This window comes from Rattus rattus, chromosome 10, assembly GCF_011064425.1.
Source record: "Rattus rattus isolate New Zealand chromosome 10, Rrattus_CSIRO_v1, whole genome shotgun sequence".
NCBI classification, from domain to species: domain Eukaryota; kingdom Metazoa; phylum Chordata; class Mammalia; order Rodentia; family Muridae; genus Rattus; species Rattus rattus.
This window is the reverse complement of record NC_046163.1, coordinates 43137861-43282039: the sequence shown is the minus strand read 5'-3', so window position 1 is coordinate 43282039 and position 144179 is coordinate 43137861. Positions and strand designations below refer to the sequence as shown.

The window sequence follows — 144179 nt, the reverse complement described above, 5'->3', positions numbered from 1 at the left end:
TAAAATCAATGTCATAGGTATTACTCTTGTCCTCACAATTGATATCAATGGTTAGCAGAGGACACCTGGTGTCACTTTCAGTGGTCAAGATAGAAAATAACAGATTTTTTTCCCATTTAGAGATGGAAGCGTTAGAAGAGACAGTTTCTTACTCACCTTTGCACACTGGGATTTGTGGTGTCCACTGCCCTTGTGCACCGCATTCAACCTGGGCTGAGCCCTGCAATGTGAAACTGTGCTCACAGGTGAAATTACAGGAAGACTTAAAGGCAAGCGCTCCAGCCGTTGAGTTGCTGCAGCTCACAGAGCCATTCTGAGGCCGAGGGATGGCATCACAGGTCACAGCTGTAACGCAAGCACCATTCCAATTAGTAAAGCTGGCTTGCCCATTTCAAGCCTTGGTTAAACGGAGAGACTACGATGACTCTCATCCTGGGAGAACTCTACCTTCGCACGATGGCTTCTCGTTGTCCCAGACACCGGATGAGGTACACTGTAGATTCTGAGCTCCAACTCTCCTGTACCCTTCCTCACAGTCAAACGTGCACGTCGTATTCCATGGGTAGCTCCCAGGATTTGAGGAACATTTCCTGACTCCGTGGGCAGGTTGGGTCAAAGCTTTACATTCAACTACTGAGGGGATAAAAGAGAAGAGAGAGCTTTACTCAAAAAAAATTACAGATGTTTTCATTTTCTCTTGAATTAGGGTTTATCAAAGAAGGTGAAACCCATCTTCAAAGGGCATAGCCCAACCCTTGTGCCAATTTCTTGATAACATGCAGACTCATAATGGATGCTTTAGTCTTTACTATTCACTTTAACTATGCTGGCTGGCCTCTGATCTATTTTACTACACATGGAAACAAGAAAAACAAAGAAAACAACAGCCTCTAGATCAAGATCCATGACGTGGCAATATTAACATACAAAGGACATAAACAGTGAATCTTTCAATTGCTCCAGAGTACTAAGATTGTTGTGCAAAGAGAAGCTTCGTGATCAATACAGAGCTAAACAAGGTCCCATTGCATGGGAGAGCCAAACAGGAAAGTCCATGAGAAAGTTATGAGGCTGTCTAGACATGCTTCCACTGTCTAGACCCCTTCCTTTACATGTCACCAGTATCTCAGAAATACCTATTTTCAAATAAATAAATAAATAAATAAAGTGGAAAAGAAATCCTATGCTAAACCAAACTGGTACCAGAGAGAGAAGAATACATCTTCCGCAGAATTGGGGAAAGTTACAAGTTGGATAAAATCTAAGGCAATGAGGAGGAGTGGAAAGGTTTGATGCATTGGGAGAGTTACCATGGCAGGCAGGAGCAGGTGCACTCCACTCTCCAGAGGACGTACACCGCACGGTGGTCTCCATGCTGCTGGGCACATAGCCCCTTTCACAGCTGAAGGAGCAGGATGAATTATAGCTGAAGAGGCCGAGTGGGTGGGTGCAGTTCAGGCTTCCATGGTCAGAGTATTTCTGTTCTTGGCAGGTCACAACTGAAAAAAAAAGAATCAAGTCATACTTCTCCTCATCTCACCATAGTTATCACACATAACTATGTCCAGGCTCTATGGAGCCATTAGACGATGGAGCTGTTCCTATTATTATCTTTATAGTTCTCTGGAACCTAAAACGCTAAGCTACAGCTAGCTGTCATATCACGTTACTTAGTTTCATGACAACTGGAATAGTCAGTCACCCCGTAAGACTACTTTGTCAAGGTGCCATAAGTAATACGGGTAGTAAGTCTAGAGATTGACCCATGAGGGTCTGATCTCATAGCCTTAGCTACTATATCACTCTTACTCGGTGTATTCAGTTAGAGGAAACACTTGGGCCTGACTGACGAGCTATCTGGAACACTAGAAGGTGTTACCATCTTTAGAGAAGGAACAGGGGAGGTCAAGACTTACCTTGGTCACACTTGGGTCCCAGGAAGCCGGGGTGACATTTGCAGGTATAACTATTGATGGTCTCAATGCATTCACCGTGACCACTGCAGGATGTGTTGGTACAGGAAGCTACGAGAAGCACAGGTCTTATGAAGAGAATCAACTATCATGGTGCTCATCATGGGTTTGCTTGTTTGTTTGTTTGTTTGTTTGTTTGTTTTTAATTTAGAGTCAGTGCAATCCAGATAAAACCCATGGCATTATTGCTCGAACATTTGACTGACAGGCCAGATTCAAGTGCCAGGCTCATCTATTGTATATTTTGATGGTAATAAAGGCATACCAGTAGAATAGCTGCAAACAAACAGCTAAAACATGTATTTTATGTGAGTGCATAGACTCTGTATATCAGTAGAATGATATATGTAAGTATACATATATGTGTAGTTCTTGCCTTTACTCTCACAAATCGGTAAAAAGAGATCCAATCACTATTAAAATCTTTTATAATCATCTATTTAAAAACCAGAAAATGTGCACAGAGAGATCAACTACTTGACACACTCTAAATCTGTCAGGCTGCCTCCACAGAGAACTGGCCTTCTGCCACACGGAAATTTCATACCTGTGTAACACAGAGCCAGTTTCTTTTTGTCACACCTCTCGTCATTCCACATGCCGGAGTCTTTGGGTCTTTGGATGTAGATCTCTACACAGTCCTCGTTTCTTTGTTTGTTGTTTGGTTCACCTGGCGCCCAGTTCTTAGCTTCCTCTGTCAGAGGCTTCTGGGTCCCCACCCAGATCCATACATTATTGACTTTTCTGATTCCAATCCAGTAATAACTTGGTGAATATCTCAGAGTGGAGTTTAGGTAATTGATCTCTTCCTTGTTCTGAATCGCCACCAGATGTGTGTAGTCCCGTTGACAATACGCACTTGCTTCATCATATGTCATGAGCTCACTGGAGGCATTGTAGTACCAAGCTATGCTCTCTCCAATGAGGAGAACTGGGTTGGGTAAGAAAGAAATAACAACATTTAGTCCTGAATTGTGTTGTCTTGCTTTTGACGCTTACAGGCTTTTGTGTTGGCTCAAACTATTGATTTTAAAACTAAGAAGAACACCTGAAGGTGAGAGCATGTCTATACATCACTGTTTGACTGCACATCTGCTGGTGCCTTATGGCAACCACAATGTTATACTCCAACTTCACAGTACAGTGGAAGTCAGAGAAAGCAAACTTCAGTGGATGCTGTGGGACACCTGTTTGAGTCCCCTTTCAGGAACCAAATGAATGAACGTTCACAACGCCTGAATAGATCGCTTAAGATCCATCCTTCCCCCATAAGGCAGAATCCTGCAAGGATAGGTCATCAGCCCTGCTAACCACCAGGACAGCCCCACACAGCAAAATACCCTGATCTTAAGAGTGAGAGGGGTGAGCGAGTGTAAAGGTCCCTGGTCCCCGATTACTCCAGCTTACCAAAGGTGAGAGCAGAGAGAAAGCACGAGGCATTCATGACCCCAGCAGTTCCTTTCATCCAGATGCTAGACCAGAGAAACTTTCCTGAGGAGAGAGTGCTAAATTAGTCACAGAAGGACATTCTAAGTGCGGGTTACTCACACCCTTCTATCGTAACATTCAAGTCAAAACCGTGAGGTTTTAGAATCCTGTAGCTCCTGCCTCATTTCACAGGCATCTAGCACAAAGAATAAATGCAAACTTTAAGATTTCCATCATTTTGAACAGAGAGAAGGTGGGTTTTAATTGCAGTGCTATCACAGTTTGGACAGATCTTTTTTTATCAGAATGCCTTTTTGCATATGTGCGCACAGATATAAATCTATGCTTCAAGCCCAAGGCTCTGTGGCTCAGAATCTGCACTTACTGTTAGATGGGATGTCGTCCGGGGGTTGGATTCCTTGGGTGTTATTGATCCTGCTTCTTTCTCTCTGTTCTAGCAGTTTTGATGTGCAGTCAGTCGAGGACCAGTGAGTATCGTGTCTGCTGCTGGAGTCTCTTTATAGGGAGCTGGCTTCCTGTGAGTCACAGAGCATTATTATCAAAATCTGGTAAAGAGGAAATCCTCATCCGAATCCAGAAAGTTTTTTGAGAACTAAAACACTTTCACAGTGATGTCAGAGACTCTGGCCCTCTAAGCTAATCCTTTATCTGGGCTCTTGTAATTTATATGCAGTTTTATCAAATACGATACAAGTGTGTGATTTTAATTCCTGGGCTCTAAAGTCTAATTACCATTATCAATCGTGTGTAGAACTTGGTTTCACAAACATAAGCAAGTGAAGAATGTTTTATTACCCAGGATCTGTCGCTCTCAATTTTCTTGTGTGTAACTGTTCCTTATGCATCAGGACCCAGTTTCTCCTCAGCCACTGCTACCTTAGCCCATCCTCACAGTGCACCTTAGCCCATCCTCACAGGCACTGTGGCCCAAGGGAGTCATTCACAAGCACATTTCTTCTCACTTTCTATTCATTAGCTATGATGATGTTACAAAAGAAATCTTCATTCATATATTATAAATAATGTTTTTATACAATACAAATTAAACGGGAGATAAAACCGTCTCCTTTCCTCCCATCTCTACTTCCTGGATATCGACACTGTCTCATCCCTCATCACCTCTGTTTACTTAGCTGAATATGGCTGTTATTGTTCAGCACATGCAGAAATATGACCCACACACCTCAAGTTATATTCATTTGCGTTTTTAGATGTAATGTGTATGAAGCCTCTTTTATTTACAGATATCTTCAACCACTTACTCTTACCTTTCTGATATTGAAATCTCTTATCTAAAGCTCTTTTAGGGAGGATTAAAGCAGTGAAGTTATGTCCATGCATAACCCATCTGCCTATCTACCTACCCGCCTACATATTACAATTACAAGAGTGCTTCTAATGTTTGTAAAAGCACAGTCAAGTAAGTGTGACACATGCCCATCATCCTGGCACTGGGGAGGCTGACACAGGAGTTTGAGTCCACCCTGAGTTCCAGCTTCGACTAAAGATGTGAGACATCATCTCAAAATAGAAAAAAAAATGCATCAACTTAAACCTTGAAACAAAATTTATGTGATATGTTGATTAAGAACCTAAGAGTTTTGTTGAAAATTAGTCACAAACAGCCCTCAGTCATACATTTGAATCCGTGGGCTTTTCATAACTAGTTTCAACAGTGCTAATACAGTATCCATAGTGACACAGTACCTACTTAATGACCCAGAGCCCCAATTATAACCTCTAAGGTGCCCAGTGCTTCCTCTGTGCCCCTCTTTATCCATATTTTCATGTTCATCTGTGTTATTTTTAAACCTATCATTTGTGAAATGTGTACCCTATCCTGGGGTGCACAGGTGAAGGAATTAAGGAATCAGATTTCTCTCTCTCTCTCTCTCTCTCTCTCTATATATATATATATATATATATATATATATATATATATATATTCCACCTACCATCTATCTATTCATTTATCTACCTATCAATCATCTATCTACCTATCACCTACTATTCATCTATCTACCTATCAATTGCCTATCTATTCATCTATCAATCCATCTATCAATCATCTATCTAGTCTTCTATCTAGTCATCTATCTATCTATCCATCTATCTATCTGTCTACCTATCTATCTAACTAGGTTTTATTTCATCCAACTGCATGGAGATACAATGTTGAATACCAAGCAACTGATCTCTGATCTCCAGGTCCCTCTCCCTTGCCCATGTCATGATGCCCTTGGTCGTTGCCCATACTGAGGTCTCTGTTCTTCCTCACTCCCCAGTCTTAGCCTTCTTCCTGCAGCTTCTTGATCAACAAAGTTCTCTACTAAGTGATGTGAGGCTTGGGGGCAGGAAAAAGACCCAGGACAGTAGATAACCGGGAAGAGATGCCGTGAGGAGAGGCATGTTCAGAAATGGGAAACAAGTTGGAAAGGAAATATAACAATCGTGCCCTGCCTGGAAGGAGTGGCTAACTCTAAGCCACATTTGCCAAAAGATCCTGATCAGAGGCAAGTTTTCTCTTAGGCAAAAGCGCAAAACTGTGTACTCTAAGATTATACAGAAAGAGCTGTAGGTAAAGACCTCAATATCAGAAAGGAAGGTAAGAGCAAGTGGTAGAAGAGATCTGTAAGTAAAGGAGGCTTCATGTGCACGCAGTCTAAAGATGCACACAAACCTAATTAGAGGTGTGTTAGTCCACATCCACTCACCCTAGCATCCTACATTCCTCCTATGTCTTGCCCCTGAGACTGGGCCTGAAAATTCTGTGGGGACACTGGGAGCTGATAGCCTTGCTCTCGTTGCTCATACTCCTGGAGAAGCCGTAAACAGACCCCCCGGGGAAGCTCGGGACAAGAGGAGGGGATTGTTGCCAGCTTTCTGTGGCTACCTTATCTGGTCATCCTATCCAGTGCTAATGAGAGGTATTCATTTTTGCAGTGGTTGTGGAAGGTAAGCTAAGGAAATTAGATGAGACTTGAATAGTTGTAGGGGGTTAGATCTTAATTCCCTTCAAATAATACAAATCTTATTTTTTTAAAAAAAAAAGTGGCTGAGAGGTACCTGATTCTGTACTGAGTCTCCAAACTCTGAAGATGTAGCCAGTTAGTTCTGAATTGATTAGTTTTCAACGTGGGCTGATATAGACCCCCTCGAGGATCTCAGTCTTGGGAGAAGGGATGCCCTGCATGGAGGTGGCCAATTAGAGGAAAGAAGAAGACGCACACACAGGCTGCTCCAGCAGGTACCGCTTACCCCTGCTCTGTTAGCACTTTACTTCAAGTCCTTTATGCTTCCTTCCACACCCTGCGCATTGAAGGTTTTAACCACTTCAGTAATCCTGAAGGGTCTGACTGAGGATGTAGGGTCACCGAGACAAGCGTTAGAATTCTAATCAAGACTGTGCTGTAGAGACAGCAGATTGTTGGATAAGGTGGAAAGTAGCCGTGGCCATAACCACATATGGCGAGTGAAACAAAGCCCTCTATGGATGTGTCAATTCGTGTCTCTACTGTCACTGCTGAGTGGAACAGGCAAGCGCAGGCCATACCTTTTCCTTTCATCTCCCAGAATGCAGCTCCCCATTCCCCCTACCTCTGCAAAAGGTCTTTTAAACAAACCTCTTAGTTTTGGATTTTCACAAGCCTCAGTACATCCAAGTTTCTATTTTGATGACATCTAGATTATCTTTATAGAATGGGTAGAGGAAGAAATCTAACGAAGATCCAATCTTATTTACGGTTATGCAAACATTTCCTGTTGTCTACATCCAAATGATAAAAAAATTAATGTTAATATGCCACCACATCACAGAGAGCCATTCATTGTTTAATCAAAGTATATGTACATTCCATGTAAAACTGGTCTGGTTATGTCTCACTTGGCTTCCCGTGACTCACTTGGGATTTTTAGACCCCTTCAGACAGTCAGGTAAGGTGAGAGCGGAAGACGTAGGGTTCTCAGATTGAACTGTGCAGAAGAATCCCTAATTACCTTAGTACAATGTAGCTTGGCGTGGTGTCACAAGCTTCAAATCCCAGAATCCAGGAGGCTGAGGCAGGACTTAGCCAGCTCAAGGTCAGTTTGGGCTACATAGTAAGTCGAAGCCTGTTAGTGTAAGATCATTAGGTCCTCTTTGTGTCAGACTCTCTGTCTCTCTTTGTCTCTGTCTTTCTCTGTATCTCTCTCTCACACACACACATATACACAAATGCACATGCACGTGCACACACACAAGAGTTGAGTGATATAGTAAATATCTGTAGACCTTGGAAAGTAGAGGCAAGAAGGATCATCAAGTTCATCCATAGCTACATGGTAAGCTTGAGACCAGTCTGGGTTACATGGGAGTGTGTCTTTCTTTTTTTTCTTTTTTTTTTTTTCTTTTTTTCGGAGCTGGGGACCGAGCCCAGGGCCTTGTGCTTGCTAGGCAAGCGCTCTACCACTGAGCTAAATACCCAACCCCAGGAGTGTGTCTTAAAACAAAGCAAAAATGCAGCCATGCAAACAAAATATTCACACAAATCAAACAAAAGAAATCCCTTCCTTGTGTATCAGAATCTTGACCAACCTGGAAAGCGGATGGGCAAGGCTGCCTTGAGACAGTGCAGAGCAAATCAAAAGGGTGCTTAGGACGAGTTGCCATTTGGAATTCTTACATCTGGGAAGAAGGAGGCTTATTCCCCAGGTAGAAAGAAGCACGCAGGTGCATGGGACCGTGCAAGCACATGTGTGTGTGTGTGTGTGTGTTGACCTGTGTATGTATTGTGTCTCTGTATGTCTGTGTATGCGTGTATTCCTCTGTGTGTGTGTGTGCGTGTGTGTGTGTCTGTATGTCTGTATTCCTGTGTGTGTATGAAGGGTGTATGTATCTCTATGTGTGTGTTTGAGTGTATGTATCTCTGTGTGTGTGTCTGTGAATGTCTTGCTGTGTGTGTATGCTTGTGTATGTGTGTATTCCTCTGTGCGTCTGTGTGTCTGTGTCTGTATGTGAGGGAAGGGTGTATGTATCTCTGTGTGTGTGTGTGTGTGTGTGTGTGTGTGTGTGAGTGAGTGTATATATCTCTGTGCGTGTGTGTCTGTCTGTTTATCTGTGTGTGCATCTATGTGTGTCTACCTGTGTGTGTGTGTGTGTATGGCTCTCTGTGTACGTATGTATGTTTATGTGTGTATTTCTCTCTCTCTCTCTCTCTCTCTCTCTCTCTCTCTCTCTCTCTCTCTCTTACATCTGGCAAGAGTGTGGGGGGGGAGGTGTATGCATTTCTCTATGTGTGTGTGAAAAATAGTGTATGTATCTGTGTGCGCGTGTGCGCATGCGCACATCTACTTGGTTCCTAACCCCACTCCTAGAGCTTCCAAAGTAATGGGAGATTTCAGTGTCTTAATATGGCTTTGCTTCCTGTTTGGCATGGCTTTGCTTCCTGTTTGGCATGGCTTTGTTTCCTGCTTGGCAGCCCCTTATCTCAAAGCTTCCTAACTTTCTGTTTGGGGATTTAAGGAATAAGTATTGGGAATATCTTCTAACTGAGCCAACTCTGGTGAATTCCCCAACTGGAAGAAACAAGGGAGGGTGGGCTGGTTAATTAGCCGAACTCTTCCTGAGTGTAGCCAGGCTGCCTGGTGACGGTTGTTTGCAGGGGCGAGAGAACCCTCAGGATGAGAGAAAAGCCCCCTGGTCTGTTTGCTTTGGCCACTTGCACCACTTGTCTTAAACGTTAGGATTTTTCTCAGGAACTATTCTTAGCTTTGTTCTCAGTCCTTCCCAGTAGAAAAGTCCCAGCCTTGTCATGTTTAAAAATATAACTTTTCATTTTTATTGTTGTCAGAGAGAAGATGCAGAAGTTCCCAATAACATTAAAATGCCACTAAGAATTCAGAAAGAAAGGGTGACTTTTCCCTCAACATTAAAAGTAGGTGATTTGAGAGAAGAGAAATAGGAACTCACCTGAAGTTTCTGGGTCTTTCTACACCCCTGTCAGTCCCAGGAACCATAGTGCTCTGGCTCATTAGGCAAATGTTCTCCACTTGGACTCGGCTGCATAGTTAATGGTGAATATTTAAATACAATGCTAGTGAGTAATGACTGCTGACCACTGCTTTACATATACTGCTTTGTCACAACCTAAAAAGGTCGACATTAAACCCATCTCACAGAAGGCAAAACAGAAAACCAGAGAGGTTAAAAACTTGTCTTTTTTTTTTTCTTTTCAGTTATTAACTGGCAGAACTTGGGTTCAAATTCACATCTGCATCGCCCCAAAGCTTGGATCCTTCTGGTAAAGCCATACTCGCTCAGAGTTCTTGCCTGGAAAGTACACCTTTGTTTCCACACAATTGAACGGTCCAGAAGCTTACTCCCACCCTGGCGCTGTAGGCCGGCATCTTACGCTAGGATTCTGCTGAAGAACCCAGGTCATGGTGTGGTAGAAGTTAGTTACTTTAGAGATGATCCTGAGAGGCCCTAGAGGGTGGTGAAGAAGTGAGGCAGCAAGGAGAGACTCACAAGAAGGTATATTAATGAAGACGTTACCCAACGGGACAGCCAGGGCTCTGTTTTTAGTAGAGAAAATAATTTTATGTGAAGCACTACATAAAATCTCATAAAATGTCTACTCTCCACTGGCCAAAAGTCAGTCCTGGGAAGGTATGATTAACTCTCGTGTACTCTCCTGGGTATCCGTGGCTGGGGAAAACACTTCACAATGAATTGCTCTCACTTTTGCTCCCAGGGGACTCGATTTGCATGCTATACTGGGGTGCTGTGGGCTTATTCAATTCATTTTAAAATTATTATTATGATTTATTTAGTTGCATGTGTGCCCACATGCACACAATGAGTGGTTTGTGACATAGCTCAGGTGTGGGGAACAGAGGACAACTTGAGAGAATTTACTCAAATGTGGGTCATCAGGCTTGGCAGCAAACATTCTTGCTCTCTGAGCTAGCTCAGTAGTCCAGCTCTTAAAATTTTCTACTGTTTCCTTAACAGTTTATTACCAGTTTTATGGATGTAATAACACACATTTATTATGAGTAGAATGAGTTCTCTCCCCTGGGTTTATATTGCCAACATCATGGTATCAGACAGCTGGGCTCTTCCTGGGAGCCTCAGAAATTCATCTACTTCTGAGCTCAGTTAGGCAGAATGGAGTTTCTTGTGGACTTGGGGCAGAGGTTCTTATGATTTGCTGACTGTTGGCCAGAAGCTAGGAACTATCTACACTGCCTGGTCCCTGCCTCCTTCACCGTCTGTTCTAGTCCGTGTCTGTGCTGTGATAAAATGCCCCGCTAACACGCAACGGAGAGAAGGGAGGGTTTATTTCAGCCTGAAGTTCCAGGTCACAGTCCATCACGGTGGGGAAGAGGCAGGGGCTCGAGGCAGCTTTTCCCATCATCTGCTGAGAGCAGAGAGGAAATGAATGCATGCGTGCTTCCTCTGTGGCTTCCTTGTTTACATTTATGTAGTCCAGAACCCATGAACAGACACACCCATATTCAAGGAGAATCCTTCCACTTCATTTAACATAGAGAAGAAAGTCTTGCACAAGCGTGTCCATAGGTCAACCTTATCCAGATAATGCCCCTTGGAACCCTCTTTCTGGTGTTGCTATGGTGTGGTGAGTTAGCAAAGGTAGCCATCACGCCTCCCAAAACAGTTATGTATTATCTAATCCCTCTAAGTGTGTTAAAATTCTGAGAAGAGTAAACCCGGGCTTCCCAAAAAACACTGGGTTCTAACCTTCATGCCTAAATTGGGCAATGCTAACACAAACGTGGGAAAACATTCAGATAGAAACATGGGCATTGTGCCTACTCTGGAAACTCCAACTGCACCAGGCTCCCTGGCACCATCTGCAAGTGTGATGTCCTTCCTGCAACCAAAGCCACCTATCTGTGATACCAGCTACATCCTTAAACGCCTTCACTGGTGTACCTGGCTGAAAAGCTGTTTGTGGGTTGTAGCGCCTCAAAGATGGTTAAATTAACCAGACCATAAATAACATGCTATACTACCAGAGAGGGGACCATGGAAGATATTGGGCTGACATTCAAAACAGAATTTCCTTGCTCTCTGGGTGTTGACACTTGACTTTTGATGTTCAGAAATTCCTTTGTGTTGTTGAATAATGTTGATTTTGGAGAAAAAACGGACTTAGGTCTCCAGCAATCCCTTCCTGGGAATGTTACAGGAATAGAGATGACAATTTTACTAAGCCTCGTTTCTGCTCCTAGCAGATAGGAAGAGATGAACAATACCTTTTAAGAAACTCAGCTTTATCATTTTATCTCATTAAAAGATGCCTCCAGTCAGTCTGGCTGGGGGTATTAGCGCAGTAGAGTCCGTATCTGTAATTTTAACGAATAGAATGCTTCCTTTAATTAAAGAATCTTGAAAGACTCAGAGAAATGAGAGTTTTTTCAGACATGCCTTGCCACCATGCCTGCTCCAAGATCGCTTGTGCAAAGTCAGCAAGCCCCACGCTGCTCAGGAATGAGTTACTCAGCCACATGGAAACACCCAGAAAATCGAATCAAAACTACATTTTGCTGGGCTTTCTTTGTCTAATGGACTAAGTTCTCCACTTCACCAAGTCGCTGAGCACATCTGTTGCTGAGGATTTTGCTGGTGGCATCAGCCTCTAGCTTCCTCTGTCCTTTAACACAGACTCACTCTAGTGTATCTCCAAGGAGCTCTGAGCCTTTAAGTCTTGAACTGGGGTCGCACCACTGACGGGCTAAGCTCTCAGAGTCTATCTGCTTGAACTAAGAAGATGCCAATTTCTCTGCAATTCCAGAAAACAGATGGTCACTATTAGACTATCTATCTGATAACAATAATGTGTGCCAATCCAATAAATACACCTTTTACGGTCATATGTAATTCTTTTTTATTGTGTTTCTTCCTCGAAAGAACCCTAATCACACTATATGGACAATTTCCCTTCACAGTGTTATTTTCTAACGAGCCACCAACAATGTAAAAATATATGCCTCAGGTTATTCATTATGGTCTCATTTTAGTAGCAGAGTATTGAGAACAGTCTAATATGAACATATAATGTTTCCTTCTTTTCATAATACACACACACACACACACACATACACACACACACACATAGCACACACCTTACATATGCAGTTAAGAGAAATATCCTTAGAGAAAATGGTTCCCTCACTAGCTAACAGGTTCCCAACCATACATTTTCCTTTCTGTGTGCAAAGTACAGAATTAAAGATCCCATCCTCCTTATGTTTCTATAAGCATTGATTCTCCTGCAAAAAAAAAAAAAAATAGTACCGTTGATAAAAAACACATAAAACATTTTGTTCGGAAGAAGGTTCTTTTCTACTGACATAAGCAGGAATGGGAGCTGTTTTCTTGTTAGTTTCCATTGCAACCTCCGTGCTGGCTAGGACAGTCATCTTCCCCTTTGCAAATACCATGTAAAAGTTCAAGGTAGGAAAACGTGTTTGGGAATCTGTTTTGCTGACTGATGTAACCTTAAGGGACATTTGCCTTTTCTTCTTGCAAAGTCCAATGTGATACGATGGGAAATTTCCACAGCTAATTATTTTAAGACCATTATTCTTTTGGATAGAAAGCAATCCCCTCGTCTATTTGAACAAATTGATTCCAGTTAAGTAGTTTTTTTTTTCTCAAAATGTTGTGAATACAAAAGTTCCAGGTCAAAGGTTAACTTTTTGGTCGGGGCTGTATCTGGCTATATCTGGTATCATATATACAGGACATATGAGGGCAAACTATTTAAAGGGTGCTTCCCTTTCGAAGCTTGTCAGCACACTCTTTTGTGAGGGGAAATCATCAAACATCACTAACTTTCTCATTTCTTTCTGTTGCTGTTATAAAAACAGAAAATAATTTTCTGATGGAAAGCAACGTAAGTGAGAAAAGACTTTATTTCAGCTTGTGGGTTACTTACTGTCCATCACTGAGGGAAATCATGACAGAACCCTGAAGCAGAACCATGTAAGAACACCACCTTCTGGCTACTTCTGGCTCATTCTCTCTTGTTTCCTTGTTTAGCCTAGGGAATGGTACCACCCACAGTTGCCTGAACCCTTCTGTATCAGTTAAAAGTCAAAACAAGGGCTGGTGGAGGGAGGCTTTGGTAGACATGGTTCCCAACGCATTGGCTCCTGAGTCGGAGTGTCGGAAGAACATCTGGGCTGTGTTCCTGGGGCCGCCTGGGGCTCACTAGGGGACCCAGGCACGCAAATTAGCTGAAAAATTCTGTGTGTCATTTGGCCATTGGGGACATGCTGAGAATTATGGTAGCTTCACGCTCAGAGCTGGGAAGAAAGCTGAAGGCGACAATGTATGCTGGAAAAGTGGTGAGTGATGAAATGGTTGTGGAGCTCACTGAGAAGAATTCGGAGACTCCTTCGTACAAAAATGGCTTTCTTCTAGATAGCTTCCCTCGGACTGTGAGGCAGGCAGAAATGCTGATAACCTCATGGATAAGAGGAAAGAGAAGCTCGATTCAGTCATTGAGTTCAGCATCCAGGACTCCCTGCTGATCCAGAGAATCACTGGAAGGCTGATTCACCCCAAGTGTAGCAGGTCCTACCATGAGGAGTTCAGTCCTCCAAAGGAGCCCAAGAAAGATGATCCGCAGGTCAGATGACAAGGAGAAGGCCTTGAAGATCTGCCTGGAGGCCCACCACACTCACTCCGCTTGTGGAATACTACAGGAAAGAGGGCATTCACCGCGACCTTGATGCATCCCAGACCCCTGTTTGCAAGCATCCTGGCAGCCTTCTCCAAAGCCACATCCTAGTAACAGAAGGCCAGGCGAGACTGCAGCACTGCTCATCTCCCGGCCGTGTGATCCCTGCTCTTAGGTGCTGGGCAGAAGGGGAAAAGGTGGTCTCAGGAAGGTGAGGGAGCTGAGGAGGAGCTCGAGAGGAGCATTTGGAACAGTGGCAGTGTTGTAATTGGTTAATTTTTTCTTTTACACATAGGTGAGAATTTTTAAAGTATAAGCAAGGGAGAAGGTTAATTTTTTTAAAAAGCCGTGATTGGAGGACATTGGTGCAAATAAGGAGACATGGTATTATTCCTTTTAAGCAATCAGCCTCACGTTTCCTCTGGACCACAAAGCTAATGCTCTCTAAGAGACCTCAGCGTCTACATAGGAACCTCACGGATCACCAGACCAAGAACTCAGCAGTCAGACTGGGCCTGTGTCCTGTGCAGAAGAGGGACTATTGACCAGCGGTGGCTCCCGTTCCATAAAGACTCCCCTGCGCGTATGGAAGAGATAGAGGTGTGAGCTGCGGGTCAGCAGATCATGTTTACTGCAGTCGTTAGGGAGCAAGGGGAGACAGATCCCACACTTGTGACTTAAGAGTTGCCTGCTCTGGTGACAGAACCGTCAGCCACCCAGCTCACGCGAGTCTTACAGCCTTGCCTTCCTCCATTCACAGGACCCTTTAAATAACTGAACGAGGCCTAGGAATGTAGCTGAGTGTGTGCGCCTGGCACTGTAAAGCTCTGGGTTCGGTCCTCTGTAGTGAAGGATTGGGGGAAAAAAGCTAACATGTTTTAAGCTAAGTCATCCAAAGATTGTCCTTCTCACCCTCAAATCCTGGGACTGGGATTGCCCGACAACATTGTGATGTATTTTTCAATGAGGTGACTTTTATAACTGACCAAATGCTGCCAGCCATGTTTGGCCCTTGAGTCAATAAAATATGTTGAAAATTTGTAAGAAAAAATAGTTAAAACAATTCCTCACGGAGGAACTTGATGAAGACAATTATTTAACTGAGACTCCTCCCAACCCCAGGTGATTCTAAATCTGTGTCAGGTTGACAGTTAACTCTAACAACTGGGGCAGCTGTAAACAGAATCGTCTCCCTAACAGGGAACTTGGCAATGACATGTTTAGTTTTTGACTAATCAATTCCACCTTCTTCACTAAGTTGTTTTTTATGACTTGATTTTAATAGCAAAATGGAACCTAAATGAATTAAATAGACTTATTGAAAACAGTATAGAATGGGGTACTAGTTGGTTCCATTGTTAGAAACAAATCAAGTAACCAAAGAGTATATTATATATTATATAGCACCTTTAATATGTGAGAGGGGGATAAGTCAAATACAAATCTACTTGCTTTTCTTAAAAAAAATAAGTGTGAGAAAGATGAATCAGAAAAGAAAAAAAAAGCAACCAGTAACACTGAGTGCAAACAGAAATAACTGATATGACAGGATGTCAAAACTTTTGATAACGTAAATTCATGAGAAAAGAATTAAACCTAAGTGTTAGTGGAAAATAGGTCCTTAACTGTAAATGGTGCTTATATTCTAAGAAAAAAGGTTCAAAAACACCTTAAACTTGAACTTGTGGTATTTGGGTAGTATCATTGATATGCTACTTTGGGAATAACTTTTTGCGTATTGTATGATTGATTAAATGACAACATTGATGTTGTTTAGAACCAATATCACTGTGAGAGAAGACAATATAAAAATGATTTACTCACAGGAAGAAATACAGGGACAAAGAGTGGACCAGAGACTGAAGAAAAGGTCATCCAGAGACTGCCCCACCTGGGGATCCATCCCATATGCAGTCACCAAACCCAGTCGCTATTGCTGATGCCAAGAAGTGCTTGCTGACAGGAGCCAGGTATGGGTGTCTCCTGGGAGGCTTTGCCAGAGCCTTACTGATATACATGAGGATGGTTGCAGCTAACCATTGGACTGAACAAGGAGACCCCAATGGCAGAGAAAAGATCAAATGAACTGAAGGGGTTTGTAACCCCATAGAAAGAACAACAATATCAACCAACCAGACCCCACCAGCGCTCCCAAGGACTAAACCACCAACCTGTGAGTACACATGGAGGGACCCATGACTCCAGCCACATATGTAGCAGAGGATGGCATTGTCTGGCATCAATAGGATGAGAAGCCCTTGGTTCTATGAAGAATCTTTTCCCCAATGTAGGGGAATGCCAGGGCATTGAGGTGGGAGTAGGTGGGTGGGAGTGGGAGCATCTTCATAGAAGCAGGGGGAGGGGAGAGAGAGTATGGGAGAGGGAGGAAAGGGGATAACATTTGAAATGTAAATACATAAAATGTCCAAGGAAAATCAAAAATAAACATGTATTTAATAAATATGTAAAGTAACACATAAACTCATGATTTAAAACACACACACACACACACACACACACACACACATGAATATATATCTTAGCTCTATACACTGAAACATTCTCACTTCAGTGATATCCTGGAAGAAATGAATGACCACAGACTTATGGAATAGATAAAGGTGATACATGAAGCCATCCAAAGTGACCCTTGATGACTACATTGGAAACAATTTGAGAGTCAACAAGAATATTAAAAATAATCGATGGTTAAAGAATAAAAAACACAAGTATACAGGAAGAAAAGATACTAGTTTTTCTGAAGGCTATAAATAATAAGAAGAAACTCATCTTTAAAGGACCACTGTAGTCATCAGTTCAAGAGTCTCATTAATGGTTGTATTACCATTGCATAAAGATGGTTGAGGTCTTAGGGACTCACCCTACTCATTGCTGATTAGAGATGGAAAAGGGTTGCATAACAGAGAAAGCTAGTCAGTGATCAAACTAGCATTGCCAATACTGAGTCTTACTGAGTCATGTGTCTCCTAATAAGATCCACAGAGGATGGAACACCATCATTTCCTTTTGTGTGCTGCAAAGCACCCAGGGAGTTGGCTAGCTTGACTATAAACCAGTGTGCTTAGTTTTGATTTATTGTGTAGATCTTAGGTTTGACAGTTGAGTGATTCATTTCAATACTTCAGTAAATTATTTTTAGGTTTTACTCATTATTTGGTTATTTTAACTTAGGTGTTTCCCAATGTTTCTAACTCACTGAATTCTCATATATGAAAAAGGGAGAAGAAACAGGAGGAGGAGGAAGAGAAGGAGGAGGAGGAGGAAAGAAGAGGAAGAGGAAAAGGAAGAGGAAGAGGAAGAGGAAGAGGACGAGGCAGCAGCATGGATTCTTTTGAAAGTGTCTGACTCTATACTCACTGGGATTTATAGAGTCCTTTTGCCTAATAATTTGGTGCCATGTAGCAAAAACTATAAACATGTTTATAGTCTTTTTATGCAATAAGGTGACTCTTGGGCATCTAGGAAATAATTTATTAGTCACGAAATGCTATTAGTCAAAATATAATTTGACTTGAATAACCAAACACTGGAAACAACCTGAGGCTCCAGAAGGGAAACCATGTATGCAACTACTAAATTCCTAGTTATGGAAATGATAAGAACAGAAGATGGTTACAATGTTACACTGTAAACCCTAAACACAAAATGTATATGCACTCCAAAGACCACTGCTAGGGGAAATGTGTGCGTAGGATTGTAAGATGATGCACAAAATAATCGTGCCAGACTGGTAGCATTGCAGTTCCTTTTTCTCCTGAGTGAATTTTGTGGCATTTGATACATCATTTTAATTCAAAGACTGCATTTATCTTTACCACCCGAAGGGAGAGAGGCTTGTGTTTGACTGCTCTGTTTTGTTATAGTTTTTGACCATTTCCCTGTAGGTAGAAAGAGAACTTCAATTCCATTCCCAGCAAAACAATGTTAATTTCGTTTTCATTAGCTGGGCGTCATGGAAGTAATCCCACTACTTTGGAAATTGATAGGACTCATCGGCTGAGTTGAGGTTCTCAATCTTCCTCATGCTGGAACCCTTAAATTGAGATCCTCCTGTTGTGGTGACCCCACCCCAACCATAAAATATTTTTGGAGCTACGTCATAACTGTAATTTTGCTACTGTTATGAATCATAATGTAAATATCTGATAGGCAGGGTAACAAATATGCTACCCCTGTGGAGGTGGTGACTGGCAGGGCAAAAACCCCTGGAGGATCACCTGTTCAGGGCTAACCCAGTCTGCATAGTAGATCCTACCTCGAAAACAAATAATAAAGTTTGTTTAGTTTTCAACACTCATATCTGCAAATTTCTTATATTTGAAGGGAACAAAAGAGACCTAAATTGGGGAAGTGTTGTTAATGAAATGGAAACTGTCATATTATTTTCAACAGATGTTCTCATTTTTCTTTCTTTTTCTTTTTTTGATGTTCTTATTTTTCTTTCTTTTTTTCATATACATGTGTGGTGTGCATGCATATCTGTATGTGAACAGGTACAAATATGCGTGGGGTACACACACTCAGGTGTACACATATACTTGGGGACCATAGGTTGATGTTGGGCGTCTTCTTTGATAGTTCTCCCCCTGAGGTGCAGTCTCTTGCTGAACCCATAGCTGACTAGCTGGGGTTGCTGGGATTTTAATCTACAGTTGTTAAGCACACAGACCAAGCTCATTATCTGTTGAGCCCTGTCGCCAGCCCAAATATTTAACTTTTACAGAATTTTCCAGTAAGCAAGTCGACTCCAGAGATTTCTTGTCTACTAAAAGTTTTGAGATATGAATGGATGAATGAATGGATATGTCTATAAAAACAGGAGAATGGTTCAAAGAAGGAGATAATAGGTTATGTCTCTGGGATTAAAAATTATTACAAGGTTGTCTAGTAGAATTGTCTAAAAGAATTGCTCACTGGCCCAGAAATTCCTTTTAATTCTTTAGAAATACTTATGAGGCTATAAGTTAAAAGTTGTTTGTTGAAACATTGTTTGCAATGCAAAATGCAAAATTAAGAAGCACCTAAATAACATTTGGTGGCTTGAATGAGAAATGTCTCCTGTAATGCATTGAACACCTGTGTCATCATGTGCCTTCTCCTCTGGGGGAGGTGTGTAACCTTTACGTAGGGTTCCTTTACTTTTGAAATTGATTTGTTTTGGGAGGCCAATCTCATATCTGAAATTTTTGCTACATATTTTTGGGCTCTATTTTCCCTGCCTGGGCATCTGTGTTCACCTAGTTTCTGATTGCCATCAGTCTATTGGAACTCCTCAATGTTTGCTTTAACACAAAAGTACAATTGGTCAGGATCTAGTGTTTTAATATACTTGATATCTTTAAATGATCTCTCATACTGTTGTGTTAACACATTATAGAAAGGAATATACATATATATTCAACTTGAGGTCTTGATCATTTCATTCCTTGCCTTGAAGTAAATGTGTATAGTTTATTTCCTAAAATACATTGTGTTGTAGAAAAATCATAATTGTATGAATGTGTTATGATCTGCATATGCATGCATTCAATAAAACTTACAATCAACAATACAAAAAAAGGTGAGGAAATAAACTGTAAAGGCCAGTGGGTACAGGAGAGCTCATGGAAAGAAAACTGTGGGCTTTATGCTGACTCATCCTGAAAGGCACAAAACTTAGTAGAGGCAAAACATATGTATTCAGAATACAGAAAATACAAGGTGTCTTAGCTAGGGATTTATTGCGGGGAAGAGACACCATGGCCAAGGCAACTCTTATGAAGGAAAAACATTTAATTGGGCCTAGCGCCCAGTTTCAGAGGTTCAGTCCGTTATCATCATGGCAGGAAGCATGGCAGTGTCCAGGTAGACATGGTTAGGAAGAAGGAGCTAAGAGATCTGCATCTTGATCTGACTGCAGCTAGGAGAGACTGTCTCTTCTGCAGGCATCCAAGAGGAGGGTCTCTTCCACACTGGGTAGAGCTTCAAGGCCCACCTCCACAGTGATGCACTTCCTCCAACAAGGCCACACCCCCTAATTGTGCCACTTCCCATGGGCCAAGCATATTCAAACCAGCATACAAGGTATGCTCGGTAAGGAAAGAAAAATCATTTCTTCACACTTTACCTCCATATTATGGGTTCCACACGTGTGTGTAAGTTTTCTTTTCTGGTGAACCCAATCTCTCTGCTCGCCATATCACATGATTTCCTATTGCACCAACTTTGGACTTATTGACTTTATTCTATCAATCCAGTGATTTGATCCAGTCATTAACAAATTATATATATATATATATTTCATTCATTTAATTTTTTAAACTCATAGTTTTATTTAGTCTTTGTGAGTTTCACTCATATCATGCACCCCAGTCCTCACCTCCTCATCTCTCCATGTCTTCCCCATTAAAGAAAATAAAACAAAACACAAAAGAAAACTACCTGCTGTGGGAGCTACGGTGTGTCACAGTGTGTCACACAGTCACCCTTTTGTCCGGACAGCGTCCCTTGCAGATGTTCACTGCAATGAGTCATTGAGCTGGCTTGAGGCCTCTGGCTTCTTCCACACTTTCAATACAGGATCCTCACTTTCAACACTAGGCTCTTCTCGGGTAGCCTGTTGTTGTCATGGGGACCCTGCAGCTTTGGACCTGCACACCCAGCTCCTTCACACACTCCAGAAGCTCACACAGAGATGGAGTAGATGTTGGGATGGGATAACCCAAAGTTCTAGAACTCGGTCTGTGTGGTAGCTGAGTTAGTCTGCCCACCAACTCTCCAGTACCCATGCTGGCAATGCCAGCTCTCCCACTGTCCTGAGCTCTGAGACTGGTGAGGGGTGGGGCCAGCTCTGGACAGCCCTTGGATATCATGGCCTCAGGTGGCAGGACGAGCTACTCACATCAGGCTGTTCCTCACCACCCTCTTGTCTCCAGATCTGCCTTTCTTCAGAGTGCACAAGGTATCAGTTAGGGTTTAACTGCTGTGGACAGACACCACAACGAAGGCAACTCTTACAAGGACAACATTTAATTGGGGCTGGCTTACAGGTTCAGAAGTTCAGTCCATTATCATCACGGCAGGAGCATGGCAGTACCTGGGCAGGCATGGCGCTAGAGGAGATGAGAGTTCTACATCTTGTTCAGAAGGCAAACAGGAGAAGACTGGCTTCTAGGCAGCTAGCACGAGGGTCTTAAACCCATCAGTGACACACTTCCTCCAACAAGGCCACCCCTACTCCAACAGGACTATACCTCCAAATAGTGCCACTCCTTGGGTCAAGCACATTCAAGCCACCACACATTGTATTGACTAGAGTCACAGAACTTATAGAATGAACACACACACACACACACACACACACACACACACACACTCCATATATTGAAATGACTTATACAGGCCAACTAATCCAACAATGGCCAGCGGTGAATAGGAAGTCCAAGAATCTAATAGCTGCTCAGTCCCATGAGGCTCAGTACCATGAGGCTGGGTGGTTCGGCTGCTCCTGTGTATAAGCTGGAATCCTAAAGAAATAGACTTCGACAGATGTGCAGGCAAGTAAGGGCAAGCAGGTGAAGAACAAAATCTTTCTTTCCTCCATTGTCCTATGTAGATCTCCAACAGAAGATATGGCCCAGATTAAAGGTGCGCCTCAAGGTCTGGATTAAAGGCCTCTGTCTTCCAGCCTTAAGATCTGGGTCACCATTTCTGCTCTCCATGTCTGGATTATAGTTTATTGCAGAACTGGTCAAGTTGACATCCAGGAATAGCCATCGCATGCACAAACTGTCCCACTACTCTTTCTCTCCCAGCTCTCCATTACACACATGCTCATCATGGTGGTGCCCACCAAGCACTGTGTCAGCAATGGCATCTTCTTTTGAAAGGTAGGATGGCTAGATGTTTGTCCAACACCAAGATTCCAAAGGAAATAAAGCTATGGCCAGAGTTAAACACAGCACAGAAACAGTGTAATTGTCCAGAGTCAATGTAGCTGTCCAGTCACGGTTGAACCGCCACTACGTCCAATTAGAGAGATTAGCAGATAGGCCACTGGTGAGAAGTAAACGCAGCAAGACACGTCCAGTCAGCTGTGGGTCTCCACGCTGCAGGTACTACTCTTCTTCCTGGGCTAAGATACAGCTCTCAGTATCACAGTGACTCACACAATGGTCATTTTTCTCAAAGGAAGAAGGCCTAGGCCCACTGGTGCTTGCGTTTCTTGATGGACAGTGGGATTCACCATTTCCCAGGGAGCAAGAATAGCAACCATTTTCCAGCCTCCAGCTCTGCCTTCCTTCACAGTGCACAAACCACTAGGCTTCTCTTCCTCTCCCATCTCTCCGCCACCTACTAGCTTGATTCTTTCTCTCCCCTCACTCTACCACCTATTTACTCACTTCCCTCCGTGCCCTGGATGTGGCCTGAGGTGTTGTCTTAGTGCTTCCTGTCTATCCATGCCCTATAGGGCATTTTCTTAATTAATGATTGATGTGAGCAGGCCCAGCCCATAGTGGGGCAGTACCACCCCTGGGCTTATGGTTCCGAAAAGCAGGCCGAAGAGCAAGCCGGGAAGCAGCGTCCTTCACGGCTTCTGGTCCTGCCTCCAGGCTGCTGCTTCTGCTTGAGTTCCTTGCCCTGACTCCCCTCACTGATGGACTGTGAATAAACTGAAATAAATCCTTCCTTCCCAAGTTCTTTTTGTTCATGATGTTTTTTTTTTTTTCATAGCAACAGAAACCCTGTGACAAACGCTGAACAAAATTCCATTATCCAGTGAGCTGTAGCTGATTTATTTGTTCATCTACTGAGGAGAAGCCTGGCTGCTCCCAGATTTGGGCAATTATGTGCAAAGCTGCTGTAGTAGCCATGTGGAAGTTCCTGTGTGAACACAAGTTGTTTTCCCCCTCTCTCTTTTGTGGATAAATAACAAGGAGCACTGAGCAAGAGTGGTGTAGTTTTGCAAGAAACTACCAAACTGGCTCCCTAAGAAGTCTTACTGTCTTGCGTTCTCACCAGCAGCAAGCGGCTGCTTGTGTTTCTTGTTTTCTTACTATTTGGTGTCTTGAGTGTTTTGAGCTTTAGTTGTTTGGCCTAACGTCTCCTAGATTTTCATCTTCAATAGGGAAGAGGTAATCGAGAAAACATATATAATAGCAGAGCTGTCTTCTATTTATAACCCATCAATTAGTGAGGTGCCCTGGCCGTAGTACAGTATTGTTTAACTCTGATCTCTCCTACAACAACAACGACCTGTTCACTTCAGATCCCGCTCCCTACGGACAGGAACGAGGATGGCTTCTATTTCTTTCTCACAATGGCTGTGACTTTCTCTAGTCTCCAAGGATACAAAAAGCATGACCTTTCCTTTAGGATGTGGATTCTTGCTCTGCTTTGCACGCAAACTGCTTGGGATTCCACGTCTTATAAACTAAGTTGTGAGTTCCTACTGAGCAAAAGCCACATATATGGATGCTGGGCTGACACCATGGCATACATCACAATCACCACATGAGTTAGGTGAATGGCTTCTCTCCTGTTTAATAACTACGACAGTAGGACTCCTGCACCATTAACTTCTCACTGCACTTCTCACCCAGTCACTAGTCTGTGAAAACTGAGGTGGATCCCGTGTTATCAGTTCCCCTTATCTTATTCTCCCTATGGACACTGTATGCTTCAGGAGAAAAATTCAACAAATTGGCTGAGCTTGAAAATTTTTAATCACCCTCCACAGAGGATAGAGGACAGAACACCCAGCACGCAGGTATATATTTTGCCATGTATGACGTAGACACTAAATTGAAATGTACTTACTTCACTTACTTAACAAGATATAAAGGGTTTTTCTTTAAAGAAAAATAATGAATTCTTATTCCTTCTAATGGTTGATAAAAATGGATCACCAGAAATGTTCAAATTCCAATCTTTAGAATTCGGTTATATTTTATAGCAAAGGAGATTTTGCTAATGTAATTAAGCATAGACCACTTGAGATTGTGAGACTTCTCTGGATTATCCAGAGCCAATCACCTGAGACCTTGGAGGAAAAGGGGGAGAGATTTGGGTTGTGAGTATGGTGCTTCATGATTAAGGGAGGGCACCACACCTCAGAGGTGCGAGTATTGCTCCATCACTGGGGAAGTCTCCAGCTAACAACAGCATGGAGACTATCCTGTAGACAGGATGAGAGGAATTCTGCAAACACTTCAGATGGTCAAAGGACCATCTCCTTCCCAAAAGAAAGGACACTTTAGCTTTAGTCTAGGGATACCTGAGTCAGAATTCTAACATGCAGAACTTAAAGACAGTAGTTATGTTGGCAATCATCGTTTGTGGTCATTCATCACCGAAGCAATGAACAGCTACTGCCGATATATTGAAGAAGAAAGGGGACGTTTTGTGCCTTTTGCTGGAAAAACAGTAAAGAAATAGTATAAAGAACCAAGGAATCAAAAATGGACTCTAAGGCAAGCATTGCAAAACAATATGTTAATTTGGGCGACTTAAAGGAACATGGTTGACTCTTGGGTGGGCATAGCACCAGGAATTTCTACCCCATTCATGGATGACTCATCTTGCAATCGCCCCAAATCAACCTTTCAACTCATATACACTTTATCTGCCCCCCCCCACACACACAGAGGCCACATGTAGCCTGCACAGAAGGGAATTATGACTGAAATGAGGGTCTGATGTCTGTTCTCTTCTTCCATTAAGAAACACTAACAGCCTCATTACCTAGCTATTAGCTGTATTGTTCTGCTTATTTGACTGCCGTGAGCCAGGGCCTCATGTAGGTCACACAGCAATTCTGCTTCATGATGGAGTTGGCTATGCCTTACTAGGCCGTGGCCATAGCCAGGTAGAAATAGCTATACTAGAGAAAGAGACGGAACTCTTCCTTGATATTCCTGCAAATGTTTAGGTCAAAGCCAGACACACTTCCCAGATTACTTGGTTCTTGATGAAGCTATTTCATTCTTTTCGCCAGCCTCATTTGGTTTGGATGTCAATTCTGGGCCTAGAAAAGTCAACGTTTGCTTCTGAGCAGCAGGGAGGAAAAGGTGAAATTTTCAAAGTAATTTTTATCACAAACGAGAAGTCAAGGCATAGGATATTCTCTCAACTTCTCTTGGTTCTCAGCCTGTGTCATCCTTTCGAGATGTCATAGTAGCCGTAGTAACCTGAAGTTGGGTTATAATGAAGCAAATAACAGTATAAGTGACTCCGTCTCCTGAGGTTTCTGATGTCCCATGGTGCCAGTCATATAAAGCCACTTGGAAATGAGCTTAAATGGGCCGCTTCCTGAACATAGGCCTCATTGTTAGGAAGCTGGGCTGGCTTCCTCACCTGCAACTATGCCAAGTGGTCACGCTGCTCGATCTCTAGGGACGAGCCATTAATTGACTCCTTTCAGCACAAACAACTTCTTCGTGCCCATTTATACTACGAGCAAAAGGGTGAATAGCTTGTAGTTCACCTTGAAGTGGGATTGGCCACTTGAGGAAAAGGAAGACAGGAAGATGCGATCCTTAGGAAGTCACTGGATTGTTGGGAACCTAACTCTGGAGTTATGCTACTCAGCAAGAGTGGGCTCTTTCATTTCTGATATTAATTGATTAGTAACGGGCCATATCTCTGAGAGTTTGACGGAAGGATAATTTCTTCCTTGGATAAGGAGGATATAGTTTGTAGTCTAGAATGATGTGGTTGACTTGATTAGTTAAGCAGAGTAAGTAGCAATGATGAGTCATGACTGTCGAGTCCATCTTATTAGCAAAGGCACAAAGCAGACCAAATACATGCTAGCCCATCTCACAAGAAGCTGATAATTTTCTACAAAATAATCAATGCAGATACTTAATAACTGACCCATAAAGTGCGATTACTATGACTAGATTTCTAAGGAATTTTCTACACATTGTTTTAAGAGTGTTTTAGACTGTATTGAAGACCAAATTAGCCATGCGTTCACTCTGATCAAACAAGCTATTGCATCAATGCATTGAAATTAATTTGTATTACCTAGACCCAGGGCCAGGACCCTGTATAGGATAGGCTTCCTTCCCCCAGTCTGCAACTCTATGTAAAGATTTGAATTCACTTGGCAATTTAGGTCAGTTTATGTGTGACTGGCTAAAAGGCAAAAGTCACATAGCTGTTACCTTTTTCTGTCTTACTCATTAATATCCTCCAAAATCCCTATCTCGGCTTTACAAAACTATGCCACGCTGGTGAATCTTGTTGTCAGTAATGGATACTTATAACTACGGGAAGATGATTATTAGAGTGTGGATGTGAAATACTCCCTCTTTTCTCATCTGTTTGCTCTATTTGGAGAGGCCACAGAATCGTTTGTACATGGAGTCTAAGTGACAGAGAAACAGAACTATGAGGATAGGGTTAGAGGATTAGAGCCCTGCCAAAGCTCCAGCACTAACGTTTCCTGGTCTGCTGAGATAGAAATCAGTCACCCCAAGCTCCTTCTACCATGGAACCCACCCCCATACCTTCCTGTACCGATGGACTGTGTTCTCTCAAAGCGTGAGCCAAGAGAACTTGTTCCATAAACTGCAAAAGTCCTTCAAGCATTTGCCAATATGAGCAAGACCATTATCAGTTTGCCATTGCAATGGGAGCCCTAAAAAGGAGGACAAATGATTAATGACATATGAGGTTGCTCTGCCCCTGTAGTCAGAATCAATAATCATTTTAGAAAAAGTATCATCTGGTACATGAATATACTTTAGCTGTCCTGATTCTGAGGTCTGAGTACTATCTGTCAAATGGCGGTTGAGGCAGTTTAACTCCCCGAGGATTAAATCCATCAGCAGATGGCAGTACTGTGAGGGAAACACAAGAAGGTAAAAAAGTCCAAGAGATCCCTGAGGGTCTTTCTTTTCAAAGCATCAGAGGCAGGATGAGGCCAGCACATTGGCTTGAACATTAGCTGACGTTAACAAACCTGGGAAATTAGAATGAGCAGAATGTGAGTTATGAAGAAAGGTTGAGTTTGTTGTTCACACAGATGTCTGAAGAGAGAAATAATTGGAAAATGACGTCAGTAGGGGTGGGTTTAAGAAGCCTTGCAGTTTCTAAAAGAGAAACACAATATTCATTAAAACGCCCAATAGCTGATGTGCATCTAATGAGAGATAACCGACTACAGCCAGTTCTGACTATGGACCTGTACAATCAGGGGTGGGTAGAATACCTTTTGTGGAGTTTGTGAATAAAACGGAAGCCCCTCTCCTTTTGAAGAGCCGGCTGTAAAAGCATTAAAGGCAACGTCTATGGGATTTTTAGATGTAATTTTAGGTAAGGGCCATGGAATATCTTTAAAATTTTTCTTAAAGGAGGATCTTTAGGATAACGATTACCTATAGACTCCGAGTAACGTGTTAATGCTACCTTCCAATGATTGTCAGTGTGGATCCTAACCAATCTGCATTGAATTTAATGGCACAATGGTTTCTGTAGGCTTTTTACTGGTAGGTTGTTTTAAGACATCCCTTCCCATCATTATCAAGTCTATATTGTCTTGTAAATAGTGGTTACAGATCATTGTAGAGGATTATAGCATAACATCCAGACTGCTATTAGTTGCTCTTAAGCATACTTACAGTGAGAGAGAAGAGAAAGCAGCACTTAGAATAGTCAGGTTTAAGACGAATGTACAAATGACAGATGTGGAAAGCACCTAGAATCTGCCCATGTCTGAAAATCTATCAAAAAAATACAAGTTTTGGAGTTCATGCAGCTATGAAATATGTGAGTAGCCACTCATTAGCTTTATTGTGAAGAACACCCCTGACGTGGGAGTTATAGCATTTGGCTAGGCTGTTATTCTAGAACTTGAAGTCACTTTTGCTAAAAGTTCAAATTCTCACTTGAATTGAGACATCAGTGTCTCAATTAGACATCGAGTGTGTGAATAACATGAAGTAAAAAGCCTAACATGTCTGCCTTCAAACTATCTATCCCCTTTGCCACCTTAATCCCGGTGTCAAATCTACCGTGTGTATCAGTTGAATATTTTGTCTAAGATTATAACACAGGGTTGACTTGCCCCCTTGTCCATTTGGCCTGCTGTGGGCACCTTCGACCCCTTCTTGCAAGCTTTCCCGGCTGTTTGAACACTCGGCAGCATCTCGCCATCATCATGAGGGGCAGACCAAACCATGACGTCATCACATCTGTACGAGATGGTAAGTGACTCAGTAGCTCCTGAGCAAAACAAATCAGTTAGCTCGCCAAGGACAAGGCCATGATGCTGACTCCCGAGAAGGAAGACCTTTTTCTTTAGAAACTGAGTAATGAAAAGTATTAGGAAAGTGAGAGGAGTCTACTTTCCCCTTTCCTAAGCCAGCAGTTTGAACTCTTCTACTAGTGAAGCGCGCGCCCCTCCCCTCGCAAAAGAGCTTTGCCTATCTCCTGTAAAGCATTCGGTTTGACCTCATTTCTATTGCTTTCATTCCATAATGGAAACCTTCCGTCTGACGCCAACTGAACGGTCAGACAAAAAGGAACCCAAACTGAACGAACCCTGTAAAAGTATCTTTTATTTGCCTGATCTTATTGTCATCTCGGAGGCTTCCTGCCTCTGCTAACCTAGGCCTAGTCCCGGAAGCTTCCAGCCTCCGTACGACCTTCTCTAGGCCTAGGATGTTTTCAGCCCCTGAGATTTATAGCTGAATAAACTCACTCTTCTAGTTCTCTCTGAACTCTGTTGGATGTTTCCACTGAGCTGTTCTGTCTCCAAGCGGACTGACTCAAACTGGCTTTTGACCGAGTTCCTCGGCTTGGCCTCGTACTGACTTTGGTAGTCTGTTCTAAAATCTCCTGGCTCCTTCTCATTCTTTGGCTTGTTCTGTCTTCACCCGCGTCAAGCTTGTTCTCTCTACGACCTGTACCACTGTCCTAGCAAAACTGTCCTCTCTCCTTTTCTTTCTCTGTGCTGCACTCTTGAGTGCCTCTCTTTCCGTTCTGTTCTTGTAAGAGTCAGGCATATCTGAGTCTGTCCAATCTTTCTCTGACTTGTCGCTTCGTCTGCCATTCAACTAGACATCACTTTCGAATGTAGATGCTTCCTTCTACAAACTAACTTTACCTACATTGTTTGATATTGAAGGGGTGTCCTAAGGAAGTGTCTGTACCCCCCAGTCAGAGGGATTAGTGTATGCTAAGGCTGAGCCACAGGACAACAAGAAACAGGGTTTTATTTTTTTTTTTCTTCAGTAAACAACACAATCCTGGGATTCACAGTGCGATCAAACATCCTGCAACAGAACCCATTTCTGTTGAAGTTCCAGAAAGCTAAAATCTAACTTATAGTGACAAAAGCAGAATGCGGTGTCATGGCAGATGATGAGGGTTAGAGAATACGCTGGAAAGGGAGGCTGGATTAAGAAATCAGCCCGTGAAAACTTCTGGGGTGGTAGATACGTTTATTATCTTTTTGCCCTGTTGTTCGTGCCTGTTAACACTTATCAAAGGATACAAAAGCTAAAGAAGGACGATTCTAATTTGCCTTTAGAATTTAGATTAAAAAATTATAAAAGGTTTGTGAGATGGCAGATGCACGAAGAACGTGTGGGCAGAGCCCATAAAAGCCAGCCTGGGTTTTGTGTCAGCCACATGCACTCACGTAAGTAAGAGTCCAGTACACCCTCTTGCTTGCACTGCCCATGTCTGCTGCTGGCTGCCAGCCTTCTCAGGCCAGCATTCCTTCTTTCTTTTATTCTTTAACCCTTTTTTTCTTTTCAAGAACTGGGGTGCAGGGGCCTTGTGCGTAGTTTTTCTTGACTCCAATTTTTGGTTTTTATTTATTTGAGGCAGGGTCTCACTATGTAGCCCTGGCCATCCTGGAATTCACTATGTAGACCAGGCTGGTCTCAAACTCACAGGGATCCATCTGTCTCTGCCTCTTGAGTGCCGGGATTAAAGGCCTGTGCCACCACGCCCCCTCACATTCTTTACCTCACATTCTTCGTCCTTAAACACATTTCACCTTCTGAGTTACTTTTCCCGAAATGGAAGTTTCAGTGTAGTATTTGTGCATTCACAGATGTTTAATATTTTCCCCTTGTTTATAGAAAAACAAGCTCCTACTCATTAGCCTGGGCATGGTCAGACTTCAAGATGATCTGATGGCATTAATTACATTCCTGTCTGCTCACTCATCAACTAATTAGATGCCTGGCGCTGTCTTAGAAACGGTCTTTTGAAGATTGCTGACTAGAGACCAATTCCTGGACATGATGTCTCCTCAGGAAACTTATGCCAGGATGGGCTGAGGGGCACAAGGGCAGAGGGGCGAGGAACCCAAACCCATCAGTGTGCATAGGAAACACCTTGCGCAGCCTAACCTCCTCACTTTTATGGCTTTGTTAGTCACTACAACTATTTTGGATCGCTATGGCAATTGACTTCAAACAAGGCTTCATTAGAAATCATCGCACCATTGTCTCACTAAAAGCCACCAACACTTTCCTTATTATTAACAGTTCTGGAAACTTCTACTTCCAGGAAGACATGGAGACCTCCGAACTTTCTAAATGAGTCAAGTAGAAATTCACCAGAGAAAGATACAAGGAAGAGACCAATAAACTGCACAAATCCAGATACAGAAAACGGGGTCAGCACGTGGTCAAAGTCAAGAAGGCAAAGAGGGAATTGAGTAACGAAATAAGACTAGGAGAGGAAGAAAGGGGCTAGCTGATAAGACCTGTGGTACACTTTGGATAGAGCAGCAGAAAAGTCTTTCATTTAGTCATTAAACAAATGTGGATCAAGAGCAGTTTGTATACAAAGATGGGGGAAAGAACCTTTAGGGTGAATCACAAGTATAAATGTCCTTAGGTGAGCACGTTGGTCCATTCAAGGGACAAAGAGAATGTTAGTTGCTTACATTGCCACGAGCCAGAAGGGGGAAGGAATGATATATGTTGAGACTTGAATTATAAGCAGGTCCTGATAATACAGTCCTTTATAGACCATAATAAGAAATTGGTTCTTATCTCCAGAATATTAGATAAGACATGTGTGTGCACGCTACATGCATGCCTGGTGCCCTTAGAGGTCAACAGAGGGGTTCAGGCTCCCTGGATCTAAAGGTATAGACGGTTGTGAGCCAAGTGCTATGGTTCAAACCTGAGTCCTCTGAGAGAACAACGCATGCTCTAAGCTGCTGAGCCATCTCTCAACCCTTATTTACATTTTTGAAAGACAGTTATGGCTAGGCATGGGGACACCTGCCTCTTGTAATCAATCTATCACTCCGTGAAAAGGCAGGAACATCACAGTAAAGATGAAGCCAGCCTGGGCTGAATAGCAAATCCTGGGCCAGTCAGGGATACAGAATGAGACTGTGTTTCAGTGAAATAATGCAAAACAAAAAGGATTAGTTCTGGAGAATTAATATAGGAAAAGGGAGTTAAATACATTGTGGATTATTTCCATAGGCTCAAGGAGCTTGAACTAGCATTGTAGTCATATACATGAATTCAAGAGGCACATACATATAATTTTACAGGTAGAACTCAAATTGATGCCTTACTAATCATATATATGAATATGAAAGTATGAAAACGCCCCCTACGCTTGTGCCTGAACAAATGGTGGCTATATATGGAGATAGAAGCAAAGAGCAAGAAAAAACACTATAAGCTTGAATTATAAAGTTAATTTTGAGAGGCCTATCGGATCTCCATGTAGAGATCTCATCAAGTCCTTCTGTAGCTAAACAAAATTTTCTAAATGTATGCAGGATTTCCATCAAGTGATGTATATGAGTTATGCTAGGTAGAAGGATAAGGGGAAAGATGTTAATTTGAGCGTTATTTGTATGCACATTGCGGTTGAAGCCAGGGGTGAAGATGTGCGTCTAAGTAGGGATAAGAAGGACCAGAGGATACAGCTCCGTGGTAGCATGCATCCTGGCATGCACAGGCACTAACGCTAATGCTAGGGGTGCATTTAGAGAGGTAGTGCAATAATAATGAAAAGCCAAAGATTGAGCAGCTGCTGAAGCAAACAGGGAAACCAGAGACATCGCCACAGAAGACCAAGGAAGAGAGGGCTCCCAGGAAGCAGTCATTGACTCCCGACTGTCTCCATGATGCAAGTCCAGAATAACTGTGGGGTTTGGGAATATAATGGTCTTTTCAGTAAGTACTTTGAGTAGAGTTATGAGACAGAAGCCCAATTCAAATGTCAAATAGGGGTTGGGGATTTAGCTCAGTGGTAGAGCGCTACTAGGAAGCATAAGGCCCTGTTCGGTCCCCAGCTCCGAAAAAAAAAAAAAAAAAAAAAGAATCAAATGTCAAATAAATCATGAAATTGGAAAGTATAAGTTGCAAAGTGACAGGTGTTCTTTAAAGAAAGCTCTCTCTCTCTCTCTCTCTCTCTCTCTCTCTCTCTCTCTCTCTCTCTCTCTCTCTCTCCTCCCTCCCTCCCTCCTCCTTCCTCCTCTCTCTCTCTCTCTCTCTCTCTCTCTCCTCCCTCCCCCCCCTCTCTCTCTCTCTGTCTGTGTGTGTGTGTGTGTGTGTGTGTGTGTGATACAGAGACAGAGACAAAATAGAGACACACAGAGCGAAAGAGAATTTTGCATGCCATGTTTCTCTAGAAGAAAGAAAACTACGTTGAGGACGGGCGCAATAGTATATGCTTTGTTTTATTCTACCACAGCATCTGGTGTCCGGCTATTCTCTTCAGTGTGTTCTCAGTTGCCCATGGTGGGTAGACAGACAGTCGAGAGGCTTGTGATTTGCCAGGGCAATACCACCTGACAGCAGACATAAATGAACTGGAGAGATGAGGATTTCAATGTTCGTCCTGACATTGATCCCAGCGACAATGAACAGCCGAGACGTTGGATATGTGCCTAGAAACTGGTAGCAATTATTGACTTGGAAGTTTAGCATGGGATGAATGATACTGGTGTTTTTATGTGGAACATTTTTTTGATGTCTTACTGCTTTGTAACTAACCACCTTTAAAAACTGCTTCCCATTCAGCACAGCAAACTTGAAATCTTTAGAAAATCCAAGTTCTAATCATTTTCTTGGAATTAATCATTGCTGTTGATAGCAAGAAAACCATTGTTGTACTGACAGGTCTAGATGTGGGGGCTTGCTTTCAGGTGATAATTTCCATAGCAATCAGACAACAGTCTTCAGTAAGAAAAAGGGTATTAGTGGAATCCTTTGTCTGCTATAGTTGCCTCTTGACCTTCTGTTCTTGAAATGGCCAAATTTGTCCACTACGGGCATGACTCAGGGAAACTTCACCATTCGCTTTTATACACCGTGGTGGGAACGGACACAGGAAGTACTCTGAATTGAAAACAAGAGTTGGTCATTTTCAAGTAGAATCCATCCCTTTTCAGAATAACCACTGCGGAAATGTCGGGCAAGAGAAATTAATTCTTGGAAATTACTTTGGGGTGAGACATGCTAAACATAACACCTTGTCACCATAAACTAGAAGTTTTAAAACACTGAGTTTTGAACTTAATTTATGCCTAGAATTCTCATAGACAAAGTTGAAGAGCAAATGAAAAGCAGAAAAAAAATCTATTACACACACACGTGGGCACATGCATGTTCACACATGTACACCGCTCCAACCTCAAAACAGTGAATGTTCCCTTTGTCAATATTTTCTGCCTTCTTTTGCCATAGACACCATAGTGTGGTTCCTGGATCAACTGATGTTATCTGAGACATTAACTCATATGAAATTGGTAGTATCTAAATATGATTGTGTTTGCTAAAGAAACCCAAGGTTGAACACTGTCTGGCCCCGCAGCAGGCTCTGTGCAGCTGTGCTGGGTCAAGAGCAGGGTGGTGTATATGGACAGAGAAGTTTCTGGGCTCCCGTTCCATCTCTGAATCCACTTCTGTCATAGGAAATATCACAACGCTTAACGTTCATTCATCGTGTTAGACTGCAGATTGGAAGTTGCTTTGCAAACCATCAACTGATACTATTTATTTGCTTCTTCTCTTGAAGATGAAAACAAAAGGCGCTTGTGGTTAACCGTTAATGAATTAAGACTCTCTGGTGACACTATCTGTTCAAGAAACATTTCCTGAGCATCTCTTCTCCACCCAAGACTGGACTTAGCACATATTTAGTCTGTAATTTCACTGAATACTCACAGTAAGCTTGTGAGTTTAGTTTTATGATCTAACTAATGCTAGGTCCAGTTAGACAGTTGGAGCAGCTACACAAAAGGCTCACGGCACTCTGAGGGCGCTTCCTCGGGTGGAAACTGGAGAAGGGAAGGGTCATAAAACCAAGAGAAGGTGGGCTTTCCACAGAAGGGAAACATCCAAAAGGGCTGTCTGCCTTACCCGAAATTATTAGTTTGAAAATACACTGGGTGGGGTATTCATTAGCTTTCACACTTGAGGAACAATAGGAGCCACTTGAGGACAGCCAGGCATCTGTGGGACGTACGGAGAAACTGAGAAGCAGAAAGATACCAAGAAAAACTAGGAGTAAGACACCACTGTACTTCACAGCACCATTGGAAGCATGGCGGTAAATGTGGTGAGTAAGCCCTAGTTCCTTTTTGTGATTTCCATCACGTATAGATTTCTTTTCTGAAAGCTCTCAAATCCTAAAAATATTATATGAATGGAAAAGCAGGATAATAAGGGATAAGGTTATTATTTTGCTATTTATTTTGTTTTATTTTTCCATTCTTGACTTTCTTTTTTATCTATCTATCTGTCTGTCTGTCTGTCTGTCTGTCTGTCTGTCTATCTTGAAATTATGATTTAACTGTGACATTTTGCAAGTAAACAAACAAGGGCTCAGATCATTAAAAAAAAATCTATGCTCAAAGTGTTTCCGGTGTAATATTTGAGATCCATTTTAAAATTTAGTAACTACCAAGTTTTATGGCTGCATGATTTATTGTACTTGACTTAAACTATTGCTGGCATTGGATGATTAACTCTCTGTGTGCTGGGCAGGAGCAATGCATGATTGTGTTTACCTTTTTGTGCCCTAAAGGCAACAGGCTGAAGGGACTATGTCATTTGTGAATGGGTTCACAGTTTCATAAAGAAAGTAAAGCATATCAAAGTAGATATGCCAGGTCTTTCGCAGGGAGAATTTTGAATAATTTGCTTTCTTTGTCCAATATTTAGGAGATATTTACCTGATGAATCTCTTGACAGTGGACATGTGGTAATGTGACAGAATGCACACCAGATTGTGAGTCATGCTTTTAAACTACGAAACAGACGGATCCGTGGTGAAATGAAAATAACTCCAGTAAATCTAAACTTTGTGTATGTTTTTAGTAGGGAGGAATTTGGGGTAATTCTGTAAATAGTCCCTATGTACTAAACAATGTGGTCTAATTGGTTGCTCTGGTTTTGTACTTTTGGCACGGCCCTGGCTTTCAGGGAATTCCCACTGACATCAGTTAACTAAAAGAAGTATGAACAACATGTCATTGTTTAAAAAAGGAAGAAAAACGGTAGTTATGCCATTAGGCTGAATTAGTATATTCAATATTCTAGGTATCTCATCTCTTGTCAAAGCAATCTGCACATTCAATGTGATGTCTACATAGGGAAAAAAAGTGGTATAGAAAACAATTGAGGTGGTGAGGAATAAGCGTGATTGTATAGTGGCTAACAAACTCTCCAGAAAAGAGGTGGAAAGGAAAAAGAGTAAGGAGATGCATCTGCGAGGTCAGAGTTGCCTTAGAGGGGTGTGAGGTAAAGCCATTGCAGCCTATGTGACAGAACAGAGCGATGGGGTAGGAGGGCCACAGTAGGGCAAGTGCGGAGACGATAGCATCACCCACGGAAGTGCAGGCCTAGGGACAGTTCAGATACCTCGTCAACCACTGGAGAGGTGAGCAGAGGATTAAGTTAGGGTCCCTCCTCATGCTGCACACTAAAATTAATTCCGGGCCTATTTGAAAAAAAAATTAGGAAACAGGCATTGTGATTTTTCTAACCTTTTAGTGAGACATTTAAAACCTAACACCTTGTTACCACAAACTAGGAGATTTAAAATACTGAGTTTGGAATTTAATTTATGTCAAGAATTTCCACAAAAAAATGTTGAAAAGAAAATGAAAAAAAAAACCAGAAAATTATCTAATATACACATGCACACAGATGTACAAAGACCCTCTCCGATCCTAAAGCAATGAACGCTCCCCGTGACAAAACAAACGGCTGAAAAGCTGATCCCAAACCAAAGCAAACAACTAGATAAATAAATCTAAACCATCCATACGCATACATGAAAAAAATTCAACACCGTCCCCTGTCATAGGAACATACACTAGAAAACAGCTCCCTTCCAAAAGAAGCAAAACTGTGCTAGAAGGTCATCCTATAAATGTTTCTGGAAAATAAATATTCCCATACATCAATGTGTGTGCGTGGAATTCATATATATTCTGGGAGCATTGATTTGACATCATAGACAAATGGAAAATAATCTTATACCTATCAGTTTCACCAGCATAATATCAGGAAAGCATAAAGGTTAACATACAAAACAGCTTACCATAGCGCTGTTAACAATGAAAAATGGGAGTCAAATGTTTAAAAAAATCACACAATTAACATCATACAGATATTGATGCCCAGCCCCATTTCACACTATGGTGTTCTCTAACAACATTCTGCTACAACAAGCAAGGCCCATGGGGACTGTCCGGTCTCCCATTAAACTCTTTCGCTAAAAATTGTAACCAGTTTTCAGTTGTCTCGAGGATAAAGGTAAAATCCCTTGGTAATTTCTTAAGACTTTGTGATTTGATTTAAACCTCTGTTTACACGGACACTGTCCCGACAAGGCTGAGGCAACGCCTGCCTCCTAGTCTTTCAGCCTTGCCTTGTCAAACCACCTTCCTTGCAAGAGTACCTCCAGGACCACCTCCTTTTACCTCCAGTCGGCAGCTTCTATAGCGCAAGGCCAAAGTCTGAGGAGCCTACTCTAAACATTTAGCTTGGCGCTACTGCTCTGAAACCCTGGACATGTGTTTCTGTTGTTCTTTATGCAGATAAAGCACATTCTAGCATTCGCTCCTTACCCTGTAAGATCTGAAGGCCTTCAGTGTCAGGAAAAATGTGTTGCGTATTTCTGTTGGCCTTGACCTTGTGCACAGAAGCAGTTTGGTGAGCATGCTAAAGGGTTAATCAATGCTTGGAAATATTCGAAAGTCCACAGAGAGCTGGTCTTATGTCTCTTCTCATCAACATTCAAAACCAAGGAAGCAGTAATTCTCTCATACAGGAAAGCCCAAAACACTGAATAGTGGCATTAAAAAAAATTCCCTCTAGCAAGAGCCAAATGACTTTTTGTCTTGATGCAAGTCAGAACACAGCAGCAAGATGGGCAGCACTAATGAGTGGACATTTGGATAGAGAAAGGCATCTTCTCTTGTGGGAGGCTATCATGCATGACCAAAGCATATTTAAACTTGGTTAGAAGTGCCATACATTGGTGCGGTTTGTTTGATTGATTTTTGCCCCCCCCTTTCTGGTCTTGAACAATGCACTTAATGTGAACATCCCAAGTGTCAACACTCAGGGTCTGAGCTTTCAGCCTCCTCCCCTTGCCCTGAGAAATCAACGTAATCAGGAGTAAGCACTACCCATTGCAATCCTACCTTCTGATTTTAAATTTTTTATTGGCTGTATTTCTTACTTACATTTCAAAGGTTATTCCCCTTCCCAGTTTCCTGTCCATAAGCCCTCATCCCCTCCCCTCCCCCATACGGGTATCCTCCCTATACATCCCCCTTATTGCACCCCCCCCATATTTCCCTGCACTGGGGGTCCAACCTTGGCAGGACTAAGGGCTTTCCCTTCCACTGGTGCCCCAACAAGGCTATTCTCTGCTACATATGCAGTTGGAGCCCTGGGTCAGTCCATGTATAGTCTTTCGGTAATCCCACCTTCTGGTCAGTAATCTCCTGGCTAAATATCAGCCCTGTTTAAATCCCAAGCTCCTCCTCCTCTGGGTCTTCTCCCTTACAGTCATAGTTGGAAGGGGGTGGGGGGGGGCAACAGACCTACAGATCCCTGCTCCTTTCAAATTCATAATTACAAGTGTTGCAAGATATTTGACCACACCCCAAGATTGTGTTATTTATTAGTAAAACCTGTTTCTAGTTGTGGCGTGGCTCAGCCCCAGCACACACCCTTAATCCAAGAGCTTTTCTGTTAATTGTAAACAGGATTGAATCAAGTCAACCATAGGTCAAGAGGCAGAGCAAGCAACCAGTTGACCAGGAGTGAACATAGGGGGGAAAAAAGAGAGAGTAAGAGGAAGTCAGGAGGACAGATCGAGAGGCACAAAGGAAGTAGAGGGGCGGGTCATTCAATTTGAGGGTCTTTTTTTGTTTGTTTGTTTTCAGACTGGCAGGGAGAAGGAGGAAGGTCATCTGGACGATTTCTCTGCCTCTCTGAACTAGCAGGCGTTCTCCCAGCATCTGGCTCCCAAGTCTTTATTGGCAAAATCGAACATTTAAGATTTTGATTAAAAAAAAAAAAAAAAAAAAACCGTACCCGTGTCGAATACTCTTCTTGATGCTGCCTGGTGGTCGGCCTACTTTTTAAGAATACTGCTTCAGACCATCTTTATTTATTTATTTATTTATTTATTTATTTATTTATTTATTTATTTATTTTTGGTTCTTTTTTTCGGAGCTGGGGACTGAACCCAGGGCCTTGCGCTTCCTAGGCAAGCGCTCTAACCACTGAGCTAAATCCCCAACCCCTCAGACCATCTTTTGTCTCCTCAGGTCCCCACGGTTCTCTCCACTCCCTCGTACTTAAGTGATGACCCCGTTTCCTGTATCTCTGAGGAAACAGACACAAGAAAACATGCTCCTTCTGGCTCGAACTGGGCTTCCTTATCCGCCCCATACCATGCACTTCGTAATTACCCTTCTGAGCCCAGCTCTCCTACTTAAGCTCTGGAAACAATCCTGCTATTCCGGACCGTGGCTCTGGCCATTTTCCTCTCGTTTTCCCTCGAACCCTATCCTTTCTGCAGGATTGTCCATCAGCAGGTAAGATCCTACGTTTTATTCTCTCTTACATTTTAGTAAATCTTATTTTCAGGGAAAAAAAATCGCTCACACTAGTAAATTACCTGTGTTTTCTACTTCTTGGTTCCCCACCCCCAGATTCTTTTGAACGTAATCCCTTTGTGCTTTCATTCTGGTCGCTCCACCAAAACTCTTTGTATCAACATCCCCTTTGACCTCTCCCTTGCCAAGTCCAGGGGTGTTTGTGTAGCTTGGCTGACTTACAGCACTTGATACCATCTGTCTCTCCTTTCATTTATCTCACCCATTTCTTCCACACGCTCATGAATCTCAGGCCCTCTTGGCAGTTCAGAAGTACACTGCAGTTTGCTACCTAAGGATGGATAACAGGTTTTTACCAAGCCTTCATTAAGAGAAGGGTTTTCCCGCATGGGACATCATTTTATTTCCAATCTGACCGTACTCTGGCTTCTGGCTTCTTGAGTATCCTCCTTCTAGCAGTTAACTTCTAGAAATCAAGCAAAACGTTGCACTAGTATAAATAAGTATAGTTGGTTAGTTCATAGTCACCAGAAAGAACTTATGTGAGGAAATAAGGCCATATTAAAAGTAGGCTTATCAGAGTTGAAAATATAAAAACCAGTTAAATTTGAGTTTTGGGTAACAAATACATTTTCATCTGTCTAAGGACATTTTAAATGCGCCCACCGAACCCACTGTTGGCACCCAGCAAGGGATTGTAATGTGACTGAGCTTAAGACATCAGCACAGAAACTGCATGAAGGAAGGAGCAGACTTCCTTTCTTTCGGGACAGGAAATGTCTCCTGGCAAATGACAGTGGAAGGTGGACTTGGAAGGTGTATCCTAGACGTAACTGACTAAGCTGGCAGCCTAAGACCTAGAGAAGAAAGGTGCGTAGAGCCTCTGCATCATGAAGACCCGGAGAAGAATCATGCACAGAACCTCTGCACTGTGATTTTTTTGTGTCTGTTGGTCCTAACCATCTATGGCTACTCCATGGTCCCCTGGAAATAGAGCCTGGTGAAGAGAACCCCACATAAGGCATGAGCAAAAGATATCTCAAATCCACTCAGTAGCTTCTCATATCTCTTAAGGCCTCACTAGCTTTGGAACAGGATTTGATGACAGATATAACATATGACCTGGTAGTCCAAAATATTTCTACACATGGATTAAACCATCTGTCAGTATTTACTAAGCCGCTACTTTAAAAAGCACTCAACTAATGGGAGAATTTAAAACACATGGTTCTAACTGTGAAGATCTTAAAATTTCCTGGAAGGCATTGACCACTATAAACAGGGACCACTTAGCCTCCTTGTCTAAGACAGTCTTGATTTATAGCTGCTACCCTGGAAAACATGTTAAAACACTGGGGTTAGAGGCTTGGTCTGGGGATGGAGCATTTGCCTGGCATGTTCAAGATTGTATTCAACTCCATACCCACTATTTGAAAGGAAGAGAGAATGGAAGGAAGGAAGGAGGGAGGGATGGAGGGAGGGAGGAGGGAGAGAGGGAGGGAGGAAGGAAGGAAAATTAAATTGGTCCATTACATTGTAAATAAGTATGCTGGTTTTGGCTGATAGATTCTATATACTATAAAGATAATTAATCAGTGCAGGGGAGGGGATAAGACTGTAGTAGTCATGCTAATGTTTTGTTTGTATTTTGTAACACTTTATTCAGAAGGGACCTATGTCAGCACTGCTATGTACACAATGACAAAGATCACGGGAAACACATCAGGGATCATGTAGACAGTAATATACATTGTCCTTTATATAATCAATGTATAATAGTTAAGGAAAGTTCAATCCTTAATAAGCGAACATCTTTGCATACCCTGCCTTCTCTTTATCTTTCTGTGCCTTTATCATTTGTTTGGCTTTAAGCAATTCTGCCAGGATAGCTTTATCTCCTGGGCTCTCTCATGGGCCTTCTTGAGATCAGCCAATGCTTGTTCATATTCTTTTAATCCTTGCCATCCTTGTGCTTTTCCGTACAGTGCTTTAGATTTGAAGGGTCCGTTTCAAGAGCCTCCAAGCAACTGTCAATTGCCCCCTGCCAATTTGACATCTTCAATTTACAAGCACCAACATTCAGCACACAACTTAAGGCTATAGGCTGCAGTCTGGATAGATCTGCTTTCTCAAAAGCAGCCTTTGAACTATCCACATACCTTAAAACCTTCGTATATTTTTTGATAGCCATCTCCCAGTTCTGAGACTTGAAAAAAGTATTCCCAATGTGTTGTAAGTCTTCAGATATTAATAAAATTTTATCTACATCCTTTAAGTCTAGTTCTGCATCCTCGGGGAAATCTGGATGACTGTCACCAGAGCCATCTTTGGGGAATCTTCCCCAGTCATCCCCTTCCTTCAGTTCTCCACATTCTGCAATAACAGAGTTTGGCAGGTTCTTCACCATTCACTTCTCCATTTTCAAGCATCCTTGCCACACCCAGCCCTTTTATTACTTGACCAAATACCACAAGTTTCCCATCCAAACGAGGAGTTTGAGCTGTTGTGATAAAGAACTGAGAACCATTTGTATTGGGGCCTGCATTTGCCATGCTCAGCAAACCCTCCCGATCATGCTCATAGTGAAAATTCTCATCTTCAAACTTTTCACCATAAATACTCTCTCCACCTGTCTCATTCTGATTTGAGAAGTCCTCGCCCCGAATCATAAATTTCTTAATAATTCGGTAGAAAAGGCATCCTTTAAAATGCAGAGGTTTCCCAGCTGTCCAGTGCCCTTTTCTCCTGTACACCATGCACGAAAATTTTCCTCAGTTTTGGGAACAATATCTGCAAACAATTCTAAAACAATTCATCCAACTCACTCCCTGCTGATGTGCATGTCAAAGTCTTGTTGGTTCTTGGAATTGGAGGGCTTGGCTGCTGGGGATGGGTGGGACATCTTCACTGCAGGCGATGGAAAGCAGGACACAAGTGCCTCGTGTGTGAGAGGGGCTCAAACTCTACCACACCTCTACATTACTAGTCATAGTATTCATTTTATTTTATTTTATTTTACTTTATTTGCTTGGTTGGTTTTTGAGACAGGATCTCTCTAACTATTCTTAAAGTAGGATAGGAATGGTAGCTTGGCTTAAATTAAGGCGAGTTTTAAATGAAGACAAAATATATGAAGTTTATTCTTGAGATAACTGCCATAGAAAACATTTGGGGAAAAGAGTGATGTTTCAAAATCTTGGCTTTTTCCTCGGGTGTTTCATCATCTTCTGTTCCAAGGCCGCTTTGGAGAAGCCACAATACCAAGTAGTAAGTCCTTCCCAAAATGTCCCTCAGGAAGTCTTCCATCAGGTCCCCACTTGTATCATTTCCTTATGAAGACATCGGGAGCCCCCTTACCCATAGCTGTGTCCTTACCATTCTGGGGCTTCATAAATAAAGATGATCTTAGAGGTCGAATACCATGAGATTGCACTAAATTTACAGTGCATCGTACACCATTCGAGGCAAATGAGCCGTTAGCCCCATATCAAATGTTTTAGATTTTAAAACGCTAACACACGCGTATGGCTAAGAATTTTCTTCCCGAGTCTCATGAAATGCCTTGCACACTCACTTTGGAAATTACAATCTTTGAAACTGGGAAGGTGTTGGACATTTTAGTCAGGAGAGAGGTGGATGCAAGTGATATTAGGAAAACTGTCATCGTCGTGATCTGTGTTGCATGATTGGCACTTAGGGTGACCAGGCGCAGTCCTTGATTAGAGAGAGACAAACGAAGGAAGCAATTGACTAAAAATTGGCAGTAACAGTCTTCACAATGCTGTTTCAGTCAAATATGGAAACAAAAGGGAAGCATGAATTGCAAGTGAAGTCTTTAAGGATAAAGTCCTAGATGTCTGTAAAATCTCAATAACTGTAAGGGGGGGGGTAAAAATAGTCCACACGACAAAAAAGAGAAACTGACTTCGGTCAGCACCCACACAGGGCCATGGCACAAGAAAGAAAGAGACTAAGCTGAGTTAGACTGTTCAAAAAATAATACCAAGGCTTAAAATGAAAGACCCTAGTTCTTACTGAAGTGTAAGAGCTATTAAGAGGCTTGGCCTGGTAGAAAGTAGGTAGGTTATGGAGTTCCTGCGAAGGACCCTAAGGGCTTTTGCCAGCTTTACACCCACTGCCTCAAGTCAAGAGTAGGTCAAGTACCAGCTTCCCGCCTTGGGTCAAGACTAGGCCAAGTTCCATTCTCCACTCACAGTTCTCGGGAGAAGCAGGGACATTCTTGAAAAAACCTCAGAATGTAGTCACCCGACGCTCTGGTCCGAGATAGAGTTCGAATGCGTGTCATATGCTTGTTAGCCCATAGATTCAAAGGTCAATATGCTTAGCCAATAAGTTTAAACTGTAACTTTGCTGATGTAACCTGTAACCCTAAAAAGTATAAAAACTGCTGTTACAGCCATTCGAGGTCGCCTTCTAGTCACTTGCCATGAGGGGTTGATTGAAGGTCGACCCAGACACCAGAGAAGTAAACCTCTTAGGTTTGCATCAAACTCCATTCTCATGTCTCAGTTGGGGGTGGGGTGGGGGTCTCCCAGTAGGTAAGACTCACTTCGAGCCTTACAAAAAGGCCTGCACCTTCCTCCTCTACAGGCTCGCCAGGGTCCTTGGGCATTCCCTTCTCCCATTTCTCCAGCTACATCCGCTCCTTCTCACTGCTAGGGCTCACCAAGGTCCTCTGAGGCTTCCTACCACAACCCCTGAGCTATCAGCCAGGTCTACTCCTTCCAGACCCAAAAGCTTTTCTGAACTCGCCTCACTTGTTCCACCAAGTAGGTCTGTCTCTCCTTCCTGTAAACCTACCAGATTCCTCTAGGATTTCCTTCCCCTGTGACACCAGATAGATGGACTCTTTTCCTAACCCAAAAGCTGCCTTACTCCTGCAGGACCCCCCCTTTCCCTGAACCATCCTCTCAGCCCCCTCCTTCCTACTCCAAAGATCCACCTAAGGATTAGCATTATCCTTCCCTAAACCTCTAGCTAGGCCTGCTCCTTCAGCTCCTTAGCTCTCTCCCACCTCCCTCCAGTTGTCTGCATAGTCCCTCCCTGCCTATCAGTTAGGCCTCCTTCTCCATAACCCTTAGCCCACCCCCGTCCCTCTTGTCTCGGACATCTCTCCCTGCCCCTCCACTAGGCTTGGCTCCCTCCAAATGATTGATCTCATTTCTCTGAGCTACTGGTCAGCATCCACTGCCACACTCTCGAGATTTCCTGGCTCCTCCGGGACCTCCCAGACCACCCCTTCAGATTGGATCCATTCCTTTCCACCGTATAAGCTTTTGAGAAGTCCCATTTACAGATGCCTCAAAATATTTGCCTCAAATATTTCTTGGAATAGATGTAACAAAGGAAGCAAAAGGCCTCTGCGATGAAAATGTTAAGTCACTGAAAAAATAAATTGCAGAAAATGGAAAGACCTCCCATGCTCATGAAGTGGTATGATTAGTAGGCAAGAATGGTCATATTACTGAAAACAATAGTGCAGACCCCACCAAAATCTCAATGTGTTTCTTCCCAGAAATTGAAAAAAAAAAAAGCCTTAAAGTTACTATGGAAAGACAAAAGACTCGGGGTAGGGAAAACAACCCTAAACTATTGAAAACACAGCAGATGGCACCACTACCCCCTATTTTAAGCAATGCTATGAAGCTATAGTAATAAAAACATCATGACATAAAAACAAACACATTGGTTAATGGAAGAGGATTAAGCCCCAAAATTCATACGGACAGCCTTTTCAACAAATGGTGCTGGTCAAACTGGATAGTTACTCACAAAAAATTAAATTAGGGGGCTGGAGAGATGGCTCAGCGGTTAAGAGCACTGACTGTTCTTCCAGTGGTGGTGAGTTCAATTCCCAACAACCACATGGTGGCTCAGAACCATCTGTAATGAGATCTGGTGCCCTCTTCTGGCCTGCATGCATACATGCAGGCAGAATGTCACAAACAGTAAATCAATAAATCCTAGATAGGAAGGAAGAAAGGAAGAAAAGAAAATTAGTTCCTTATCTCTCCTTATCATTATCTCTTTGAGTTGCAGAAAAGTCAATCCAAAATAGATCAAGGACATCAACATAAGGCCTGAGAGCCTGGGTCTGGTAGAGGAGAGAGTGTGGAACATGACTCAGCTTACTTGTACAGGAGAGGATGTTCTGACCCCCACCCAAGTAGCATGGGACTTCATAAAACTAAAAAAGAAACTGTACAGCAAAGGGAAAATTTTTTTACCAGCTGTATATCTGATTGATGGTTGTCTAGAATGCACAAAGAAATCAAAATACTGCTGCAAAAACAAATAACCCAATTTAACATTGGGACATGGAACTAAACATAGAATTATAAAAACAAGAACAGCAGCAGCAGCAGTATAAAAACAAGAACAACAAAGATACAGACAGCTCAGAAAACACTTTTTAAAATGTTGTTCAATGCTCTTAGTCACCAGAAAAACACAAAACGAATTTGAGATTTTTGTCTTACTTTCCCTAGTCACAGTAGTTAAGAATTATTTTTTTCTGACAATAAATTCTGGCATGGATGTGGGGAAAGGGGAAGATGTATGCCCTGTTGGTAAAAGTACAATCTGGTACGGCCGCCATAAAAATCAGTGCAGAGCTTCCTCAAAAAGCTACACATAGTATTTCTACCATTTGATCTGTCTATACTACCTATTGGCCCATTCTCAGAGGACTCCACATTCCTACTACAGAGATATTTGCTATGTTCCTTTCTTTCCTGTTCACAGTGGCCAGGAATTGGAAATGGCCGAGACGTCCATCAACTGATAGGTAGATAATGAAATGTGGTGCATAGTGGAATATTATTTGGGTGTAAAGAAAAATGAAATTGTACTGGTAAATGGATTGAGGTGAGATGGCTATTCTGAATGAGCTCATCTGAAACCCTAAACTATTAAGGTGTCACGGCTGGGGAACTTAAACGGAAGGGGGGTAGAATACAGGTGGTATGAAGAGGAAAGGGAAAAACCACAGCAGGGAGGATTAAACGTGGTGGGGGATGGGTGAGCAGGGTAGAGGAGAGAGGGATGTGGAGGGATATAGAGGAATAACTAATGCTATGAGAATGCCTTGCAGGAACCTACTCCCACAGTCGCTTTCTAAAATGTCTACATATATACAATTTAAACTCTGTTACCCTATAAGAAAGGAACGTCTTCCAGACAACAGTATAGGCTATTATAAATTGCTCTTGGTTACCCTTCAGAACTTGAAAGCAAGACCACATTGCTGAAGACAGCTCGTACTTGAGTCATAGGAAGGAATGGAGAGACCATTGGTACCAGTCTGGAAGCTTCCTTCATCTATCTCTCCTAGTTAGCTTTCATAATGCCGTAAGGTTCTATGCGTACTACTGGGGTAGAAAAGTAATAATAGTCTTACCCCGCTGCTAACTACGTAAACTACAGTAGTAACTGACTTGGTAAGATATGCCTTATTGGCACAAATGTTACAGGAGTAACCAATCGTTTTCAGAGTGTAAAGATTTAATGCGTGTTCTGATGTGTTTATATAAAGATAAAGAGAGTGGGGATATGTTCTATGGAGGTGTGGTGAAGTATGGGGAAAGAGGGTGCCTCCATGAGCCCATGTTGAGGCATCCCTTCCCCCTGAGGGACCAGCCACACACTGGTATAGTATAGAATAGAGTTTATTTTGGACATGGGGAGGGGAGTTAAGAGGTTAGTAGCAGCAAAGAAAGGGAGAGAGAGAGAGAGAGACAGAGACAGAGACAGAGACAGAGACACAGAGAGAGACACAGAGAGAGAGACACAGAGAGAGAGACACAGAGAGAGAGAGGAGGAGGTGGAGGAGGGAGAGGGAGAGGGAGAGGGAGAAGGAGAAGAAGAAGAAGAAGAAGAAGAAGAAGAAGAAGAAGAAGAAGAAGAAGAAGAAGAAGAAGAAGAAGAAAAGTAGAGGTGTAGAGGTCAGCCATGAGCATGTAGAGAGAAGAGGGAGAGGGAATGAGGAGAGAGGGGTAAGGGAAGAGCAAAACAGAACAAGAGAGCAAGAGAGTAAGGAGGGGGCAAGCAGCCCTAGTGTCAGGCATAACAGCCAGGTAACTGTGGGTGGAGCTTAGACAGAATGCTAACGTGTTCCACAAGACAAAACTCCTGCCTGGTATCATTGACAGGGCCAAATCCCAATGACTGGCTGTACCAAGAGCCCTGGGACAGAAACCAATTTGACTATTGTGCTAAATGGACACAGTAACTAACAAACTGCCCCCTAAGTTTTTATTATTAAATCCATAGATTACTACAACTTCATCAGAGAAGCTTCTTTTTGGAGGAGATGGCAATGAATGCAGAGACCCACAACTAGTCAATATGCAGAGAGTAAGTAAGAGACTTTGAGATGATCAGCTATCAATGGAACATCAACATCACCTTTCCCACGACAGGACTCAGGGCTTATCCTGGAAGAGCAGGCAGAAAAATTTAAGAGCCAAAGGTTGTGGTGTCTTCAACAACAGGGCCATTGCACATTTGAAGAAAAAGAATCTGTGACAGCATGTGTAAGACCTGCATAAGGTGAGGACAGCCAGAACCTGAGCATACATAGGAAATGACTTAGGAAGTTCCATCTCCACCCAGGAGCTATTGACAAGTGATGGCTACTGGGGGAGGGACAGTCAGTTTTCTTTTAAAATGTGGCCTCTGAGAGGCTATCTATGCCCTCGGAGATGGCCCTACTTCCCTACACATATAGGTAACACTTAAGTAAATTCAGTGACTTAAACACACAACAGCACAACAGAGAGAGAGAGAGAGAGAGAGAGAGAGAGAGAGAGAGAGAGAGAGGAAACATGATAGGAATAAAAAGGAGGAATTTGATCAAAACACGTTATATATGTGTATGAAATTCTGAAGCAACAACATTTTTTATTTTTTATATTTTTTGAGAAAGGGCCTCACTATGTAGTCCTGGCTGTCTCGGAGCCCATTATGTAGACCAGGCTGGCCTTCAACTCACAGAGACCTGCAGATCTGCCTTCCTCTGCCTCCCCAGGACTGGGATTAAAGGTGTGTACCACTATGTCCAGCTTCAATTATTTTTTTAATAAAATGAATGACAGGTAAAAGTGCCTGTTGAACATGCGTTTTAAAACATTAAGATGGAATTTTGAAGATATTTATTTGATGAACACCCCTTTTAAATGGTCCATCTTCTATGTCAGTGGAGCCTCAAACTCATTGCATAGTTGAAGATAACCTTGAACTTGGATCCTCTTGTCTATATCTTCCTGGTACCATGATTGCAGGGTGGAGGGCTAGTGTTAATCACTGAGTCACCTTTAAATCTGATGGAGGTCCTGATACCCAGTGGCCTGGTGCTTGGTTACCTAGAGTGTTCCCCACAATCCAGGACCACTGAATTGCCCTGAAGCCTATTCCAAATGCAAAATCTCCTCTTCTATCCTAGCACCCAGAAAAATGCTTCTCTGATAGCGGGGGTTCATAAAATACTCAATGAACTAATGAATTAACATGTTTCAGAGATCAGCACTTTGCCTGCTGGCCAGTCTCTCGATATCCACGCCGACTCCTGTCTCAGTCTCATGAAAACCCCTGCACGAGAACAACTGTTGTCTCTGCCGTGTCTCCTCCCCTCTCTCTGTTTTAGAAATGTCCCAACGCCGTCATCGTTTGTGACTCTTCCGTTCATGTTAGTTGTTTGCTTGTATATGTATGTGCCAGGAACTTAGTCATCTTCCTTGATGAAATAAAATCGCTGGCCTTTGGGGTTGGCAGTGGGATGATGGGAGCCCTAATTGAAAAGGGAAGAAGAGTGTCTACCTAATGCTCCAAGTATGAGATTGAACGAGTCAGCCTCTCGTTCCTCATAAAGCAGCCCTGCCTTAGTAGAGACACCTGTATCCTCACTGTTGAGCAGAATTTCTGGAAATCCTGAGTAAAAAGAAAAGAAGGAAGATATTCTAGCTTTGTAATAAACATTCCAATTTCTATTTCTGTACAAAAATCTGCTCATGTGGTCATGCCCAGATGATTACACTGGGAATTATTTTCCCCTTCCTCCTCAGATGTCTTTCCTGTCCATGTCATTACCTGCTTTTACTCTTTAGCTCAACAAGATGGCTCTATCAGAGACTTGCAGACTATTTTAGTTAGGTCTCTCACTGCTGTGACATAACAACAGGCAGAAGTAACTTAAAGAACAATGCTTCATTCTGTTTCCTTCTGAGAGCGTTCAGTGCATCGTGTTGGGAAGAGTGTGATGGTGCAGTCTCTAGCTGTGGTGACCAAAGCACGAGACAGCGGTTCATGATACATCTAAGCCAGGAAGCACAAAGATGAATGGGGCCAATTAGCCCCTTAATCTTTTGTTTGCTTCAGTCCAGGGCCCTGTCCCCTGGGATGGTTCTGCTCACAATCTATTCTTTACCTCTTTTACCTGGTATTTCTTACCTACATCCCCAGAAATGTGTCTCTCATGTGAGTCTAAATCCTGTCAAGTTGGCCGTGGAGCTCAAACATAATATATGAAACATAATATATGAAATATCCTCATTAAACGCTTCATGGCTGTGTTGCCAGACCTAACCAGACAGTAGCTCTTCCCAAACGCAGAAATGCATTTGTGTTTCTATTCCAGCTTTAAGCTCAGTATCTAATACAGGAGGAGTCGGTGCTTAGTAGGCAACTTTTTCTTTAAAACAATCATGACTCATTATACAAAAACATAAGGTCCCAAGACAGCTACAAGTTTGACCTAAATTTGCAGAGGATAACCAGTATATCCTACATTTTAGTCCCGAGGATTGAACCTCAGGTTTCAATCTTACAAGTCAAGTCCTCTATCCATTGAGCTCTATTCTCAGACTCACAGGGTGCTCTTGAGAATGCTAGAATGTAAAATTAGAACACTGGGACAACCTATATGAGGCCTGACTTGGGCCAATTGGCATTTAGGTTATCCTAGGCATAAAAATTTAGGTGTAAAGGTCTATGATACAAAACTCCAACTGAGGTGTTATCCAAGGGGTGCAGCAAGGGCTGGGCTGTCTTCAGTGCTTCTTGAAGGATCTTGCTAAGTCCCTCATTTAATTGTCATTGGAGATCCCAACTTACTTCTTGTTTAAAAGTTCAACTATTGTGTTAACTCCAGACAAGCTCTTGGTTCCCTGGCTTTTCTACCTTGGGGGAAGCCATCTTACCTTTGCCAGCATTCTCTGCTACTCTGCTTTGTTTGTTTGTTTAAAGACTCAATATTCAGACTGTTTAATGTATTCAGAATTCAGACCTAACTGACCTGGAGCTAACTATATAGACCAGGCTGGGCTGGAACTCCCAAGTGCTGGGATTAACTGTGTGTATAGCCATGTCTGGCCCTGCTGTAAATTTTAATTAATAAAACCAAATCTGCTTCTATCATTCCTCATCTCTCCCCCTTCCTTTCTTTCTTATCTAGCTTGTTTGGTCTTTGGCTCTGTGTATTTCTCCTTTTATGGAGATGCTTGAATCCAAAGTTGTCAGTCATCTACTGTTCTGTTTTCCCTTGCCAAACATGTCACCCTTTATAAACAAGACTTGCCAAACTCCATGGATTAACAAAGGAAATGCACATGTCACAGTAATACATGACACACAGACTACAGATATCACTGGGGACATGCCTGGTTTATTATTCTGCTTTTATAAAAGGCCCAGGAGAAAGACAGCAGAACTGGAAGTAGGCTGACTTAGTATACAACACGGCAGCAATCGTCTCTTACAGGAAAGAAATATTAATTGGCATAATTGAGACTAGACATTGTCCATTTTACATACATACATACAGGGAATGCTCAGTGAATTCTTGTTAGTATGAGGATGTGTGGAGGTGTCAGAGTGAGCTAGAATTGTTTAGTTACAAAGGGAATAGTGCCTTAGGCCATGTGGCTCCTAGGGGCGAGGGAACTTAATTCTTCCTAAACTCCTCTAGAAAAATGAAATGTAGGCACTATGTAAGCTAAAGTAGCTGGCTTGTTCCGGAACAATTATGAGGAAAGTATTTAAATGTAGCTTCTTGGACTTGCTTCATTTGATCTAATAGACTAAAACTTCTACATGATACTCATGATAGCAGATAATTTAAAGGGACAAAATGGTGTGATAATTTTAAATCTGACCTAACTTTTTCTCATTTTATGGAAGTATTTTAGGGTGAAGATAACATTTTGAAGTTTGAGGGAGGGAGGTTATAGAATAAGATATCATTTCCCATGTAGGGAAAGTGAAAAGCAGTTGAGAATGTGGTTATTTTAATGCTAATATCCAAGCACAGATGCATTTCCTGTTAAAGGAAGCAAAATGGAGGTGTTTAAACATCTGCACCACCCTTCCCAGAAAAATGTTCCTCTGTATTTTCCAGGGGTTAGCAACTTGTTCTCATGAAAATCCTGAAGGAGTTTGAGTTCAGCGAAGGAAACAGGAAATTCAGTTCGGTTTGTGGAAAGCCCAGGAAACAGCAACACATCTGTGAACAATGAGCTGTCTGCTGAAGATTCTTGATAATGGGAATGGGGTGTGCCGGGAGCCAACCAAATTCCTAGATGTATAGTATTTTCCCCCTTCAGATTCTATAGGCTTTCATGCTATGTAAAATAAACCCAGACTCGAGTTCATGGAAACTTCTAGAAGTTGTGTCTCTGGATTCTTTTAGAATGTAGGGCAACTTCTCTGCTGAGCTGCTCTTCTCATCACCCCAGTCATGAGGGCAAGGCCTGTGCTTTTACCCAAAGAAAAGTCCTCACTCAAGCCAGCAAACACAAGGCTGCTGGCACAGGTCTGGGTATTCTGGCAAAGAACTGGGCTCATGGTGTCACACTTTGCTGGATATTCCTTTTCAAGTGCTTATTAAGCATCTGATGAAACCCGTCAGAGGGAAGCACAAAGTGAAGCTATGCCTGTTCCTCTCCAAGCTCATTCTCCGGCGAGCAGCAGGACTGTACCTGCCCCACAGCCTCTAGCCGTGTTAGCTATCGCACAAACATCAGTTACTTTGGTTAAGTGCTGTGACACGTGCCTGTCAGAAGCATCTTCAGAGGATTTACTTTGGTTCGTGGTTTAAGAAGAATAATTCACCACTGCAGTGAAACGTAAGGAGTCCGAGGTGGTGGGCGGATGAGGCTAGGGCTCCGTATGTCTGACAGATTAGGAAGCAGGATGCCGGCACTCACTCAGCTTTTTATTTTTATCATTCAGCCTGGGACCAGAACTCAGGAGGTAGCACCACCACATTCATGTCTCTAGCAATATTCTCACAGACATGCCTAGAGGCGTGTTCCCCGGGGCATTCCGAATCCAGTTGACCATGAAGATGAATCGTGACAGGACCCTACAGAGTTCTTGGCGAGCAGAGACACATCCCCAAGGCTTGGTTTCTGACCCCCAAACAAAACGCTGTCTACGACAGGAGGTCTAGCCCTTGGAATGGGCTCATAGAGGAAACAAACAAAAATGACAAAACACACGTGGAGCAGATGGACTAGAGACATATTCATGAGATGCGCTCTCCTTTATCTTTAGCAACCCACAACTCCAAATTTCGGAAGGAAGACATAGGGATGAGGAGTAGTGGATGTGTGGTGCAGCGAGCAGTCTGAATTCTAAAACTTAAGTTCCAGTCCTGACTTTTTCTCCAAATGCTGGACTAAGATTTATAAACCTAAGTTTCAACAAGAGTGAGCAGAGCTTCCTCTCCAACTGGGAAGGCACGGGAACTAAACATTACACGGAGTCTTAGAGAGGGGTGGAGGAGACTTCTCAGCAGGTAAGAGTGCTTGCTGCTCTTGCAGAGGACCAGAGTTCGGATCCCAGCTCCCATTGTAGGGTGGTTCACAACTGCTTGTAACTCCAGCTCCAGGGCATCTGATGCCTTCGTTGGGGCTCCTGCTGTACTCCCATTCCATGGGCACTGCACTCATGTGCATAAACACACACACACACACACACACACACACACACACATACACACACACACACACACACATTCGCTAACTCATTCGCTCGCTCACAATAAAAATAAAATCTGGACTGGAGAGATGGCTCAGCCGTTAAGAGCACTCACTGCTCTTCCGGAGGTCCTGAGTTCAAATCCCAGCAACCTTATGGTGGCTCACAATCATCTGTAATGAGATCTGACGCCCTCTTCTGGTGTGTCTAAGACAGCTACAGCACACTTATATATAATAAATAAATAAATCTTAAAAAAAAAATCTAAAAAAGGAATTCTTTAAGATTTTTTTTTTACTCATACACAGGAAATATGGTTGGTCCTTGATACCCAACTTTGACTTATCCTTCCAAAAAAAATTTTCAGAGCTACTATTCCAAGCTGTATTTCAATTAATACACCATGATGGTTCACATTAGTGGGCTCTTGTGTCCTATAGGAAATTGATATTGGAGTATCTACTGGTTGGTTTTGTGTGTCAACTTGACACAAGCTGGAGATATCACAGAGAAGGGAGTCTCCCTTGAGGAAATGCCTTCCTGAGACTCAGCTGTAAGGCATTTTCTCAGTTAGTGATCAGGGCGGAGGGCCTCTTATGGGTGGTGCCATCCTGGGGCTGGTAGTCTTGGGTTCTATAAGAAAGCAAGCTGAGCAATCCAGGGAAAGCAAGCCAGTAACATCCCTCCATGACCTCTGCATCAGCTCCTGCTTCCTGACCTGCTTGAGTTCCAGTCCTGACTTCCTTTGGTGATGAACAGCAATGTGAAAGTATAAGCTGAATAAACCCTTTCCTCCCCAACTTGTTTCTTGGTCATGATGTTTTGTGCAGGAATAGAAACCCTGATTAAGACAGAGTATAAAAGCCCATTGTCTGAACATATAAATCTTCTTAAATGATTAAACTATAATACTTAATGAATCTTTCTAGGCATCCTTCTCTTGGACTGGATTTGTAATCAAAATTCCTATCTCAATTCTTTTTGTAGCCTACTGTCTTGGTCTGTCTTGGGCAAGTCCTTTGGGCTGTTACCACCAGAATAATCTTTAATGGTTGTATTAATCTAGTTCCAAGCACTCAGTTCATTTTTGTTGTCATGTTTTTGTTGAGGCCTCTCTCCAAGGGCTGAAATTATGTGCCGAGCATCTGTTCCTTCGAGAAAGGCCTCGTGGATGACCCCTCACCAAGAGTCTAATTTATCTGGAGACTCGAGGTACATATTTGTCTCAAAAACTATAATACTGATTATCAAGGAACATCTAATGTTTTATAGCTCCACAATTAAGCCAACTCAGCCATGGCTCAGAAAACAGACTTTGTTCTGTTATTTAGCACATGTGTGTCTGTGTCTGGGGTGGGGAGTGTTCTGGATTTGTTAGCTGTGGCCATTTTGACAACCATATGTCTGTTCAAGCATCTGGCACACTGTACGACTTCTATGTTTTTACACCTGTGGATTTATCCGATGAGAGTCAAAGTACTTGATTTACTTTCTTCATAGAATGGCACAGCCACACCCACTGGCAACAGCGAGAGTCAGGAACCAGCCTGACACGGTTCGACCAAGCTGAGGGGATTGTTACAACTGCTGTCCTCTGTCTCTGACTTTTGGTCTTGCATTATGATTCGATTTATGTCTTTTCCTGAGAAAAATTATGTCTGAGTATTTTTAGGAAAATCCTAAAATAAATTCTATCTGGCCACTCTTTGGTTTTTTTGGTTCTTTTTTTGGAGCTGGGGACCGAACCCAGGGCCTTGCGCTTCCTAGGCAAGTGCTCTACCACTGAGCTAAATCCCCAACCCCTGGCCACTCTTTGGAAGTCTTCCTTATGCCCTGGAGATCATTAAGCACAGATAAGCACAGATAAGCTAGATGAGGCCATTACTCCAGGGATCGTCTTGGGGGTCTCTGCCCCTGAGCTAACTCAAACAATATAATTGATGCAGGGCAAAAAGAGACAAGTGACAGTGTCTGAGTGGCCAGAAAAGATAGGATACATATTCAAGATCTCTTTTATTATAGGCTTAGCGGTCTCTTAAAATGTAGTTTAAAGATAGGGTACACTTTTGAAGGAATCAAATTCAGTAAATAAGATAGACCAACTAAAGTGAAGTTTTCCTACTTAATATTGTAGATGATGAAACCTATAGTAGAAGAAGGTAGGTAGTAGTATTTGCTATTCATAACCAGACGGGGGTTCAGATTTTTCTGTTTGGAATGCTTTCAAACGGCAAGCACTTGCAGCCTAAAAGCAGGCTGTCATATAATATTATGTGTTTGCTTTGGAGGAGACATTCTTTAGATTTGAACCAGAGGGTCACAACAAGAAGACTCTGTTCTGTTTATATTTTCTAATTGTGACTGAATTTGTAACCCTGGGTGTGTAATGAAAAGTCAAACATATATTCCTTACAACTGTTTTCTTCTGTGAAGCACCTGTTTGTTGGTCAGTCAGAGCAGCAGAAACTGCCTGGTGGTGAGTCAGAGCTACTGCAGGGGCCTGATTGCTAGCAAGTCAGAGGTGCAAAATTCCCCTAACCATCTCTTGACTTCTCTCCCAAACTCCTTATCTCCCCTGAAGGGCTGCCCTGTCAGCAAGAATCCTCTCTCTCCTCTCTGTGCTGGGGAAGGTCCCCACCCAGCAACAAAACATTTGGGGAAACATACATGATTACATATACATACATGTGATTTGTAAGGATGTTTAACTGTCATTTCTGAATAAGAACGTCAAGATTTATGATCAAAACAGGCACTGATACATTGATACATCTCCATGCTGAAAACTGAAGAGGTTTCGGGACTTAAGATTCTGACTCAAAGACAAGTTACTTATAACCTTGCCTATAAACCCAACACTAAGGAGAATGAGGCAGGCGGACAGCTTGTGCAAGTCAGTTGATTGCTAGTCTGTGCTACATAGCAAGACCCCTACACACAAAATAAACAAAACATTATGATTTGAGGTAAAAAGTTTGATCTGGACAATTTAACTGAGTCTCAACTTACCTATAAAGTGAGGGTAGTTATTATAACCTAATCTACGGATATTATAAGTATTAAATATTATTATGTAACTCTTATCAGCTGTGTATATAATAAATGCTGCAAATAGGTTAGCTTTCACAACTGGGAATAACAAATCACTATTAAACAGGGGATAACATACAAGATTATAATTAAGCAAAAAACTATACAAAATAGCATGTCATCAGGGTTCCAATAAATATCACATTAAGTCCAAAATATAGTGTGATTTAGGGTCCTCCAAGAAAGAGAGTTTAGATAACATGCCAGTATCACCAGACTGGCTCTGAGGCACCTGCTCCCAGGTAATGACATATTATTATTTATGAAAGTGTGGGCATGACTGGTTTGTTCTCAATTCGCTCATATAACTTAAATTAACCCATTTATACTAATTTATGTTCTGCCACATGGCTCTGCTGCCTGGCCCATTACCTTTCCTCAGTACTGGCACGGTTATGTTTCTTCCTTCCTGTGTGGTTGGCCAATGCCTTGCACCTGATTCCTTCCCAGAGTTCCTTTCTCTACGGGAAGTCAAGCCTATCCTCTCCAGCCTAGCTGTGGGCCATTCAGCTCTTTACTAAAGCAATCAGAGGGAGCCTTAGGCAGGTGAGGGAGAATAGAGGCACACTTTCACACAGTGTACAAAAAATTATCCCAACACAGCAGATCTCGATTTTGGAAGAGATGAAAATATTTGTACCAGACTTGACCAAAGCAATACATTCCCATCCTCCCTTTCTTTCTTGGGGGGAATGTTATAACCCAGAATCTGACATTATCTTTTCCCATTTTTCCTCCTATCAACGTCCCAGGGTCTCATACTTGGCTTACAGTGGTGAGAGAGTAACTTCAAGTACTGTTCCTTCCATTACCACCTGTACACTTCTAGTGGTTGTTGCGGTTTTGGGATGGAGCTTAGGGTCTTCTGCATGCTAGCAAATGCTCTACCACCAAGCTGCATCCCCAGCCACGTTCACACTGTAACAGATTCTTGCTTATTCATTGTCTTAGTTAGGGCTTTACTGCTGTGAACAGACACCATGACCAAGGCAAGTCTTATAAAGGACAACATGTAATTGGGGCTGGCTCACAGGTTCAGAGGTTCAGTCCATTATCATCAAAGCAAGAAACATGGCAGCATCCAGGCAGGCATGGTGCAGGAGGAGCTGAGAGTTCTACATCTTCATCTGAAGGCTGCTAGCAGAATACTGACATCCAGGCAGCTGGGATGAGGGTTTTATAGCTCACACTCACAGTGACACACCTACTCCAACAGGGCTACACCCTTTAATAGTGCCTCTCCCTGGACCAAGCATATACAAACCACTCCATCTAACTTAATGCAGCCAATTGCCTAGCGTGCTAACACATTGACATAATGCAAATCAATAAGTCTTCTGAGTTAACATAGGCCTTTGACCAAATGCTTGAGGTCAGTATTATTCAGGGATACAAGTCCTTAACGATCTAGCCAGGCACTTCAGGGAGACAAGAAACTAACAAAGACTGCAGAGAGATTCATAAGCTTGGTAAGGAGTGGGAGTATTCCCTGGGAACATGTTTATGGAGTGTTAGAGACTGTAGAGAGGACAAATAGAATGAAGATGGGGAAAGACTTTTCCCACAGAGTGATTCAAGGGCTCTTTAAATTCTCAGGGAAACTTGTAGTTTTACATAGAAAACACAAGGCTGATACTACCATACTTGGCTTATTATTTCAATAAGCAAAAACATACAAACACCATATTTTCAGAAAAAGCTAACAGTAAAATAGAAATTGAACAGTCACAAGTTCTGGGGTATTCTTTTTAATTCATTATGCCATTGAGTTATATGCATATTAACTGGGGCACTTAAAAGTCATTTCCATCAGAAACCTCTTGAGACCTTCATCAATTACCTCAAGTGTTCGAGTCTCAAACACACCCTTTTCTTCTACAAACTTTTGGAAGAGATGAACACCACCACCAACACCAAAGTAATGTGCTTTGCTGGCCAAAAGCACCCGGCCGTTCCTACTCAATAGTCTGAGGAATGTCTCATGCAACGTGCTGTAATAATCTGGATTATAAATGGTTTCTGAAGTGAGAATGAGGTCATATTTCACAAACAGTTTTTCACTTAATACAAGCTTACAAAACTCAGCCCACTCCCCAGAGAACAACCGACACTTACATATTTCTTGGGCTACTTCTGACTTCCTTTGTCTTTTCCCAGCTGGCTTATTTATGCCATTGCTGTCACCTTGCAAAGGGACATTAGCAACTACATTAGGTAAGGTCACTTCATCAATTACCAAACCGTTATAATCTTGAAAATGAACTTCTCTAGCCCCTCCTTTGGATGCAGTTATCCCAAGCAACCCAGACCCACAGCCAAGATCCAACACTTTCTGTCCAGCAAATTTCACTTTGGCCTTTGTGAAATAAGTCATGAGATCAAAGGTACATTCCCAGATTTTTAAGCCTCCTTCATAGACACCTGGAATCAGATCAGAATGAGAAGAAAAGCTTTGTGAAACTATGTTTTCTCCAGGGAATTTCTCTTTCAAAGAGATGGTTTTCACTACTGCTGTGCTAACATGCTGGGAACCTGGCAGCATTTCCAAAACCTTATTTTCTAAGACCTGATCACGATCTTTAGGTATCACGTGTTCTTTAGCAGGTTTCAGGGAGGGCTGTTTTTCACATGCTTCTGGGACACCTGATCTGTCAGCGGTACTGGGTGGGCTGTCAGTGTCTTCAGAGGAAGCTGCACTTCCCAGTGAGGAGCATTTCCACAAGCGATTCTGAGGCAAGCCCGGCAGTTCTGTAGATTGGTTTTTGTCCTCCTTTCCTTTCTGACTTTTTAAGACACAAGTTCCATCATCGAGGGAAGTTAATTTATTTTCCAGATCTTCTTCTATACTGAAATTGAATTGAAAGGCCATCCCTGCACACAGTTTTTAATCAAAGGATGATGCTTCAACTTCCAAAAAGAATTTAATAGCATAAGAGACCACACAGTCAATTAGTTCTGCTGGGCCCAATGTCTGTTAGCTGCTTATATACCACCAGATATATTCAGAGGGGGTTCCAAAGACGTTTCAGATGCCTTTGCTCCTTTTTCAATTTAGCCCTGGAAAGGGAGGGGAAAAAAAGACAATGATTAAAAGAAAAAGAAAAATAGGCTGTGTGTGTGTGTGTGTGATTTAGAAAAATGCACAGATGCCTTAAGTATTCAAAAGTAGAAGATAAGACATAAAAACAAACAAAAGAACAGCTATAGCAGCAACCCCCTTCACCAGAACAATAAAGCCCAAGATATTTAGACAGGACAGCCTAGCTACTTGGTCGTTTAGCTGCGTTGTGCCCAGGAACACTCATACCCTAAATTTCTGACATATCTTCATCTCAGCCTCGCAAAACAGTTTAAGGTCTTATTTGGGTAAGTGGGACATCCATTTTCAAACACACACACAGGTGTGATCTGGTGTGTGCAAACTCATCCAAACGGTATATTTATGTGTACGTAGTTCTAAACCTTATGTGACCGGAGGGATGAATAAAGACTAGGACTATAGAAAGTATAACCGCTTGTATAGAAACATTTCCGGCAATATGCCAGACCCGTTTTAATTTGCACTTTTCTGGACCGTGCGATCTTTGTTCACTTGGCAGGAGCTGTTCAAACGGAAGCATGCGCGCCAGTAAAATCATGCCTACACTCGAACTCACCTCACAGTGGAATAGAGTCAATCCTGGCTACAGCCCAGGTCACTCTTGAGATTACGAGTAGTCTTAAAGTCCCCCGGGACTGAGGATATCAAACCTGAGGACTTCTGGTCTCTGCACGGTAAAAATCAGACGTCAGGGTGAAAGAAGCCAGCAGCATAAGGAACTCCTGGCGAAGCTTGCCTTCAGCTCACAGTGAACACCAGCGACATGAGTCCTCCAACAGCTAGAGAGGGCTCCGAGGGCTGGGGGCGAGAGTCCTCCTCTCTATGGTTTGGTGTGGGCGGAGCTCTCTCAAAGCCTTCTGGGAAGGCGTTCTAAGCTGTGGCGGGAGTTTTGCGAATTCGTTCGTCTCCGGGGGGCGAAAGAATGTCGCAGAACGGTGCGGTGGCGACGAGCGGGGTCTTGCTGGAGGAACTCAGCAGGTGGCCGGAGGAGACATGCCGTCGGGAGCTGCCTTCGGTGCTGCCCCGGCTCCTCATATCCTTGGAGGGTGCTGAGGGGGGCGTGTCGCGAGCCTTCTGGTGGTTTCCCGGACACGGGCGGTCTGTGGCCGGTGCTCGAACCCTCTTTTACGAAGTGACAGTGGAGGGAGCGAGGACGACCGTGGGTTGAGGCGTAGGTGCGCCTGGCATTGTCGGGCGATTGCGACTGGAGCTTTTGAAGATGATTGGTGTTCTTCATGCCTTACTTGTTTATTTCTGTGTGCCCAAGTTTCCCCCTAGGCCGCACTTGCCTAAGTGTGGGAGCGTCCAGCGCAGGTGCTTCGTATATGGATGAAGTGTGAGAACTGCAAGATGTAGTTGTAGTTTTTTTTTTTTTTTGTGGTGCCGAATCTTCAAAGGATGTTCTGTAAACAAAATGCTTTCCCTTTTCGAGCCGGTTTCCCTTTTAAGTTAGAAGGCTTTCAGATACTGGTTTTAATCGAGTTGTAATTTTGTGGAGTCAGGTGCAAAGAATAATTAGTGTAATGCTTTTCTGTTTGGAAGTCGACTCCCTTCATGTTAAAAAGTGATTTTAGTTTTATGTCTTTAATCCTACCTTCTATATAAAATTGCACACACAGAGACAGACATTCACCCGTCCAAAAACTAAAAAGACCATTACTTAGTGGGATGGTGTTTCACAGTATAACTTAAGTATTTCTACCACACTGAAGGCATTCCTTAGACATTAACAAGTTCCAACGTGGTGCTAATGCCCGTTTTTTGGTTTTGTTTTGTTTTGGTTTTTGGTTTTTTAAATGCTCCATGTGTGGATGTGGAATTATTTTACTTTTTAGATAAGGTCTTGCTAAGTAGCCCTGGCTGGCCTGGTACTTGCTACACAAAACAGATTAGTCTTGGGTTTTCAGCAAACCTGAGTCTGCGGTGCTGGGTTTTTTTGTGTGCCCCCCAAAAGGTTGTCTTTATGGAATTTCTCCTGGGAACAGGAGGATGTTTATTTATGTAATGTGTGTCTCCTAGACTGCTAGGCTTAGAGTGAATGAAGGTAGGTATTATTTTTCCCTTCCTTCAATATTACAGGCACCATTACTACATTTAAGTACCGTTTCTACCTTACCTTGCTACCTACTGAAAACTCAGATCTCATTTCCAGGTTTTCTTCTGTAAGTAAACCTTGAACACTTTTTGTAACCAACACAGTTATTTCTGATTCTAAATTACTCCTTGAATATACCTGTTCCCCACCGTGATTCTGATCTTTATAATCTGTACTATGAAAATTTTTCTTGTTTCTTCACAGTTCTTCTATAATCCATTCTTAACAAAGTTTAGAGTAAAAAAAAATTCACTTTCTTTTCCTACTCTATGTGTAGCTTAATTTTAAGAAAACACTCTGAATTTGTCTTCAAGGTTCCCTATAGTTTGAACCCGGCTGGTCCTATATAGCTAACTAGCTACATTCAGTCCACAAATACATCAAGCTGATCTCCTTCCGGGTCTTTGTTCTCAGGCCAGTGTGTTCCCCAGCCTTTCAGCCTCTCGTCCTGGTCTTCCTCAGAATTACTTTCTTTTTTTTTTTTTTTTTATTAACTTGAATATTTCTTATATACATTTGAGTGTTATTCCCTTTCCCGGTTTCGGGCAAACATCCCCTCCCCCTCCCCTTCCTTGTGGGTGTTCCCCTCCCCACCCTCCCCCCATTGCCGCCCTCCCCCCGACAGTCTAGTTCACTGGGGGGTTCAGTCTTAGCAGGATCCAGGGCTTCCCCTTCCACTGGTGCTCTTACTAGGATATTCATTGCTACCTATGAGGTCAGAGTCCAGGGTCAGTCCATGTATAGTCTTTAGGTAGTGGCTTAGTCCCTGGAAGCTCTGGTTGCTTGGCATTGTTGTACATATGGGGTCTCGAGCCCCTTCAAGCTCTTCAGTTCTTTCTCTGATTCCTTCAACGGGGGTCCTATTCTCAGTTCAGTGGTTTGCTGCTGACATTCGCCTCTCTCTGTATTTGCTGTATTCTGGCTGTGTCTCTCAGGAGCGATCTACACTTCTGCACTTCTTTGCTTCATCCATCTTATCTAATTGGGTGGCTGTATATATATGGGCCACATGTGGGGCAGGCTCTGAATGGGTGTCCCTTCAGTCTCTGTTTTAATCTTTGCCTCTCTCTTCCCTGCCAAGGGTATTCTTGTTCCCCTTTTAAAGAAGGAGTGAAGCATTCACATTTTGATCATCCGTCTTGAGTTTCATTTTGTTCTAGGCATCTAGGGGTAATTCAGGCATTTGGGCTAATAGCCACTTATCAATGAGTGCATACCATGTATGTCTTTCTGTGATTGGGTTAGCTCACTCAGGATGATATTTTCCAGTTCCAACCATTTGCCTCAATTTCATAAAAGTCGTTGTTTTGATAGCTGAGTAATATTCCATTGTGTAGATGTACCACATTTCTGTATCCATTCCTCGGTTGAAGGGCATCTGGGTTCTTTCCAGCTTCTGGCTATTATAAATAAGGCTGCCATGAACATAGTGGAGCACGTGTCTTTTTTATATGTTTGGGCATCTTTTGGGTATATGCCCAAAGAGAGAGGTATAGCTGGATCCTCAGGCAGTTCAATGTCCAATTTTCTGAGGAACCTCCAGACTGATTTCCAGAATGGTTGTACCAGTCTGCAATCCCACCAACAATGGAGGAGTGTTCCTCTTTCTCCACATCCTCGCCAGCATTTGCTGTCACCTGAGTTTTGATCTTAGCCATTCTCACTGGTGTGAGGTGAAATCTCAGGGGTGTTTTAATTTGCATTTCCCTTATGACTAAAGATGTTGAACATTTCTTTAGGTGTTTCTCAGCCATTCGGCGTTCCTCAGCTGTGAATTCTTTGTTTAGCTCTGAACCCCATTTTTTAATAGGGTTATTTGTCTCCCTGCGGTCTATCTTTTTGAGTTCTTTGTATATTTTGGATATAAGGCCTCTATCTGTTGTAGGATTGGTAAAGATCTTTTCCCAATCTGTTGGTTGCCGTTTTGTCCTAACCACAGTGTCCTTTGCCTTACAGAAGCTTTGCAGTTTTATGAGATCCCATTTGTCGATTCTTGATCTTAGAGCATACGCCATTGGTGTTTTGTTCAGGAAATTTTTTCCAGTGCCCATGTGTTCCAGATGCTGCCCTAGTTTTTCTTCTATTAGTTTGAGTGTGTCTGGTTTGATGTGGAGGTCCTTGATCCACTTGGACTTAAGCTTTGTACAGGGTGATAAGCATGGATCGATCTGCATTCTTATACATGTTGACCTCCAGTTGAACCAGCACCATTTGCTGAAAATGCTATCTTTTTTCCATTGGATGGTTTGGGCTCCTTTTTCAAAAATCAAGTGACCATAGGTGTGGGTTCATTTCTGGGTCTTCAATTCTGTTCCATTGGTCTATCTGTCTGTCTCTGTACCAATACCATGCAGTTTTTATCACTATTGCTCTGTAATACTGCTTGAGTTCAGGGATAGTGATTCCCCTGAAGTCCTTTTATTGTTGAGGATAGTTTTAGCTATCCTGGGTTTTTGTTATTCAGATGAATTTGCAAATTGTTCTGTCTAACTCTTTGAAGAATTGGATTGGTATTTTGATGGGATTGCATTGAATCTGTGGATTGCTTTTGGTAAAATGGCCATTTTTACTATATTAATCCTGCCAATCCATGAGCATGGGAGATCTTTCCATCTTCTGAGGTCTTCTTCAATTTCTTTCTTCAGAGTCTTGAAGTTCTTGTTGTACAAATCTTTTACTTGCTTGGTTAAAGTCACACCGAGGTACTTTATATTATTTGGGTCTATTATGAAGGGTGTCGTTTCCCTAATTTCTTTCTCGGCTTGTTTCTCTTTTGTGTAGAGGAAGGCTACTGATTTATTTGAGTTAATTTTATACCCAGACACTTTGCTGAAGTTGTTTATTAGCTTTAGTAGTTCTCTGGTGGAACTTTTGGGATCACTTAAATATACTATCATATCATCTGCAAGTAGTGATATTTTGACTTCTTCTTTTCCGATCTGTATCCCCTTTATCTCCTTTTGTTTTCTGATTGCTCTGGCTAGAACTGCAAGAACTATATTGAATAAGTAGGGAGAGAGTGGGCAGCCTTGTCTAGTCCCTGATTTTAGTGGGATTGCTTCAAGTTCCTCTCCATTTAGTTTAATGTTAGCAACTGGTTTGCCGTATATGGCTTTTACTATGTTTAGGTATGGACCTTGAATTCCTATCAGAATTACTTTCTTAGAGGAGCCTTTTTCACAGCCCTCAGTTTTAAGTAGTTCCCCGAAACCTAACTTTTTTAGAGTTTTGATTGCTTTGTTAAAACACTGTGATCAAAATCATCTTGGGGAGAAAAGGGTTTATTTCAACCTGAGGGGCCATATCACAGTGCATTATTAAAGGAAGTCAGGACAGGAACTTAAGCAGAGACCTGTGGGAGGAGTATTGCTTACTGGCTTGCTCCTCAGTCGTCTTCTTACAGCACCCAAGACCACCAGCCTAGTGAATACTGTCCAAAGTGAGCTAGGCTCTTCCACATCAATCCTCAAGAAGATGCATTTCAAGTGAGCAAAGCCCACATGAACTCAGAGAGACTGAAGCAGCAAGCCCAGCATACACAAGAACTACACCAGATTCTCTGTGTTACAGCTTTCAGCTTAGTGTTTTTATGAGACTCCAGAGTGTGTGAACAAGTGGGTCTGATTCTTATGCTTTCTCTTGGGCTCTTTTCCTTCTGTTGGTTTACCTTGTTCAAATTTGATATTTTTTTTTATCTTATTGTAATTTATTTTACATTTTGTTATCTCTTAGAAGCTTGTTTTTGACAGAAAGGGAGGATCCTGATGGAAGGGGTTGTAGGGAGGAACTAGGAGAAGTAGAGGGAGGGGAAACTATAATTAGGATATATTGTTTGAGAAAGGATATTTCCAGTTAAGGAGTGGGGAGTGCACTGTACACTTGCCTATAGTCAAATTTTATGGAGGCATTTTCTCAAGAATCCCTTCTTCCAAATGACTAGCTTCTGTCAGTTTGACACAAAACTGACTAGTACTCTATTACATTTGGTGCTGTTTACAGTTTTCTGGAGACCATTTGAACCTTAAAAGAACGTATTTGCCTATCCCCCATTTCACTGCACTGTCAAGTACAGAGACAGGAATTTGGTTTCGTCCTTACCACTGAAAGTAGTGACTGGCACATATGTGTTCAGTAGAAACGCCTAGGTGTCTCTAAGTCATTTTCAGCATGCTAGTGTTTACTTTCATTCTGCATGACACATGGAAGGAAAGTGTGATAGATCTCAATTTATCACAGTTTCATATTTTTCATCTTATATATTGTCCAGCCTGAATATTTTCATGCTTATTCCTAATTGTGGAGTAGCAAGCTTTCTGAATTTAAACTGGATTTGGTCCAGTTGACAGATTCTACCTTCCTAAACTGAAAAATTTGGGTTACTTTTTTTCGATTATAGTTATAAAATATGCAAAGTAAAAGTTCAAAAGAGGTTTAGTTTTATTTATGAGTATCCATTTTCTTGACGTATGAGTTCTTTTACAATAAAATATTTCTAATAATTCTCAGTGACATACAAGTTTATTTTTGCTATTGGGTATATAGATGTAACAGCGTGCAAGCAGAAGATTTACTTGGTAAGGTTGGTAAGATAGATATGTAAATAACAATTGAGTTAATGCAGATACAAATAGAAGTGTGAAGGAGAATTTCTGAAACTGGAACTTGGGATTATTCAGTACTTTTTTCCTATCAGTCATACATATTTCATAATTTAACTGAGTTTGAAAGTTCCTTAACCCTAAATAATTTAAGGATTTCTTCCTTAAAATATTTTTACAAAATCTTTGTTTATGTGATAAATGTTAAGTTAAAAGGTAAAGCCAGAGATTTGGGCATAATTTCAGTCTCTTAGGGATTAACGGTAAATTTAAGCACTCTTTTTGGATTTATTCCTTAATTTATATTTTACTCTATGTATCAGTGTTCTGAAAGTTGGATTGAACATATCCGTAAGTAGGATTATGTTGTTATGTGGTATTGTGTATATGTATGCCATATCCGTAAGTAGGATTATGTTGCGTATATGGTATTGTGTATATGGTATTGTGTATATGTATGCCAGTAGACTTTACAGATTTCTATTACCTTCAGCTTTAATCTTTTCTTTATGTAATTTCAGTAACTTCCTGTTACATGAAATGAGCCAATTCCTTCCTATTACAGTGTTTTTAAGTTTTAAATTCAATTTTTGATGATGTATTAGCACAATAAAAATTTCAATGTTATGCTGTGATAGGACCAAGATAACAATACCATGTCAGTCTGTTATAACATCCAGCCTCTTAACTTGTTTAGTGCCATTTAGAAAATACTCTCAAGTTAGAAAAACTCTTTGTCTGGACTCTAGATCTAGATGATGACAAATTTGTCGTTTGGAAAATGTTTACTCTCATCTTTATCTGTTTTCTTAAGACCTCCTTATAAGAATTCTTGATTGTTTTCTGATGTCTCTGCATGCTGTGGCATATGTGTGCCTGCACTCACACATACAAACCTGTACACAGATCAAGTAACTTTCAGAGAAAAGTTCTGATGGGAACTGCCAAGCTACGAGTCATTTTGCGTGCCTGTTTATATAATTGTTAAAGTTGGAATTTTTACTATCTTAGAAACTTATGTTTCTTAAAAAACAGATTTTAATTGTGTTAGATCCTGTTGAGTAACTTTTTAGCTTGTCTTCAGTTGCTGTTTTTGTTTTCTTTTTTTTCCGACTATACTTTTTACACTGAAATGCTTAATAGTTTCTCTGTGGAATATGGTATTGAAGCCTTCAAAACTTTAGGTTGACATTACTTACATAATCTCATATTTGATAAAGGGCAATGACTTACTAACTGACATGGCATGATAGTTTTACAAAATGCTATTTTGCTTTATAGGAATTTTGAAAATCATTGTTGAAATGTTTTTGCCTCATATGAACCACCTGACACTGGAAGAGACTTTGTTTTCCCAAATTTTACCAAAGGTACAGTTGTGATGTTAATTTATACATCATAGAAGTTATTAAAATCTAATCTCAACTTTATATAATCCATTTATAATTTTCTTAACTTATTTTTCTAGTATATCAAACATACTTGAGTTACAAATAAATAGTAAAAATTGTTCAACCTTTGCACTAATTTAAGATATTTTTCATAGAATAGGGGTATATTAAAATTAGGCTTTTTGAATATAAAGCTGTTCAGTAGTATAGCAGCTCATTGTGGAATTTGGGACCGGATAACTGAGTAGCTACATAAATCTAGATGCTTGATGTTTTTATTTGTGAGTTTACTACTATAAAGTGGTTCTTATATTTCAAAAGGTGAACTAGTCAACATATAAGTGAGTACAGCCTGGCAATTGAGAAGCAGAGGTAGATAGATCTGAGTTCAAGACCAGCCTAGTCTACATTAGAGAGCTCCAGGACAGCTGGGATTACATAGACCCTGTCTCAAAACAAACAAACAAACAAAATCAAACAAAGTATATAAAAGAATTAATTCAAGATTCAGTATAAACTCATTGCCACTACCAAGAAATGCCCTTGTAAATGCCACTGGAGTGTTTGTTGATTTAAGTTGTTGTCTTTTATTTAACAGACTAGTACTTGCATTTGCTACCCCAAATGAACTTTGAATGAATTTTTCTGTTTATATTAAATACATTTGATACTACAGAAATCAAAAGCAAAGCAAACTCAAGGCATTGTTTATGGACTGTGTTGTAGAAACACTTTTTACGTTTACTTTTAAATTAGGAACAGTGAGTAACTATGATAGTAGGTAGGTTTTACTAATGAATAATCAGATCATTCTTTCTTTAATTATTTATTTACATCCCAAATGTTGCCCTGTCCCAGTCCCCCCCTCCTCCCAGAGTTCTCCCTGCTCCCCATCACCTCTGAGATGGTGCTCTTCCCCCGTCCCCCTTTCCTGAGGCAATCTTTCCCCTAACTCTTCCATAGGGGTCCCCAACCTCAGTCCAAAGGTTGACTGTGAGTATCTGCTTCTGTCTGTCAGCTGCTGGTAGGGCCTCTCCTGTCTGCAAGCACAACATAGCATCAGTAATAGTGTTAGGGTTTGATACCTGCCCATGGGCCGGATCCCAAATTGGCCCAGTCACTGGATGGTCTTTCCTTCAGCCTCTGCTCCATTTTTGTCCCTGCTTTTCTTTTAGACAGGAACAATTCTGGGTCAAAAGTTTTGAAGGCGCTGGTCTCACTGACAGTCCGCATGTAGAAGAATGCAAATGGATCCATATTTGTCACCTTGCCCAAAGTTCAAGTCCAAGTGAATCAAGGAACTCAACATAAAACCAGATACACTGGATCTAATAGAAGAGAGTAGCCTTGAACACATTGGCCCAGGGGAAATTTTTTCTGAGCAGAACACCAATGGCTCAGGCTCTAAGATCAACAATTGATAAATAGATCCTCATGAAACTGAAAAGCTTAGCTTCTGTTGGGCAAAGGACACTTGTCAATAAGATAAAACAGAAACTTAGAGATTGGGAAAAGATCATCACTAACCCTACATCTGATAGAGGGTTAATATCCATGTCTAAAGAATGCAAGAAGTTAGACTTCAGAAAAACCAAATAACTCAATTAAAAAATGTGGTACAGAGCTAAACAGAATTCACAACAGAGGGATCTTGAATGGCTGAGAAGCACTTAAAGAAATGTTCAACATCCTTAGTTATTAGGGATAACTGCAAATAATCAGACCATTCTGTCATCTTTATTTTTATTTCAATGATGTCTTTTACTTGTTCATAAGCTGACTTGTTTTCATAGACTATACAGTTGTTTGATGGCATGATATGTGAATTAACCAGTGAAGCCAGAGAACTCTCCAGCCAAAATTTAGAAATCCAGATCACCATAAGGAACATTTTACAAGTAAGTGCGTGTATTAGAAAGAGAATGGAGCTGGGTGTGTGACGTGCTTAAGGCAGGAGATGCTTGAGATCAAGAGCAGACTGGGTTATATAGGGAGATACTGTCTCGAAAAGAGAAAATGGAAGAGTGTGTGTGTATCACTTTGTATTTATTTTTTTGATAGTAGGATGAATGTATGATGTACTTGGGAGATTGAAGCTGAAAGATTACTATGAGTTGAAGCCAGTCATGGTTAGAGAGTGATACCTTCAAGAAACAAAATGACAGTCCATACATTCTTTATGAAATGGCATAATGCTGGAATTAAATTTATGGACTTAAATACATATGGAAATCATGAATTTTTTATAAAATGTTACATTAGGTATCTTAGAAGACAGATCAAGATGGTAACCCTGAACTGGGTCAATATTCTAAGTGATGTTCTGATAGAGTGAAGGTCTCTGAAAACAAAGAGGCACAGTGTTTTTTCAGTGCTATGAGTCCAGCACTTAGAATGCTGTCTAATTCCTTTACTTCATGTACAAAAGTGTATCTTTAATCAACTTTCCCTTATTTCTAGACAATGGTGCAGATCATAGGAAGTCTTACAGGATGTGTTCATCATGTCTGTGCCATACAGGAATCTATCATTCTAGGAAATATCCACAGTCTTCCCTCATTCATCCTGCATATTATTAAAAGTACATTTGTACACTGTAAGGTGAGTAATGTAGAGTTGAAATAGCCTGGAATCAGTAGGAGGGAGTATGTATGTATGTATGTATGTATGTATGTATGTATGTATCTATCTATCTATGTATACCACTTTTTATTGTTTAGTAGCAGAGATGGTACCCCATACATGCATGTTGTACTTGGGAGATTGAAGCTGAAGGATTACTATGAGTTGAATACTGTAGTGTTTATGCATAAGATTTTACATTTTAGTTGATGTTACTGGGATAGACTTTTCTGTAGAGAGAAGACACACATAATTTAACGGGTGACTAAAAAGTGGCTTTTTGAATTGTATTTCTCCTTCCTGAAGAAAAAAAATGGTAAATATTTGTGTTTAACCATAGGAATCTTGAAATTGTTCTGTTAGATAGCAGTGGGAGGTTACTTAACTTAGTCCATCTTAACATTCCTTTAAAGTTTGAAGGCTTAGAGTTTATAGGACAAAGGCAATTTTTGTTATCAGTGTTTTGTTGTGATAAATATTAAATCTAAATTAATCTTTTATCCCAGGCTAGTGCCGGCACTATAGGGCCACACGGCGCTGTTAGGTATCTTTATCTCAGTGGTGGCTAATTCCAGTGTGTCACCACTCTATGCTTGCGCTCTGGTACTCTCTGACCCAGGCATTGCTCTCTGGTGTTGGTTCCATCACCAGAGAGCCATATGGAACTAACCTAAAATGAGGACTCTAGAAGTCCAGCAGTGGCTGACCTATCTCGGCTCCCTGCCACAGACTCTGCCTGCACTCCCAGCAACCGCCTCCTGGTAGTTAAGGTATAAACTCCCAACTACCTGGTGAAATCAGGACTCAATAAACTGTAATTTATCACTCAGATTTATATGTTAAATTCTCAGTCCACAATACATCCACACAATAACCTCATAACCAGTTGATAACGATAGAAACCGCCCACCTAGATAAGATAATTGACCTATAGAAATCCATCTCTTAAGAAATACTCACAACAACCTGTATCTATGCAGAGATGCATGGTGAGGATTGTTTACCTCTGCCTCCGTGTTGCCTCTGCTCCTTTCTGCTTCTCCCTCTTCTTCTAAAACTTGTTCCCTCCTCCCTTCTCGTCCAGTGACAGGCCTCATTTCATTGTGTGTCTACCTTCACCTGCATAAGGACTTCAACCTACAGTGTTTTGCTGGTTAAATAACAAATTGGTCATAGTCTTGTGTGTGGTGATTCGGTACAAAAAATGTGCACTTTTTACATTTTGTATCAGTCTCTGATAGTCTAGATTAAAGAAAATTTGAATTTTGAGCTGTTTGTGACCTAATTGTTTCTCTCCTTTTCATACTTTGTGATCAGAATAGCGAATCTGTGTATTCTGGGCGCTTACACCTGGTGTCAGACCTTCTCCAGACTCTTTTCAAGGAGGCCTATTCTCTCCAGAAGCAGCTGATGGAACTGCTGGACATGGTTTGCCTGGGCCCTTCAGAAGATGAGAATAGCATTTTGACAATGGTAGAAGGTGAGCAAAGAATTGTTGATTACAGTAGGGTGCCTAATGGCTATAGTTGATTAATTGGTTAAATCATCAAGCTAATGTTTCTATTGATACATGCTGTCTTGCTCATGTATAAAAGTAATCTAAATCTTCCTAGATAAATTTTTCGTTTTTTAAATTTGTAAACTTTAGTTTTTATACTTCATTATAGATCTAAGTATCCAGGTAAAATATACAATAGGTAATACCACACAAAAGATTTAGCAAATAAAGGATGTATGTAACTGTACCTTTTAAGATACTCTATATTCTGAGGAAACCTTTAGATTTTACTTCTTAACCCACAGCAAGAAGAAAAAAAAAAAGAGAGTTCAAATTTCTTTCTGGAATTTTATGTGCATGTATGGGCTTATGAGCATATACATGTATACCCAGACACATGTATTATAATGAATACCCGTTTTACATATATTACTTTATTAACTTTTTGTGTTTCTTTCCTGAGAATTAAGCCCAAGGCTTTGTTGTACTATTTTGTTGTACAGACTTGCTAATGTAACTATTAGCCTGGTGTTACAGCACAGGCCTACACAGCATTGGGAAGCTAAAGCAGTAGGGCTTGCAAGTTCTAGTTGAATCTTGAGCATCACAGTAAAGCCCTGCCTCACAAATAACAGCACAAAGCAGAGTTACTGATTATAACCTATGTCATTGATTTCATCACTCAGTAATACATTATGATCTAGGATCTTAAAAATAATGGAGTAATATAGGCAATCATTTATTCCTAACTTTAGTGTAAAGAGAACAGGTTGATTTTGTGCACTTACAAAACAATACTTTTTGCTCTGTAAGTAGCCTACCTGTGCTTGCAACTTAGGCCGGCATTCTCTGTAGTAATTTCTGTACACCTGGCTCACTTGTGTATTTGCAGCTGAGAACTTCACTCACTTCTGGCTGTTTGCAGAAGCCTTTGTGGTGACGACATAAGCATTTTAACAGACTCAATCACTATAATGGCTTTAGGGCTCTTACAAATAGCAAGGGAGGACAAGTTCCAGCACACCAAATCTTGGCTAGATTTGCTTTGATTGTTGTTCTTTTATCAGTCATAGACCTATACCTAGAGTCAGTGTGGCTGCAGGAAGGGCAGTTGGAACCATTTTTACAAACTAGCTAATGCAACCAGAAGTGTAAATTGGTTGTAGTAAATTGATTGCAGTTCTTGTTAGGTTTTCTTAGTAGTGTCAGGTTTTAGAATTAAAATCGAATCTATAGATCATTTGAACTATAGTAGGGCAGAACTTTTATTCCAGTGAACATTTTATAATAGGATATAACTTTTATTCAACTGAACTTTTTTGGTTTTAATTGTCATTGGGAAGATAAAAATTGCAGAATCAATATTTCATTATTTTTGAAATCTTAAAAGTATGACTTTTATTTTTAGTAATTATTTGACCCAGTTATTTTCAAACTAGTACATGAATTCAGTCACATATTGAGACATTCACTTGATCCATTTAAATATAAGAGAATGTCATTTCATATGACACTTGATTATCTTGAGTCATTTTATCCTTTCTTGTAGTTATTCATTCGTTAATGGATATCTGCTCTGTTATCTCCAGTATGGACAAAGCATTTCATGCCAATACTTGGAAGTTTATTATTAAGTAAGTAAGTTAAGTTTTTTTCATACTGTATTTTCTATATTCTAAATAGTTAATGGTTTCTAGATTACATTTGAAAAATTTTATGTGGTTGTATAAAATACTCATGGCTCTGCTGCGTGATAATCCAGATATTATACATGTAGCTCCAATCCACACTATCTCCTCTGTTCAGCTCTCTTAAAAACAAACAAGCAAACAACAACAACAACAAAAAGCCCTAGGGTTGTAGCTAGTTAGCTGGTTACTGAAGCGTCGGACCGTGAACAGAGTCTGCCTGAATCATGTGCCTTGCTACTGTTGTTAGATAATTACCAATATCAAGTATGGCATTTCTGAGCTGACAGTGATCTCTGTTATGTACAGTTGTGTTGTTCAACCCTAATTTTACTTATCACATAATTTGAACTTAAATAAGGGTTAATAGGGAGAGTGCCTACAACAGCTACTAGATGCTGAGGCAGGGGTGAGAAGAGACATCCTTGGCTATAGGAATAATAAGAAGCCACTTTGTTAATCATGTGTAAAGGATGGAAAGTCACTGTAACCCATTCAAGCCTGTAACTTCAAAGCTAAAGTTGACACCTCTTAATTTTACCATGTTTAATATTATACATTGTGTTGTTGAAATGCTCTATGGGCCTGAATTGATGTGATTACTTGTCACTTCTAGTGATTTTATTTATCTCTTTTTATCCTTAGACAGAGCCTCAAACACCAGTCAGTTATAAGGAGCCAGTTGAAACACAAAGAGATCATTTCTAGCTTGTGCGAAGACATCCTTTTCTCCTTTCATTCTTGTTTACAGTTAGCTGAGCAGATAACAGAGCCAGCTGCACAGGTAATGTGGTCCAGCGACACTACAAAGGGGAGAGATTGTTTTTGCAGTTATTGCATATTATTTGAACATATAGAGCACGGTTTAGGGGTTTAATTATTTTTGTTTAAAAAATATAGAATTATTTCCAGCTCATAATTACCATTTACCCAGAGCACTATATTACATTACTTCCTTTCATTTTCTATGGCATTACCTGCCTACCATCTTTTGTTCTTAGTCAGAGCATTCTCCTCAGAAATCCTCTTTTTCTTTTCTGCCCTAGAGCAAAGTTAATGTTTCTGTGTCTTACATTTATTTAAAGTCTTTCTAATACAGACATCAACCCTTCTGTCACCAATGCATCTCAACATTTAACAGTATATGCCTGTGTTTGTGTGCATGCTTGTGTGTGTTTATTCTTTTAAAATTGATAGATACATTTCATTTCAAGAAGTTACAGTGTTGAATTTGCGTCATGTTTATGAAATAAGACTGTGTTCTAAACATGTAGAATAGGGTTCTTGGAAATTACCATCTTCCTATAAAAGTATTATGTACAGTGACTTTTGTTTTAGAGTAATTTGAAGTTTATGTAAATATCCCTGAGTTACGGGATCAATGGATCCAGGAACTAGTATGTAACTTTATGGGAAGATTAGTTGAACATTTCTTCTCCAAATGGCAGTAACACCTACAACTGACAGAAGATCTCCACCCCAGCCGTGGGGGACAGAAAGGTATAAATTTAATTGAAGTCCCTAATCTGGTGGCAACTGCTGCTAGAATAGGAATAATCAGAAGGACGAATTGCAGAAGAATGTAGAATTTTGAGGAGGAGTTCTGAAACATACAGAAGTGAAGGATAGTTGTAGAAAGAGGTTCACATTTTTCTTGTTCATCTTTTTCCTTTCTCGTTTTAGATCCTTCATGTCTCCTTTTTCTTTTTTCCACTTCCTTGCTCCCTTTTCATTTCCCAGAACAGTGCTGATGGAAGAACTTACATACTGAGTATTCTGTATTAATGGCATAGAACTTGTCCCCCATTTCACCTTAGCATATAAACCAGTGTTTCTCAACTTAGGAGTCAAGCAACCCTTTCACAGGGGTCAACTGAAACCATGGAAAACACAGATGTTTACATTACGATTATGATTCTTAACAGTACACGTTGCAGTTACGAAGTAGCAAGGAATAATTTTATGGTTGGAGTCACCACAGCATGAGGAACTGTGTTAAAGTGTCACAGCATTGGGAAGGTTGAGAAGCACTGCTGTAGGCCTGTCTTCAGTCTCAGTTACCCTCTTTTAATTTCCTTTGCTTGATGCCACAGACCCACCAATTGGTATTTCAAAAGTAAAATTAGGTTCCTGGCCAGGAGATAAAAAACCCAAAGAAAGTGGCAAGCTGAGAAAAAGTTTGGATCCTAAATAGAGTAGCTGTGTGTGTGTGTGCACCCCAATGAGATAATCACTTCCTCAAAGACCCTAACCCTAAGTCATGGCCTGCCTTTCCACCTCGTTGCTGGGGTGTTGGAATGTGGCTTTGGGGAAGGTGAAATGTGGTCTAAGGGGTTGGAGGGCAAACACTATGGTTCCCAAACTCCTATGCATCCAAATGCCGCTGGGAACTGTGAGGAGTTGGGAATGGGAGTCCACAGGCCAAGGTGAGTCTGGGGAGGGGATGGGTGTGCCGTATAACAGTTCATGTTAATAATATAAAAGAATTCCATTTACACAGTTTTTACTGCAGAAAACTGTTTCCAGCTGTTTGTGAAAGTCAGATGTAAGTGGATTAATGAACAACTCAGATTTTTAGATTAAATTAGGATTTTTCCATATTAGAAAAAGAATCAAACATAGTCAGCTAACATTATAAGGTAGATTATTTTCATGTGAAATAATTCTCAAAATTGAAGATAATTTGTTTGACTTAACTTATGGTGCTAATTTAAAACTCTTTATCCGTGCATGGAATTTTTTGTGTCACGACAATGCATTTGCCCTGTTTTTTATACAATATTATGTATGAATATACCATTAATATTTTTTTCATTCTGTGATGGATGCTTGGCTCACTGAAGTTAAAAAACGTTGCATTACCCACTTGGTGCAGTATTTTGATAGTATAGTATATAGATCTAGAAACAAAGCTGCTAGTCAAAAAATTTTAACAGGTAAAACTCCTGATATAAATGAACAGCATTATTTTATGCTTCCAAGACTGTCCTTCTTACCCCCCTTTCCTCCTTAGCTCACCAGTACCGTCCAGCATGCCTTTTAAGCTTTGCACGTCATGTAGCCTTCAGTCCTTCTCATTCTATATGGTAGATAGTTGGGGTGTAATTTTTCAGTGTTATTCATTGGGAGTTGTATCCCCATTGCCTTTTTTTCTTTAATCTTTCTTTAATCTTTTATGTATCAGTCATCTTCATCTTTTGATTAATTTGATCCCCATATAGCAAAGAATATGTTATTTAAATTTCACTTTCAAACCAGTAAGATTATAAGTTACAGTTCCTTTTTAATAAAGCAGAATTTAATCTGTAAAATGTTTCTTGCTAACTGGTAGGAACAAAACAATGCAAAGAACAAACATGTTTTCATGGAAAATTCTATAATCACTTTGTTTACTAAGTTGTTTTAGAAAACTACGTCTCATTTACAGGTTTAGGTGATTTTACATTATATTTATTTCCTTTTGGAATAGGATAATGCTGACTACAGATTATTTCAGAAAACACTGAAATTGTGTCGTTTCTTTGCTAACTCCCTTTTGCACTACACTAAGGTAAGGCTCTTTTTTATAATGCATAAATATAAAATACTAAGTTTTAAATTGTCCTTTTGTGTATGGCGGGGTGGGCTTCCGTGTGTGTGCACATGTGGAAGAGGTCAGTAGTTGACATGGAGTGTGTTTTCTGTTTCTCTCCACCTTGTATTATGAGGCAAGATCTTATTGAACCTATAGCTTGCCGTTTTTGGTATCTTGCCAGTGAGCTCCTGGAATTGCCGGTCTCTGTCTCCCAGGGCTGGGCTTACAGTATGCTGTGCCAGGACTGCTAGCTACAGTTCCTTTGAATGTATTTTTGAAGTTCATTTTGAAGGTCTTATGGCTTAATATTATTTATGTTTCTGTGTTACTTATACAAAAGTGTATTCATAAGAGAATGGAGTCATCATTGGCATTTTAATTTAATTTTCTGAAAATTATTTCTATAAATTAAAAAATTTCTGTAAACTAAAGTCAATTTGAAGAGTATAAGTTTATATTTAAATACTATTTTTCTATCACATTTCTGAGTTAGGTTCAACTTTAAATGTTTATAGCCTTCACATACGTGTGCAGCACGCACACACATATTCTCTCTCTCTCTCTCTCTCTCTCTCTCTCTCTCACACACACACACACACACACACACACTCACACACTCTCTCACTCTTACTTTGGATATTATCAGAATAATTATGATATTTGAAGTTATGAAAATAGGATAAATAAGTTAGCGAATAGTGAAAGAAGTTTTGTTATTGATAGATGTTAGTGATTTTTAAAAAGCTATTACCCAAGTTAATATTTTTAATTTCATTTTATTCTTTGATGGTTCATGCATGTGCATAATGCATTCTGCTCATTTTCACTCTCCATTAATTTTTCTTATCCTCCTCACACTCCTTTTCTACAGAACTTCTTCTTAAGTCCCCTCCCACATTGGTGTCTGTCTTTTTGGTTTTTTTTTGTTTTTTTTTTGCAATCAGCAAGAGGGTTTATTGGAAAACACAGGTACCTGCGGGCACACAGTCTCTTCGGAGGACTTGCGCGCCCAGCAGCTCCAGCATGGGGCTTTTATAGGGTTTGGGGAAGCAGAAGCGGGCGCATAGAAGCAGATGCATAATTACGGGATTGGTGGATTTAAACGAGGCATATAGACATGTTCATATGATTGGTTATTTCACAAGATGAGGTAATAAGGTATTGCTACAACATTGGCAGGTTTGAATCATATTCAATGAGGTTGTATATGGTAAAAGAGTACGTGCTGGCTGGGACGTCCTGAATGGGGGGGGCTAGGGACTTATCCCTTCCTGCCAGATCCGGCACTCCTAGTCTGTTCTGTATTCCTTTCCTTTTATGGTCTATTAGTTTTTAACGGTGACTCGCCCTAGGTATCTCATGCGGCCTGGGCTCATTCAAGCCTGTTGCAACTCTGAGTTAAGACTCATGGGTGGGTCTTTCATTTTCCCCATTTTCTTTTAGACTTGAGAGAATCTTTTTACTCAAATCAATTCTAAGGAATCTCTTCCTGTTGTCTTACCCTCTGGTATTGTTTGGGTGAGAACAAGCGCCTGAATGACTGAGAGTCTGTTCTTTGGAACTGCATCAATCTGTTTAGAAATGCAGGGGTCAAAGAGGAGGATTAGGAGGAGGATGATTAAGGGTCCCATCAAGGTGGACACCAGGGTAGCAAACCAAGGGATCCTACTAAACCAGCTCTCAAACCATCCCTGATCTTCTCTGTCTGCCCTTTGTCTAACCTTTCTCTAAGTTTATTCATGGAGTCTTTAATTACTCCTGAATGGCAGTTCTGAATTCTCTATAAGCCTTGCATTGCAACAGCAGATGTCCTTGTGCTACCCTTGCAGCACCTAGATAGCCTTAGCCCTAAGTAATTCTCAACTCCTTTTTGTGTCTTACTAAGTCGTTAGCATCAGGATTCCAATCTGGACACTATCTAAACCTGCACACCAAGGTCATGACTAGCTTTAGAACTTCTAAACTTATACAGATTGTGATCCCTGAGGCACAGTCCCAAGAAGTGTTAGAGTACTAACGCATGTAGCGTTACATCATTTGTAATGGAAATCAAGCCTATCCACACCTATCTTGATAGAACCCAGGACAAACATGACTGAATTTCCCTCTAGGTCAGCTCTCAGCCCCAACAGCTAGTACACGGCTGGTGAGGGCTGAGAGTTGACAGCTGTCAGGGTGGTCAGCAGCACCAGGTACCCAGTCCTTTCCAGTGAGGCTCGAATGTCTGGGCTCAGTGTAGCTGCAGTCTCCCGACCTGGGAACTCAGGGTCTCCGGGGCATAGGCTGCTGTCAGCTGTGAGCAGATTCTTTCTGTATCACCTGTAGGTCTTTTAGCCTGGCACACAAATCATTATTACTATGGCACTATGACATGTTGGTTCAGTAACATCATCTATTACAGTCAGGGGGGGCTGAGGCCCCATTTAAGATCTCAAAGGGGTAAGGCTGAATCTGGAAGGGGTATTTCTTGCTCTGAAGAGAGCAAGAGGGAAGGAGTATCACCCAGTCTGTGCAGTCTCCATGGTCAATTTTGGTCAGGTCTCTTTAGAGTTCTATTTATTTACTCTACCTGTCCTGAACTTTGAGGTCTGTAAATACAATGCATTTCCAATCGACCCTAAATACTTGGCCACACCCTGGCTTACCTTGGCAACGAAAGTAGGACTGTTGTCTGACCAGATTACCTTGGGCATTCCAAATCGGGGAAGATTTCTTCCAGTATCTTCTTGATGATTGTAGAGGCCTTTTTCTCGCTTGGTGAGGAAAGCTTCTATCTATTCCTGAAAAGTATCTACAAGCACTAGGAGATACTTGTGATTATATTTTTCTGGTTTTATCTCAGTGAAGTTCATGACTTTTCACTAAACTCTCTAGGTCTCTTTGCCCTGTTTGCTTGCTAAGCATTCACTTATTGACATACCTTATACTTTCTACTGCCTCTCTGGCCAAAATCTTAAAGTCTATTACATACACTTAACTACTTGGACAAACTTTTTGTCTCCTAAATGAGTCCATTTCTGTATTTGGCAAAGTGAGTCTTTTCTTTGTTCTCTGGGGAGTATAGCTTTCCCCTCAAGTGTGTCATTGTCTTTTTTTTTTTTTTCGTTTAAGCAATTTGAGCCTTTTCTTTTGTTTTACATTCTAAGTGAGGCCATCCCTTAGTCCAATCCCAGTTCCCAGTGACTGTCTCTTCCAGGCCTGCAACCAGGATAGTCTCCTGCATAGCCATTTCTTGAGCCACTTAATCTGCTTTGTTATTGCCCCATGTCACTGAATCTCTTCCCTCCTGATGTCTTGGGCAATGAATAATACCCACAGTTGCTGGCTTCATAAGGGCATCCAAGAGATGGCAAAGGCATCTGCAGTGCTGATGTGCTGGGGCGTAGAAGTTCAGCCATCCCAGATGACATCGTTTTTGTCCACCATGGCAGCACCCACTTATCTCTGACCTTCATTCATGAAGAGAACTGTTCCTGTCTGTGACAAGGTCCTCGGCTTTCAGCAGCGGTCAATCAGCCAGTCGCAGAGGTCTTTCCTCCACCCATGGGCTTCTGCCAGTGCTTGACACTCGTGCTGTGGTGGCTCCAGGTCCGAACTGGGCAGCAAGGTGACCAGATTGTCCCCACCCGGTGGAGAATCTAGTCCATGGCAGCTGACCAGTGGTCCCATCTTTGGGACACTCTATTCAAAGGGCAAACATCAGCCACTCTATCACAGTTTAAGTCCTAGATTGGGAGGATAATTGTTTAGTGCCCGGCTGGCAGGAGTGATATGTTCCAAGCAGAACAGCGCTAAGCCATTCATCTCCCAGCATCAGGTACTGGTGCACTGAGACAGGTCTTAAGCTCACATACACAGTCTGTAGATATGCATACACACATGGCCTCACCCAGCCATTTCAGCCACATAAGCCATTTTGGGGGAGCAGTTTTTCTCATGAGCAAGGGATGGGGCAGTCAGGGATGACTATGAACTAGTGGGTTACCCGCCCACGCCAAGGTCCCTGTTCTTCGGGCAGTCCATAAGTATTGTTAGATTGCCAGTAGCCCCTTGCACTCAAGGTCTTTGGATATTGGCCCACTGGGGAGCATAGGAGCACAGAGCATTGGGTCCCTGTATCACCTTCCCTTCTATCTCTGTACATAGCCAGCACTCTAGGACCAAGAAGCTCTCCAGTGGCCCTCTTGTTCTTTCTTGGACAGTCCTTGACCCAGTGTCCTTTTCTTTGCATTAGGCACACTGATCTTTAGCCAGGAATTCTCTTCTGTTGCCAGGTACTATCTTCCTAGGTTCCCTAACTACTGTGGCCAGTATATGTTCCTTTCTTCTTTTTATCTCTCTTTTGACTCTAACTTCCTCTTCTTTTTGTCTCTTTTCTTCCCCAGCTTTCTGTTCTTTTTACCTTCTTTTCTCTTTCTCTTTGTTTAACCTTGCTTTCTCTGTAACTTATACTAACTCTCAGCAACTTAGCTTAACCCTTCAAATTTCTGTAACTTTCTCTTCATACCCCTTTCTTATCTTAGCCAGATTGGTGGGGCATTTTCCAGCCCCTAGGAGACCACCCTTGGAGCCTGGGGGCAGACCTGGAGCACTCCCTACCTTCAGGGGTATTGAAGTCAACAGTCAGGAGCCTTCCATCTATGTCTGGAACATTCTTTCTGGCCTCTAGTAGGATTCTGTCTTTCCTCAGTGGTAAAGAAGACCTGTAACAGCTACTTAACAAGCATCTCAAATGGGATGGTGAGAAAACAAAGAGAATCTTGAGAATAGAGGTCTCTGAAGAGGGCAAACAGCATTTAGTCACACAGCTAAACCAGGAGGCTCTCTTGGGACAAAAAGGCCATTGTAAATATAAGCACAACTTTGTCTATGAAACAGAAAGGCGAGCAGAGGGCAGCCTATCTGTTACCGGCTGTCTCTCTGGACTTAGATTTTCCCTTAATGAGTACCTCTCTTCAGTGTCAGCTTGGTGGCTTTGCCTCTCAGAGAACCAGCCTCAAATGACACTAGGCTTCTAGTAACAACTAATAACAAAAGGATGGAGAGATGGATTTAGAACCTGCGTGCTGAATACTAAGCAGCTGACAAAAGAATTGTAACCAGTTCACCTGGGGCTATCAGGACCTCAGTAGCAGCCCTTTACCAAACTGTCTCACTGGGTTTAAAGGCCCATGGAAAAGAACATTAATTCTGACCTTGGCCACGGGCCAAAGCCGAATTCCTAAATTTTGACTGGCAAAACAAAACAAAGTTCTTTACAGCTTGTTGTAGATTCTTTGAAACTATTTTAGGGGCTCTTTTTGTCCCCCCAACCTGGGAACATTTTAACCATAGGGGCAGGAACTGGCTGCTGTGGGGATAGGACCAAAGGACTCTCCATGTTAATGATGAAGTAATTTAATGTTGGAGACTGACTCCTCCCTTGGAATAAGGATAGCAGATAAAGGCAGGCTTCTTAAAGAACTTCTCTTAATGAGCGCTCTCCTTCTGTGAGCAAATGTCAGAAATTCCTTTCTTGTTTTCCTTATAGTCCTCTCCCACCTCGCTCTCAGCCTTTTTAGATAGTTCTTCCGTAGCATTTCTAACACCGCTTGTCCCTTTTTTTATAGCCTGTTGACAGCATTTCTGATCTTTTAGGCAGCTAAGCACTAAGTGCCCACCGGCTGAAACTCCGCCTTTAAGATTCCTTGCTCCCAAGCAAACTTTAAATCTCAGCTGGCTGCGAGCACAAGCACAGATAAAACACTATGTTTTTGTTTTGTTTCTTTCCTTTTTTTCAGAGCTGGGGACCGAACCCAGGGCTTTGCGCTTGCTAGGCAAGAGCTCTACCACTGAGCTAAATCCCCAACCCCCACAGGTGCTGGTATTAAAAATTAACTTTGGCTATCAACCAACACACCGCCACTAGAGCGGGGTCCACAAGATTAAGTTTCTTACTCACTAAGCATTAAGGAGACCAAGTACAACTCTTGACGAACAAAGCAAACAGTTTCATGATTTCAAACACAGTCGTCGGTCCAAGATTTTTTAAACACAGTCGTCAGTCAAATTCAAACACTAAACAAAAGTCAAAAAGACACTAACAGACACCAACACGTCCAGAAAACCACAGTCAGGTCACAAAGAAGACAAACAATTCCAACAGTCAAACAAGTAACAAACAGACGCGCTGCGCGGCTTCGGTACCAAACTGCAGAGCGATTGTCCCATGGTAGCTTCAAAGAAAATTAGGGCACAAATTAGACAGACAAATCCAACGATCAGACAAATAACAGACAGACGCGCCGCGCGGCTTCGACGTAAAACCCAAAACAAAGAGTCAGATGGAGGTGCCGAGGGTCCTGGACCCTCTCCTCCAACCAAAACCACGTATCCCTCCGATGGGCTGAGCCCAAAGAACGGGCTCCAGACACCCTTGGAGCGTCTTCCAGGGGCTGCGGGGGAGAAGTCTGAGCTCGTCAGCTCCTTCTCTGACCGCCCAACGGAGGCGCTGAGGGGGATCCTGAACCCTGAGACACCAAGGCCCTGGGCCTTCTCCTCCGACCAAAACCCAGATCTGAGTCCAAAACTGAGAGGAACTGAACACGCACACAGGACAAGACAAGACAAGACAGGGCAAGACACGACAGATGCCGGCCGGCTTACCTCCCGGTGGGTGGTCGGTGATCTCTGGGTGGAGGGTCTCCAAATCCCGGACGAGCCCCCATAATGAAAAGACCCCTGGAGAGGACCTTTCCCTCAGGAGGAGACCCCCAAGCGCCCAATGACCAAACCGAGTCCACTCGGATGCAATCAGCAAGAGGGTTTATTGGAAAACACAGGTACCTGCGGGCACACAGTCTCTTCGGAGGACTTGCGCCTCTTTTTGTTTTTTTTGGGGGGTTTTTTTGTCTTTTTTTTCTAAAGTTTTGAAAAAAATCTTTTTTCTCCTCCAACATCCCCCTCCTTCTAGATATCCTGCTACATCCCTGGCCACCCAACTTTATGATCTTTCTCTCTTTAAAAAAACAAAACAAAACAAAACAAAAACAAAAATCAAATACAACCTTCTCCCCAAGCAATGTCAAAACTAGACAGAAGAGACAGAGACAGGCCTCAGTAAGTGATAGCTGTTAATTGACAGTGGCTCTAACAGTCATGTCTGGATGTGTAGCCTCATGCTCTGTCTCATGTAAGCCTCTTTTTTATATTTGAATGTGGCATGTCCAAGTTTTTATTCTGTATCTTATCTATGGGGGTTATGAATTAAGTCATGTGACAGCAGAGTAAGTAAAATTTCTTTATTTCAGGAATTTCTTCCTTTCCTGCCTGATTCTTGCCGTACTTTGCACCAGCTTTATCTTCAGATATACAGGTAAAAAGGGGACTTTATGGTTCCTAAAGTGGGACAGTGTGACCCACTCATGTAAACATAAATGCTTATCTTAGCTAAAATATTTGAATGAATTTAAATGCTTCAGTAAGGTTTTACCTGCTTGTTTAAAATACTGGGAGATGGACACTTTTGAAGGATACAGTCCATGTAACCTTTGCTTATTTTTAACTAGTTCCTTAAAGTGACTAATAATTGGTATGGTGATAACTATCAAAGCATTTCTGTATGAGTGCACGCGTGCGCGCGCACACACACACACACACACACACACACACAATTATATGTATATTGTATTTCTACATTTTGTGTCAGCATAATTCTATTTTGATAGGCCTAGAATTAACTTGAAATTATAAAGTTAATTTGGAGAAGTTTTAGCAGCAGATAGAACACAATAGACAGGACAAATAGCAAATTAAAATCAAGTCAGCAGAGTTACAAAGACTGAACAGATTATGAAGGGCATGTAGGATAATATAAAATAATCTGACACACATATTAGTGGAGATTCATAAGAGAATGGAGTCTTTAAAAACTGACATGCCTAAATGTTTCCATAACTTTAAGGGTTTGTCTTGTTTTTAGCTTTGTATAGGTTAATGCTGTGAGGTGATACTCTTTTATTTGTGGAGTTTATCTTACTAATGAGAAAAACTCATGTTTTAGATATAGTATTTTAAACATTATCCTCTTAAGTTTTTACTAGGAACATCTATCTCTGAGGAAGAAATGCAGAATCAGATAGACCATGGTAGATGAAAAGACATTGCCGAGACTCAGGAAGAGTTAATAGAAGGGCACGGGATAGTAGAAGAGCCTTTCCTCATGATATTTAAGGTAGTTTTATGAGCTGCTTGCGGGGTATGCACATGCCGTGATGTGGGTTGTGTGTGTGCATGTATAGAGTTCAGAGGGCAATTCGAAGTGTAGTTCTCTCTTTTTTTCACCATATGGTCTTGGGGATCAAATTCAGGTCCTTGGATCCAGATACAGGTACCTTTATCCACGTAGCCATCTTGGTGGCCATAAAGTTTTATCATAGCTTCAGTATAAAACAAAGCATAGTTCTCAGTTCTACATCTTTTTCCAGATATGCTCTCATTTCTCACTACATTCCAATCTTCAAATAACTTCTTCAGAGAACTTCCTGTTCATTTTCTGTAGAGGAATTTTAGTCCAACAATATGGTTGTTCTGATCTAAGTCTGTGTGACTGAAATGTAACATGCCCTTAGTATACATTTTTAATCCCTCTGGCTGCAATTCTTTACATACACACCATTAATTCCAATGACATGTAATTGAGGGTCAAAGTGAAGGATCAGAGAAAGATTTGACAAAAGAATCAGAGATAGAATACACCCAACTCTCCATTCCCAACTTGAGGAGAAAGCTATTTAAGAGCATGCAAGAAAAGAGAGTCAGTCTTTTCAGTTATTGGGGAGTCAGTGCAGTGGAGTTTGTTCATGAGTTCATGCAGTTCAGTGCAGTCAGCAGAGGTAATTGAAGCCAGAGAATAAGAAGGAGCCAGAAGATTAGAACAAATTGCTAGAGTTAGTTTGAGGCCAAGTAGAGCAATTCATTCAGAAGCTGAGAGAAGACATCGAATCAGTCAGCTTGGAGAAGAGCTTGAGCCAGAGTTCAGAAAAAGATAGAAGGGCTAAGCTTATTCAACACTAAGCCTTCGAAAGAATTCAAGTGAATAAAGGTTTACAATTTTCCTTGATTAATTTTTTCTTTATAACATTTAGTTAACATTTGGTATGTTATAGTAGACCCCACAATTCATGAGGATTAAAATACCTACAGTCGTTACCAGAAAGATAAGTGGTACTGGTTTCTCTACTGTGTTTTCTCATTCATACATACATATATACATACATACATACATACATACATACATACATACATACTTTCACTAGGGTTTGCATGTAATAAAAGAGAACCACTATAGTATATTGTAAGAATTATATGAGTTGGTCTGTCTGTCCATAAATATTTTACGTTACTGTAGTTACCCTTTCGATGTGAGATAGTGAAGTGAGGTGACTGACAAATCATGGTGACGTGGTTTTAGGCTACTATATAAAAGTTCCTTGAAAACTTGTACTCACATACATCAGCAGTGAGCTGATAACTGAGAAGCCTAGTGAAGTCTAGCTAATATACACAGCAGAGCTATACTGGACAAGGGGATGTCTCATCACAGTTGGGGTGGAGCAGGACAGTGTGAAACTTCATCATGTCACTAAGAACAGCACACAACTCAAGAATTGTTTTTGGGTTTTCTCCCTGTGTTGTTGGGTTTTTTTGTTTGTTTGTTTGGTTTTTGTTTGTTTGTTTGTTTTTTCTTTTCACTTAGTGTTTTTTTAGACAGTTGACTTCAGGAAACTAAAATTATATATATGGGGAGACTGCTGCACAAGTTTACTTTTTTACTTTACTCATTCATTCATCTTGACAATCAAACATTTTGTTAACCAATTACATATCACAGAGGAAGGAATATAGGATTAAGGAGGTCAGATGAACAGAGTGACACAGATAATTGACTATCAGTGAGAAGTGCTTCTCTTTGTCACACTAGAAAGAATTCAGATATTTGTTGGGTTCATTCTTTTAAATAATGTTATGTGTTAGACAGTTTGCTTATAATTGCCACATTTTTACCATAATTAGTATGAAGTAATTACAAAAATGTTGAGTACACATTTCATTTCACATAGATTTTGGTTGAAGTTTAATTTAAACTCTGTTACTGAGATATTTCTGTGAAAACCTTGTTAAACCCTTTAGTTGTATATTATTTTTTCTTAAAAAAAGCGTAGGCTTCTAGGAAAAAGAATTGATTTTATAGTAAATTCAGCATTTACTTATTTTAAAACAACTATTTTACCTTATTTTAATTTAATTAATTTATTTACTTTGGTTTGTTTGATATAGAGTCTGTACTCTGGCCTTAGAGTCTTCCTGCTTTGACCTCCTGAATGTTGAGATTATGAGTGTGAGCTATTAAAGACAACTTTGCATAGAAGTAACTAAACCAGAATTTATCAGTCCTATCTTTTTACATAGATTTTACTAGTTGGTTTGTTTATGTTTACGTGGTTTTCTAGGACACCACCACCAAATGGTATTAAAATACTTCAAAATAGTACTAAGTAATAGTATAATTCTCTGTAGAATTATAGCTGTTACTTAGTTTCTAGATCTTGCTATCTTTCTGTTATCAATTCAGTATTTTGAAATTTTTCCTGTAAAATATGTACTTCACTTTCTTAGGGTTTTCTACTGTGACGTGAGCTTGTAATACACATATGTAAATTAGAAGATGGCTATTAAATGCATAAGCTTTTTCATCTTTCCAGCAAGTTTCCTCCATGTCTGTATACTGCCAAGATTTCCAAAGGACAGCAGGAGGAAATAGCAGGCACTTTCCTTGTGGTACTGGACCCTCTCCTCAGTCAGCTGCTCAAATCCCAGTCTTTTGTGCAGACAGTTCTGGCTAGTAAACTCGGTAAGCTTCAAACAGATCTAAATCATCTCCTCTAATATGGCTTGTCAGATAATGTTAGTTCTCTTTAAGCAGTCACTAGTTTGGGTTACAAATTTTATTTAAAATTTATTGTACTTTTATTGAAACATCATTAAGTCATACCTCTACTTTATGTATATAAAACTATCAAATTTCTGCTGAAAATATTTTGGATATGTTGTTTACCCGTTTGTTTTAACTTAATGTATGACTTCATTACCGGAAAGATCTGCCCCATGAACTGCAGCTCCCACAAGTCCTCCTCCTGGTTGTTGTCGTGGATAAGCTGCCCTCTCAGCCTGAGGATGTACAGACCCTGTGGTGCACAGAAGATATGACTAGGTAACATTTTGTTTATATCTAATCATAATACCAGTGGCTTAGGGGTCTTTAACATTTGAAATGGCCTTGAATTTAAGTTTTAGCCAGTTGTGGTATGCGCCTTTAATTCCTCCTGTGCAGGAAGAGGCATCGAAAGAGCTGTGATAGATACTAGACAGTGAGTGTCTCCTGGAAACACCCCTTGTCTTCACCCTTCCTAAGTTGTTACTTCCCGGATTATTGCCGTGCTCCCAATTCTTTATCCTTCCCCTTGGGTGGTCTATGCAAACTGGGATGACCAAAAAGTGAAGTAATGCTCAGACTTGTAAGTTTTGCAACCTGTTTGATCAACTCGATACCCTATTCTTTTATTTAATAAAAATAAAAATTTAATACAGTATTTTTGTTACTTGAGAATTTCATACATGCATACAATTTATTTTGATCATGTTTACCTACACATATCACCCATAAATTTCCCTACTTTCCTACTCATTCTCAACTTTGTGTCCTCATGTGTTTTTATAACCCACTAAATCCAGTTTATGCTATCCATATTCTCTTGTGTGTGTGGCCATCAAGTGGAATATGATTGACTAACCAGGAGCCACACTTTTAAAGGATACTGACTCTCTCTGTCAGAAGGCATCTACTTGACAATAGCTCCTCAGGAGTAGGGACTAACAGGATACACTGTGCACTCACCCACCCCTCCCGTGCAAGGGACTAAATTGATCTTTTAATTAATTGGCCTGACTGGTTTCACCTCTCTCCTCCCAGTCCTCCTTCCCCCTTCCCATCTACTACTCCTTTTCACTTCACTTTATCCACCAGCCTTGCCATATCAAGTTGTATCCACTTGCCTACAATTTCATGATGTGATTGTTTTTAATAGCTCAGTAATACTCCATTGTCTAGTTGTGCCACATTTCCTTTTTCCGTTTTTTGGTTGATGGACATCTACATTGTTTTCAGTTTCTAGTTATTATGAATAAAGCTGCTATGAACATAGTTGTGCAGGTGTCCTTGTGGTACAGGGAGCATTCTTTGGGTATGTCCAGGAGTGGTATAGCTGGGTCTTGAGGTAGATATATTTCCAATTTTCTGAGAAGACACTAAATTGATTTCTAAAGTGACTGTAAAAGCTTGCATTCCCACCAGCAATGGAGGAGTGTTTCCCTTCCTCCACATCCTCACCAGCATGATCTGTCACTTGAATATTTGATCTTAGCCTAAGATAGAATGTCAGAGTTGTTTTGATTTACATTTCTGTGATGGCTAAGGACATTGAACATTTCTTTAAGTACTTATCAGCCATTCGAGACTCCACTGTTGAGAATTCTCTGTTTAGATTTGTACCCCATTTTTAAAATTGTGTTATTTGGTTAGTTGAAGTTTAGTTTCTTGAATTCTTTAAATATTTGCATATCAGCCCTATATCGGATATAAGGTTGGTGAAGATCTCCCAATCTGTAGGCTGCTGTTTTGACCTTTGATGATTTTTCCTTTTTTTTTTTTTAATGGAAGCTTTTCAGTTTCATGCAGTCCTATTTATTAATTGTTGATTTTAGTGTTTAAGCTGTTGGTGTTTGTGTATTGACCCTTATGCCAGTGTATTCAAGGCTATCTCCCACTCTCTCTCCTATCAGGTTTATGGATTTGTGTTGAGGTCTTTGGTTTACTTGGACTTGAGTTTTGTGGAGAGTGATAAATAGGGATCTACTTGCATTCTTCTCTACGCAGACATCCAGTTTTAGACCAATGCCATTTGTTGAAGATGCTTTCTTTTTTCCACTGTATAAGTTTGGCTTCTTGACTTCTTTGTCAAATGTCAAGTGTCCTTAAGTGTGTGTGTGGATTTACTTCAGTGTCTTCAGTTATCTTCCAAGGTGATGACATGCCCATTTTGGAAAAGTTTTTCAAGAAAATTTTTGAAAGATTTTATGGCAGTAAATATATTTTATTTTCAACATTTTAATGCAAATTATTACTGATTTTTATCTTTAGACATTTTGATTCTCTAAAGTAGCCCTGTGTATGACATTATTTTACCTACTATTCCTTGACTTCTGTTAATGCTGGGATCCATGTTCTTAATTTTCCTGCAGGATGTCCATACTCAAAGCCATTTTCTATAATTTTGGGCAGTTTTCTGGTGAACTCTCTCTGCCTGCTCATTTACAAGGAGTGAAGGGTAAAGGACAAGCCGAGGTGCCTGTCACTCTGTATCAGCGCGTTTGTGTGCATTTGTGTGCATTTGTGGCTTCTCTTCATCCCACATTGTTTCCTGAGCTGGTAAGTGTGCTACAAACTTGATAAAGTGCAGTTTACACTTTCGTCTTTTTTTTTATCAAAATTATATTTGATATGTAGGAGAACGTATGAGAATTAATGACTATTGTAAACCTCATTTACCTCAACTTGTACATTTTGTTCTTTTGTCCATCTGTGCATTAAGAGATAGTTATTCTTGATTCATATAATACTAGGTCTACTATTTACCCTAAATACTTAATAAAACATTTTGCATTTTACACAGGGAGGTATAAGAAAATCCTCTGAGATCTGAAAAGAGCTAGTTGTGCTAGTTATGTTTCTGTTGTTATAATAAAAGGAAACTTAAAAAAGTTTAAAGTACTCTTAATACAGACAGTCCATATAGTGGTGGGAGTTATGACATTAGGTGGCCAGAGCAGGAAGCTGAGAGATTGCATCTCAACTACACACAGGAAACAAAGCTCTTTGAAAGAGGAGCAAAACTGTAAACTCTCAGTGTCTCCCTCCAGTAACGTCCTTTCTCCAGCAAGGCTTCCTGTCCTAAAAGTGCCATAACCTCTCTTGACTGTGTCACTAACTGCAGACCAAGTGTATAAATAAAAGTGTATAAACCTATGAGGGACATCGTTCATTCAATCCACTTATAATGGTTTCCTTTTCATAAAAAGTAAGTAGTAATATGTAATGCTGGGTCTGTTAACGATGGTTTTATTTCTAATGGAATTAGATTGGTAAAAAGATTGAAAATATTTTAGGAAAAACTGCCATGCTGCTTGAAAGCTTTTAGCTATGGTCTTTGTGTATTACAGGGATTTCGTTAGCACACTGAAGACTAGCCTCTATTCCCCTCAGCTCAACACAATGAGTACCATATATTAGGTGCTCAGTAGATAAAAAAATGGTCCCATAGTTCTTCTAGAGTTGCATATACAGCGTGTAGGTTTCCCACTGAGGATCTTAGTAAATATGATACTGCTTTCTGAGTTAGTGGGAGAAATACGGTATTTATGTTTCATAAGCATCTACCTAGTAATAAATTGAAATTTATGTTTTTTTCATTAGGATGCTGCTCTATTGAATGCTGTGCTTAGTACTAATATGAGTACCTCTTTGTTAGCGATGGATGTGTGGTGCTTCCTTGCTCGGTAAAAATAATCTTCTATCAGAATTGGATTGGGTTGTAGTAGTGACCAACAGTAAATAATTTTAAGTTCATACAAAAGCTGTTTTTTTTTTTTTAAATGATTAGATTTCATGTCACTAAGTTTGGAAACAGGTTTTTTTATTTATTTATTTTTTTATGTACAAAGTAAGTGTTGGGACAGTTCTCTATATTATGATGTTCTTTGGTGATGGGTGTATCCAATTTGAACATGCCTAATTTGAAGTCCAATATGTCTAAAAACCAAAACTTTGAGCACAAATGGTTATAACAGTGAAAAGTTATATTCCTTGAAACTATTTAGCTTCTAAGACTACTAGTAATATTAAGTAAATATTGCCTTCAAGTTATGTATATAGTCAATTATAAAAGATAAATAAGTTTAAATATTCTAAAATATGGAAAAATCTAAAATCTGAAACACTTCCGGTATAAGGCATTTCAGAAAAGACATTTCAGATCCTTTATCTGAACATGTAATAGTTCACATGTCCTCACCAGGGTGTTTCTGTCTCCTTGCACTTCTGCCTAACTGAAAACTCAGTGCATTTTTTAATGTCACAGATACGGGACTGCTGAGCTTGGAGCACACCATGTTACATTAGTGGCTCATCTGGTAAGTAGAGTTAAATGGCCTAAAACACTAAGTTTGTATGTTTTCTTTGGAGATATATTTTTGGATGTTAGTAAAAATGGTAGAAATAATAGCTAAATTAAAAGCTAATTATTATTAACAGCTAATTTAATGCAAATGCTAGTATAAAAATGTAAAAAATCCCAGTGTGTGGTGTAGAAATTTTCTCATTTTCAGACTTTTAGAGTTCTGTTCTTTGTTGTGGTGAAAAAAAGACTAGTTCAACTGAAAATGTGTTTAAAATATACGGTGAAAGTGAAAATGTTGTGTTGCTGGCTAAGTGCTCATCTTTCTTTCTAATATAACTTGAGGTCTCCTATATATTCGTTATATTTTAGTCAGGATGGTGTGAAAGGGATTCAGTGATTATGATCAGTGTTCTTAGGAAAAGAAATTAGGGTTGTCATCGAGTACAAGCATACATGGACTCAATGGTTTTTATCTTTTTTTTTTTTTTTTAAAGATATATCTATATGAGTACACTGTAGCTGTCTTCAGAGACACCAGAAGAGGGCATCAGATTCCATTATAGATGGTTGTGAGCCACCATGTGGTTGCTGGGAATTGAACCCAGGACCTCTGGAAGAACAGTGAGTGCTCTTAACCACTGAGCCATCTCTCTAGCCCAGTTTTTATCTTCTTTTAAAAGATGTATGTATATGAGTACATATACACATATATTTTATATGAGTACGATATCTTCATGCACACCAGAAAAGGGCATCAGATCCATTACAGATGATTGTGAGCCACCATGTGGTTGCTGGGAATTGAACTCAGGACCTCTGGAAGAGCAGCCAGTGCTCTTAACCTCTGAGCCATCTCTCTTCAGCCCTGTTTTTTAATCTTTAATGGTGATTATTTTTAAATTATGAGATGTGTTCATAATTTAAAAATATGAAGTGCTTATGACCTTTTGTCATTGCTTATGACCTTTTGTCATTGCTTTTTTTTTTTTTTTTTTTTTTTTTTTCCAGAGCTGGGGACGAACCCAGGGCCTTGCGCTTGCTAAAAGCGCTCTACCACTGAGCTAAATCCCCAACCCCTTGTCATTGCTTTTATCCCTTGCTTTTGAGATAGTCATCTCTGTGCCCATCCACCCTTTGTTTCTTAGTAGTTACTGTGTCATACGTTTATGCATTTTCCTTTAATGATCATATATTCCAACGATGAGTAGCATAACCTGAACAGCAGACTTTCACATCATTATAGCTCACAACCTGGTGTGGAAAAGTCTATCATATCTGGCACAAGAGAGTGATCTCTCATATGCCTTATATCGTAAGTCTTTGTTACTTATTTCTTAGATTGTATGTGTCTATGAATATATGGGGAGGTAAATGCAGATTTCCACCAAAGCTATAAGTATCACATCCCTCAAAGCTGAATTACAGGCAGTTTTCAAGTGGCCTGATCTAGATGCTGGAAACCAAACTCGGGTCCTCTCCAAATTCTTACTGCTGGGCCAACTCCAGTTCCTCTTAATTTGTATTTTTGAGACCAAGCTATCTCTCTCCCCTCCCCTTCCCTCCCCCCCTGGAGCTGGGGACCGAACCCAGAGCCTTGCACTTGCTAGGCAAGCACTCTACCACTGAGCTAAATCCCCAACTCCTGAGACCAAGCTATCTTACTTAGTCTAGGCTGACCTTAAACAAGGTGACCCTCCTAAGGGCTGGGTTACTTTATAGAAGCTAACTCAACTTTCTCTGTACGTGACTGTGCTTACATCTTCAAAAGTTACCTAAACAGTTTCCAATAGAAGCATGGACACACCAAGCTATCACAATTGGTAATTGCAATGTTTTAATGTTACAGTGCCCCTTCTCATTAAAGCAACCAAGTTTCCTTGAAGCAAAAAAGTAGCCCTAAATAGAAATTTAAATTAGCTGTATTCTGTCTCTCAGAAAGAATCATTAATATTTTGGCATATAATTGTGTCTTACAAATGGACTCTTTGGTTGAAATTATTTTCTTCTCTCTCCTCCTTTGTAGATAAAGTCTTGCCCTGGCAGATGTGTTCAGCTCACCAACCTGTCCGTGCTGTTGAGGCGTCTCTTTTTCTTCATGGCCCCAGCCCATCAGGCAAGGATGTCTATCGTCTGTGCCAGTGTTTTCAGTCAGCTGAGAGAACAGGGTTCAGACCCTCCCCTTTGTTCTGCTTAAATGTACTATAACTGGAGCATAAGTTAACATTGGTGCTTTGGTAATTACTTTTAGGTCTGTATAGATTTTGATAATTTTTTTTCTTTCTTTTTTTTTTTTTCCTTTTTTTTTTTTTTTGGAGCTGGGGACCAAATCCAGGGCCTTGCATTTGCTAGGCAAGCGCTCTACCACTGAGCTAAATCCCCAACCCCTAGATTTTGATATTCTTGTTTCAGGCTACAAATAATCTGATTCAGTCTTCCTGGAATAACTTTTGTTTTTTAAATATCTTTAAGCTAGCTTTGTATCTTTGTTTCATTTATTTATTCTGTTATGCTTTGGATGATGCATCTTAGCTTTTCAGAGTAAATAAACTTGATCTGTAAGGGGAATTACAAGTATGGTGAGCCTCAGTTGCTCATTGTTGTGAGGTCACCAAGCTTTACCGTGCTGAGATTCCTGTCTCCTGGGCCTGAGCAGCCTTGTACAGTCTGGTAGATGGGCACAGTTCGTGTGTGTTTAAAAGCAAGTTTCTGAATTCTGATCAAACACAGTGATGGGTTTGAATAGGCTCTGCAATTTGCTTTTGTTGTTAAGTACTTAACGTGATTCTGACATGGAGTCACGCTCGGAACCCACGAGATAGAAAACAGTTTGCCTGTAAAGCCCTTTGGCCTTGGCTTGAATCCCGAGTAAGAACAGTAATACATCATTAGCACACATCAGATTGAATATGTTTTACTAAAAACTGACACATGCTGAGATGTGTTTCTGTTTCTATGGGGAGAAAAAGTCGAATATATACTATAACTCAGTCCTCTTATTTACTTGTTACCTGATTGAGGGAAAAGTAATATGCCTTATTTAAACATACTAATAATTGTGTTATAGTTTCACTTCTGTTGCTGTGATAAAACACTGACAGAAAGCAAGGAAAGTTAAGGAAGAGAGAATTGATTTGGCTGAAATTCCAGGTAAAAGTTTATCATTGCAGGAAGATAAGGCAGGAGCTCAGACAGCTAGTCATATCCCGTTCATAGTCAGGGTCAGAGAAATGAGTGCACACATGCTTGCTTGCTTAGTCTTAGCTCAAGCTTTCCACTCTTCTCACAGTTTAGGATTCCCTGCCTCAGGAATAGTGAGTGCCTTCCATAGTAAGCTGGATTTCCCCATCTTAGAGACTTAATTAAGACAGCCAGCCCTACAGGCTAATCTAGTGTAAACATAACATAGTGGAGACTCTGCCCAGCTAATTGTAGCTTAGCTTAGGTTGACAAATAAAGGTAACATCACATTGTGTTACTGTTTTTATGTAAGGTAAAAAGGACTACCTTTCCATTTTAAGACCACAGGTATGTTTCCTTCTTAGTTTAAGGAGGAATTTAAATTCTCTGCATAGTGTTTCCTTACACGGCATACTTCTTGTCTAATTGTCAGCTCTGTCAGTTTTAAATATTTAAAATGGTGTTTCAGCCTTAGGGTAGAGTCGTTTTGTTTTTCAAGACAGGGTTTCTCTTGTGTAACCGTAGATGTCCCAAATTTAGCTTTATAGACTCAGCTGTCCTCAAAGTCACCGAGATCCACTTTCCTCTTCCGCTGTGGGGTTAAAGGTGTGTGCCACCACTTGAACTCTTAAATGATCAGTCTTTGTAAAACCTGGACATTGTTATATGTCATTTATTTTTTAAAAGGAGACCTATTCATTGATTCATTAAACTTTTATTCTAAGGAAGAATGGTTCTTGAACTGGTTTCTCTAGTCAACCAAATCATGGCTTCACTGCTATAAAGTTTAGTTTTACAGTTTATTTTTTTTTGCTGAAGGCACTTATTATTATAATTGACATTCAGCTCCTGAGGGACCCATTTTTCCACCAGTCTTCTGTCACAGCCGATGACCACACAATCCCTTGCTTGTTTTGTCAGTTAAAATTTGCTGCAAATGAAATAGAGTTCATATATAATACAATACAAAGGTCTGACTGTCAAGTTAGTTGTATTGCTTTGGGCTTAGAAGGGATTTTTTTGTTTAGTTTTTGATGTTAGAGTTTTCATATATTCAGTGAAGTTTAGATATAAATTGAATTACCTTGATTCAAAATACACTAATGTGCTTTTTTAGTTGGGTTCTATAAACTTAGCAAAATTACATACATTATTTTTTCAACCAAAATCTAACTAAATAACTAACATTTAGATTATTGTTTTGAACGTTGGGTTTCTGTTTTTATTCCCTCTTTACATTTATTCTAACAGAACAGTATTGCTTTTCTGCTAACAGTAAGCACTTAGACTGTATTTTTAAAATTTTATTATATATTTCTTTACTTACATTTCAAAGGTTACTCCCCTTCCCAGTTTCCTGTCCATAAGCCCCCATTCCCTTCTCTCCCCCTCCCCCATATGGGTATTCCCCCCATACATCCCCCTTATTGCCCTCCCACATATTCCCCTGTACTGGGGGTCCAACCTTGGCAAGACCCAAGGGCTGCTTCTTCCCCTGGTGCCCCAACAAGGCTATTCTCTGCTACATATGCAGTTGGAGCCCTGGGTCAGTCCATGTATAGTCTTTCGATAGTGGTTTAGTCCCTGGAAGCTCTGGTTGGTTGGCATTGTTGTTTTTATGGGGTTGCAAGCTCCTCAACTCTTTCAATCCTTCCTCTAATTCCCCCCAAGGGTGTCCTATTCTCAGTTCGGTGGTTTGCTGCTAGCATTGACCTCTGTATTGGACATGCTTTGGATGTGTCTCCCAGGAGAAATCTATATCCGGTCCCTTTCAGCATGCATTTTTTTAGCTTCATCAATCTTATCTAGTTTGGTGACTGTATATATATATATGGCCACATGTGTCAGGCTCTGAATGGCCATTCCTTGAGTTGCTGCTCTAAACTTTGCTTCCATATCCTGTCCTATGAATATTTTCCACCTTTTAAGAAGGAGTGGGAGCATCTGCATTTTGGTCTTCCTTCTTCTTGAGCTTCATGTAGTCTGTGGATTTTATCTTGGGTAATTTGAGCTTTTGGGCTAATATCCACTTATCAATGAGTGCATACCATGTGTGTTTTTCTGCAATTGAGTTACCTCACTCAGGATGATATTTTCTAGTTCATTCCATTTGCCTATGAATTTCATGAAGTCATTGTTTTTGATAGCTGAGTAGCACTCTCCATTGTGTAGATGTACCACATTTTCTATATCCATTCCTCTGTTGAAGGGCATCTGGGTTCTTTCCAGCTTCTGGCTATTATAAATAAGGCTGCTATGAACATAATGGAGCATGTGTCTTTTTTATATGTTGGGCATCTTTTGGGTATATGCCCAAGAGAGGTATAGCTGGGTCCTCAGGTAGTGTAATGTCCAATTTTCTGAGGAACCTCCAGACTGATTTCCAGAGTGGTTGTACCAGTCTGCAATTCCACCAACAATGGAGGAGTGTTCCTCTTTCTCCACATCCTCGCCAGCATCTGCTGTCACCTGAGTTTTTGATCTTAGCCATTCTGACTGGTGTGAGGTGGAATCTCAGGGTTGTTTTGATTTGCATTTCCCTGATGACTAAGGATGTTGAACATTTCTTTAGGTGCTTTTTGGCCATTTGATAATCCTCAGCTGAGAATGATTTGTTTAGCTTTGTACCCCATTTTTTAATAGGATGATTTGGTTCTCTGGAGTCTAACTTGAGTTCTTTGTATATTTTGGATATCAGATGTAGAATTGGTAAAGATCTTTTTCCAATCTTTTGGTTGCTGTTTTGTCCTAATGACAGTGTCTTTTGTTTTACAAAAGTTTGCAGTTTTATGAGGTCCCATTTGTCGATTCTTGATCTTAGAGCATAAGCCATTGGTGTTTTGTTCAGGAAATTTTCCCCAGTGCCCATGTGTTTGAAACTCTTCCCCAGTTTTTCTTCTATTAGTTTTGGTGTATCTGGTTTGATGTGGAGGTCCTTGATCCACTTGGACTTAAGCTTTGTACAGGGTGATAAGAATGGATTGATTTGCATTCGTCTACATGCTGACCTCCAGTTGAACCAGGTATTGGTACAGAGACAGGCAGGTAGATCAGTGGAACAGAATTGAAGACCCAGAAATGAACCACACACCTATAGCCACTTGATCTTTGACATAGGAGCTAAAACCATCCAATGGAAGAAAGATAGCATTTTCAACAAATAGACTATATTTTAATGGAAGAACAGATTTACCAAACACAATCATTTTATTGTTTTGTTTTGTAGCTTACTTTTGGGAAACTAATTTACTGTGTCCTCTAAGGCAGAGCAGAGCCAGCTAATCCATTTGAAAAGTGGACCTATGATCTTGGCTTCATATTCTCAAATGCAGTAAGATAAGATAAAAGTCAGGAGAGTGGTGAATTAATTTTGTCATCTGGGATACTAGTTTGATTTAATTATATAAGGGGCTGAGTACTTGTAATATAGCAGATCTAGTGGGTAGAAAGAAGATAACATATCTAGTGTGAATAATAATGAAATACATTATTTAATACTCCTTTTTGTATCATACTTCATTTAAACATGACTTTTCATTTTGGAAACAAATACAGCAGCAATAAAGAGTCATGCTCATTTGTGTTATGTTAGTGTTGTACCCAGTGATAATCTTCTTGTGCATTTAAGAAGCATATTTAAAAATAAAACTGTTGGTTGAGACAGGATCTCAGTATGTGACCCTGGCTGCCCTGGAATTCACTGTGTAGATTATGCAGTCTTAAAACTTAGAGATCCTTATGCCTCTCCCTCCTCAGTGTGTGTGCACACCACCACTCCTGGTGTAAATGTTGAAGTTACGTTTAGATCTTGTATATTCAGTTATCTGTTAATCTGAAGTTTCTTATTTTTTTCCTCAATTTATTTCAGGTGGAATTTATCCAGAAATTTTCTCCAAGAGAAGCAGACAACTTGCATTTGTGGCAGTATATTTCCTTCCAGGCATTACCTGCTGACCTCAGGAAGCAAGTCACATGTGAAGTGACCGGAGTATGCACAGCACAGTGCAGGAAGTGGTTGAGCGGCAGTCATACTTTGGCAGAACTTGACTCTCTGGTGAGGTAGTTTGATTAATAAGCACTTTACTGAGCACTGTTTTAAGTACTAGCTACACTCTGTGTATATGCTCTTTTTCAAAACCCTGTACTTTATAAAAGGATCTTTGAGAAAATTATATCGATTAACAGAAGTTGTATTGTTGAGTGGGAACGTTATCTTCCATTGGGTAAGACATTTGGAAAGCAAGACTGCACTTCATTTACTAAGGTGGCTAGCACCTGTCTGGATGAAGCAAATATGATTCACTCCTTTCCCATTAGACAGAATCTCATTACTGCATAGCCCAGGATGGCTTTGAACTCAGCATCTTAACCTAAGTCTCCTTAGTGCTGGATGATAGGTGTGTACCATTATAACCAGCTTAGACATGATTCTTTTATTTGATAAAGTACAATATGCATTTTATAGAAACCTGTTCTGAGGCTCTATGCATCTGTCTGTTTGCTTCCTTATAAAACACAACCAGAGATTCATCTATAAGTAGAAAATATGAATTTTTAAGATGGAATAGATACAGTATACATACAGTTGAACTTTCCACTTCAGTCCTTACTTGCTTACTTCGTTAATTCAACAGATACACTTTGCGTGCTCTTATGCAGTAGGTTTCGTTTTTGTCAGTGAGGGATAGGTACAACAGGAAACAATTAAAACCTATTGTTACAGATATGTATTCTTGCTAAGCAGTAACCAGTATATAAATACCTCTTTATGGTAAGTATGCAAAGACTTAACATAGATAAAGATACATTCAAGGACTTGAAGGCTTTTAAATTTTGATTGAAAGTTGCTCAGGGTGTATGTTTTCATACTGAGTTGTTCTTCTGTGCTGTTGTGAAATGGCCGCTGGCCATAATTATTAAGGTAGTTTAGGACATTTACATAGAACCAAAGAAGTTGTTGTCTTTTTATGGTGTGTCTTTATTTCACATGAGTGGGCTAATGTGGCATTTATATTAATGTGCACTAGTTTCTAATTGTTCAGCAAACTCAAATCAGTAGGCTCTCAATATGTGTTACATTTTTATAATAAATATTTTAGGCGTGTTAGGTAAAATCACTGATTTTCTAAAATTGTGTAACTCCTTAAACAATTGCCAAAACTCCCTGTATGTATTTATTTGTAAAGGGAAAATGGATTAATCTTGAATGAGATGCTATAAGGCAATTGCAGCATGAGTGTGGATATTGAAGTACAGGATTCAAGTCAGTACAACTGATTATAAGATTCCAGTGGCCTTCATCCTGGTCACACCGCCCCAGACTTTAGTGCAAGTCAGAAATAGATCTGAGTGTTTGTTGTAGATGCAAGAATAAGTCAGGAAAAAGGTTGTTTTCAGTTTAAATTCTAGACAGTATATTTCTTAAGTACTTTATTGGCTTACAGAATGTAGCGTTTTTGTAGCATCTCATGGTAAAACACCAGAAATAATAAAAATGTAGTGACTTATAGATTTCTGGGTGTACAGTGTGAAAACATACAGCTTTCTATTGATGAGTATTGTGAGCTGCTCACCGTGTGTTAGGTTTTTACTGCTGTGACAGACACAATGACCAGAAGCAACTTGGGGAGGAAAGGGTTTATTTCTGCTTAGAGTTCATTATAAAGGAACTTCAGGGCAGGCACTCAAGGCAGGACTAAAGCAGAAGCTATGGAGGAGTGCTCTTATTGGCTTCCTCCCCGTCACTTATTTAGCCTGCTCTCATCTATGTCAGGACCACTTGCTCATTCATATATGGCACCTAATAGGCTACTCCTAGTGGGCGGGGTCCTCCCACCAATAACCAGTCCAGAAAATGCCCTACATGGAGGCATGTTTTTAATTGAGGTCCTCTTCCCAGAGAATTCTAGCTTATGTCAAGTTGACAAAACAATGTAAACAAAACAAAACCAAAAAAGCTGCAGCAAGAGAGAGACAGGACATGGAATGTACAGAGTCTAATCCAATACTGTTGCTATCTTAAATGACAGCTTCATAATCTGTGTGAGTTTTTATACAATGCTATCAGTAACTCAGACAGTGTTTATAATTGGGTCCCTGGTCCTTTAGATTTGTAAACTCAAGCTATCCTCTTTTCCCCCATCTAGAACACAGCACTCTCCGTTTTGCTTACCGTATGCAATTCTGCTGGAGAAGCTTTGGATAGTAGACAACTAACTGCGGTTACTGAAGTTGTGGGTCAGCTTTGGGCTTTTATAAATGTGGAACAAGTAAGGAAGCCGCTCATTTCTCTAAAACTGTAAACTACTGATGAGAATATTGCAGTTTCCCTATAGAATAAATTTTCTAATTTCTTGAGGTGATGTGTAAAAGTTGTGATTAGAATTCACATAAGTGTTCTCTCTGGGGCAGTTGTTGTATGTGTATGTGGGGAGAAAGGAGGGTATGTGTGCGTTCTTGGCATGTGTGGAGGCTAGAGGCTAACTAACGTTGGGTGTCTTCTTTACTGTGCCTCGACTTATTTTCTGAAATAGGATCTCTCACTAAACCTGGAGCTGCATTGAGATCCAGGGATCCCATGTTTGTCATCCCTTTCCCCCAAACGCTGGTTACAGATGAGGCCTCAGGCGGCTGACAGGCTGAGCCGTCTCCTCAGGCCCTCTCAGGCAGGTTTAATTGTTTGTTTGGTTTTGAAGTGTGTGATAAAATACTAGTATTAGACCTTACCATTAGACACAGCTCATCTACCTATATTTATGAACTTGCTGGACCCTTTTAAAAAAGTGAGTTTTGTTTTGTATTTTCCCCTGTTGGATTAATGTCTGTCTGTAATTTTGAGTTTGTTTGTTTGTTTGTTTGTTTTTAAATAAAACAATGCAGATGGTAGGAGTGATTTGACTTAAAAGTGAAGAGACTAGCAAGTAAAAATAGCTAATTTGTATTCCTCTAGGAAATACAAAGCTAGGAAATCAAGTTATATTAAGCTAAAATATAGAACATACCCTACATACTATTATAAACTTAGATTTCTCATTCTAGAGACCAGAGTACAATGTATGTTTTCTCTGGCTGAACATGTGACATCTGGCAACCAGTGGGAGCTGAGAGCCAAACCTAGACTTTGGGGACATAGTAGAAATTATTTTGCAAATAGTGGCATTTTTGGGGGTTCAGGTTTCCTGGAGAGCCTTTTATATGCTCCACCACTGAGCTACACCCTAAGCCCTGCAACAAGACCAGGCTTTATGGTCACATTACCATCCTGCAGTGGTGTCACTTCCGCAAGAGGGTGCTACTGATATTTATATCGCTCAGTGGCCATTCAGCACACCTGGGCTGGCATGTGACTTCAGTGTAGTGTAACATAAGCACTGACTGAAGAGGTGGGGCTTTACCAGCACCAACAGATACACAAATTGTAAGTGGCAGTAATTAGACCCACTTTAAATCACCTGGATTGGATGGATGGCTCCTCTGTTTCTTATCCATGTGATCTTGAGCAAATATTTTCTTTGTTTTCTTATTAAGGTGGGAATGATATTATCTACCACTTATTGTTGATATAAAGCATAAATGTGATGTGAGGTAGTAATTATAAACCACATACATTGGCTGGTATATAGTAAGTGCTTAGTAAAATACTGACTGGTATTGTAGTTATTCTCACGTGTCTTAGGCTTTCTGTTGTGATTAAGCACCATGACCAAAAGCAACTTGAGGAGGAAAGATTTCATTTTACATCTTTTAGCCCACCATCCAGGAAAGTCCGGGCAAGAAAGGACAAGAACCCAGTGGGATTTTGAGCTGAGGCCTTGGAGGAGTGATGTTTACTGGTTTGCTCCTTATGACTTGCTCAGCTCCTGCCCAGGGGTGTGACCACCCACGGAGAGCTGGGCCTCCCACGTTGATAGTGTTTCAAGAAAATGGCCTCTACAGTTCCCCAAATAACTTTAGCTTGTGTCAAGTTGATGAAAAAGTCTTACATTGCGTAATTCTAAATTCTCACCAAAATTACTTTTGTTTCTTATTGAAGATAATCAGTCAACCCCATGTTCAACAGGCATTTAGCCTTTTACTTCAGCTGTTGGCATTTTTCATCCAAACTGTAGATCTGCAGCTGATAAGTCAGGTAAGACGGTGGTTCTTTACTTCTTAACTGTTTGTGAGCCTGCTGTGGTCTATCTTGTTTACTTGTAACCCCTTTCTCCCTTTCTTTCTGTCTCCTTCCTTCCTTCCTTCCTCCTATACTTCTTTCCTTCCACTTTTTTGTTTCAATGACACTAAGTTCTGTGGAGCCAGACTGGCCTCAAACTCATTATTAAGCAGAGGATGCCACTGAACTAACTTCTCATCCCTTGGCCTTGATCTTGAGAAGAGTGTGGCACCATCCCAAATTTTGTATGCTGTGCTGGGTACTGAATCTAGGGTTTTGTGCATACTAGGCAAGCATTCTACCAGCCACACTACATCTCCAGCTTCTGCAATGTTTTCCTCATAAACTGAGTGGATCAGTGTCACTTGTTTTCATCAAGGTTGTCACCTAATGTCTTTCTTCCTTCCATTATGTTCCTGCTGCTTGGCTATATCCTGGCTAGTTAGCCACTGCACACAATTTTGACTACTCAGTGGTAAAACACGCATGCGTTGGAGGCAAAAGACTGGTGAGAAGAAATGCTAACAGTTCTCATCTGATGTTTTTACTCAGCTTTCACAGCTGGGGCTTGTAGACCTGCTGTTGGCTGTTCTGGATTTTGTCCACCACCCCCCACCCCCCACACACACACACAAGCACACCCTGGCAGTGGTTCTGCTTATAACAGCTCTCTGTTTTCGTTTTTTTGCAGGTTGTAAATGTCCTGACCTTGGTAATTAAACTAGAGCCTCCCGACCATGTCTCTTTGGCAGTGCTGGATTTTTTATCTTCTCTGGGCAAACTTTATATATCTCAAACTCTCCGGGTAATACATTCTTTTAACAAAAATACAAAAATCTAAAAAAAAAAAAAATCTCTGCAGTGATCAGGGAATTTTAAGCTTTTGGTCTTGTTTGTTATGTGTTGGAGGCAGGGTCTCCCTGCAGAGCCTGCCCTGCTCTGAGACTGAGGTAACTCTGCTGCAGCCTCCTTGAGGGCTGTGACTGGCTGAGCTACATGGGTACAGGTTTTTAGTCTCTAAAATCTAAGTTTATAACTAAGTTGTGGAGAAAACCTCTGTGATAGGAAGGGTGGTTGTCAAAACCACATTTCAAGTCACTTTATTTTAAAAAGGAGTTGTCATACAAATAATTTATCAAGTATATTCTAAAGTAGAGTAATTGTTCCCAGTGTCTAAAGGAAGAAGACACTCACCCTTTACTAGGCATGTCTAGGGAGGGAATCTAGTAATTACAGTTACTGTGTTCATGAAACAGCATTTATTTTAAGAGAACAACGATATTGCAAAGTAAGTGTAGTTGACAAATGTGTATTCTACTTCCAAAATTGTATTCTAGTGGCCTAGGGAAGGACTCCTACCAAATTTTAAGACCTTTTAACAAAAATAGATTCTCCTAAACTGAGAGCTTTTGTCTTAATGTTGTAATAAAATCTCAGTATTTCTAGATTCTTGGCTTTGCTTTACCTTCAAAGGGGAGACTGTAAAAAGAGCTCCTTGGTAAGAACCTTTTCTGTATTCCGAAAGTACAAGATAGTATTTCAGTATGTATGGAAAAGAACCCATGAGGTCGACTTTCTTGTTCACAAGAAGATGATGCCAGATCATGTTTCCATCCTGTAAACTTGTTTGATGAGATTTATACAGATGCTGGAAGCTGACAGAATCAGCTTGCACTGAATTTTCAGTCATCCTTCCTGTTGGAAAGGCTCTCAAAAGGTAGCGTCAGCTGATTTCAAATTTGCAATCCTATTTTAGCCTAGAATGCTGCACTTGTGCATATGTACTCTTTACTATAGAGGTTTATTTGAGAGTGTGGTTTGTTCCTGCAGGGTTGTAGATGATGCATGGCTGCAAATGCTCTTGTCAGAAATAGCTGTGCCTCATAGACTTGGCCAGGGTGAGGGCAAGTCCTGAAGAAGTGTTTGAGATTCATGGGCGTATGCCACACTGAAAGCCATAACACAGGTTCAAATAAGTACCTGCTGTGGGGACTGTTTTCACTCCTGGTGGTTTGTTAACTTAGAACCCAGTTTCAGCCCCCTGAAGCATTGACAGCAAAGTCCAGATATGTGAGGTGTTTTGGTGATGAGTGCTATGGGAAAAAATAAAGCAGAAGAGTGGGCAGTATGGGGGAGAGTTTCAAATGGGGATAAAGTTGAGGAGCCCTCACTGGAGTGATAGTGAGTGCAGATCTAGAGGGGAAGGAGAAAGCCATGCAGTCTCTGTGGATGAGTTCTGAGCAGGGAACGGATAACAAGGGCAAAGCCTTGTAGGCAGGACCATGCCCGATTGCTCAGGGTATCTTGTATAGCCATGGGCAGGGATGCTTTGCAGTTCATTGTAAACTCTGGTTATACCCTGAAGGAAATTGGAAGTTATTAGGATTTAAGCAAGGAAATAGGACAGAATGTGTCCCAAAAGTTGACAATATCCTATATTGGAGTTGTTTTTTCTCCAGCAAAGTTTGGTCTCTTCATAGGACAAGGTGCTGCCCAGCTTGTCTTGCATTGTTGCTTCCCTGATGGTCAACAGGAATTGGTTACTAGAGCAACACACTTTGGAGGCATTTACTCAGTTTGCTGAGGTAAGACCAATTTGTCATATTGATCTTTTTATTTTAATATTTCTAATATTCTATAACATTAAAAATACTGAATTGCTTATATATCTCAGTTGTAAAGTTTTCTGCTGAGGAGGTATTATTAATCATGTTTACAAGGCCTTATCGTGAGCCTAGAGAAAAGAAGTGGCTTTCCCAAGGTTCTCTGATCAGCCAGGATTAAGTATTCAGGGTCAACTGCCTGACTCAGACACTGCCTTCAGCAGTACTGGGGGATTAGTTCTTTAAGTGAAAACCCTTAGCTCAGTTCTAGAAAGGTGACCTCCCTCTTTCAAGGTCAAATCCTTAAAAAAGAAATGGAAATGCTTCTACTCTGACCCAGTTGTGTGCAGCCATGCCTTTGGTTTAAGAGTGACTCAGGTAATTAGAACTTGCATAACTAAGTATATAGACACCCAATTACATTACATGTCACGCTCTGTCAAGCTGACTGTATCGCCTTTGAGAATCCCTGGTTACTACTTTCTTTATAAATGAGTTTTCAGTTAAGGTAGTTTTAAAACTGGTTGGCTTACCAAGTTACTGAACTATAATCCGTCTATTTACTGATCTTTTAATAGGGGACAAAACATGAAGAGATAGTTTCACAGTGTCTCGGTTCTGAAGAAATCAAGAACAAAGTTGTATCCTTTTTGGAGAAGGTATTTATTATTTATATGGAAGGTCGATGTTGTATTCAAATTATATACTTTTAAGCACCTCAGCTTAAACATTTTCTTGGTCCCAGGGTTTGAACTAGGGCTTTGCATATAATTGCTTTACCACTAAGCTATAACCCCAGACTTTACCTAAAGGGTGTTTTGCACAGTGCTAATACACAGAGGCTAAACATCCCTAATCCAAAGTACTCCAAAATCTGATAGTTTGAACCACCCATGTGAGGAAAAAACAAAAAATAGCATGCAGTAAAACCTTATTCATGCATAAAAAATATTAAGAATATTGTACATTACCGTCTTAGGGATGTCACATGGACTCCATGCTCATATTTGGATCCCATCCCCACAGTGTCTGATTATCTGCAGAAGAAATCGGAAGCATTTTGTATAAATGTAGAAGGAAACAGAATTTGTATGAATCAGTTAAGAGCATACATCAGAGAAATAAATCACTTTAAGTCACTGTACCTCTACATTTGAGACATAATAGCCTTGATTACCTTGGCAGTAAAATGAAAACATGGATCCCTAACATTGTTGATCATAATTGACTACAAAAACTAGGATCTTGGTTTCTGTTATATTTTAGTATGATGTCTGCAGGGTTAAGGTGGGGGTTCCGAGTCTGCTCTGCTGCAGGGCTCGGCTGCTTGAAGAGGCAGGATGCAGAAGTTTGACCTCGCTTACCTGAGGCATTGTCCGGGCAGTTGTCCAGTGGTAGGAAGCCACAGCTGCAGGACAGCGCTTGGGGGTGGGAAAGTGTGTCCCCGAGTGAGCGATACGGCCGGAGCTGGCTTGGGGATCCCCAGGCCTGCAAGAAGGCCAGGGCCGTCTGGTTCTCAGGCTCTTGGGCATCCAGGCACCGCTACAAGCTGTGGAAGAGCTGAGAACAGATTTGGGGCCCCTCGAGTATATCTAGCCCGCTGAGGGAGAAAAGCAGGTCTAGCTGGTTGCATGGGGATAGTCCTTGTTTTGACAGTGGTGAGCTGCAGGCTTGGAGTGCAGGGAGGCCATCTATTAGATGACAGCTCTGTAGGCAAAGGCCTTCTCTGTGGCTCTCCATGGCAGACCCGATGAAAAGAGGCAGTCCATGGTTTCAAGGCGTTAATCGTCATGGCAGAAAGTGGATGAGTAAAACTGTACCCCACTTCTCAGTACAGCCCGGAGATTAAATACCTTTTGCAGGGAGGAGTGTCTGGGAAGGAAAGTTCATTGTCTGAGTCTCCAGGCCTCTGGTTCCTCATTATAGTGGAGGTCTGTCTTGAGCTTATACTTGTGGTTATGTCCTCTACCTATGGAGGGGCTTGTGGTGGTGCCCTTATGTGACTGATAGCTGCAAATCTATGGAGGGCTGCGGCTAGTGATGGGGCCTGGTTTCTTGGGAGTCAGGCACAACACCTTTCAGGGTCACTGGGGTTTCAAGCCTTTGCTCAGCTGGGAAGCAGGGTGCCTTTCATGGTCCCACAGATCCTCCTTCCTCTCTGCCTCCTCAGTGCTGGAATTACGGGTATCCTAGTTGTACTTCTACAGTTCAGTAAAATCAGATTCTAAGTATAGGGATCTCATATATACACACACACACACATATATATGTATATATTCAGAAAACATTTAAGTATAGGTATCAAAACTGATGTTAGCTCTATGGAGTAAGTGAAATACTAATAATCAGACCTGTCAAACCACACTTAGAATACAGAAAATGTAAATATATTTAAGCACATACTTAACTGGGTTCTAGTTATAGAATGTATAAAACTTATATGCATTGTTACCAAACACTTTACAGTTAAGGACTTTATTTGTTGGTAGTTGTTTTGCCAGCATCATACCCTGTACAGTTAGGTGAATGTTAACAGACTTTTTCTTCAATGACAACTCCTAATTCTTCTGTAGTGAAGAACAATCTAAGGTAGTTGTTCTCAACTTGAGGGTCGCGACTGCCACAAGGGGTTGCATATCAGATATTTATATATACAATTTGTAACAGTACCAAAATTACAGTTATGAAGTAGTAAGGAAATGTTATGGTTGGGGGTCAGCACAACACAAGGAACTGTATTAACAGGTTGGAGTGTTAGGAAGGTTGAGAAGCACTGCTCTAAGGGGATTGTATTTAGGCTACACTAAGATGAGTCCACCTAACCTAGAATTTGCCTGGTCGTAGGTTAAACCAGAGCAGTTTTGACACTTAGCATTTACAGACATACATAAACTAGTCAATGTTTTCATCTTCTGTATTTCATATCACTTGGTCTCTAGTAGAGAATGCAATGTGTCTGTTCTTTGGTGCTCTTTGGCAGACAGAATCTGTAGGTGAAACTGAGGCTGCCACAGTGGACACCAGTGGGGAACAGAAGACAGACACTTTCTGGGAACCCGTTGCTAAGGTGACTTTGGAAGAGGTATGGGCTGCTTGTAAGCATGTACTGGTCAAACAAGGGAATCTGCCCTCATTACTAATAAACTAGTTTGATTCTTGTCCTCATGTTGGATTTCAAATATAGATAGTTAAAATTCTCACTTTATGGTAGTTGTACATAAAAAACCAAAACCAAAAACCATACACTTCCCCAGAAATGTTACCAACACAGACAAGAACTACAAGAAATAGTTGTAACCTTTATATCAAATATATTTTTATTATTGGTAATTGCATATTGTACCAACGATGACATAAATGCATTTTCTGACCCACAGATATCAGTTTGTTCAGTTCATCTCATTGTCCAACTAGCCTTATAATCACTTTTCTCAAATATCATGTGTACTTATTAATTGGCAAAAATTTGACACTACATTCATTCAGAATTGTGTTTTGAACATAGGTAATTGGGAATTGTAGGGCCATAAGAAAAGCAGTGTTGTAGGTTTACAGTGCAATAGGAATGTTTTCTTAGATGTAGCTGTAGGCCTGAATGTATATAAAGTTCACCTTAAATCATGGTGTTCGTGAGCCCTGTGAATTTAAATTGTGACTTCCCTTTGAAAAACCAGTTATTAGACATGTCTGGGTTTCACCTCAGTTCCTCTTCTCCCTCTATGCTAGACGTTTTGAGCCTGTTTTCCTTTGCTAGCTCCAAAAGCACACTGAAAACTATTATGGTTCTCAGTGATTACGAACTTATTAGGAAATTCACATTTTATTTCCTTATTTTCAGACTATTCATGGATAGCTGTTAGGCAAGACGGCATTTATCATTGGGAACCCTAACACAGGGTGATTGTACTTGTCTGCCACGTTTCCATTAGGACATGGAAAGCAGTTAGCACGTTAGGGTCATTACTGATAAGGATAAGGTTGGGAGGCTGCCCTCTGTGGCCCTGTGACTACCGCCTCTCTCCGCTGTTCTGAGAAGGAGTATGCAGCACTTGACTCATGTTTTCTTTATTTTCCAGCCTTGCACAAAGAGAGCCCGCCAGGAGTTGCTCCTTGAAGAAGAATACAGATCAGCATTTCAGACTGCAACAAGGGCTTTGGAGACAACTGAGGCTTTACTCAAACATTCTCGTGCTCCAGCCTGGCTGCTGTCGGAACTGGGGGCACTGCAAGAAAGGATTGAGAAGCTAAAATGCTGTGTGCTTAGAGGGTGAATAGACTGTGTATCGGACAGAACTGGGTTTGACTCTTCAAAATGCCTTGCCTGGATGTTTTTGTAAATGAAATTGTGAATATAAATTATGCCTGTATATTTTCATAGCACATAAAAGAGCTTTTGTAAATGTGAAAATAATCTTTATTTGACATAGAGAGCAATGGGGTGGGGTGTTTCTCATTGAGAGCTTTGGTACAGTGTAATACAGGTGAAACAGTAACTGTGCAGGTCCAAAGGGGAGAGACCTTTCTTTTCTCAGATGACAAACTGTAAACAGATAAGCTGCCTAGAAGCCTTAGCAGTTGGGAGTTATAATTTACAGCTAGGTTTTTCCCCCAGTTTGTTATTTCATAATAGAGCTTACTCTTTTACTTGTAAAGAAATGGCACAAAATTAAGCTTACCAGCTTCAATTTTTTTATTTCTTTACTTCCAGAATTGTCCTGGAAAAAAGCACGTCTTTAGCTATTTGCCTGTATGGAAACTGGCCGCAGTCAGTGCACAGGCACTCTCTCCTGGAATCTGGCACCGAGAGCCTTTTGCCACCTAGGGCTTAGTCAGCAACCTGAGCTTGGTCTCTGCTTGAGTTGGCACAGACTGCAAAAAAGAGCTCCAGGCATGGAACTCAAGCTGCTTTGGGGTTTTACGTCCATGCAGCTTCCTTTGAGGTATTATTTCTTTTAGAATTCTTCCTGAAGTCTAAGTTCGTCCTTATTGTCACCAGTTGTCATCTTCCCAGGCTAGCTCTTCTCCTTCCCAGCCTTCAGCCTCTCCCTGCAACAGAACACACCAACACTAGCTCTCTGAGGCAGATTATATGTACATCTGAAAAGCCAAGCATTTAACAGTGATGCAGAGAGAATGCCTTATGATAAGAAAAGATAAAGCTGTAACCAAAAGCTAAAAGCAAGATGCACTGGTTCTGATGTTAACAGTAACTGTGCAGTACAGTGAAATCTTCTCCCTTATCAAGGACTTGCTCATGCAGTAGGTGGACCCAGGTGTGGTCTGCTGTGGGCAAGGACAGTTACATACAAGGCACAACACAGAAGATGTAAAATGGGTTTGTATTTTTAAAAAGCATTTATTTAATCTGATGTGCATGCCTATCTATGCCTCACTTGTGTCTGGTGCCTGCAGAGGTCAGAAGGATGGAATCTCCTGGAACTGGAGTTAAAGACCATTTCATGGGAAGCATCATGAGAGAGCTGGCAATCAAACCAGGCCTCTAAAAGAATAGTCAGTACCACGGAGCCTTCCGACAACCCCAAGATTTTATTTTGGTAATTTGTTTTTTTTGTTGTCTGGACCATGAACACTAGATGACAGCACTGTAGTGTCATGTATGAAAGATCAGGCCTTTCTAGGGACTGGTTGTATTGTTTCTGGGTTTACTTTAATCATTTTTAGCCAGCTCTGTACTCTCTTCTATCATTGATAAAACTGCTTGTTTATTGCTAGCTAGGACTTCTGACAGAGACTAGCACATTTAATACAAAGAATGAACTTACCTCGGTCATTTCTGTTGCAGCAAACTTTGAGGAAAACTGCATCACTGGTGAGACAGTGTCTTTGTCAGGAACCATCCCTTCTGTCCTTAGTTCAGGCAAGATAAGAAAAGTACCTGAAGGCTTAATTTCTGGGACCATGTCTGCAAACCAGTCCAGCTCAGGGTCTTGTGCTGGCTTCTTTTTCACTTGAATGGTAAACTCTTCTCCTAAACCAAGTTCTGATCGAACTTTCGGGGGTCTTTCTTGTGACACTTGGGGTGCTTTGACTTCCTCTTGCTGTCTAGGACTGGTCTTTGAGGAAGGCCTGGATTGCACAGGCTTTGACTCTTCAGTGAGAGGAGGCAAAGCTGCAGTGGGCGTCTGTTCCCCTGAGGTGACAGGCCTGGGAGCAGAGGCTCTGGCTGCTGTGTTGACTTCAGGGCCAAAGCTAGACTCACAGTCATCCCAGGCCAACTCCTCTGCGCTCAGACTTGTGGGCTGGGTCTCTGCCACGTCACAGGGTTCTTGGGGCCATATGTGAATACTGGTCGTCTGGTGCTCAGGCTCCTCAGGCTCACTCCAGTCAGGCCACTCTTCAGGCTTATTAGACCCTGCAGGGAAGCTTCCATTGTCCTCTGAAGTGTTCTTCACATCTGAGAGTCCATTCATAGGGAATTTAATAGTGTGAGAAAACTGATCACCTGTGAGTATATGCAAGAATTAGTCTCACGAAATGTTAAGAGCAAGCAATAAGTAAGTCTAATTGGAAATACCTGTGTACACTAGCAAGTCAGCTAGAACGTAAGATGCCAAATACGTTCTCCACGTACACCCAGCACTTAGAGGCACACCATGTTGTATCTTTAGATCTTTGACTAACTCTCCAAACACCTGTTGACATAAGCCTCTTAAGTAAACACAGATTCAGTCTTATCCTGGGTAGTAATTACACCCAGAAACGTGTGCTCAAGTAAGCTTCTCTATAACTATTTACTGTGGGGGTTGGGGTTGGTGCATAGATGACGGATAGTGCAGGTGTATAGGTGTATAGGCGAGACAAGTGTGCAGTTGGTTCTACTTTATGTGTGTTCCAGACACTGAAAAACTAGCCTTTTACCTCCCGAGCCATCTCCCCAGCCCATTTACTGTTCAAAGAGTCATCTTTAGTGATGTGTGAGTGTGCATGTGTGGGTACAGTGCCCACAGAAGCCATAGAATTGGGTGCTCTGGAGCTGCAGTTCGAAGCCAGTGCTGGGGACCAAAATTGTGTCCCCCTACAAGAGTAATTTATTCTTTTAACTGCTGAACCATCTGTCTGGCCCCCAAATTAAGTTTGAAACAGATTTTCTCAAATGTCATCAGGTGTTGGGAGATTTTAGGTTTACTCAAGTTTCCCATCCTACTTAACAGGTGATTTTTTTACTACATGTCTTATTAACATCTTAGTAGAACTCTTCATTTTTGGTGTATTACAGTGCAGACGGCATCAGAATACCAAAGTTTCTGATATAAAAATGAGTTCAAGTAATGTTAATTTATTATGTGGAAGGGTTAGATACACAGCCAACCATTTAGAGAGGTAAGATGAAAAAGGAATTCCAAAGTGTACTTGATTTTCAAAATTCAAGCTTAATATTCTCTCAGGACTAGCTCTCAGGAGTAGTGGGAAACACAGTTGAAATTCTTACCTGTGTGTAAAAGAGTACTGTAATATTCTTCCTGTATGTGCTTCCTGCTATTGATGGACATGTTGCCAGAAAACCATTTAGGGAATACATTAGAGGAAGGGTTCTCCAAGACTTTCGAGATCCGACTCTGCTGGCTGCACACAACATGCATGGGGGAACCTGAAGGAAGAGGAATGTGCTTATATCTAGCACATGATTGGTGAGCAACAGTCAAGGGAATTGGTGTATGTAGCACAGATAAAAGAACGTTATTAAATATTTGACCAAAAAAATCACTATTAAATGGGTTGCTTGTCTCCAGAGGTTAAAGACCAGCTCTGTCACCACTTGATGATGGGACAGAACTATGAAGCAATACATACATAAAATTTTGGTCCTTAAAATTGTTCTGGTAGCAGTGTAAGACCACAATTCTAATTTCCTTTTAAGAATAAAAAGCTAGTAAGAATACAAGCCTAACAATATTAATGACTTAATACCACAAAACTATACACTGAAAATAACTTTTAACAATTTACCAGAAAGCTTACACTCAAGGTTGTATATTGATCAGAAAGATGTATAAATTACAGCTGAATATTTTCCCTACCTTAAAGCTAGGGTAAGAGGAGCCAACTGTCATTATAAGGCTCCAGCTCTCTACAGCACCTCTCTTCTTCAACCTCAGCTCTCAGGGTCTAGCACTCTAAGCCAAGGAACTGCATTAGAGACCCAGAATTCTGTAATGAAATCATGGTCCTTTTCAAGGTCATACAAAGTAGCAAAAAGGCAATTTTGTTGATACAAAATTCTTGTGCTACCTCCCACATAGAATACAGTGGGAACAAACCAAAGAAAGATTTCAAAAGTACCTTTTACCCAGTAGTAAGAATACATACTGATTAAAAATCTAGCAGCAGATTGGATTCAGTGAAATACTAGGCAGGTATAAAAGTAAGGTAGCTTTTATGCATTAACCTAGAAACATCTTTAATATGCAATACATGAAAATAAACTTGTGCATAGCATTATTAAAATAATCCTATGTAAACAGTTATCTGTCTTGTGGGTTTACAAAAAAGGATTCTCACTGAGCCATTAAGGGTCACTTTGTACCTACTATGAGTTTGAAAAGGAAATTAAACTTTCCTCATGCTTTTTGACCATTAACTTCAACATAAACCTGTATTATATAATACAAAAACCTAATAATTTTTAATCTTACCTTCAGGGGAAAGGTCACTAGTTTTGGTAAAGCTTGGAGCAGTGCGCTTAAAGATCTTACTTCTTTGTCCTCCCACAACCACTTCTGGTCCAAGTAAAGACACCAGCACTGCCAGGCTCCGGAGAGTGATCGCCACAATGGAATCACTAGTATCACGAAGGCCCAGCAGTACCTAGAAGCAGAATTGGGGTGAGTGTACATAACCATTCTCTTTATCCTGGGAAGGACCAACTGGCCTGCAGTCATAATACAACGCTTGTTCAAGTGAACGGCATTTTCCTAAACAGTTCTAAATTCCTAATGTGGCGGCTCTCTGGTCTTCTAAGGAAATATATCCATCCCTCCCAGTCCACCACGGATGGCTATTTAAGAAAAGAAAACACCAGAACTGGCAAGCTAGCTCAGTGGGTAAACGCTCTTGCTTTAAAATCCTGAAAACCACGTGGATTCCCCTACATAGTGGAAAGAGAACTCCCATGGGTTGTCCTTTTATCTCCACACATGAGCTGTGGAAGGTATGTACGCACATAAATGTGTTTTAATACAGAGCCCCATTGGAATAACTGGAAACTTACAACTCCCAACTGCTTCAAATGACGATTTTAAGTATAAGTATTCATACTTTCTTCATTATAGAACATAACAGTTCAGGAGTGACACTGCTCTGCAAGGCGTCCTTAGATTTTTCTAGGGACTGGAGCTCTCTGTGGCTGGTCTAAACTCATTCTCAGCTATATGTATGGGAGGAGCCCACAAGATATCTGTATATAATGTAGTTAACACTTGCCCACTGGCTGAGTTAATTATGGTCTCACCAGTCATCCAGCTGCAATCAGAACTAGTCTGGATGCTTAAAGAACAGTAAACCTTATGGCAAATTATGGAACATGCAGTCATGTAACACCAAAACAAGGAGAAGCTTGTGTTCACAGAGTCAGAAGTAAGACAGATGCAAAGAAACAGTGAAAGAATCACAACCCAGCCTGACTGACTGCCAGGTTAGGTAGTTTGACTTCCTTTTATTATTTATACTTTTTAGCTATTATCCTTTTGTGTTTAGCTGGCTTTGTGTGAATTTTAGTTATATGCAACCAAAAATACCTTAAACAAGGAGAACCATGGAGAAGATACTGGGGCAGGTTTTGTTCTGTATCAGAAGAGAAGCTGGATTAGCAGGGCCAGGGTACCTGGCTCCTGATATTATCAAGAACGTTGAGCTGCCATAGTTTGACTAGTAATTCTCAGTATGACTGAACCAGTCAGTCATATATTTGTGGCTGATTCTCACTGACGTAAGATCAAGCACCCCACAATTGCTAGTGAATGGCAATGAGTCTGATTAGGCCTGTTTTTGTCTTCTCATTCATTTACCTCCAAGAATCATAATTGTTCACAGACTAAGTAAGACTAAACCTGTTACTTCATTTGGCAAGAAGACTGGACTGAAAATGCCATTTCAGCCCTTCCCATTCTAGTAACTTTGAAATTCACCTGCTGTCTCAAATCTTTGTGAGTCATTATCTGAGAACCTTGTCCTTTCATTCCCTACAGCGGCAGCACCTTTCTCAGTCTCTCCTCATCCTGCTTTTATAAGGGTTGACACACCCCCGCTGCCAACTTAGTTCTGACCTGTGGCAAGATGACTTTCTTTAGCTGTTCCTGAGTAAAGTGCTCCACATAGGCCTCGATGTGGGACAGTAACACCATCCGCACATGCTCCTCATGGACCTCGAACAACTGGAGAAGCACAGGGATCACTCGTGACTGGAACAGCGCTGGCGAGAGCAAGCAAGGAGTTTCCCCCGGTGCATTCTCTACCCCAAATCAGAGGGTACAGACAGAACAGGCGTTCAGTGAAAAGAGTAAAGAACATAATTCATCAACTGAGTCCAGAACCTTATACATATTTTATGTATCTGTAAATTTTAAGCCCCAATCTGAAGGTATTTCCTTCTGCTGGTTGAAATAACTTCCAGACTCTACTGTCTCAAGCATTCTCTACATCCTGCTCCTTTCCTGCTTAGTGAGTCTGCCACAAGGCAAGTCTTTAACAAGCACTGATGTGATTCATGGCTTCTCTCTCTAAAATCCACAGTGAGGATGGAAAGCTATAAGGAAAATTCATTACTAAAATAAAAATGTTCAATCCAGAGATAAAATGCAATTCGAAACTGAAATAATTACCCATGATATCTGCAGGAGTGACATCATTTAAGAAAATGAAAACCATTTTCTCCTGCAGGGCAGGAGAGATGGCTCACTGGTTAAGAGCCCTGCACCGACTGCAGAGGACCCGGGTTTAAGTCCCAGTACTCATAGTACCATCCCTAACTCTAGTCCCGGGGAATTAGTGTTCTCTTGTGATTTCCCTGGAAACCAGGCATGCACATAAGGCACGTACATACATGCAAGTATAACACTCATACACAGAAACTACATCTTTCCTTAAAATTTTAAGAAAATGTATTCTCAAAACAGGATCCAACCTAACTCTAAATTCCTTAGTATATTAATACTACATTCTCTAACCTGATATGTTACCACCACCTAAAGACAAACTTTCAAAGCAACTGCTTCATTTCACATTCAGGAAAAACCAATACTACAAAAAGCAGCCCATAGTTCCAAAAAATAGAGTGATCTTGGAGATTTTCAAACTTATTAAAAACACAACATGGTTTGTTTTCAGTAACTTAGGAAGCAAAGGCCTAAGGATTCACTGAAAAGATAACCTTAAATGTGCCTTAACCTATTCAAAGGTCATGTATGCACCACGCTCTGTGTGTGTGTGTGTGTAAAACCACTTACTGAAGTAAATATGGCTCTCCAGGAAGATGTATGATGTTCCATATTTACCTGTGGGTTTGGTGCCTGAGTTAAAGCTACCATATAAGGGAGGAGTAACTGTTCTGTGCCTTTAGTGCTAAACTTTAGGATACTATAATATTACCCCACTCAAAAAAAATGGATTAATAATTGTCAAACTCCTTAATAACTATTAATACTAGAAAAAAATCACCTTTTTTAGGTCCAAGTAGATAGGGAAGAAAACTCTTAACAGCTACTGGCTCAGCGAACACCAGCTGGTTAAGCAGAAGAGGCACCAATCTTGAAGCTATTAATTCTTCTGACAGGCAGCTCACTCGGTCCAACAGAAATCTAAGGACAAATGAGGACAGATGCTGTTAGCCTCCCATCTGGTGATGTCACCTGCTTGCTTTCTCACTCTGGCTCTCCCATAGCCTCTCGAAGGCTGTGAACATTTGGGCTGATGGTGTCTGCTGTGCATCTGCTTCATCTGTTCCTTGCTACACACTTCCTGTTAACATTCAGCCTTCCTTGGCCACTGCTCTAACATCCTCTTCCTCTCCCACCCACTGGCTCCAAGTGCTCCTTCCCTTCCCCTCGTTCTGTCATGTCTGTCTGTCTTATCTCCGTCTCTCCTTCACTGGTCCATCACGGCTCTCGCGTCAGCTCCTCGCTGGTGACATAACTACGACATACTAACCAATCCAAGCTCCATGAGACCGAACTGTCCCCACAAACAGTGACCAGCAAGAGCTGTCCAGCCATCTCACAGTTCCATTCACTCTCTCAGTGGCTTCAAGGCAAGAAGCTCACTGTCTACAAGCAGTATCAACAGTCTGCCTGTCATACAAGGACCACTTACCTTTGCTTTGAAGTCTGCCTGTCAGCAGGAATCAAGTGCTTGCCGTCTTCTACACAAACCACAGTGGGTCTTACCTTGGTGCATTCACTCCTCTTGTTTCGGTTCAGAAGAGCTTTTCTCTACCCACCTCCCAGCAAAGCAAACCCGGCACCCATCTGTATGTTTAAGTTACCAGTGCAGATGTGTCTGCATTACTAGGACAGTGTATTCTGAGGCACAGTAGAAAATATGTGGGGAAGTTCAACAGCCACTGAGGTCAGAAATCTAACTCACCCGTACAGCACTCACATGACTACATAGGTTTGACTCAAGGGAGTGAATTTGTGTGTTTTTCTGAACTTACTTGAAAAATTCAGTCTTTTCATCTTCACTCTTTAATGTCAAGCTTTTCAAGAAATTTACAACTTCTAGAAAATCATTTCTAAATGTGAAAAAAAAAAGTAGGACAACTAGTTAAAAGGCATGTTAAATACTGAAGCCATCACTACTGACAGACGTGCAACAAAGAAATGTCCTCTAAGCCATATGACAGATTTCAAAATAGCTTACAAGAGAAGACAACAGAGCAAACCTAGGAGCTTACTGCCTTAATCCTGATACATCTGTAAGAGGACAGAAACGGAGCAGAGACCACACTTTTCCAATGTTTTCACTGTCACAGGACACTAGTTAAGTGACTACCCTGGGAGACATGGCATTACCCTTTCAAAGAAGCTGCTGATTCCCAAGTCCCCCGAGGTAAAGTGAAAACACTAGAGAGGGCCTAGGAAATGGAATGTCTATAGAAGTCGCTAGTGTTTCTCATTTTTCTGACTTTTGCACCTAGGCAAGGCCAGTTTCTAAAGAGTCCACAGACAGTCCCAAACTTGTCAACCACTCTGTTCCAAGACAGCATGGCACCCATCCTACCATATCCTACCGTAGCCCTACCGAACCCCTGCTACATGGCCTGGCATGAAGCACACAGCTCGGTAGGCCACACGGCACGCACAGGTGCTGCTTGCCTTTTCACGCTGGCGATTACACGTGATTCTTGGACAACTCATTTAGACCATGCCTTCCATGATTTCCTCCACATAAAAATTCATGTTACTTTTAACTTTGTCAAAACTTAATTTCCATTAGGCTGCTGTTGATCAGTAGTTTTACTGAAAACAGTCTATTTACACATACTTTTCTCTGGTGGATAGATTAAAAGACAGTGGAAAATGCACAAGAAACTCACGAAACCACTTTGCACTATGTGAGGTACTTTTCTGCTTTTGTCGAGATGACCTGTGTCGTGTGCTGTTTTAGGGTGATACCTGAAATGCTGGAGCGTACCAGCAATATGTGCTCCAATGAATTCTTTGCATTTATGGTTTAATACCATATCTTTATGTCTTTACATTTCTCATGCAAATGGTAGCATACGTGGGCTATAAAAGCATGTGGTCACAATCATAAACTTCTTGTAAGAGACAAGTTGTTTACATTTCATGGCCATAAGTGACAAACAGATTGTCTACATTTATTTAATGTGCTCACATCTTTTTCCTCCTTTGATAGTTCTAGGCTGTAACATTTGTCAAAGAATTTGAATTTTTTTAAGTCAAAACAAACAAACAAAAAAAACCCCTTTAAAGATTCATGTCAAATTGAAGTGAACCTGTGCATCCCAAAGCCATTCACTCGAGCCTGCAGTGTCTCACCATTGGCCTGCAGCTGAGCTAATGCACACGGGCTGTAATTGAACGCAATTGTGCTGCCTCAGGGAGGGAGGCTAGCCTGCTCCATCCTGTTGCTGCTCATGCCACACAAAGGCATGGTCTGAGGTGTGGCCTGGAATGGGCTTTGGTGACTTTCTTCCCTTTACACCATTACACATTTCTTAAAGAACTTGCATTACTTGTAACAATTTACTATAATGAATTATCTTCATACAGACTATGATATCGTGAGAAATAAAGTATTTCTGAAAGTCATCTACAAATACAAGAAAATAATAATGATAATTTCTGAAAGACATAAACATAAATATATACAATTGTATTTGCCAATTTAAGAAATAAGTGGAGGGGGGAGCCTGTTAGATTGGAAAAGGTTTAAAACATTTTCTCAGAAACATAAATGCCATCTGTCCTTGTGGTAACTACAGGCACTAACTCAGCAGCACCCCACACACGGGCCCCTCTAGAGATGCCTCATCTTCCTAGGGCAGCAGTAGCCTTCTTCCTTTTGCTCTCATTCCTTCCAAGTCTCCAAGTAGAAACACATAAAGATACTTTGTTTAAGAAACATCGGTTAGCTTTGTTAATAAAACTCAAACATGGAACTAACCTGGGCACAAGATCTGTGGTTATAGAAATGAAAAATGTAATTAAAACTAACCTTGAAGGTTCAAAACCATCTGTGAAGCCGGGAAAGTGTTGACTCTGTGCCCTTCCCTCTGACAAGGTCTACATAACTGTGAGACAAGGGTGCTGTCTACTGCCAGACCAAACAAACCTGCTCCCTCACCAAGACAAACCCAGAGAACACATACCCATAATGCAGGGGCAGTGAAAGGCGAGGACATGTTTATCTTCATCTGCTTTCTCAGTTAACTCTGAACTGTAAACTACCTGACACAGGCGAGCTTCTTTATAATCAAATTCCTAATGAATCTGGATATAATTCCTCATGACAGCTAAGAATTTGTACAACTTTCTGTGATAGAAACCCACTCTGTAGCATGTCACATGATGCCCTCACCTGAAGAAATCATGGGACAGTAAGGTGCTGAGTGCTGGCCGACATGTTGGCGTGGGACTGAGCAGAGCTGAGTGCAGGGTCTGCAGGAAGCTGGAGAGAACGTCCGCTGAAACTGAAACCCAGAGCTACAGTTAGTCCCAGGCATGCTCCCTCCTTCCGGACCTCTCTAGCTGGAGATGGTGAGAGCAGAAGCCGACCTGCAGAAGCCCAGCACACAGAGCCCTGGCTGTTGCTGCATGACTTCTGCTCCTTTAGGCCAGTGCCTCGGCAGGTAGCCACGCTGTCTTGTTGGCACAGCCCACATTAGCCCAAGTGCCTCCCGCCTATATACTCCCATTTCCTGACTGTTAACACACCTCTGATCCAAAATGATGGTTCAGAAGGTGGAAGGCTTGAAGGCTCTTTTTGGGTAGACCCTTCTCAAGAGAGCTGACTAAATGCCTGGATTTCCAATTCATCTACACATTTGCCACTATTATAGGTGTATTAGTTCAAAAAAACAAAACCCAACACTGCCCTAAAGTTTTAGGGCTTAATTCTCAAACATTTAGGAGGGAAGGTTCAAGTTGACAGCCAACAGGCACTTCTAACACCAGATACTGCACATTCTGGTAGAAGTCATACTGGCCCTGCAGGAAGTGTCAGCAGAATGAGACAGGCTACTACAGGATCAAACGTGGCACCCGCTGCAGTGACGTCACAGGTGCAGGGTCAATGTCCTAGAGTCCATCCCAAGAGGCTGATAGAGGCTGCCCAGCATGCAATTACAGAACACTGAAGGGAGCAGTGAACTGTCTTTAAGTAGCCTGGGCTTAAGAGGGCATGTAAGAAAAAACGTGAAGTAAATTATAATAGAAAAACATGAATGGCTCCGAAAGTATAAAGTAAATTTAAGCCTGATTTTGAAGTCAATTTAATAAAAGCAGAGCCCTGCTCTACTATTCGGACATGTGCAGCTCAGCCACTAGGGCCTGTACTCAGAGCAAGACAACTCAATAACAGAGCCAGGAGATAACCACATACGCAAGGGCAGCCACTCGTCGAAGTGCTTCCTACTTAAAGCTCTCTTTGTTGTTCATACTTCTGCTGCTGCTCTCTGTCTGACAACCGCGTGGTACGCAGCAGCTCTCCCACCACACTAAAGACTGTAGTCCTTGGATTCCCACGCAGAGCGGGTCAGGGACGCCTTTCCTCCTTCGTCTGTGCAGGCAGCAGTTCGACGCCAACTCACCCTGCTCATTAAAGATGGGGAGCAAGCTGTCCACCAAAGCTCCAAAGGCATAGGCATCGCGGGCGTGTCCGTGGGACTCTGGGAGGGCCGAGAACTCTGGAGACTAATGTATTAAAGACTATTAGAACGAGAGGCCCCGCTTTATAAGCGTCTCTAACATTCTCCCGTGTTTGCATTTATTCTCAAACCTAAATTCACAGCACCACACTCCACAGGTTTAGGAATTATTAGTTCAAAGTGTATGACAAATACGTGCACACTGCATGCCAATGAAATAGCAGGTCTCGCTCCAAAACGGAGACTTGGAACTACTAGTTGATGGGCTTATCAAAGACTTAAAAAAATCTGTACATGAACAAAGAGAAAAAAATCATAATACACATCAGAAATGTGTTGACCATAAGCCAGAATACAATGTATTCTACACAGTCTAATATACACACATAGGTACACATGTACACGATGACAACAGAGGTCATAAAACAATGCTTTCCCTCATAATCTGCCATGCCCAGTGATACAGATTTGGCCGAGCCTGAGATTACAAACCTTAAGTTTCTAGCTGGGCCTGCATTTCCTGTAGAACATCAACAATCTGGAGGCTGGCACTTATTTTAGGGCTTGTAAGGGGCAATGCTTCTGAATTTACTACTAAAAGGTCTTCACCATGATACTAACAAGCACTCTTCCACACGTCAGCTAGAGACTAGCTAGGAAGGAAGTGGCTGGGACAGCGGACAGGAAAGGATGAGGTCACTGCCCCCCAATAATTATGGTGTCCAGAAAAGCAGCAATGGTTTATCATAAAATAACACCATCTTATTAACACCATCAACTCCATCTTAATACAAACACAACTGTAAGCTGTTCCTTTACTGGGATAGTAAAATTAATCTCAGGCAGTTTCAATGTTAGAGGCATCACGAGGTATCAGAGGAAATGGTAAGGTTTGTCCTTCTAAAGGTTAAATCCATTGCACAACTGAGTCTGACTTACAGCTGCACTAAGGGGCCTTTACTTACCATCTCCTCAGGAGGAATGGATGCTGGGTCTCTTACTGACTGGATACTCCTGAGAAACTAGACAGAAAGACAGTTAAGAAAAATAACTCATAAACATACATATTTGGTAAATTAACCTCTTAGCTCAATTTAAAAAAGTAAGAAGCGGTGACAGCGAAGCCGCAGGTGAAACCTTTCAATCGATGCTAGAGTCACTCCACAAAGTTCACACCTCTCTGGTTCACTGTGAGCATGGTTCCCAGCACAGCACGAGGCCGAGGAGAAGAATGGAGCTCAGCTCCTCCTCCCTCTGTGAGAGGCTCCTGACTACTCCCTTCCCACATAGACATTAGTGACTAGAAGGTGCTTTGGGCAGATGTGGCCCATGCTGCAGTGCTCCCTAGTAAGACGCTGAAGCAGGAAGATTACTTGAGCCTGTAAGTTCAAGACCAACGTAGACAACACAGTGAGGCCTGTTTTACAAGAGCAAGCAAGCTAACTGTTGACCACGGAACAAACACTGATCAAACTTAACACTGCATCATGGGAATCCTAAGTTCTGCTGTCAAGACATGAGATCTGAGGCTCCTGCGGGCTGTCAGATAAACCTGCACCAGGGATAGCATGCCTGGACACCTGTCCACGATGACTTCTGAATCGCACAAGGACTATGAAACGAACGCGATAGCTCCCCTGTCTCCAAGCAGTGTTCATAACCTGGAGAGAAGCTAACAATTCTAATAAATGTGTTGAGTGCCACGAAGTCTAGAGATAGGGAAGGGTTCAGAGATGGGACTTAGGCTCCACCTTACACGTGTTTCCATTTTCTAGGGGGACAATGGGAAGGAAGAAGACAGTCCAGCAGCAGAACCTCATCAGAGAAGAGAGGGGAGCCTCAGAGCTGCTCCGCATAGGCAGCAGCTCAGCAACTGTGTGTGGGTGTTAACCAGAGCTGAGGTAGCATGGGCAGGCATTGTGAGGGGCGTTGTGCATGTGCCATGGTAAAGCATGTATGCTATGAACCACATGCTGATTAGATCTGAGGTGAGTTCAGAGCAGAAAGTGTGCAACAGAAGTAATGAGAGAATATTCACAGAACTGGCAGCATCGGATTGGAGTACCAGCTCGTGTAGGTGCCCATTACCAAGCCTAAGTGTAGAAATAGCCATGAAGACATCCCAGCGAGGCCAGCTAAGAGAGCTTCCTCATCTTCCACACACCCCAGGTTCAGTTCCCGGCACCCAGGTAAGCTGACTCACAGCTGCTGAACTCCAGGTGCAGGGATCTGACATCCTCTTCTGGCTTCCCTAGGCACCTGCCCAGACACGCGCACGCACACACACGCACACGCGTGCACGCACGCACACATATGCACACGCGCACGCACTCCACACACACTCACTATACCTTTTTAAAAAGACAGTGAGCCAGTACTTTCACAGAGACATTATGAAGGGGGCGGAGTACAAATGGTGAAAAGAAACAAACCGTGAATAGTGAACAACTGTGAATAGTAGAAGAAACAACTGTGAATAGTGTTGCTTGTACACTGGGGGGGAGTGTATAGACTTGTCAGACAATTATAGAAGTACCCTGGCAGCAACAACTCAGCCCACAATTCCAACAGAACACAGTGTACTGACACAGCACCCTAGGCATTGTTCAATGAATACCTCTGGCCTCACAATAGACAGGTATTACTCCAGGAAGAGCTACAAAAACAAGGCACTCAACTGCTCAAATGGAAGAGAGACTCAGAGAGCTGACCCCAGTAGCAGGCCTAAGTCAGAGGCACAAGTACTTATAAAGAAGAGAGGCAGGCAGCTGGGTTACATGTCTGAATAGACCACTACGTCTCAGCCTTAGGCTCCTGACCTAAGAAGGGAATACATGAATGTAGGATGATGTCACTGTGCAGGTGAAGGCAGGTACAGGATAGAACGAGACCTGTCATTGGACGAGAAGGAAGGATGGGCGGGAGAAAAGTTTTAGAGGAGGAGGAGACTGGAGCAAGAGGAGCGCGAGCAGCCCAGAGATCATGGAGGTGGCTGTGAAGATTCCTCTCTGCACATTTATGGGTTGTTATTACTATTTTTAAGGGATGGATGTGTACAGGATTTTGAGTATCTAGATGTGCAAACTATGTCTTATCTAGGTAGGCAATTCTATCTTATCAATTGGATCAGAGGTTATTCTGTTCTTTCATGTACCAATTTAATTGAGTTCAAGACAGTGTGTGGTGGCTGGACACACTGGGTTGCCACGGAATTGGGATGTGTATGCTTGGCATTGTGGCAGCCTGCCTTGGGAACTAGACGGGTAGAGAGATTGCTGTCAGGCTGAGAGAGAAGCCATTGGCAGTGTGATATGGGATGGAGCAGAGCGGGTGAGAGGCTTTGCTGACTGAGATGAAAATATCTAACAGATGTCATGAGGCCCTATGGTGCCAGCACCAGTGCGGGATAAAGGAAGCCTTTTTTTTTTTTTATTTTACCACAACACATGAACCTCATACTTCTTTGAGGAATAACCATTACAATTTAACTTTCTGAACTTGGGCATTAACAAACAGTTCATGTCTTCAAGTCTAACATCATGGTAACTGTGGGAAGAACCCCATCCCAAGTCACCACTGCGTTCTCCCTGAGGAAGAGAGCTGCCACCTGGCTCACCTCTGGTGTGGCCTGAGAAACTTTGCAAACAGTCTCCATGCCTCCGAGCTTCCAGTGCCCATCCTCACTCACAAACACAGACGATAAGCAGACATTGTTGTGTGTCAGATGTCCCTGGGGGGAGGAGACAAAAACGGAAAGGAAGAAGACTGGCACCCGAGGTCTGAAGGACTTACACAATTAAATACAGGTCACCGAAGGCACAGCAGAGGGATCCGTGGCACCTGAGCACAGCAGATGCAGCAGCATTTAAAAGAACAAAGCAGACGTGGTTAAAACAGACAGCAGGGAGCTCCAGCTAGCTCCCCCGCCCAGCGGGCAGGTCAAGGGAGACATCAGAGCCAACGCATAGATGCTGTCAGTCCCACTTCATAGGGATTAGGAGCCACGCATGTTCTTAAGCATACACAGATCTTCAAAGCCTGGACCCCTCGCTTCCAACACCTTACACAAAAGTATCTTGGCCCCCAAAGATTAAGTCGCCCTCTCTCCTAAAGTCCCTGTGGTCTAGAATCCATCATATACCCAGATCCACTTTGAAAGCTTGCTAGTCAGGAGGCAATAATGAAAACCTATCAGAAGGGGAAAATGGAATGACTAAGAACCACCAGAAATTTCCCACAGACCACAAAACAATCAAGTTTAAAATTATAAAAAAACCCAACACAACAAAACGAAACAAAACAAACAAACAAACATCCATAGTAGAGTCAAATACAGAGAAGAAAGAAAATGAGAACAGAGTTTGACTGGCTAAGTTTCTTTTTCAAACTGGAAATCATTCTAGTAAACAAAAAGTACACTAAATCCAAGATCCAGTGTGTATGCATCTTTATACAGAAAACTCTCAGTGTTTGTATGATATGCTTCCATTCAGGGGAATGAAAAAGACTGACATACAAATATTTGCAGTGGAATAATAAACGAGTACCATGGTTGTCTCTGATCCAAGGATGGGACATATTTAACCTGCTCCTCTCATCTCGTTGCTTTTCTATTAATATCTATTAGAATGAGAGAGAGAGACAGACAGACAGACAGACAGACATGAGATGTTAAGATGAGCCTGGTGGCAGTGTGTGTAACAATGACTGCTGAAGACCTAAGGCTTCAGAATGAAGCACCACAAAACAGTGACTCAGCCACACTGACAACAGGGCCTGAGGAAACAGAAGCGTCCTCCACCCGGATGTCACCAGAGCCAAGCACAAGGCTGAGCGGCCCTGTTGTGAGCTCTCACCCCTGGATCAGCCACACAAATGGAAAAAGTGTTCCTTCCTAAGGAATGGTTATTTCTTCCTTTGAAAGCTAAAATGGAGTAGAACTTCTAAAAACAAACAGGAACTTCGGTCTATAGTAACATTATTGCCAAAGCTTTCTCTTAACAAGTACTTGATTGGACAGTAGAGGAGGGCAGGCTGAGAGTTTTTCAGAGGCAGGACAGATAGGAGGGAGGGAGAAGGAAGGAAGAGGGAGGAAGAGACAGACCATCCAGAATCCGTGTGGTTTTAAATGGCCACGGGTAGCTATGAACATCTTATAAGGGATGGATAATTATAGGACAATTCGTCTTATCTAGGTGGGCAGTTTATATCAGTATCAATTGGCTCTGAGTTCACTGGGTGGACGTTTTGTGGAGTGAGAATTTACTGATGTAATCTGACTGACAAATTACAAGCTTCTACGGTTTTGATTTTACCAGGTTACTGGGAACTGTGACAATAACCACAGGGGCAGATGCTGGGACTGTGAGCAGAGTCCACAGCGAGAGCCGTGAGATGGGCGGTCAGTGCATGGGGCTGGCTAGCCACGGAAGCCGTGAGACCGCTGGGCCACAGAGTAGCCAGTGACGGTGTGGGACGGTGCAGTTTTTACTTAATGCAATAAGAAGTACGACAGTGAGGTGAAATGCAATGACGTAAGGAACTGCTCAGGGACACAGAACTAGTCACTGATCCCACAAACCACCTGTGGCACCTCTTATCCCTCCCCATTTCTTTCTCAGTTCCCTCCGTGCTATCCAAGCGCCACTGCCCAGACAGTGGCTTCACTCCCCATCAACGCCTGTGAGGGAGAGTCAGATCACTCACTCTCTCATGAAGGAAGACGAGAGCCAGCAATATGTCATAGATCCCAGCACAGACTTCAGCAGGAGACAGGGTTTCCAAGGCCACTTCCAGAGGCTGCACTCTCTCGGTGACGAGGTGAATGCCATCTGCTTCCACAGTACAAGATAAAAACCTTAGCAAGCAAGGGTGACGGAGTGTCTTTAAGTGCTTTAAAACACAAATAGAAGAGTTGCTGAAGTTAATGACTGAAATCGAGTAATTACAGCCTCACACACGCTGTAATGGAAGTTATGCTCTCCCTGCAGGTCTTTTCATCCTCCCCATGCTCCCCCAGATTTCAGGAAGGACAGAAGAGACGTCCTACATCTACTGACTTTTCTAAAGGAGCTCACAGGGATTCAGACATGACACAGTCAAAGCAGCTCTCGGTTAAACCTGAAAGCTTCCAGTTCCTACTACAGTAAACACTGAAGGAGTAATTCATAAACACAGCCATCGTTTTCTCTCTAGAAACCTTTTCAAGATGATGTGAATTAGATAATACGAAAAGTAGGTTATCCAAGGAACTACCAACATGTGGCCTTGCTTTCTTTAAGAAAACTGGCCAATTTACTGAATACTATTACAAGATGGGGGTCATGTTTTTTCTACGGTATTTTTCCTTTTTCTTGTTTCCTTTTTGATGTGTGTATGCCGAGGTAGACCATGTTATTTGAGTACTAAATGACTGGGCCATATCATCAGCCCAAGTCATTTTCTTCTAAGCTGTCAATATCCCCTGACATGGAACCAAATAGCAAACTGCAATCTCAACCAAAGGCAGCAGTGACCAGGGGCCAAGAAGGACTTTCTGACTGGAGCCAAAATGGAGGCCTCCAGAAGTCAAGGATCCTGTAAGGTCTCTCGCCAACAACCAGAGGCAGGATTCTGTGCCGTCCACTCTAACACACAAATTAAAAATGCTGGGACAGGGGCTTGAGGGCACGGCAGCTCAGCAGGTAAGACTGCTCAAGCAGAGGACCCGGGTCTGACTCCAGCACCCACAGGGCAGTTGAGAACCACCTGTCACTCCAGTTCCAGGGTCTGCTGCCCTCTGCTGGCCCTTGGCACCAGAGACACACAGGCAGGCAAAGCATTCAGACACAAAAAACAAAAATATTTTTAAAATGCTGTGACATTATGGTGTTTCGAGGCAAGGAAGATAATTAAATTCCTAAAATACTTTATTGTCAGCGCATCGACACGTTAGTTAAACTATCAACAGTGAGCAGTATCTCCGTTAAGCTGGAGTAACCTCGTCTCTCCCAGATTAGCCATATGGAATGGCTGCCTGCCTTTCTCATTACGAGTGTGAGTGAAAACATTACAGAGAGCCTTGCAAAGGTCTCTGGCTGTGGTGAAGGTGTGTGGAGACAGGACAGTTGTTTTTATATAACTCTGAGTCACAAACTACTCCTGCATTGAAGGCGCTGTTGGGACAGCCGCAGCACGGTACCTTGGCAGCCTTGTTAACCTTGTCTTCGTTTTCTCGCTTGTACACGAACACTGAAGCGCATTTCCCATCCTGCAGTACGGCGGGATAAACGGCAAGTCCAGATGGTAGGGTATATGGAGGCTCTCTCAGTGTGTAGCTCTTTAAAGCGCTGTTCTCTGATCCCATCCCTGCTGCCGTGAGGCCGTGCTGCTGCTTCTCCTCAAATCCAAACAGCTCTACGCACAAAGCAGAAAACGCACTGAGACAGTAAATCTCTCCTGCGATATAAGCCAGGCTGGCTGAGCCAAGTTACCCCGAAGTGACCAGGAACAGGTCCTCACTCCCACTGTGCTCACCACTGTGTCTGAGAAAACAAACTGGAAATGGACAGCCAGTTATCAGGAATGCCTGTTAATTAACAACAACTCCAGAGAAACTGTGAGTTACTAGTTGTGTAGTTCCTTCCCTAGACCCAATCACACGCATATCTATAAAGGCTTGTAAACGTTTTCCGTTAAAGTTAAGTAGCCTGTAGAGAAATGCAAATCCCATAATCACAACACAGATCTCTCCATTTGGATTTTCCTTGGAAGAAAAGCTACAGGTATCATCTATCTACGCAATACTGCTAAAAACATGTGCCTGTCACTGAGCTGAAGTGTGTCTATATGCATACACGTTACTATAGGAGGAACAGAAAGGTATGAGGGTGAAAAGATACAGAATATTTGCTTTTTCAAAATCTAGGAATATACAGGTAAGAATTTTGCTTTTTAGCGAATGCACCAAGCTCAAGTTCTCTCTCTGAAGAAGAACTGTGACAGAACCAAATGCAGAGGACACGAGACCGTGCAGTGCCCAGTCCCATCTGCAACACAGTTTCTGCACCTGAGGCTCAGGGATCAGCCTGGTAAAAGCCAGAGGAACGGCAAGTTTGTTGTGAGACTGTACCTCCTACAAAGTTAGGGACTAAGACAGTCTCACCAACATGGCTGCCTAAATAACACCCAAATGAGACACTGATGGACAGGCTGACTCAAAAGGGTGAACTCTCCCACAACCTCACCCCCAGCCAAAGAACCACAGGTGGCTGGAGAATGCTGAGAAGCAGGGAAGAGCCCAGCTGGTTATCCAGTACCAGGTGTCAGCACTGAGAGCACGCACGCACGCACGCACGCACGCACAGGTCATTGTACAGACTGAGCAGGTTGTACTTATGTATTTCGGAGCACACACATATGTAATAATTAAAGAAAAAGAGACGATGAATTTGAGAAAGCAATGGCGAGGAGGATGCACGGGAAGGGTTGGAGGGAGGACAGGGAAAGAGGGGAATGGTATAATTAAGTGTAATTCCAAAGATAAAAAACATATAAGGGCTGGAGAGATGGCTCAGAGGTTAAGAGCACTGTCTGCTCTTCCAAAGGTCTTGAGTTCAATTCCCAGCAACCACATGGTGGCTCACAACCATCTATAATCAGGTCTGGTGCCCTCTTCTGGCCTGCAGGCATACATGCAGGCAGAAAGCTGTATTTATTATATATAATAAATAAATGTTTTTAAAAAAATATAAAAAGCTAATGACATCAATAACAATACCAAAAACCCAACAGGCATCCGTTATAAGAAACAGCCACGTCTTACTGGAACAACAGAGAAAGCCGTGCATGCAGCTACAGAGGGCAGCTCGGCTCCGTGGGTGGGGATGGATGCAGTGGTCCCTGAGAAGAGAGGGCCTTCCTCCTGCTCCATGGCCGAAGAGTGGTCAAGTCACAGACTAAGTGTCTTCAGCGTCCACAGCCGGAAAGAAGGGGCAGACCACTGTTTCCTCCACAAATCTGAACTGGGTAACGTTTTCCTTCATCATCAGTAGCACACCTGAAGCTGGGGGCACCATGAGGTGGGGCTACGGCAAAGGAAGGCCACACAGGAGCAAACACATGGCAAGCACCAAGGAAGTGAGGGGTCAACAGGGTAACGGGAGGTACAGGCTGGGGGAACAGCAGCTTCATAGACGTCTACACAGGCATCCTCACCTCAGATCTCACATCTGTGGCATGGGCGGCTGGTTTCTAAGCCAGTTTTTCCACGGCTTCACTGACTAACCTTCCTGGAGTCTTCCAGCTTCCCTGATGTGGCTTGAGTGGGCCTACACTGTTAGAAACCAACTGACACTTCTACTCTAATCCTGTTTGAAACACCAGTGAGACCTTAGGTATGAGATAGGGAAGGGCTACTTTGAAGTCTGTGGAGCTAGCCTGCGTTCTTGGCTCACTTCAAAATAGATGTTTTCAAAATTAATAAACAATAAAGGAGAAACAGAGCAGGTAAGTATCTTCCTGGCAGAAAAAAATCAGTTTAATTCCGTTAGACCTGAAGAGAGACTGCGGTCACTGAGAATCATGAGCTGGCAGAGGCCAGGGCGGTGAGCATTTAGCTTATTTCCAATAGCAGGATGAGTCCTTATCTGAAGATTGACCTAACTTTGATTATCTATTAACCCTAACTCAATGCTATAAATACAGTGATACCTTTAGAGTTACACAAATATTAGGGAGATACTAAAACCAGGCCTTTTTCACAGTGATATATGCTGCCTATGATCCTAAGAAAGAACCCCTTAAAAAGGGGATGGCTCAACTTCTCCTGAAGCGAACGGGATGCCTTGTATGGAGGTCTGTGCCCAATCCAGTAGGGAAAGGTGCTGAGGACTGGATCTGAGAACACCGAAAGCAGTCACTCTGGTTCTTCCCACACAGGTATCTAAGAGGCAGGAAGGCTGATATCAACAGTGCTTTAAAAACTTCTGAATGGAGCGAGCGGAAAGGAACTTACTGAAATGCAGGACGTAAATAAGACTCCCAACTCCCAAGTATTTTTCTTGGTTTGGGAAGTAAGAAGAAAAATATGAAATAGTTCCAGGTAGCTCTGAAAGTCACACGGCGGTAGAAAAGGATATTCTAACGTAGCACAGGCATTTTAGTGAACACAGCATTTATAATTTCTATAAGGAAACGTCGAGTCGACAGTCTAGGATGTGACTATACGCCATAGTTTGTTTCGTTTTTTATCTATTTCCCTCCATCCTTTTTATTTCTTTAGCTTCAGGCGAGGCTCCTGAAGGGACCATCTGTGGTTTGGGTGCACCCTTGCCTAGGTATTCAACCACACACCACATATCCTCTGAGAAAAATATGTCCCTCTTAGTTCTTCTACAGGGAGATTCTCTTCGGTTCTAGTTCCCTTAGCGTCAAAGAGCCAAAGGTTATGACTTGCCCCAGAGTCCTAAGGATATTTATTCGTTGGCACTTAGGTATTGGGTGACAAATCTTACTAGCACCCCTGTGTCTCAGCCATGTATGTTCCCTGTCAGGAAGTCAACCGCACTGTGCTGGCTGACAAGCAAAACATTTAGTTTCTGTGGACTAAAAGTACTCCGAGGTCTGACCTCAGCTCAATTCACCAGTCCCTCAAATCAGCAGTAACAGTGATCCCAGAACTCAGCAAAAAAACAACCTTGGGCACAGGAAGCCCCCGGGGTTGAGGGCTGACGCTTGCCTGGGACCCTGCACCACGGCCTTCCTGATGGACTCCAGGCCGGGCGTCTTGGCTCTCCACGGGCCTCCGCCGGCTGGGGTCACCCGAGACGCCGGGCAGAGGGGGCACCCCGAACCAACCCGGGCAGCGTTCAATGGGTTGCTCCGGGCTGTCCTGCCAGGGGCGCCTCCGTTCCCTTCCCTTCCCGCCGCCCAGGCCGCACGGCTCCCGGTTACCTGCGGGCGGCGGGAGGAGGCTGGCGGCTCCGCTCCCTCTTCGCCCGCGGCTGGCTCCAACGCTCAGACCACGATTCCTCCACCCACAGTCACCCCTGACGCCCGGGCTCAGGCGGCTCTACAAGGGCCCGGAAGCGGGTCAACAGACCGGCCTTCAGTTCCTCCGACGCCACCACCGAGGCGCGAACCCGGAACCGAGCTAGAGCGGCCGCACAGGTGCTGCGAGGGCGCGTGCCGGGTTGAGGTGTGGGCGCCAGGGAAGCCTGCGCCTCACGCCTGCTCCCGGCAGACGGCTTTGGCTGCCGGGAAACCTCCGCGTGTATTTCCAGCTCGACCGCAGGGGCGTCCTGGTTTTAATGTTTGGGTTTTTAACCGGCTACTTTTGAGTTCATTTCCGCCCGAATCCAAAATGGCCACCTCTGGCTTCAGACAAGTACTACAGTAAGGGGCGGGGAGAGAGGAGTTTGGGGTTGAGCCAGAACTTTCCGGGTTCTCCCTCAGCGTCCTAGCCACCTTAATTGGCTGTGCTGCACAAGATTTTTATTTTATTTTTTTTTAGCTGCTGGTGAAGTTGTCAGAAATCCTGATGATTGACGCTTAAGACTAAGAATTAATGCTTAGGGTTTCAAATGGAAAACCTGGAATCATAATTCAGCGGAAAAGTAAGGAATATCATTCAAGACCGAAGAGGACGGACGGAAGGGAAGAAAGTGAAGAGGAGAAATGGGGATGGGAGGAATGGAGAGATAAGAGTGAGAGAAGGGGAAGGGAGTGTGGGAGAGGAAAGGAGGAAGAGAAGGCTACACGTGCGATAGTGTTACCCGCTCCAATATCCGCTGACTTCTCGTTCTCCTCGCATGTTTACCTTCGGTACAATAGTCAAAGACTAAATGTTCAAACCGTTTGCGTGTGGGAGGTCGCAGCCTCCGCCTTCCTGGTAGAGACTGGGCACGGATAAAGTAATAGCAGCTACCATGTTCTGTAAGGCAAGTCAGCATGAGACCAGGATTGCCTTGGTCAATTTGTTTTGTTCTCTTTTTTCTGGAGGAGTAAAATCGAGCCACTTTAACCAGCACATGAAATCTACCGAGAACATGATTGCTTTCCTGACTCGCCAACGTGCTGTGTCTTTAGTCCTGAGTGCTTGCTGACATTCTCATCCATTCTTTGATCACTAATCCAAATCCAGATGTGGATGGGATCTTGGGTAGCCTGTATCCTGTTTTCCCAAACACTGTAGTCACCTTTTCCTCTAAAATTAACGATTAGAGACTTTCCTGCTGAATGTGTAAGAAAGGATTGGAAGAGACACCCTCTGTACTTTCCCTGCCCACTATGTATTCACTTCATTTACCTCTGGTGTCACTGCAGTCTCTAAATAAGCCATCTCTTACATCTCTGGATTAAGGACTACATATTCGAGGCCACAGGTTAACTTGTACAGTTTCCCCTTCAATAGGGTATGCTGATCGTTCTGTCCAGTGGACACTGGATTAAATGTAGGAAAGGGATCAGTGTTGTACTGGCACATGCAGATTCAACTGTCCTGACTGGAGTTGGGTGACAAAGCTTAAGTGTGTGGAGGACAAAGTACAACCACAGGTGATATTCCTCATGGAGGTCTGGAGACAAGCTCTTTCACTGGCTTGCAGCTCTGATTAGTCTAGGCTCTCTGTCCAGGGAGCCCCAGAATCTACTTGCCTTTGCTTTTCCAGTGCTGGGATTCCAGGCTTCTGCTAACACTCTGCATTTTTAAACATAAATTCTGGGGATCAGACTCAGGTTCCGAGCGCTTTACTGATTGAGCCATCTCCTAATGCCCCTCTCCACCAGATTGCTTGTGTATGAGTCTTTGTGTAGATGTTGGGCTCCCTACATTCTTATAGTCGAATGGAAAGCTGGTACCTTGCAACCTTTCAGTCTATTTGACCTATTTTGAAGTTACTCATTTTAGCAATGAAAATTCCTTTTTTTAACATCCTTAAAAGCACTATTAGTCTACATTAGATATGAGAAGGGCATTAGCTGTAGTATCTGTCTCTGAAGAATGGGTTTCTGATTTAAATCCTTCTGATGCCAATCCAAGTGTGAAATGCTTCTTAGCCCCCAGCTGTACACGAATCACCTCAGAGTTTAAGAGACAAATTAGGGGAAAATAATAGATGTGTTGGTGTTGAGTTGTCTAGGTCTTGTAAAATAACCCCAGACCTTAGCACAACTGACTCCGTGAGGGAAGTACCATCCAGGCTGTAAAACTCAGAGTGTAGACAGCATCACCTGCCAAAACTAAAACAAAGTCTAATCCATCAAAGTCCCTAGTTCTAGGAAAGTCTCAAAATATACTAGCCTTGCTTTTAGCTTCTGTAGCTATGCTTCTGGCTGTTTGTGTTAACTGAACTATGTCAACTCAAAACATGGTGGTTCTTACAAGCTCATCCTGATACAGTCTCAGTGCTACACGGATGTCCTGAACACACAGTGTAGTTGTTAGCTGTCTTTAAAACAAAACAAAACAAAACAACAACAACAACAACAAAAACTCTTTCTACTGTTTTGAACCCGTGTCTGAGCAGTCTTTTTGGGGAATACCCTACATTTCTGGATACCTCAGGAGATCCCAGAGACCAAGCTTCGAGAGGGTGGGGTGGGGTGTTCAGAGTACCTTGGATCAATGAAGAGTTTGGTGGTCCTAGGGGGTAAGCAAGCTCCCCAGAGCTCCCTTTGATCACTCACTGCGTAAGGCTTTGGAGGGGTCTGACACCTCCACCCCAAAAGGAATCAGGTTGCCTTGGTCTGTCACCTCCCAGAATCTGGACACATAGGAAAGGTCAGACGTGTCTGCTGGTCCAGTGTCCATGTGATTGTGACTGGATCCTTCTGTCTGTCTGTTCAGGTGTATGAATGTGGTGGCTACCCCTGGTTGTCTTTTCTATGTCTGTATGTCTTGTTGTCTTTGTGTGTCTGTCTGCTTTGTGTCTCTGTGTGTCTTTCTATGTGTTTCTGTCAGTTCTGTTTCCCTGTATTGACCAGATCACTCTCTGGTGTGAGAACCCCCGGGCTTAAGACCTGTACCCCATCCCATTGAGGACCCAAATCCATTTGGCTCTGCCAGGTCACCCAGACAAACAAACAAAACATAAAAGGCCAAAAACACAAACCAACCAAACAAAAACACCACAACAAACAAACAAACAGCCCACCTGCCCCACTCTGGAGCAGGAGGGTTTCTGTTTGTTGTGTTACTACACTTCTGCTCACAGTCAGCCTTGGCTCCTGGGTGGAGGTGGGAGGGGCAGGGCCTCTCACCCAGGGCCTTCTGTCCTCTAAGTAAATGCAGGAAATAGGAAATAGTTCCCCCAGGTAAGCAGTCCCTCTGTTCCACTCTGTGGCCTGCTCTAAGCAGCCCCAGGGAGGAAGACATGTTTCCCTGGGCTGAGCCCAAAGAAAAAGAGAAAGTTCCTCTCCTTTCTCTTTTATGATTTATGTTGCATTTTAAATCAATGATTCATAAAATGCACCATTTTGTAAATAAATAAATAAATAAAAACTAAAAAAAAAAAATAAAATAAAAAATGAACAAAACTGCCCCTGGACTAGGCTAGAGACAACACAGCCTAGGCAGAAGAGACTTCTGTTTCTGCCCAACACTGACCAAGAAGACTAAATAATCCTCACTAAGTACTTTAAAAAAGATTAAACATTTCCTTTTTCACACACTTGGTCCCAGATATTAGAAAAAATTATAAAAGTTGACCATTTTAAAAGTATTAGCAGGTTCCAGTTACTGTAGGTAGCACAAAGAACCCTTTAACAACAGAGAACTGTGGGACAAGACCTTTTGCATAGACTGAAAGCCACTGTCACCTCCTCCCATGATAAAATGTCATTAGACTTACAAATAACCAGCAAAGTTTGGGTGTCTCACCCTCTGTCAGAAGAAACCGCCCACCACACATGACTAGTCCAACCCAAGCTCTTACAGTTGTCCAACTACCCAGCTTCCCCTGTCCAGATTAAACCATATCCAGTGACCCTGGAAACAAAAAGGGAAATTGCAGTCGGATACTGTCTGGCTTGAAAAGAGACAGGCAGCCCGGTGCCTTCCCAGTTACCCTGCAATATGGCTCTCGTGCCTATGAAGAAATCTGGGACCTCAGAATCTCATAATTCCTGAGAAACGGTTGCACACGGCCTTGGACCTAAACGATGCACCCCTCAACCTCCCCTTGGCAGGGATGAATCAACCCATCTTGGCTTTCAAGTGGATAGACCCACTTAAAAGGTCACAGTGGGCGATATACCTGCCTGCACCAGGATGCCCCAGGCTTTAAAGACACTAATGCAGACTCCCTGCCCTTCCACTAGAGGTTTCCTGGGAAATGGATTATGAAAGGGACTGCTGTAAGAGTTATAGATCTCGGGTTACAAAATGTTGGCTAAGAAAGCCTAGGTTTTTAGAAGACTACCCATCTTGGCCACCAGCCATGGGGAGGCTAAGGAGCCTGAGTAGGATTGAACTTCAGATCCCAACTCCGAAGACTAAGAGAGAGGTTTGAGAGTCTGAGGTTTGAGAGGCAGGTGCAGCAGGACATTGCTGCCTCTGGATACCAGTTTGATTGCTCTCTCTCTCTCTCTCTCTCTCTCTCTCTCTCTCTCTCTCTCTCTCTCTCTCTGTGTGTGTGTGTGTGTGTGTGTGTGTGTGTGTGTGCGTGCGTGTGTGTGTGTGCGTGCGCGCACGTCGGGATGTGGGGCACTAAATCCTTAATCTGGACTGAGACTACAGAAGACAAAATAGGTTTTAACCTAAGCTTTGGATCCATGGCAACACCCTATGACATACTTGCCAAAATGATTGGACCCCATAGCCACAGGTTGTACCCAGCTGTCTAAGAACTGTGACAGCTGCTGCTAACTTAATAAGAGAAAGCAAAGACGTTAACTATGGATCAAGGTCTTATACTCACAGCACCCACGATATTGTTGAGGTCCTCCTCAGAAAAGCACCAGAATGCTGGCTGTCTAATGACTGTGTGACCCGGTTCCAGATCCTGCTCCTGGCTCACCATTGAGTCAGGTTTGAGCAGCCCACCTCAATCCTGCTACCCTTCTGCCTGCTGACAACCCACCGGTACTCCTCCATGACTCTCACCAGATAAAATATGAAGCCAGGTACGTGGGATTTGCAATTGTTAATTTAACCGAAACCATACCTCAGGCCCAGAAAGCAGAATGGATTGAAAAGTCGACCAGCATATACACGGACCACTAGTCTGTAGGTTTGTTCATGGCATAATCTATAGAGAGAAAGGGCTTTTCATTGCTGGAAAAAGAATATTAAAGAGCCTTGGCCGTCCAAGAGTCTATTTGGCTTCTGCTACAAATCGCTGTCCTCCACTGCTGGGCTTCTGACCTGGCTGCCTGACACAGGCCCTCTGACTAGTTCTGATGTTGGTGTTCTGATGACATACCATAATCTGGTCTATCCCGAGACTCCATGATAAACAAAATGGACAGTTCAAACCTACAGGTTGATGGAGGACACTGGAGGGAAAGATCATTCTCCCAGAAACACCAGCAGGACTGCTGGTAACTGACCTACACCAGCTACTCATATGGGGTCCAGACTTTCTGAGCTGCCCAGACCAGGGTATAACATACCTCAACTGGACCGTCTAACATGGGATGTCTCAGTCAGATTCCATGATTATGCTTTAAGCTTAATCCAGTCCTCCATAAAGGCTAATTCATCAGCTTATCTGAGAGACCAGTGGATCCCCGAATAAGTCCACCACCATCTTCCCTGGAACCTTAATGGATCATCCAGTGCTTACCCTGGAAGGTGTCCAAATGAGAGACCAACACCCCCACAAACTCTGGGAAAACCGACTTTACCAAGATCCAGCCTGCTGGGGGAGGATAAAAGTACTTGCTTGTTTTTATAGATAGCTTTTCTGGGTGGAGAGAAGTGTTCTTCCCAGGGACCGATATTGTTCAAATTGTAGCTAAAAAGCTTCTCCAGGAACTGGTCACCTGATTTAGTGTCCCCCTAGTAATGGCGTCCAACAGCAACCTGGGTTTTGTAGTCCAAACCTCTCAATTAATAGGTAAGCTTTAGACATAGATTAAAAAGTTCATTGTACAAATAGACCTCAGAGTTCTAACCAGTTTAAAAAAAACCAACAAACCAAAGCAGGCAAGCAAACAAACAAAAAACCCAGGACATTAAAAAAAAAAATCTCTAACAAAACTCTCATTAAAGTCCAGCAAAGGATGGATGGCCTTCTTCCTTTCCTTGGCTTCAACCCACTGTGACCCGAAGGGAGGAATTTACCCTATGGGATTATGTTTGAAAGACCTTCCCACTGCTTCCCAGGCCACAGACCAGCAGCTGCCAGAATCGTTCCTTTCTCAAGTCACTGCAGGCCCTCCAGTCCTCCATAAAGACTACTTCATCAGATTATCTGAGAGACCAGTGGATTCCCGAGTAAGTTCACCACCAGCTTCCCTTTGTTCTAGTCCAGGGATACTGTCTGGGTCAACAGGCAGTCAAAGGGCCACTGAAACCAACCAGGGTAGGACTCTGCATGGTGAATCTCTCCACTCCTAAGGCTGTGAAGACAGCTGCATCACACCATGGATCCACCACACCCAGGTCAAGAAAGTGGAAGCCACAGATGCTGCCGCCAAATGAACTGACTCCAGACTATGGACCCACTGAAGTTAAGGTCTTATCAGGTCCCAGGCCCTTCCACTCCCTGCCCCTCTACCTTCTAAAACTTGTTTGGTATGAGCACAGGGTTATGGTCCAACCCTTACAGGCCTCAGGTTTGTACCTGGGAACTGAGGAAGACAGATACAGGGAAGGGATTAGATAACATGGCTGTTGACCAGCAACCCGCATTCCATCCTGACCTTTACTTGCTGGTGCCCCTCTAATGCCTGCTTGTACCAGAAAAAAGGAAAGACAGGGAGGTTTATTTTTGAGAGTACAGAGTTTATAATTCTGTGCGTTCCTGTGACTGTGCCCCTAATTGCCAGGAACAAGGGACTTTCTATTGCAAAATCTGGGTTTGTAAAACTAAGGCTTCCTGAAAACTTTCTTTAAACATATTATGGCCCTTGGGAAACAGGAAAAACCCGGGGAACCAAGAGGGGCCCTAGGGATTGAGTTAATCATTCCCAGCCAAAAAGTCAGCCAGAATTAGTGGTTATGCTTAGACACCCAGCCCTATACAGAGGGATAGGAACTCACCAGACTATCAGCTAATTAAAACTATGTGACTGAGGGCAGCCTAGTTTGACATTAGAGGACGTATAAGGGGCTAAAACCTGCCTAATATCCAAAACCTTTAGCCTAGGCACTTCCCTGTATCCTGCCTGATGCCTGCTATTGGGCTTTTGGGTTAATTCATATAAATATTATCCCTGGGCCTCTGAGACTGCTTTGTGGACATGTACTAATGGTTTGACTAAATATGCCTCTTCCAACTCTTTCCAAACTAAGTAGATAAGTTGATCGGGACCTATAGGTATTAAAAGTTTGTTTCTGAATTAAAACAAGTTAAATTCCCTTATAGAAACGGTCCTACAAAACTGAGGATGGTTAAAGTTTTCAGGAGATAAAAGGAACTATGTATGGCCTTTTTATGTTCTGTTTTTTCTATGCTGGTTGATCAGGGGTAATTAGAAAAAAAAATCTTGCCATAGTTGGGGGAAATAATTAATACCGGTCTCAGTTCTCTTGGTCCCCTGGCTAAGTAGTCTGCTACTGGCACTGGCTGGACCTGATTGGTTTAACAGTGAGAACCTACATCTTAAACCAAAGCAAGATTAAGTGTTTATGATTTGATTCACTAAGGCCAGTGGGTAATGGATCCTGAAGACAGGACTTCATACGCTGATTTAGATTTGTTTCCTATGGATGCTGAGTGCTTCATCTCGATGCGACATGTGGGGCCTGTGAAGCTGGAACCATGGCTCAGTGGTTAAGAGCCCTTGCTGGGTTTGCACAGGACCTGCGTTCACTTCCCAGTACCTACATCCGGTAGCTCACCTGTAACTCCAGTCCCAGGGGATCCGATGCCCTCGTCTGGCCTCCAGGAACAGCAGCACAAGGTTGATTTAGTTCCTCTTTTGCCTTCTTCCATTCTTCCACTCAACCTGTCCACTCACACCAGCCTCCTCGACATCCCCCCAAGTCCTGGACTCGTCTTAGGACTTCTGATCTAGCTCCTCCTTCAGTCTGCCACCCCCAAGCCTTTGGTATTCATTTGCCTAACTCTCGTGCCCTCTTCCTGTGTCTGTTCAGACTTCTCTGCTCAGGAAGGCCTATGCTTTCTGGTATCACAGGCTTCTGAACCTGTTCACTTCTGCATTTTCTCTACTGCCCCAGGGTGCTAACATCTATGTTTGATGAAGTGTAAAAACTACAGGTTTTCCTAATGTTCCTAGGATTTGGAAGCATTTTACCATAAACAGCATCTCATAATTTAAATGTTAACATTGTTTTCCCTTAGTGTTAGCAACCGAACTGCTGGCCCTTATGCGTGATCGCTTCCTAGACTGTCAAACACAGGACTTCCTACCTACTATGGCCACGTTCACTGCTGGGGCAGAGGTTAACCTTGGGGTTTTTATTCAACAGATACAAACAAGATCCAGGCACAACCAATCACTTTAATGGCTGCTGGTACGCTGACTTGCAGGGTACTGACCCAGCAATGGTCAACAAACGTGAAAACAAGAAAATCAAGTCCAGAGATTGAAGAGCTTTATTGGAGTTTGCTCTTTTTTGGCAGTAATGTCTCTTTTCCCCAACTTTGCCACTTTCTCCACTTGTATGGAACACAGGCCATTGTGTAAAGAATTCACCAATTGAGTGAACTGGTACATGATGGTGTATATGTCTACCACAAGAGCCACCAGTATCGGAAAGACAAACCGTATGGCATGATGGGTGCCTCTTAGATTCTGGTCAGAAACAAAGGCAGCGGAAGCCCTTGCTTGCCTTTCTTGTCTTCTCCAAGAAACAGAAAAGCAAAATCCATGTACAAGAATCCAGTGGGAATGTGCTTAGAACACAGTGTCCACACATCAAGTACACACACACACACACACACACACACACACACACACACACACACACACACACACACACACACACACACTTTTAGCAACAGAAAGTCAGACCAAACTGGGCAATGCTGAGAGAAGGCAGGAGCAGAAGCTTTAACAAAAACCTGTAAGCAAGCTCGATATGGTGGCCTGTGCTCCTTGCTCTAACACTCAGAGGCTGAGGCAGGGGGTCACTGTGCAATTGAGGCCAGCCTGGAAGACAGAGCAATTCCTTGTCTCAAAAGCCAATAAAACACAGAATAATCATAAATGTTGAGAGGTTTGGGAAAAGGGGTTCTTAAATAAATGCCTGATAGAAACTATCAAAAAATCCTTCTCTCAGAAGCTCCCAGAAGCCACTTAAATCCTATATAAAAATGTCTGCAAGGACATTTGCCAGCAACTGGCTCTTCCACCCTGGGGTCCAGAGTTTATTTACCCTTGTTCCTAAGTATAGACGATCCTCCTCTTCTTTGTCTTTGAAAATGTTGCCTTGCTCCATCACACTGAATGTATCCAGTTTACTCTGATGTGCATGTTCCTCTTGAAATGCTGTGCTATTTCCAAATAAGTAACATTTTATTGCTTTTTATTTAGGTGGAAAGTGATTAGGAATTACATGAAAATTTGATCATAGCAATGGGGTTTTTCAGAAGGAGCCACTGAAAAGGAAGAGCAAACCATTGAGGGATAAATTTGGTTACACTTCAGAAGGGAGCCGGACTCCCTGTAGGCTCCCCTGCTCCCTCTGGTGCCCAATGAACAGTGCCACCTACTTCTCTGTGTAGATAAGGGCATTTGGAACCAGGTTGGCTTGCAGCCTGGAGGCTGATAGTCTCTGTGTGCTATCTTAATTTTGAGAGCTTTTTTGGCTGCCTAAAAAGTAGTTGGACTTATGGGAAAAGTATGATACATACACTCAATAGAATTTACTCCACTATAGGAAGTGATGAGGTCTTCATGCAGTCTGCAAAATAGATGAGCTACGAGAACAATCAATTTCACAACCCCTGTCATAATTACATTATGTGCACATCTAAGAATGACTTGCCCCCTCTGAAAAGCTAGTGCTATTAAGGCAACAGAGTCTGGCTGTAGTGCACAATTTTGCCATCAACATCATGTCCAGGTATGGGAGAGGTTGTTCTGGTAGGGTCTCTTCTAGTGTGGCTCTCTGGATCAAAACACCAGACAGTTCCAAGAAATCATATGCTACCTTCTCCACCTGTATGGAACAAAGGCCATGTAAAGACTTCACCCCTATTTAATACACACTGGTGAAACCTAGTCCAGACAACCACAGAGGGCACTCCTGTTCCACAACAGATACCAGACACACCTAACTCAGCCTCTTTACTTGCATGTCAAGCTGAGTTCCTTAATCAGAGCTCATTTTGATTCCCTGGAAGGGAATAGTTTTTTATTCTATTTCCAATTGTCAGCCAAGCTGGTCTATAGAAACTTCAAAAAACAAAACGCCCCACAAAACAAGACAAACTCAAAAAAACCAAACCAAACCAAAACACCTCCCCCTGAAAAACCAACAAAAAGAGCTTTATAGACATTTCAGGAGTTTCCAGGCTCCTGTCACAAACTCCACATATTGTGGTTCTGTTTTTGTTACAATTCTGACTGATACAAAATTGATTGGGAAGAAGCTGACCCCATTACCACAGACTCTTTAAACGGCATGTCACAATGAAGAATGGATCTTACAACTGTGACCTCTATCA

The 144179-nt window shown here is 41.8% G+C and overlaps 4 protein-coding genes and 2 pseudogenes across 6 annotated transcripts in view; 2 read left to right on the top strand and 4 right to left on the bottom strand.

Annotated features, from left to right (window-relative positions):
* Sele (selectin E) overlaps window positions 1-3458 on the bottom strand; it is a 9904-nt gene extending 6446 nt beyond the window's left edge. Inside the window, exons 1-6 of one of the 2 annotated variants that reach the window (XM_032915160.1) lie at window positions 3381-3458; window positions 2521-2904; window positions 1917-2024; window positions 1311-1499; window positions 448-633; window positions 157-345 (exon numbers count right to left, since the gene is read on the bottom strand). In XM_032915160.1, coding sequence (XP_032771051.1) covers window positions 157-345; window positions 448-633; window positions 1311-1499; window positions 1917-2024; window positions 2521-2904; window positions 3381-3438 — 1114 coding nt within the window. In that variant the 5' untranslated portion in view covers window positions 3439-3458. The remainder of the gene's footprint in view (window positions 1-156; window positions 346-447; window positions 634-1310; window positions 1500-1916; window positions 2025-2520; window positions 2905-3380) is intronic. The other variant, XM_032915158.1, reaches the window with a different exon arrangement.
* A 10103-nt stretch (window positions 3459-13561) lies between these two features.
* On the top strand, window positions 13562-14224 carry LOC116911630 (annotated as a pseudogene).
* Window positions 14225-40997: 26773 nt separating this feature from the next.
* Window positions 40998-42102, bottom strand: LOC116910897 (annotated as a pseudogene).
* Window positions 42103-58017: 15915 nt separating this feature from the next.
* Window positions 58018-60153, bottom strand: Mettl18 (methyltransferase like 18). Of its 2 annotated transcripts, none has more exons than XM_032915551.1 (2): window positions 59942-60153; window positions 58018-59342 (listed from the first exon to the last, which is right to left on the bottom strand). In XM_032915551.1, exon 2 carries the CDS (start codon window positions 59152-59154, stop codon window positions 58066-58068), a length of 1089 nt encoding a protein of 362 aa, XP_032771442.1. In that variant the 5' UTR covers window positions 59155-59342; window positions 59942-60153; the 3' UTR covers window positions 58018-58065. The 2 variants fall into 2 exon arrangements, with proteins under 2 accessions (XP_032771442.1, XP_032771443.1); XM_032915552.1 differs by having other exon boundaries at window positions 60036-60153.
* Window positions 60154-60259: 106 nt separating this feature from the next.
* C10H1orf112 (chromosome 10 C1orf112 homolog) lies at window positions 60260-110347 on the top strand. The gene is made up of 24 exons (XM_032914696.1): window positions 60260-60418; window positions 66390-66429; window positions 67360-67448; window positions 69263-69367; window positions 69930-70070; window positions 71409-71571; window positions 73139-73223; window positions 73923-74061; window positions 76747-76827; window positions 84141-84205; window positions 87594-87742; window positions 87988-88102; window positions 90190-90376; window positions 91421-91503; window positions 92085-92136; window positions 94147-94236; window positions 99169-99354; window positions 101447-101569; window positions 103333-103428; window positions 104144-104257; window positions 105933-106037; window positions 106634-106714; window positions 109036-109122; window positions 110132-110347. The coding sequence occupies exons 1-24, from the start codon at window positions 60308-60310 to the stop codon at window positions 110324-110326; spliced, it is 2682 nt and encodes an 893-aa protein (XP_032770587.1). The 5' UTR covers window positions 60260-60307; the 3' UTR covers window positions 110327-110347.
* Scyl3 (SCY1 like pseudokinase 3) lies at window positions 109350-133718 on the bottom strand. The gene is made up of 14 exons (XM_032914697.1): window positions 133333-133718; window positions 129581-129795; window positions 128107-128292; window positions 126017-126130; window positions 123366-123422; window positions 122344-122446; window positions 121113-121224; window positions 118723-118800; window positions 117729-117868; window positions 116339-116523; window positions 114710-114881; window positions 113506-113664; window positions 111839-112518; window positions 109350-111101 (listed from the first exon to the last, which is right to left on the bottom strand). Exons 2-14 carry the CDS (start codon window positions 129743-129745, stop codon window positions 111045-111047), a joined length of 2208 nt encoding a protein of 735 aa, XP_032770588.1. The 5' UTR covers window positions 129746-129795; window positions 133333-133718; the 3' UTR covers window positions 109350-111044.
* Window positions 133719-144179: the final 10461 nt, after the last annotated feature.

Coding starts and splice junctions, on each gene's coding strand:
- Mettl18 (XM_032915551.1), bottom strand. CDS start 59,154: ATGGCCTTTCAATTCAATTTCAGTATAGAAGAAGATCTGGAAAATAAA.
- C10H1orf112 (XM_032914696.1), top strand. CDS start 60,308: ATGTCGCAGAACGGTGCGGTGGCGACGAGCGGGGTCTTGCTGGAGGAA. Junction 69,368..69,929: donor CCATAAGGAACATTTTACAA/GTAAGTGCGTGT, acceptor CCTTATTTCTAG/ACAATGGTGCAGATCATAGG. Junction 74,062..76,746: donor TAACAGAGCCAGCTGCACAG/GTAATGTGGTCC, acceptor CTTTTGGAATAG/GATAATGCTGACTACAGATT.
- Scyl3 (XM_032914697.1), bottom strand. CDS start 129,745: ATGGGATCAGAGAACAGCGCTTTAAAGAGCTACACACTGAGAGAGCCT. Junction 122,447..123,365: donor CCATTCCTCCTGAGGAGATG/GTAAGTAAAGGC, acceptor TTAATACATTAG/TCTCCAGAGTTCTCGGCCCT. Junction 113,665..114,709: donor TAGTGACCTTTCCCCTGAAG/GTAAGATTAAAA, acceptor CTCTTCCTTCAG/GTTCCCCCATGCATGTTGTG.